This window comes from Alosa sapidissima, chromosome 11 (assembly GCF_018492685.1).
Source record: "Alosa sapidissima isolate fAloSap1 chromosome 11, fAloSap1.pri, whole genome shotgun sequence".
Lineage (NCBI taxonomy): Eukaryota > Metazoa > Chordata > Actinopteri > Clupeiformes > Clupeidae > Alosa > Alosa sapidissima.
The window spans coordinates 38,212,334-38,356,512 of record NC_055967.1 but is presented as its reverse complement, the minus strand read 5'-3'; the positions used below and the strand labels follow the sequence as shown (position 1 = coordinate 38,356,512).

General features: G+C 43.4%; 4 protein-coding genes and 3 long non-coding RNA genes across 7 annotated transcripts; 3 read left to right on the top strand and 4 right to left on the bottom strand.

Annotated features, from left to right (window-relative positions):
- Positions 1–7,215: 7,215 nt before the first annotated feature.
- dbx2 (developing brain homeobox 2) lies at positions 7,216–17,113 on the bottom strand. Its single transcript, XM_042111333.1, has 4 exons — positions 16,870–17,113; positions 15,341–15,439; positions 12,447–12,631; positions 7,216–7,633 (listed from the first exon to the last, which is right to left on the bottom strand). Exons 1-4 carry the CDS (start codon positions 17,111–17,113, stop codon positions 7,322–7,324), a joined length of 840 nt encoding a protein of 279 aa, XP_041967267.1. The 3' UTR covers positions 7,216–7,321.
- A 17,247-nt stretch (positions 17,114–34,360) lies between these two features.
- Positions 34,361–36,330, bottom strand: szl (sizzled). Its single transcript, XM_042110761.1, has 4 exons — positions 35,987–36,330; positions 35,385–35,557; positions 35,118–35,210; positions 34,361–34,992 (listed from the first exon to the last, which is right to left on the bottom strand). The coding sequence occupies exons 1-4, from the start codon at positions 36,274–36,276 to the stop codon at positions 34,682–34,684; spliced, it is 867 nt and encodes a 288-aa protein (XP_041966695.1). The 5' UTR covers positions 36,277–36,330; the 3' UTR covers positions 34,361–34,681.
- Positions 36,331–41,972: 5,642 nt separating this feature from the next.
- On the bottom strand, positions 41,973–79,321 carry mov10l1 (Mov10 like RISC complex RNA helicase 1). Its single transcript, XM_042110002.1, has 27 exons — positions 78,999–79,321; positions 78,615–78,718; positions 78,115–78,302; positions 77,779–77,938; positions 77,574–77,686; positions 73,475–73,659; positions 68,828–68,965; positions 68,224–68,670; positions 67,133–67,330; positions 66,405–66,519; positions 63,566–63,743; positions 62,838–62,908; positions 62,575–62,666; positions 60,139–60,197; positions 59,958–60,049; positions 59,775–59,859; positions 50,560–50,738; positions 50,093–50,239; positions 49,391–49,512; positions 45,084–45,183; positions 44,807–44,953; positions 44,469–44,642; positions 43,756–43,905; positions 43,363–43,470; positions 42,495–42,635; positions 42,200–42,291; positions 41,973–42,105 (listed from the first exon to the last, which is right to left on the bottom strand). The coding sequence occupies exons 2-27, from the start codon at positions 78,703–78,705 to the stop codon at positions 42,081–42,083; spliced, it is 3,597 nt and encodes a 1,198-aa protein (XP_041965936.1). The 5' UTR covers positions 78,706–78,718; positions 78,999–79,321; the 3' UTR covers positions 41,973–42,080.
- Positions 59,150–82,984, top strand: LOC121723852. Its single transcript, XR_006035063.1, has 3 exons — positions 59,150–59,234; positions 74,450–74,456; positions 82,974–82,984. It is a non-coding gene; the product is annotated as an uncharacterized LOC121723852 (long non-coding RNA).
- Position 82,985: 1 nt separating this feature from the next.
- nuak1b (NUAK family, SNF1-like kinase, 1b) lies at positions 82,986–108,800 on the top strand. The gene is made up of 7 exons (XM_042110003.1): positions 82,986–84,163; positions 93,234–93,354; positions 99,370–99,521; positions 101,420–101,485; positions 101,972–102,091; positions 103,351–103,483; positions 104,036–108,800. The coding sequence occupies exons 1-7, from the start codon at positions 83,885–83,887 to the stop codon at positions 105,094–105,096; spliced, it is 1,932 nt and encodes a 643-aa protein (XP_041965937.1). The 5' UTR covers positions 82,986–83,884; the 3' UTR covers positions 105,097–108,800.
- Positions 108,801–126,392: 17,592 nt separating this feature from the next.
- On the top strand, positions 126,393–135,872 carry LOC121724279. Its single transcript, XR_006035175.1, has 7 exons — positions 126,393–126,524; positions 127,166–127,450; positions 133,999–134,116; positions 134,388–134,560; positions 135,331–135,554; positions 135,638–135,670; positions 135,769–135,872. It is a non-coding gene; the product is annotated as an uncharacterized LOC121724279 (long non-coding RNA).
- Positions 131,917–133,694, bottom strand: LOC121724280. The gene is made up of 3 exons (XR_006035176.1): positions 133,666–133,694; positions 131,985–132,023; positions 131,917–131,952 (listed from the first exon to the last, which is right to left on the bottom strand). It is a non-coding gene; the product is annotated as an uncharacterized LOC121724280 (long non-coding RNA).
- Positions 135,873–144,179: the final 8,307 nt, after the last annotated feature.

Here is a 144,179-nt window from a genome sequence, read left to right as displayed (position 1 = left end):
AATGTCTTGATCCTCGGTGCCACGGTTCAGGTAGTTATTTAGGAAAAACTGCATTTTTTGGGTTTCGGGGGGCCCAGCGCGGTGGGTGAGTGGCCCCCGGGGACCAAACTAAATTTTTCCGCAAAAGTCTAGTGGGGCTACATACCCACCAAATTTCATGTGCCCCGGTGGTTCAGTGTCCCGGGCATCGTTGACCAAAAATTCAGGAAGTAGATGACGGGGGGGGGGGGGGGGGGGGAAAACTTTGACAATCCCTATATGACCGCTTCGCTAGCTTTGCTAGCGGCGGTCATAATAATAAATATAGCCGCAAGCGGCAATGGCGGGCCCGAGCACCTGCGGGCCGCAACCCGTGACATTTCGGAATCCAACAAAGCCCCGACGTGTTCCGTTTGTGAAATTTACATATTTGATGCGTGTGCTATTTGTTTTTGTATTTTATTTTCTGGCACATTTATTTGCTTGGCCAGGTGGGGGCGCAATGCAAGGCAGGCCCATTGGGTGTCATCATAATCATAATATTAACCTGAGAAATTTCAGACCATTCATTTTGAGCAAAGAACATTTCTGATACACTTTTTGGTTGGCCAGATGGTGGCGCTATGTTAGGCATGGAAATGACATATGTGAATATCATCAAAATAATGATATTTAATTAAAATGTTGTACACATTCCTTCTCTTGCTAATTGGTGGCGCTATACAAGGCATGTTAATAAGACATATTAATCATCATCATGATATATAATTTTGTGTAAAATTTCAGATTAATTAGTCAAAGCATTGAACATTTTTGGCACATTTCCTGATTGGCCAGATGGTGGCGCTATGCTAGGCATGTGAATGCACTGTGACTTTATGACACATTTCCTGTTTATGTGGTTTGATATTAAAACCATAACATATTTCAACATATCAAACATTCCTTCACAATTTAACATCAGCAACATCTTGGCATAATGTTCGCCAAATTTCACATGAATCTGACAAACCGTCTAGGAGCACGGCCTCGCGCACCGTCGGTGCTCGGGCCCTAATAACACTTGGTTAGATTTAATTTTTTGCAGTGCAGCATTAGCTGGTTTCTAGCTGTTTTTTTTCAACAGGGGTGCCTTTCAAACCGACCTTACGTAGGTTTCTTACTTCTTAAATAACAGCTTTATCCGATGTTGATGGTAAACTGAGATTAAAGGCAGAATGGTCTGTAATTGCCACTGTGTTCCCAAAACACCTTGGTGTTCCTGTACTATAGTGCAGGAACGTGGCCCTTTTTGTCACTTTTGGACACACCCCTTCAGCATCATTTAGCAAACATAAATATAGGTTTTTACACTGTGTTGCTTTCTGCTCTGCGCAAGTTCAGCCGATGCAAAGCTTCACTTTCTGTTGAAAGTTTTGAGCGAAACACAAGAAGAGTTGACCCAATGTGCTCACATTAAGTCTCATGTCGACAGGCTTAAAATAAAGCTGAGTGGCTGTTGCAGGCAAGTGAGTTATAAGGCGAAGTGACTCCACCACGCTCTGATAAGCACTGCTCTGCACTCAGGCTGTTGTTCCCAGTCAAGTCATACAAGTGAGACCTCAGACTTGCTGACATCACAGACCCCTAGAAGCATTGCTTGGAAGTAAGGCAAGATTTCCAGGAACTGCTTCTGTGCGCCTGAGGAAGTGTGTGTGTGTGTGTGGGGGGGGGGGGGGGGGGGGTATTACAAATATCTGCCTGTTAGTGTCAGCTCCTATTAAGTCATATATCACAATAATGGACAAGGGTATTTGGAGTGGAATTGCTATTCATAGTTCATCGCGTGCTGATCATGCATTGCCAAAATGGGACATCAGCAGATCTGCCACTGATACTACTGATTGGGCTTCCTTGTGTAGAAATGCATGCTGGGATTACTCAACTGGAAGTAACTCACTTGATCAAAACTGGACTCAACATAATTTTAACAGATAATGTTTGACATGGATGAGATACTCCCAATCTGTTGACTACAGATACCATCATGCATCTGTAATGGTATTGCTCTTACACTTACAGATCGAACAACAAGAAATTCAAACAAACTCCATTACAAGATGCAAAACTGAGAGATATAAAAAAGCAGCAATCCCATTCATGTGCACTTCCACACATGTGCATGACAACGGATTGTAGATTTCTTTTGTTTGAAATATTGTAGTCTATGTTTAAGTACACTATACCATTCAAAAGTTTGGAGTCACTTAGAAATGTCCCTGTTTTCATCATTAATGTTATACATTAGAAATTGCTGATCTTTAATGCAAGTATACAGATGCACATGGTCAGTAAGCATTCATCCAGTGTTCCAAAGGCACATTGTGTTTACTAATCTGATATAATTATAAAAGGCTAACTGAGAAAACATTAATGTAATTAATGTAAGTAATAGCCTACCGTTAAACATGAATAGGCCTACACAAGATAGATAGATAGATAGATTGATACTTTATTGATCCCCAAGGGGAAATTCAAGAATGAGGAGGAACAAAGGCAAACTACACATCACATCACAAGAAAGATCAACACAATGGGGCTCAATAAATGTGAATTGCTTTCACTTCAACTTCAGTTATTTTACGATAATGGATAGTAGCCTAGGCCTATGGCTAACCTCTTGTTAGCTGGTTTGTTTGATTGACCTTGTCTAGCATAACATTCTCCATTGACATTATGCAGGATTAGAATTACTGAGAGTACAGTAATCAGACAGTGATTTTTGTTTTACTAATTTAGCTCAATGCAGTAACATGTAGCACTTCAATTCTACCTCAAATCTGCTGACTGCAGAAGTTCACTATGCAGACTGAAGTAGCAGCACATGTATCGTAGCTTTGAACACTAAAGCAGCAGCACATGTATCGTAGCTTTGAACACTAAAGCAGCAGCACAGGTATCGTAGCTTTGAACACTAAAGCAGCAGCACATGTATCGTAGCTTTGAACACCATGCAGACAGAAGCAGCAGCACAGAAGCAGCAGCACATGTATCGTAGCTTTGAACACTATGAAGACTGAAGCAGCAGCACAGGTATCGTAGCTTTGAACACTATGAAGACTGAAGCAGCAGCACATGTATCGTAGCTTTGAACACTATGAAGACTGAAGCAGCAGCACATGTATCGTAGCTTTGAACACTAAAGCAGCAGCACATGTATCGTAGCTTTGAACACCATGCAGACTGAAGCAGCAGCACAGGTATCGTAGCTTTGAACACTAAAGCAGCAGCACAGGTATCGTAGCTTTGAACACTATGGACTGAAGCAGCAGCACATGTATTGTAGCTTTGAAAGACGCACACTTAGAATTTGATCAGACCGGCTCTGGTTCCCTCTTCACTGACGCTAACTAAATGTGATGTGATTGGCTGGATGACCGTTTAATCAAATAAACAGACCTATTTGTGTCTCTCTGTGTGTGCGTTACGAGATAGAGTTCCAACTCTTACGGGAGCGTTTATTTACATATTTTACTTTCATTTTAATCTGACAAAAAGTGGGTGGGATAAAATCATGTTTTAGCAAAAGTGTGTACGTTATAACACCCATAACCCTGGCCCTAATTGAAAAAAACAATGCAACTGATCTCAGCTGATATCCTGTGTGGAGTGGAATGGACATTTCTAAGTGACCCCAAACTTTTGAACATCATAAAAGATCATACTTTTTAAAAAATATGTTTTTATTACAATTAAGTGTTTATGATGACAGATGCCTGTAAGTTGTCTTTATTACCATGCAGTATTTCATATGCTTGAAACAGCAGTTAGCATGTGTGATGCCTTTTACCATTGCCATGACCCTCATCATGCAACCCTTCATTGCTCCTGTATGGGCTCCAATTACATATGGCAATGAATCTGCTGTTTTATAGACAAGGCATTTGTATAATTCTATCGCAAGTCTCTTCATCACATACCAGTACAAAATAAGTGTGAATCCATGGGCCTTGTAAGTTGTAAATCCTAAATTGGAGATGGGCTCTGTGTTTCATTCCCCTAAGATGCCCCTGCCTCTCTTTCTGGCAGAACACAATGTTTTCTGCCTGAGCTCCTAAAGTCCGCTGTGGGGTGTGATGGGGCAATGACTGAGGAAAGGAGAGTAATGACGAACGCAGACGCACGCACATTTTTTATGCTCTTACACTTATTTAGTGACGCCAGTCGTCACAGTGTCATTGAGTGAAGTCTCAGTGTCAGTAGCCCAAACAGACGAGATCCACCAGACAGTAAAGATGATACAAGGTATGCTTTCTTGGAACTGTAATTGATTTGGAATAATGATTTGGAATGAACTTGGATTTTTTCTGGAAAGGAATGATTCCAGCATAAAATCATTCTTTTGTTTGTGGTGTGTTTTCCCCCCAGGATCAGCGCTGTGCTTTGTGTTGCTTTCCCTGGGAGTGGACATGCAGGGGGACGCTGTGCCCATCTGTGCCCCTGGGCATGCCGGCTGCCACAGCCTCTCTCTGGCTGACCTGTTCGACAGGGTGGTCCAACACTCGGCCAGGATCCACAGACTCTCCAGTGACCTACACACAGATTTTGTGAGTCTCTCTCTCTCCCTCTCTCTTTCTCTCTGTCACTCACTCTCACTGTCTATTTCCGTTTGTTTATGTCTGAGGACAATGGTAATGAGATTGTACTGCTGATTTTGAATATACTGTAGTTTAGGTGACCTCACAGGCATGTCATTTGATTTTTTTTAAACAGGAACAATACTTCCCTTCGAGTAAAAATTTGATTGGTGAAAGACAATGCCACACTTCAGGCATACAAACTCCCAATGGCAAGGACATTGCACAGAGCCTTACAGTGAGTATTTCGTAAGTTGCCAGGTGTGTGTGTGTGTGTGTGTGTGTGTGTGTGTGTGTGTCTGTGTGTATGAATTTGTTTGACTCACTTGAAAACTCTGCATGCTTTGCACCCCAATGGCTTAAACTGAGGGATTTGGACTGTCTGTGCAGAGAGAGGAGTTGACCGAGGTGATTCTGAGGCTCCTGGCGGCCTGGGGAGATCCCCTGTCCTACCTACACCACATCATGGCCCCCCAGCAGGACTTCAACACGCACAGCGCCAGCAAAGCCCTGCAGATGAGTGACATGGTCCAGCAGCTCAGGAGTGGAGTGCAGAGAGTGGCAGAGAGGGTGAGAGCCCCATTCACACAGCTGCTTTACACGGTTAGACTTAGCTGTAAATTCCCAGTTATTTTACACTAAATACCCAGTAAAATACCATGTCATTAATAAGCAGTATCTTACTGTGGAGTGCAGAGAGGGTGAGAGCCCCATTCACACAGCTGCTTTACACGGTTAGACTTAGCTGTAAATTCCCAGTTATTTTACACTAAATACCCAGTAAAATACCATGTCATTAATAAGCAGTATCTTACTGTGGAGTGCAGAGAGGGTGAGAGCCCCATTCACACAGCTGCTTTACATCATGTGTTTGGCCGTATATTATAGTCACTACTTTCAGAGTTGTTTTGCATCATATGAAAGGGGGGACATTTTAGTCATTACTTTTTTTAGACCAGCAGGTGAAACTACACATTTTAAAATACTGCTCTTAGTTTGGACTGTATATTTTAAAATACTGCTCTTAGTTTGGACTCTATATTTTAAAACACTGCTCTTAGTTAGGACTCTATATGTACGAATGACGAGATGAACATGTGTGAAACAGAAATGGGCATTTTTTTCCATCTCTCTCTCTCTCTCTCTCTCTCTCTCTCTCTCTCTCTCTCTCCTTCTCTCTCTATTCTCTTTCCCCTTCCTCTCCTCCTCAGATGCAGCTCTTGGGCATGATCAGTAACTCTCTGAGCAGTCTGTTTTCCCCAGAGGTGCTGGACCCCCCCTCACCTAAGACATTCATTAGCAGTGACCATGACCTGCTTTACTGCCTACGCAGAGACACAGACAAGGTGCAGAGCTACCTCAAGATCCTCAGGTGTACCATCCTTTCTGAGCAGGCATGCTAGCTCTCTCAGATACTCTCATGGGAGATTACAGATATCATTCTATTTATTCAAGATGACGACGGATTTACAATGTACTGTATATCATGCTATGTGCTGTTTTTATTTTGACTGTTATAGTTTCATATCACATTGTATTTGGATGGTCCTTGTGGAAAGATTATCTTTTAAAAAATATCTAAACTATCTTTTTCAACACTGTTAAGTACAGTTTGTGGCCAGGGTTTGTTTAAAGTGGTATTCCGTGAACAGTCACAAAGACTTGAATTTCAACAAAATAAATAACATAATGAGGAACCGTCTGTAAAGTCTCTGTAGGTGTGCTATCCAATTGAAGTGTTATCCCATTCTGATGTGGACATAATGAGAGATCATGGCAAGATGCCAATGCCATGCATGTGTTTGTCATTATCCACACTTGAACTTTAACATATGAAACTTCTATTTATTATTTGCAAAAACATATTGATACATTTTAATGGACAGCCTTTTCACAGAAATATCTTGTTTTAACTAACAATTCAAGGCTGTGTCATAGTATATGTACAGTTGCTTTACCAAGGTTGTGTCATAACCCTAACCCATAGTATATGTACAGTTGTTCTTTTAAAATAAAATATCTTATTGTTCAGTGTTTAGTCCTTCAATATTTTCTTCACTGTTTGTTTTGTTTGTATTGTTTGTTTAATTGTATGCACAGATGTAACATAAATGTACGTACTAGCTTACTTATTTATAATGTCAGTTGATGCTTGCTGGGGAAATTCAAGATACTAGCATCTTTACCGACAATATTGTTAGGAACTAAATCATTCAACTCCGATAACTAGCCTACAGCAGTAACAGTGCAATACATAACACAAGTAATTTGTTTGTTTTTTTTAAAGCTATTTTTGATTGACTGAACACAGCAGACACTGAAATTGAGTTGGTGACTCGTTGATAAGGGAATAAATGCGTCCTCGTTCACTTCCTGGTATTTCATTCATCTTTAAGCCCTTGCTCAGCTGACTCAGTGTCCTTTTGTGTGTGTGTGTGTGTGTGTGTGTGTGTGTGTGTGTTAGTGTATGTTTGTGTTTGTGTTAGAGTATGTGTTTGTGTGCGTGTGTCTGTCTGTGTGTGTGTGTGTGTTTGTGTTAGTGTATGTGTGTGTGTTTGTGTTAGTGTATGTGTGTGTGCGTGTGTCTGTGTGTGTGTGTGTGTGTGTTAGTGTATGTGTTTGTGTGCGTGCGTCTGTCTGTGTGTGTTTGTGTTAGTGTTTGTGTGCATGTGTCTGTATGTGTGTGTGTGTGTGACAGTGTGCCTGACGTTAGTGAAAAGGTCAAATCAGGCTGCGTCCTCTCGTCTGCTCTCTCTGTGAGTGGGGTTAGGGTTAGGGGGGGCAAGCTGCTGGGGATCTCTGGCTTGTGCGGAGGAGGGCTTGTCTGTTGCTAGTTGTCTGAGGTGGTGGTGCTGATGCACAGGAGATTTGGGAGGGCTGCAGTGATCCATGCCCCCCTGCCCAGCCTCAAGCAGGGCCTCCTCTGCCTCCTCCGTGCCCCTAAACAGCAGCTCCTCCATGGAGGCGCGCACATACAGACTCTCCCTCTCTTTGGAATTCCTCCATTTCATCCGACGATTCTGGAACCAGATTTTCACCTGAACACAAAATAAGGTTTCATTTTTATCTTTAAGCATTCAATATGCATTCAAGTTTACAAGTGGTTTCATGCAAGGTTCTGCGTCAGGAAGATGATCTATTTAAGATTGAATGTCATGTTCCTTTTCTGAAGATGGTTATACAAATGTTTAATGACGAGGTTTACACTTTTCTTGTCAAATAGATTGTTTTGTAAATGTTGTTAATCTGTATGCAATTCTGCTACCACAAATATAGAGGATTCTACAGCAGGGGTGTCACTAGGAGTGCAAAACATCTGGGGCTTTAGCCCTGCAGATAGAGTCTTTATTTTTACGGGGGACCGTGAAATTTTGAAAATTAGGCTGTTAAAGATGCAATTTCAACGTAGTTTGAGAAGGAAAGGAAGGCCAATCGTTGGGGTACTCATCGTCATGTATTTTAATAACAAATAAAGCTAATATTCCCTCACTAGACCTAGACCTACTGAGTATATTTACTTTACAGATGTGTGCATAGGCTATTAGAGCAGGTAGAACATTCCCTATTGGAATTTCTTAGCTTCATTACAATGTATATCTGCATTAAGCCTACTCAATGTATATCTGTATTAAGCTACTGTAGGCTTTGTAGACCATGAGGAGAGAAAAAAAAACATCATTTAAAAGAGACCTCACACCCAGACCACACCCATGACCACACCCACGACCTCACAACCTGACACCCAGACCACACCCACGACCTCATACCCAGACCACACCCACGACCTCACGCCCAGACCACACCCACGACCACACGCCCATATGTATTATGTATGCTTATTAAGCTTATGAGCTGTAGGCCCTATGTATTATGTATGAGTTCTGCGCTGTAGGCCCTATGTATTATGTATGAGTTATGAGTGATGCAAGTCACCCCGCTCACAATTTGTTTGATCTACTGCCCTCTGGGAAGAGGTACAGAAGCCTGCACTCCCGCACCACCAGACTCACCAACAGCTTCATACACCAGGCTGTTAGGATCCTGAACTCTCTCCCCCCTCTCCCCCCTCCACCCTCAGCTACATAACATCCTGGACTTTTAGACCCAAAATGGCTGCCTTGCACTACTCCACTTGCACTACTCCACTTGAACACTTGCACACTTGCAACTTGTTGTTGTCCTGTTGTCCTGAACACTTCTGAACACACTTCTGCTGCTCTTACATAACTTGCACCACTATGCCACTTGCATACTTAGGTCAAACAAAACTACCTCAGCCATTTATTGGCCTGACTTTTGCACTATTATATTGACTGTCTACTGTATGCACAATTGCACAATTTCTACCAAATTTTGCTGCTCTTATTTCTTCATTGTACGTGCCTTCTTATTTTTACTTTTTATATTGGTTACTTGAATGTTATGTTTGTCTGTGGACCTAATTGGTAAAATATGTCTTGTCTCCACCGTGGGATAGTAGGAAACGCAATTTCGATCTCTTTGTATGTCTTGACATGTGAAGAAATTGACAATAAAGCAGACTTTGACTTTGACTTTGACTTTGATGAGCTGTAGGCCCCTATGTAGGCCTATGTATTATTTATGCTTATTAAGCTTATGAGCTGTAGGCCTATGTATTATGAATGCTTATTAAGCTCATGAGCTGTAGGCCTATGTATTAAGTATGCTTATTAAAGGAGAAGTTCGGTGTGATATTGACCTAAAGTGTGTTGAAACATGATACCGAATGTGAACTTTTGTATCAGCAACTGGTACAGCAACAGCGACCAGCTTGGAGCCGACAGCCTAACCAGCCTGAAGAAACTCGCCAAGAACCTGCCCAAACAAGCTGGGGATGGTAAGGCTCCAATCGCTGGAGGAGAGGAAGATGATGACGACCAGTATCAGCAACTGGAATCCATGCATTTCCAAGGAATTATTTTTGGAATCTGATCCCTTATCATACCTGTTCATTCGTACTCATCGCTTAACTTATCGTGACTAAATTCAACATGGCGGCTAACGGTAAACTTCCTGAAGGTACTGTATAAATCTGTATAAATCGTCTTGTAAATAAACTACCAGTGCTTTTTCAAAGTTCTCAATGTCTCGTTTTAAATGTCAGGGCCCTTGCAAGTCTACCAATTAAGTATGGAGCTACTTTGAGCCTCGTAAATGGTGTAAAACAGTGATTTATTTGCATGGATAATCATGGCACCCCCCATTGAAAACCTGTTGGTAGCATCGGCTAACTAGCGTCACATTTCGGAGTGCAGGGGACAAGTCGAGATGAGCTATGAGGCAAAAGTTCACACTCGGTATCATGTTTCAACACACTTTAGGTCAATATCACACCGAACTTCTCCTTTAAGCTTATGAGCTGTATGCCTATGTATTATTTATGAGTTATGAGCTGTATGCCATATGTATTATGTATGAGTTATGAGCTTTAGGCCCCTATGTATTATGTATGAGTTATGAGCTGTAGGCCCCTATGTATTATGTATGCTTATTAAGCTTATGAGCTGTAGGCCCCTATGTAGGTCCTATGTATTATGAATGCTTAGTAAGCTTATGAGCTGTAGGCCCTATGTATTATGAATGCTTAGTAAGCTTATGAGCTGTAGGCCCTATGTATTATGTATGCTTATTAAGCTTATGAGCTGTAGGCCTATGTATTATTTATGAGCTGTAGGCCTATGTATTATTTATGAGCTGTAGGCCCTATGTATTATGTATGCTTATTAAGCTTCTGAGCTGTAGGCCTATGTATTATTTATGAGCTGTAGGCCTATGTATTATTTATGAGTGATGTATTCTGGTGTAGGAAAGGCCCTTCTGTTTTCTGTTGATATTTTGAACATGATTAGGCAACATAGCATTTATCAGGAGGCTACAGTGTGTTGCCTGAGAGGCTATCAGAGAATGTGGACAGCATACACTGAAATATTGTCATTTATTCAATCATTCACACAAGACTTATATTTTCTCCCATTGGAATGTGCTACCAGTTCCTACCAGAGCAGCTTTACTGGAAGAGCAAGGGGGTAACAGGTCTGGTGGAAGAGGTAGGGGGTAACAGGTCTGGTGGAAGACCAAGGGGCTAACAGGTCTGGTGGAAGAGCAAGGGGGTAACAGGTCTGGTGGAAGAGCAAGGGGGTAACAGGTCTGGTGGTAGGAAATTAAGAATAATGGTATGAGAGTATGAAAATACAGGATATTTTACGGGATATATAAAATATAAATATTAATACGGGAAGACAGCGGGATATATAAAATATAAATATTAATACGGGATATATAAAATATAAATATTAATACGGGAAATATAAAATATTAATATTAATAATATGGGATATATAAAATATAAATATTAATACGGGAAGACAGCGGGAAAGAAAGTTAAAATATGTGAGAGACCCAGAAAAAACGGGAGGGTTGACAGACAAAGCTTTTGCACTCTTTCAGATGGGCTTTCTGCTCTGCTCATGACTACCGGTATACGCTGCAATGATTACAGTATCCCGATTAAAGAGACGGGTCTCAGCGATAGCGCTATCCGTCTGGAAGTGGAAGCCTAGTAGGCTATTTAGTCAAGCTTGTTTGCTCGCTAATAATCAAGAAGAATGAAACACCTATCACTAAGCAGCTCAAAATATTTAGCTTATCCACTTTCAGATTTGTTGCAAATGGCAACATGGCCTTGGTGAAGGTTTGTGCTACGTAGGCGCCTTTAACTTATGAAAACGTTCATGGAACACATCATGTCGACTGAAATAACTGGTAAACAAGCAATAACTTGCCAAGGCATCAGTAGGCTATTATACCAAGGTAAATTCACAAATGTACCCAGAGCATATTTGTCGCAAAGGAATTCAAAAAGGCCAGCTGGGGAATTCATTTGCGAGTGACGAAGCTCACTTCAGCAAATCTTTCGTTTACCTGCAAGGGACAGAAGTAGAGTAGCCTAACAGCGAGCAACGCTGTGGTGTTTTACCTTAAGTCTAGAGATCCACTTTAGCATGGGCTGTGTGTTTATGAGCCTACATTTTCATTTTTGGAGCCCTGAATCAATTATATTGCTTTGGAAGGCTATGCGTAGGTCCTATATTGCTTTGGAAGGCTATGCGTAGGTCCTATATTGCACAATGCAAGAGAAGGAGCCGCCCTAACAAACAACTGATAGGTAGGTCTGGAAAAATAGCACAAAGAGAGGCCCATCACTATGATTTGCCTCACAATTTTCTCTCACTATGTCTCGTTACTTTCTCTCTCTTTCTCACTCCTGCATGCACGGGGCCAGCCGTGGCCTACTGGTTAGCACTTAGATTTTCCACAATAACAAATCGTACTGGCGTATTTTGATGTGAAAATGCATGCCCATCACGCAAAATGCATACAGGTTGGCAGGTCTGTTGCTGTCATAAGCTTAAACATTGGGATGAATAACTTTGATTAACACTCCCCCATTTGTACCTGAGCGAACCCCTCTCTGCTACCTCGTTCACAGCGTCCCCCAACACTGGAGGGGCGGTACGCCCCTGTTGAGAAACCCTACTCCATAAGGAAAGCCAGGTCAGTGTTAGTAACTATATTGCAGTTGTGGCTGCTGGCCACGGCGTTCAATTGGAACCTCATAAAAACCTTTGGGGCGATTATTAGGCAATTATAGGCCTATATTTTTTAAGGCACAGAGATCCAGGCTATTCCCAAGACATCGCGGGCTATACTCTTGAATGCCTGGGTCTAACCATGTGTCTGCTCTACATTTGCACACACACACACACTGAAAATAATACTGAAGATGTTTATAAGTCGTGTGTATCTGATCACTTGCACATGGTTGCCTACCTGAGTCTCCTTGAGGCAGAGGTCAGACGCAAGTCGGTGTCTGTCCGTTTTGCTGATGTACTTTTGTCGCCGAAAAGTTTTCTCCAGCTCCTTCCTCTGCTCCTCGGAGAACACAGCCCTCCGTAAGATCCCTCTCCGGGACTTGGGGTGGCACTCCAGACCCCAAAGCGGTACCCTTGCTCCCTCTGTACAGAAAGAGGTCACACGATGGTCAGGGTTCAATCACCTCACGCTCTCTGATTCATACCAATGTCTGAGCAGTGAATCAAGGATTCATGTCCATTTTTATAATGATGCTGATCTCTCTCCAGCTCAGACGAAGCGACAGAGTTCACAGCGGTCATAACACAACCCTTCAGGTCTGGTTACTCACAGACATCAGCCAAATGTTCTTCAAACGTTACACGCTGTGAGTGCTGTACCCACATGACACAATAGAAACCGCCCGCAGCATCTCGGCCACATCCTGTTTGCTATTTTTATCTGTCCTTACATATTCCCCATGGTGGACATGGCGACTTTTGTGATGGAAAAAGCTTTCAAAAGGTGTCAGAAAAAATCACTTTGACTGTCAACACAGACAATTAAAAGTGTATTTTTGTATTTAAAAAAAAATCCTCGACTAACTCATGAGAGAAGGATAAATTGTTTTCCAGTTCCTTAAAGTGACCTCATAAAGTGACCTCATAAAGGACCTCATAATGCATTAGTTTATAACCATGATTGAATGTCTGTGTGTTTGTAAATCAGTGGGATACTAATTATGCCTTTCAGACGTTTTTGAGGACATCTCTTTGTCTCTTTCTTTCTTTTTTATTCAAACCCTCTTACCCTGCTCATTCACACACTCACATAATATCCAATTGGTTAGTGACAATGTCGGTGCGATTGTTTAAATGCTCTGGGAGAACTGTGAAATGGTTGGATGAGGAGTAAGAATGGCAGGCCCATTGCGAGTGGGGAGAAAGGGAGGAAGGAGGCTTTGAGCCGGCGATCCCATGGCGCTTTACGCACAGGTGCGAGCACAACAAAAGTCAAGTCGAACAATTTCCCCCGCTCCGTCCCACGATGCCTTTTTAATCTGTCCGACAAATCTGCACACAGACCACCTTGAAGGAGCGTGTAAAGTTGTTAGTCACGCTCCCCACTCCACCACCCGTACCTCAATAGCCTCCACTTAAACGGACGATTAACAGGTCACTCAGAAGCAGGGCTTGTATCTGCAACCCCCCCACCCCCACCACACACACACAGACACACACACACAGACACACACACACACCCTGACCCCCGCACTATTCCTCTTGCTCCAAAGAACCGTTAAGGTCTTCAAAGAATCCCTCACTATCAATTCCTAGCTCAGCTCTTTCCTGCGTCGCCATTGGAGAAAGACTGGGCTGAGTTGTATAGGAAGATGAGCTGGGGCAAGTCTATAAAAGTCATCCTCATTGAAAGCTTTGCATGAATGGGGCCTTTTAAAAGAAGGAGGAGACCAGAGAGAGGGAGGGAAGAATGGCAGCGAGGCTAGAGACTCTTCTACTCTTAGAGGACAAGCACAAAAGGAGGAATGTGGGTTTTGTGGAGTTCATTGCTGTGGTGAAAAATTGCAGCGGGGTCGCGTGTGGACGGCCCCTCTGAAAGGCGCCGATTGGTCACGGGGCAGCCAGCCATTGTCTCCGCCCACAGCTCTGTGGGAAAGCTGCAGCCCACTAAAGAGGGCTCTGGGGCACACCACACACACACCACACACCACATACACACCACACACACACACACCACACACACACACCACACACACACACCTCACACCACATACACACCACACACACACCACATACACACCACACACACACATCACACACACACCACACACACACCACACACACACACCACATACACCACACACACACACACCACACACACACACCTCACACCACATACACACCACACACACACACACACACACACCACATACACCACACACACACCACACACCACATACACCACACACACACACACCACACACACACACCACACACACACACACCACACACACACCATACACACACCACCACACACACACACCACACACACACACCACACACACACCTCACACACACACACCACACACACACCACACACACACACACACACCACACACACACACCACACACACCTCACACACACCTCCCACACACCACACACACACCACACACACACCTCACACACACCACACACACACCACACCACACACACACACACCACACACACACACACCACACACACACCACACCTCACACACACCACACACACACACCTCACACACACACCCTCTCTCTGGCTCTGGGGCAACTCAGCTGGCCAGTTGTCGTCCAACAGAGGACCAGAGGACCTAACAGAAAGTTAAAACTGGACGCTCTACTTTTCGTTATACCCAGAAGTAGCAGTCCGTTAGCCAACACTTTTATTTTGAATGGCCATCTGTTAATCTGCAGACCACATGACTCGCATGAAATAGATAGAGCATGTAGCACCACATGACTGCTGATGGTCAAATGACTGTTGATTAATTGATGGCACAGATGGACTACTCAAGACAAGCATTCAACATCTGCATGTTTGCAAATGGCTAGTTGGTAGATTAGGCATTCAAGATGTATGTGGTGTGTGTGTGTGTGTGTGTGTGTTAAGATGGTACACTATAGCCATGAAGGCCCCTCTCCCCTTCTTCCTCCCCCACTCTAATTGAGCATGAACGCTCATGAATAGCTCCACAGTGGATTTAGTGGAGAATTAGCTCTTTGGTATTGCATCTGTAATTAGCCACAGAGAGCACACAGAAGCTGCACCTTCAGAGGAACTCAAGCATTGCTGATGCAGCATAAAAAACCTACTGGAGAAAACGGGCGTGTGGTCCGGCGGGGGACTGGACCCACCGCAGCACGTCTGGAGGAGCTGCTGCGGACTGCTCAGAAACACACCGTTTACCATCACTGGGGAGACAGAGAGGCGGAGAGAGAGAGAAATGAGATATTTACAAAAATTGGAATTTTGAGATGTTGGGTTCTTGCGGGGGGATGGGGAGGTAACAGTGGCATTTCAAATTAGAAGCCTGTCACATGTGCTGTTTGAACTGTGAGGCCTTCAACATTCAGTTAACATAACACTTTTCTTAGTTACAGTATCGTAATACTCCTATAATAATATAACAATGTAATAATAATAATAATGATAATGATAATAATATATACTTAATACCACTTGTAAAACATAAAAAGTTCCAGTCATACATAAATCACATTGTCTGTCTGTACAAAAACATAATTTTTAAGTATATTTTTTGGGCCTTTTATGCCTTTAATTTACAGGACAGTAGAGAATGACAGGAAGCGAGTGGGAGAGAGAGTCGGGGTGGGATCCGGAAAGGACCACGGGGCGGGAATCGAACCCGGGTAGCCGGCGTACGGTGCAGTTGCGCCACGGCTGGGGCCACAAAAACATAATTTTTAACTTAAAAGGATAAGTGCGTTTCCAGTTGATGTGTAAGGCAAGGGTTTCTCTCATCACCCCACTATACATTTCAGCAACTACAACATGATCAATGAATCAGATGTTCAACAAAATAGTCATGCTACATTTAATACAGCACAGACCATGGTGGAGGAGCCGAATTTAATATAGCACAGACCATGGTGGAGGAGCCGAATTTAATATAGCACAGACAGGTGGAGGAGCCGAATTCAAAGGAAGCAGATAAACTCATGAAATACTGGTCAGCTGGAAAACATGCCAAATTGCAACGCTGGGCCAGTTATTTTCATGAGGCCAAAACTTAATGGCCACATGGCTGTAAAAATGTGATTTTTCGTTTGAAATACTTCACATACATACTAGAAAGGACTAAAAATAGAAAGATTCCAGTTAAGGTTATTTTATAGAATGACTCCTGTCAAGATTATTTAAAAATAAAGAATTGTTTCAAATTAGCATTATTATAATAGTACATTACAGTATAAATTGAAATTGATATAATTTATAACAACACTGGTCTGAACGTTTTAGTAAGGTAATATTTTATACTGTGTGATCATTTCAGTGTATATTGAAATAATATGTATTCATTTTAAGTGTATTTCAAAATAATTACCTGAAGCATTTTAAACTATTTCCAATACTTGGTTTCTGGCTACTTTGTGAATGTTAATTCTGCTTTGGGTTTGGGTATGGATAGATCACACAACAAACTGCTTTTCTGTTGTCATTTTTATGTCATAATTATTCACAATTTGTATCAATGCATGATTTGGTTGTAATTGTCATACTGTTGCAATGGGAAATATTATTATTGCAAAGTAATTGTAAGCAGAACTGACTACCTACACACATAACACAGAGCTCCATAGGTAGTAAAAGTGTGACTGACCTGTGTGTGCCTGGGAGACCCCGACATCTTTTGCGGTGTCCAGGGCCGCATGCCTGGCAGTCCACGGCCCACTCAGGATCCCCCTCGTAGGCCTCTGAGTCCGGACCGGTGGGCCCTCCTTCGGAGCAGGACACTCAGCGGTGCGTGCAGGCGCCGGAGAGCGTGCGGGCCGCAGGAGGTTGTCGATGAGAAAACTCTTTCCTGTCGTTCCGAAGCCTGGGTGGCTGGGAGGAGAGCCGGCCATTTCCTACTTGTTTGCACGACAAGCTGCGATCATTCCATCCATTCAGCAGCAGGCACTCCAGCCTCCAACGTCCCTGTCACAGCAGCAGACATCAACCGTTAAGATGAAGTAGGTAGACTTCAGTAGACTTCATTAAAAGCCAAGAGGGAGGAAAATAACAACAAAAAAGCAACTCTCTCTCCCTCTCTCCCCCTCTCTCTCTCCCTCTCTCCTTCTCCTTGTGTGTCTGTGGCCAGCCTGTGATTGGTCCAGGGGCTCCAATGTGATTCTCAATGCAGATAAGAACAGGGCCATTCTGGTGGGCAGAAGGTGGGACCCAGCCATTCATTATGTCACTTTGCCCATTAAATGATGGACACAAGAGACAAAAGCCTGGCAGCCAAAGTTTATCCTGCACACTAAATAGAGTAAATTCACAGCCACGTCTATTGAGGGGCTATAGAGAGGCAAGGCCATAAAAAAGTTCATCCAGTAACTATCACAGTCACCAACATAATCATACTGCCATTGCTGCTCTCGAAAAGCAAACATTCCTGTATTTTTCTGCCTGACCACAGTCCTAAGCCTTAATCTGTCCAGTGAGATAATGACCACGACATAATACACTACAAGCACTACTGCAATTGCATAAATGTAAGTAATGTTATAACAATTATTTACATAATGCACTACACACACTACTGCAATTGCATAAATGTAAGTAATGTTATTTACAAGCTTTTACAAGCTTTTACATGTCTATCATGCTTGAGATTATATTTGGGTTTTTGAACACTTCCGGACATGTCTATCAGGCTTGAGATTATATTTGGGTTTTTGAACACTTCCGGTACTTTGAGATTATATTTGGGTTTTTTAACACTTCCGGTACTTTTTTGAAGATATATGAATAATACTGCAAACATTCCAAAGTGCAACACCTGGTTGTAACAAAACATTAAGTTTAGTTAACCTTAAAGTCTAGTGTATATGTTTAATTACCAGTGGTGATATTTTGTGGTGCATGGTGCATCCTTACTTGTGGAAACGTGATAATGAGACTTGACGAGACGACTTCCTCGGTCACGGAGCTCAGTTCTGCTGGATAACTCAACTGTTGTTCACTCTGCCTATAGCTGTCAATTAAAAATCATGGGCTGCCTACATTCTCATAAAATGTAAAGAAAATGTATTGGCTTGGAAAAAGTCTTATTGACTAGCTTCCCTATGTCATAAGATCTAGCAGCTAGTTGAAATACTGCACATGTCTCTCTGTACAGTTCATACTGAATATCCATATATTTTTTTAATATTACTATTAATACACTGCATATATCTTTACTACTGCATATATGTGTACTACTCTTATAATGCTACTGCTACTACACTGCACATATCTATATTATTACACTGCATATATTTATATTATTACACTGCACATATTTATATTATTACACTGCACATATCTATATTATTACACTGCATATACCTATATTGTTCTACTCTTATAATGCTACTGCTACTACACTGCACATATCATGTTGTTTATACTCTGTTCTTACTGCATATCCATTATGCCTTTGTAAGGCTACTGGTAATACATTGCACATATTTATATTTATATTTCATTGATATTAAACCATACCACGTTCTTAACTGTATACTACTGACTACACTGCACTATATGTCTTCTACTGTTTATACTGGACCACCTGTCTATACTTTGTATGTCACATTGCACTTTTATGTTTTTTTGCACTTCTGGTTAGAAGCAAAACAAATTTCGTTGTCTCTGTACTTGTACTCTGTACAATGATAATGAAGTTGAATCTAATCTAAATCTAAATAATCAAAAGACTTTATCCTAGATAAAAAAGATAAGATAAACTCTAATGAACTTCTGAAACACTCATTATCTTTTGCAGACACTGGATGACTGGATGCTTCCAGTCTTTGCACAATTTCAGTACAACGTGGTCACTGGTAGCGCTCCAGTTTTAACACTGTTTCCTCCTGACCCACCAGAGGCTGAAGCCTCATCCGAGCATCTTATTAAAGAATCCTATTAGAAATGTGGGAATATTATTAAAGAATCCTATTAGAAATGTGGGAATATTATTGAAGAATCCTATTAGAAATGTGGGAATATTATTAAAGAATCCTATTAGAAATGTGGGAATATTATTAAAGACTCCTATTAGAAATATGAGAAATTGATCTACCAACATTCTTCATGTTATGGAGAGATGATACCAGTAGGAATCTATTGATCTATGGGACTGATTGACTGATTTATTAAAAAGTCAACATGGCTTTAAATAACTATATTATATATATATATATATATATATATATATATATATATATATATATATATATATATATATATATATATTGGTGTGTATTCACCAATGATACAATATACAAAAAAGTATACACAGATATTGGGATTGCTGTAACTCAATAAGCTTTTACTAAAAATAAACACATAAAGAGACAGACTCTCTTTCTCTCTCTCTCTCTCTCTCTCTCTCTCTCTCTCACACACACACACACACACACACACACACACACACATGTATGTGCACACTCCCAGAAACACACACCCAATCCCAAATAAGAATAAGCCGAATGTCTGCAGGCTTGTGTGTACATCCTGTACGGCTCTTAGTATTCTGCTCAAAGACGCTTGTGTTTCCGCGCTGAAGAGCTCCAGGAGACAGAACGACGTGTTTTTTTACACCACACAACGTAAACAAGCATGTCCAGGCAAAGGGGGTGCAGGTTTGTGGAGGAATACCACATGCTGGGCATGGAAATCGCCCCGGACAGCTCGGCCCATTGTCTGTGCGCCAGGGAGGCAAAGGTTGCTTGTAATCAAATTTGTGTTTTTATGCCTGCTGCTGGTGGAAGGGTTGCCATGTGCATCGCGTGTCTGGGTGAACAGGTCCTGTCCTCTCAGCTTTATGTTGAACATGAGCACATTTGACAGTTGGATTGAGTTTGAGCAACAAGTCTTTTTCATGGTGAAAAGCATTTTGTGGTTAGTGAACATGGCTTTTAGTGAGTTTTCCCTGTTGTCACGTGTGTGGACAAGTATAAATATCAGTAATGAAGTGTGAATAAGATTGAATGATATATAGACCTATTAAGTTTAATTCCACCAGGGAAGGTGTTTGATGTTGGAGTTAATCTAAACATGTGAGGGGAAGGTGTTTGATGTTGAAGTTAATCTAAACATGTGAGGAAAAAGTTAATCTAAACATGTGAGGAAAAAGGTGTTTGATGTTGGAGTTTATCTAAACATGTGAGGGGAAGGTGTTTGATGTTGGTGTTAATCTAAACATGTGAGGGGAAGTTAATCTAAACATGTGAGGGGAAGGTGTTTGATGTTGGAATTAATCTAAACATGTGAGGGGAAAGTTAATCTAAACATGTGAGGGGAAGGTGTTTGATGTTGGAGTTAATCTAAACATGTGAGGGGAAGGTGTTTGATGTTGGAGTTAATCTAAACATGTGAGGGGAAGGTCTGCTCTGTGTGTCTTCTGTGCCACAGCTGCCCAGGCAGACGCAGCTGGCTTTGCTGTGACAGATCAAGCAGAGATTTACAACTTTGACTGACACTTAATATACAAAGAGAAAATAATTCTGCCATGGCACAAAAGTGACTTATCTACCCGTGAATGGAAGTTGGTTCAGTTCATATACTGTTCCCATAGGACTTCCAAACCTTTCGTTCAAAGCCCACAGTGTCACAAAAATGACCTAATGGCTCTTAATCACTGCCAATTCCAATGGACATCGCCCAAAGAGAGGGGCTGGGGTAATTAGCCTATTATGATCTTAGCTTTGGAGAGACTCCTCAACGCAAGTTCGTGTGAACTGATTTGATGTTCCTTCATGCTCTTCAGCGGACTGAGAAAAACCAGGCTCGTCTATTGACAGCTCACAATCACAGTGCTGAAATCCACCACTCAGCAGAGCCCCTGAATGAGCTCCCTCCTTTTACTCTCCTCAAAAAAACACACACACAGAGCAGCAACTCAATTGCTATTCCACCATTCTCACTTCATATTGTGAATGGTGGGCCAGACTCCATGAATTAGGGGACAAAGCTCCTTACTGGGGGGGGGGGGGGGGTGAGCAGGCATTTAGCAGGGCTGTCTGTGCCTCAGCGCGGAAGTTTCTAATGTGCACCTCACAATTGTGCGTCTATTGAGTTCTCATGAGGAGCTGTGAGGAGAATGGACTGCCCCCTCTCCATTCATGCCCACTGCCAGAGATTGAGCCCTTACTCCCACTCAGACAAAGCCAGCGGGGAGAATAGGGACCACTGCAATTACCATAACAGTAAACAATGAAGAGGAGCAACTTAATAAGTAGCCAGAAGTAGCCAAGACTAATGAGTGACCAGAGACATGATTACATATCTAAACCATAACAACTTTAACTCAGTTGCTCTTTTCCCATTGGTGCTATTTTAGTGTACTAGTGAAAAGGCTCTTTCATTAACAGTGGGCTTGCAAACGTGTTCACATTCCTTCCCCCAAAAAAGTCATCTCCATTTTCAAACTTATCAGATACCCATGAATGGAAGCAGGTTCAGTACATATCATTTATTTTATTTTGTATTTCTGAACATCTATATACTCCAATTATAATATTATGATATTGATTAATCTGCTAATGTGTAAAATACATGAATTAAAGACAAAGAAAGACATAATATAAAACATCATATAAATATTCAACAACAAACATTCAGGTCTAGATTAGGCTCTAGATTAGGGCATTCAGCTCTAGATTAGGGCAGATGACAAATGATTATACAGATGTCTCTTATTTGACCATAACTGATCATAATGACCTCTGTGGATAGAGATCTTGTTATATAAATCCTTCTGTTTTCAGGTTTTATCTGCCAGTACGAGTAGACGGACCCAAAGGAGAGTAGTAACAGCCCAGCCATCTCCCTGAAAAAAAACACCAGATAAAATTGACCTCCATTGGAAGGTGAAAAACGAAAGTGTTGTTTTAGAATATCCATGTTAAAGCATTTTAAGCTTTCTTAAGATGTTGGAAAGGCTTTTCTGGTCTTGTGAGACCGAAATAAAGCTTTTTGTCAACCCCCAAACAGTTTAAAATATAAACTAGATGTACCGCAGAGCGGTACCAAATATGACCGCCGTCCAGTCCAGAACATTTTTTCCAGAAAAATAAATCACACTGAAAGGCCTATATGATTCTGTCTCACTAAATTGCATTATCCACACTCAAATCTCACTGGTATCTGCTAGACAACAAGTACCAAAACATGATTAGTTCATAAATTTCACATGTAAAATTCATTTTATACAACCCCAACCCCATCTTGCCTGTTCATAATTCTGAGAAATTCTTGTGTGCATGTGTGCGTGTACATGATTATGTTTATGTGTGTGTGTGTGTGTGTGTGCATGCTTGTGTGTGTGCCTGCGTATGTGCCTGTGATTGTGCATGTGCATGCATGCATACATATGTCTACTGTGTGAGTATGTGTCATACGTATGATTACTGTGCGTGTGTATCTGTTTATGCACATGTGTGCACATGGAATGGGTTAAGATGACCCCTGGAGGCAAACATACGGAAAAAATTGGTCATCCTAGGCACTACGGTTCTCAAGATATTCACAGAAAACTGTGTCTGCCCTACCCTCCTTTCGGGGGGTCCAGTCCAGCGGGGGGGCTACAGATCAAAACGAAAAATGATGGTTTCATGCTATCCATGTGGGGTTACATGCCCACCAAGTTTCGTACCCCGGTCTTTCAGTGTCCCGGGAATCCTTGTTGGTGTACAGTCACTAAATTTACACATAAATTGTTTTATTGTAAGGCCCCCCATGAACGAAAGTTCACAAAACTTGGCATGCATTTGGAGGGTGTCATAATGATCCTACACTTTCAATTTTGTGCAGTTTTGACCATGTCAGCCAGAGATATTGTGATGAAAACACCTAATTTTTTGCTTTTTAATTTTTAACTAGTTGGCGCTATACATGAAATAAGTGGTAATGGGATGGGTTGACATGCCCCCTTAAGACCAACATACAAAAAAAAGGTGGACCTCCTAGGCCCTACGGTTCTCGACATATTCACAGAAAACTGTCTCCGGCCACCTACAGGCCAGTTGGTGTATAGTAACATAAATCGGAATTCCAGGAAACTTGGCATGCATTCAGAGGGTGTCATAATGATCCTACACTTCCAATTTCGTGCAGTATTGACTATGTTAGGTCACAGATACCTGCGATTACAACACCTCATTTTTACTTTTTTGTGTTTAACTAGGTGGCGCTATACATGAAATGAGTGGTTATGGAATGGGTTGACATGGCCCCTTGAGATCAACATACAAAAAAATGGTCCTCCTAAACCCTACGGTTCTCGAGATATTCACAGAAAACTGTGTCTGCCCTACCCTCCTTTCGGGGGGTCCAGTCCAGCGGGCGGGCTACAGATCAAAACGAAAAATGATTGTTCCATGCTATCCATGTGGGGTTACATGCCCACCAAGTTTCGTGTACCCCGGTCTTACAGTGTCCCGGGAATCCTTGACGGAAATATGCTGCGCGGCGGTCATAAATATAAATATAACAATACTCAGAATCTGTGCCATTACAATCCAGGACCACCATCCCATCAGTCTAGATGTTCTACATAACCATCCCATCAGTCTAGATCAGTGGTCCCCAAACTACGGCCCGCGGGCCGAATACAGCCCGCCAACTCATTTTGGGTGGCCCCCCAAAACATGTCCGTGGTATATAGCATCTGGCCCGCACGGCAGTAGGACATCGTCAAACTATAACCTCCGTGGTCCGTGTATCATTCGTTCATTTAATATTCAATTGAGAATCCAAAATCAAAAAAACAAAAAATGACTTGTTATTTCATATTTCATTATTTGTTTATGAATGTGATATAAACAAACAAATGACGCTTTGTTTGTCCGACTTTTGATTTCATAGTCAGATCAAAAGTAGAACATTCAAAAAAGGTCTGAAACTGATTTTGATATCTAATAATTCAGTTTTCCGTTTTCTGTGACCCGGAAGTCTAAGTCCCTGTCTTGTCCTGCCTAGGCATACATGTGCTCGGCACGGTCATAGAAGAAATAGAAAGAACGTTAACGGTAGGCTTATTATGGATAGCTACGTGTTATTCTGTGGCAGTAAAAAATAAACCATATTTATTCATTTTACATCATTTTAAAACCAAGGTAGACTGACTGAGGACCGTTGTGAGGTCAGTTTCTCAGTCTCACATGTTGTGATACAGCTCTCAGACAAGTTTTGATAGATTTCGTAATAATGTCACAAAACTAAGTTCAGAGAGTCATACTGTTTTCCACGTTGTACATTGATGCTTGCGTTAGTGTTATAAATGCTAATGTTAAACTTTTCTCTGGAGTTTTACTAACATGTATGGCAGGCTAACTAATGTTAAGTTACGTTGTCGGTTATTTTCTGGCCTCCTAGCTCCTACCACAAGTAATTACACCAACAGCGAAAGCTAGTTTCTACCAAAGACGTTACCGATTGTCTGACTTTATCAACTGTCTCTGGTGCTACATCTTTCTTTGGATTCTAGAAAGATCCTGTTGCCAAGCAACGCAAACTCTGGATAGTAGTTTGGTAGTGAGTTTTGGTGATGAGAGGGGAGAAAGCATGGCTGTAGCTTGCGTTTGACTTCACATCTTTAACCTCAGTGTCCCTCCCTCGCCCACCTCCCCCCAACATTCTAAATCAAGTGTATTCATATTGCTATGAAGCATAGTAATGTTATACACCATTTGAAAGCTTTGACTCTTGGGAATCCAAATATGACAACTTATTTCTTTTTTTTTTCTTTTTTTTTTTTATTGGTATCCAGAGCATTACAGAAAATATTCATCATTAAAGACACCTTGCATCCTGCCCAACAACTGTTCACTCATAAGCATGAAAAACAAAAAAGTAAATCCGGGACATAAGACTTAGATAAGCAATACCACTCACATTAGTACAATCAAAAAAACATCTGGCCAATCTCCAGGTTATTACCCGTCACATTTCTCATGTGATTCACATACAGAAAAAGCAAACATATAGTACAAGCAAACAAAGAAGACACTTGACTGTCTTTTGATAACTTGTCCATGGCCTTCAATAAAAGGTCTGTCTGGTACCATAAACAGAACTATATACATTATAGAAGTGGGAAATGTGTGTACTTAAATTAAGTATATACAGTATACGTTATATAAAATCTACTCTTCTGGGAGCAATATAAAAGGTCCACTTAACCCATATGCTGTCAAAATCTTCTTGCCGGAGTTGGAGATAATATGTCAATCTTTCCATTTTGTATATATCATAAACTATGTCTATCCAGTCATCAATCAAAGGAGCCTGTTGCTTTAGCCATTTACGAGTTATGGCCTTTCTACATGCTGCTAGTAAGATGGACATAAGTTTCTTGTCCTTAGCATGTATCTCTTTTGGAAAGTTACTCAAGTATAGAATGTCAAATCTAAAGGGAATAGTAACTCGGAAAACCTCTTGTAAAACCTTATGGACACTTATCCAGTAAGGGACTAGCACTGGGCAGGACCAAAATATGTGATAGTGATTTGCATTATCTGTTTGACATAGTCTCCAACAGTCTGAGTCAGTAGTGTAGTGTCGCTTTTGTTGGGGGGTTATGAAGAAACGTACAAGATTCTTCCAACAGAATTCCCGCCAGCATAGAGAACTAGTGGTTTTCCATTGTGTTTGGCAGATAATGTACCAATCCTCCTGAGAGATGACATCATTAATTTCACTATCCCATTTTTCCTTAATATACAGTGACTCTTGTGATTTCATCTGTGAGAAACAGCTGTATATCTTGGATATGATTTTAGAATTAGATTCACAGTTATAAGCAGATATGAAGATTTTCATCAATCCTTTCTCTAAATTTGCCATATCTACATCTTTCTTAAGTGTATCAAAACAATGTCTCATCTGGAGGAATCTGTAAAAATCTTGCTGTTCAAGACCATAATCTTCCTTCATAATTTGGAAGTTCTTTAATGACCCCTTCTGTATAAGAGTACAGTAAGCAGTAACACCATTCTTTGCCCATGTCTTAAATCTTTCATCACTTAAAGCCCCCCTGTGTAACGTTTTCAGTTGTTTGTTAACTAAATCAACATTTACCATTGATAAATGTGGCCTCATTCATGTTTAATTATGACCACCACCAATTCGAAGCATACCTATTGGCTTAGAAATCCTCATTTAAATCTACATAGCACAGGGGCGACTAGCCATGTACATGCGCCATGTTAAAATACCGGTGGCCAGCAAGGGACATAACATGCGTCCTTAGCTGCAGTAGCCTACTACCTAGCCGTTCCCATTCACTTTCCGTTTACTGTGCTAACGATAGCTAGCTAGCTCGGTCCGAAAGAGTTGCATTGGCATTGCACACAAGCAATGGTATATTTTAAAACACTAAGAAGGCTCAACACAACGTGAAACTTTAATCGAAGTATCATCAGTGTCTCTACACATGAACTTGAGCATTGAGAACATTGCTAGTGTACACATAGTTTACTAAAAAAAAAGGTTTTGGACAACTCACTCCTTGACTGATGGCAGCGAGCACAAAACCCAAGTGAGTTGTTCAAAACCTTTCTTTTAGTGAACACTGTGTACACGAACAATGTTCTCAATGCTCGAGTTCATGTGTAGAGACACTGATGATACTTCGATCGAAGTTTCATGCTGTGTCGAGCCTTCTTAGTGTTTTAAAAATAGCGATTTTGACGCGATCATGTATCAAAAAATAGTTCCCATTCAAAACTCCACAACACGGACAAGCTTGAAAGTGGCTCTTCAGACATAATTATGCTTTTAAACGAAAGTTTGACTCGTGTACATTCACAAAACACCCTAGGGTGCATTTTGGCGAGAGTTACGCTTTCAGAGAGAAGTTTATGCTTCAACGTGCTAGGACTCCAGAACTAGTGTCAGTTTTGATGTGTGACGGCTCCCGTAGTTCTAAACGAGGCAGTGCTTGAGAGGTTGGTTGCTATATAATTCCTAACCACTAGATGGGAGAATTTCTTACACAGGGGGGCTTTAAGATCTGTTGCTGGTATGCTTGTACAATCTAGTGTGGCTGTGAATGAGCTAACGTCACTAGCGCGACTGATGGGTTTGTAGTCGTTGGAATTACGATCTTTCACAATGTTGTAATTCAGTAGATACGAAACAAACTGCAAATGTCTTTACATGAAAAATTGTCTTTAAAATTGACATCATATGGGTAATTCAAGGCACAAGTCAACCGGGACCAGAAAATCATTTATTTTTCGCCATAGACTGGCGTTCAAACTTTTTTGAAAGATGGCAAATGGAAGTGGCGTCACTGGGACACTCAATAAAGAACATTTAACGTGTCCCAAAAACAGCTATCAATTAATCACCAAACGTCTTATAAACAAGTAGCCTATTGCCAGGAACAACACCTTGCAAAAAATGATAGCAATAGGCCTAGGCCTTTATATGGCTCTGCTCCTGCCTAGATTCGAACTCAGAACTGCCTGAAAGTTGCAGACCTGACATACGTGCATTAACCCACTGGACCGTCAGACAACGCTATCTGCTTCGAGTAGGCCTATTGGGTAGGACTGTAGCCTACACTGATTGCTGTGGCACAGTCTTGAGTGACCGAATTCGTTTTTCTTTGTCATATGAATGCTGTCATTTTGTTAACATTACTGTTAAGGAGATGCTGTAGGCAAAGGCTATATTTCAACCTCGTTAGTGTAGTAAAAAAATCAGAACTATTCACAAGGTTTCTGGGCAGCATATTTATGTTCTGTTAGCAAGCGAACTTCTCATGACTACCGACAAAGTAGCCTACTGCCAGCTGACGAAGCTCTCATTTTAAAACATTAGCCTACTGAGAGACAGGCACTGTACAATCAAGAAATCTTGCCACTGAATCCAAAACTATATTTAACATTATGTACAAAGCTTAGGCTACAGTGGACTAGTATGTTGCAGGGGCTGCTAAAAACACAGAGAAACACACTGAAAACTCGGCCAATCACAGCCCTTGCTGTCGAATGCGCCGTCTGGTTCGACCGTGGAACGCCACAGCGGACTATGCTGCCCCCAAGCGGCTGCAGTTGTACTTACATTTCACCCAGCTGCGTGAATCACCTTGATCGTGAATGAAGTGTCAATTTTTAACTGGGACCCACTCTACATGATTTTGTGCTTCTTTGTCAAACGGACCTTCGTCAAAATGAAACGCCATTGTGTGACAAGTGTAAAAATAGCGGCCTGATTGAACATGCACTAAAATAACCGAACATAATTGAACATAACCTGAGCAAAACCTACCCCCTACCAGGTTAAGTTCAGAGCCTATGTTACCATAGTTACTTACATAGCCTGATCATTTTTGAGCTTTCTGGAACTGAAATCCCAGGTTTACCGTTTACTCTGGGTTTACATACCCAGTTCAGTTCAGAGCCTGTGTTACCATAGCCTGATCATTTTTGAGCTTTCAGGAACTGAAATCCCAGGTTTACCGCTAACTCTGGGTTAACATACCTAGTTAAGCCAGTAAACCTGCTTTCTGGAATACCCCTCAGGCTAAGTTCCAGGATCTATTTAATCTCATCCCTTATCTCAGTCAGCAGTCACCACAAACGGACACCAATAGTTATTCCACTGTCCACTAAACATTGTTATCACATATAACTAGACCCACTGTCATTATTTAAACGCTTGTGATCATTAATTAACTTTTACATATCGCCATTCCTGACCTGTCATGCGACAATGTGACGTCACGGGAGTGCCTAACCATTTTGCGCGTGGTGGTCGCGGCACTAGTTGCAATATTCTCCTAAACAGAGGTGTTGCTGTTTGTTGCTGTTGTGAAAAGGCTATCGCTGCCTACTTCACACCGTAGAAGAAGCAATGAAGCCATTCTAGTTGCCATGGTGAATCAGTGAATCTGTGATCGGTGGCGGGGTCTATTTGAGGGAGCCGTGAGTGCGCACTTATCCAGGATAGGTTTCACCTGGCTTGATGAATCCGTGTCTGCTCATCCTGGCTTGCTCGTTGTGCAACCAATTAAGCCTGTGCGCTCTTGTTTTGGATTCATTGAGTGCAGCTCAGTAACTTATCCCAGATGTCTTAATTCTGCTTTTGTGCAACAGGCCCCAGGTCACAGAAATCGGAAAAAAAATAATATCAAAATCAGTTTGAGCCCTATGCCGTTTTTTAAATGTTCTATTTTTGATCTGACTATGAAATCAAAAGTCTGAAAAACAAAGTGTTATTTGTTTGTTTGTATCACATTCATAAACAAATAATAAAATTACAAGTCATTTTTTGTTTTTTTGATTTTGGATTCTCAATTGAATATCAAATGAACGAATGATACACGGACCCTCCGTAATTTCCCCAGTCATTCTCTATGGCGAGTCTTAACAGTACACATGTAATAGTCTTTTTGTCCACTGGTGGTTGTTTTGGCGCTGTTTCGCGTTTGCCATCGAAAACGGAATGAAATATAGGCCTACCTGCAAACAATGTAAGAGGCCTATGCTGACTGCATCAGTGCTCAAAGTATTCTAAACGTTTATCATTATTTGTTAATAACTAACTAACTTCTATTCAAATCATATTTCTGGGACTTTCTGGGATAATTATTTCTATTTTTTATTCACACGTTCAAATGTTCATACAGAGTTCAAAGTTCTCATCAGGTGAGTGAAAGTTAGAATGGTGGTCATTTCAGATGTGTTTGCCAGCACTTCATAAAACTATCATAGTTTGATAACTTTAAATTATTTGTAGGATATTGCTTGTTCACAACTTGAGCTATGTATGCAAAGAAACAGAGTATTTTTTATTAGTATAGTATAGTATAGTATAGTATATATACTTTTTTGATCCTGTGAGGGAAATTTGGTCTCTGCATTTTAACCCAATCGGTGAATTAGTGAAACACAAACAGCACACAGTGAACACACAGTGAGGTGAAACACACACTAATCCCGGCGCAGTGAGCTGCCTGCTTCAATGGCGACGCTCGGGGAGCAGTGAGGGGTTAGGTGTCCAGAGTGCTAACCAGTGGGCCACGGCTCCCACAATTATTAGTATTATTTCATTTGAGCTACATTTTATACTGATATGACATGGTGGCAACATAAACACAGCTAGCAATGGTATTAAATTGCAGTGATAATTTAATGTAATGGAATATTCAACTAAGGTAGACTGCTGTTGTTCACAGCACTAAGCTATTTATGGTTGATATACTCCGAGTCTCTGGCCCTCTCTTAGAGCCAGGCATAGAAAGCTGGCCCTCGGAAGAAAAAGTTTGGGGACCACTGTTCTAGTCTATGTTCTATATAACCATCCCATCAGTCTAGATGTTCTATGTTCTACATAACCATCCCTTCAGTCTAGATGTTCTATGTTCTACATAAATGCCTCGAAGCTGGTACTCTCTCACTTCAAGAGACATAAGGCTGCAAACAGAATAATTAAGTTTCTGATTTATTTGGTATAAATGTTCATAATGGACATATTGTAGGCAGCCGTGGCCTACTGGTTAGCGCTTCGGACTTGTTACTGGAGGTGCCGGTTCAAACCCCGACCAGTAGGCACGGCTGAAGTGCCCTTGAGCAAGGCACCTAACCCCTCACTGCTCCCCGAGCGCCGCTGTTGATGCAGGCAGCTCACTGTGCTGGGATTAGTGTTTCACCTCACTGTGTGCTGAGTGTGTTTCACTAATAAAAAAATAAAAGCATAGGAAAGAGAAGAAAGAGAGAGAAAATAATAAACTATATATTTAATCACAGAAACACTGACCCAGACAGACACAAGTGGAAACCAAAAGGAATGTGCCTCAGCTGGGAGATGCATTGAGCCCATTCGGCTGCATTTGTGCTTAAAGGGAGGAAGGGAGGGAGGAGATGGGGACTGGATGAGAGAGAAAAAGAAGGAGGAGTGGAGGGAGTCCCAGTGAAAAAGCTCAGCTCAGCTCCTGGTAGTGGGTTCCAGCAGACAGTGCAACAAGCACAGCTGTACTTACAGATGGGCATTGTGGTCCATTTCCCTGGTCAGCCTCTGCACTTACAGATGGGCATTGTGGTCCATTTCCCTGGTCAGTGTTGCAAGTCTCTCACAAGCAGACTAGTGAGTGTTGTGTGTTCAGGCTTCGTCTGCTGGGTCCTCGTGCCCCTCTGGTTGGAAGGGCTTGGGCACCTGGGGCCTCATTTATAAAAGTGTTGCGTAGAAACCATCCTTCATTTGATCTTAGATCATTTCTGAAATTATCGTACGCGTGATTCAGAGAAAACGAACGTACGTACAAAAAAACGTGCGTACGCCACCCTTCCAGATGTGCCCATTATAAATCACAAATGAACGTCAACTTATGCGCAGCAGGATGGTTTTAGGTCTCCACCTTGTAAACACCCCCTCATCAATATCATTAGCATATGTTTTAATGAAATCAATGGCCTAAAAGCTGTAGCCTATGTAAAATTATATATTAAAAACATTAGTATAGGCCTAGCCTATGCCATCTGATGTTAACTAGCCTATATGCGTCAGTTCGAATAGCTTAACTAATTATGTTTTTTTCCAGCAAAGCTTTCTGGAAAGAGATCGTATGCATCCATGTCCATTGTCCTCGGCTCGCTTTCATTCCTTTTGCTTGCAGTAATGTGAATAAGCAACATTTAGTATGTTTAGGCCTACTTTGTAGAAAAAAAATTGGGTAGGCCTACCTTATGAAGGAAAGACCTCTAGGCCTACAGCATAATCCTATACGTTATGATACAGCAGGCTACTGTACGTTTCCAATATGATCCAGGGTAATATGCTGATTTAGCCTACAAAACAGAGGACTAAATTATAAGCGTGATATGTCATGTAGGCTTAACGTTTCTTTTAGGATAGGCTATGTTTTTGCTGAAAAAGTAGCCTAGTTCGCCGGTCACTATTAATTAATTCTGCATATCTTTGCTATCGTTTTCTTTCAATAATGTCAAATGGCTTAAACATTTTCCTTTATTGTTTGCTTTATGCCTACCTTTATATTTTAGCCTACATTATCCAACTCACGTATTGTCATCTAATCTTGACGGGCACTGCGGCTGCCAGTCAAAAAAAGCAAACAGGTGCACGCTCTGCACCTCTTTACGCAACTCCGACGCAACACTAAATATGAAGATGCCCTGCTTTCAGAGGATAACTTCCGTCCCTTGGTTGTGTAGGCTATATATGATATAAAATATCTATAGCCTACATTGTATAGCTTACATTCAAATATTACCTTTCTGTTACGGAGCTGGGAATAGGCCTATGAGCGCAAATTAGGATGTAGTGGAGGCTAAACGCGAGTAAACGCAGTTTATCCACCTCTGCAATTTCAGAAATAGAGTTTAGGCCTACCCACCTCTTAGTTTATCCACCTCTCAAAAGAGTTTATTCACTTTTAACATTCAAAACGGTATTATCCAATACTATCCTATATTCCCAATACTGTACATTAACCTCCACCATTATCAAACATGTTCTGAATGCCTTTTTTAAAAATCCGATACCGCATGGCGCAGTCCACCTCACCGAGATTGCAGAATTCATAGTTCACCCACCTCTTATTTTACCACTACATCCCTGGCACAAATGTAGCCTACTTTTCCTCTCCTAAACGAGGCCAATTGGACATTTTATGGTCAATATTAGATTGGTGAGAACACCAAATATACTAGATCACCTGTAAGAATGTTTCAATCATTCTATCGTAGGTCTTGGTGTTTTTTAGATATTATGAAATAAGTAAGCTAAACGTTTTTTCACTTTCTTAAGTGGGCTATAGTTCTCATTAGCAGTTTTATGCCAAACCATGAAACATTTAGCTGCGTCCAAAAACGTCTTTAAAAATCTTCTGATATTGATCATGCATATGGCAAAGAAAGATATGAGATCGTTGGTCTTGGAATTTTGAAAATGCATCGCACTTAGACCTCAGATTACTTGCAGTACCCCGGCATTACCACAAGGAAATGGTCGTACGTCAAGTTTGAACCTGACGTGGAGATAAGCATTTTTCCACGTCAAAGACGTTTTTTATAAATCTGAGCGTTGGCATGGATTTGAGCGTACGCACAGTCTAAGATCAAATCTGTGCGTAAGAACGTATTTAACTAATTCACGGATTGGGATAAATGCAGAGACCACATTTCCCTCACGGGATCAAAAGAGTATATATACTTATATTGGGAAAAGGTGGTGGAATAAAACATTTGTGAAACCAACACTGCACCCTGAGAACAGTGTTTATGATAGCCACTCAACAAAGCATATACCATATAAACCATACACTCTCAGATGAATAACCATACCTAAGATTAAGTTTTAACACCATTTGCACCAGAATTTTCCACAGTGTGATGTCATATCCACATTATGGTGTTTTCATAACGTAATATCCTGAGCCCTTTTACTTATCATCTAATCTTACCATCAAGTGTTGGTGGTGTGGTCAGATATCTAGACCATTACCCCAGGCAGTGACCCAGAACAGTAAGCCACAGCTTTTATTTGAAACCTAAAGGGGAACTTCTGTTTAACAGGGAGAGGGAGAGAGAGGGAGAGAGAGAGAGAGAAAGAGAGAGAGAGAATATCAACAACCTGAATGTAAGCTCATAGTCCACTGACAGACCTTAGCATATAATTCAGGAGAGAATGGATCATCACGTAAATGGATATATTATTATATAGTAATAGTTTTCTGGATGGTAGTGTATTCTGTAAATGGATTTATTATCATATAGTATATCATTATTTTCTGGATGGTAGTGTATTCTTTTTCAGTCTTGTTCTCTCTCCACCACATTGTGTAGGCTACACCACGCAGACTGGTTGGGGTGAGGGCTGGATCTGATCCAGGATCTGTTGTTGCCCTGGAAAGTATTCACTACTATTCACAGCTGCCATTGGTTAGATTTGTGTTTTTCCTTACATTATGCATGAGCATCAATTTTGCCTCTTTTGTATGAGAAAAATGTTGTTTACATTCATTTTTGTTTGTCTTTTATTTTCTCTTTTTTTGTCCATGTGACCCTAGGGTCTATGTATCATTCATTTCCTTGAAATAATGTACTTCTGTCTAGTTGTGATGTATCATATTAAAGGACTGGAAGGATACAATAAACTCTGAATCCATGATATTTTATTAATTGAACAAATACAGATAAATATACACACAAATCTGAATACAAATATTAGTCTTTACAAATAATTTTCCTTTTGTGTGTTTCTATGTACAATACCGAGTGCATTATCTTCTCTCCTCAAAGAGCTGCATTGAGTCACTGACTTGACCAGAGGGGGGCAGCAGCGAGCCAATTGGAGAAGCCAGCTTCTTCAGTGCTCACTAGTCCAGTCCCACTGCTCAGTGTTGTTCCTCCCCAAATAAGTTCCCCCAACGGGCAGACATTGGTCTGACCTCCACTACGATTTCACTTTTTGTCCTTTCAACATATGTGGTGTTTCCATTTGCGTGTCGCCACCGCAATGTTTAGGTCTTTCTTGTGCCAAGGGAAAAGCTGCATTAGCGCCACGGTGGCGTCGGATTGGACCTTTCCCGTGAGAAGGTAGAGCTGGGCACGGCCAGGGCGGACCAGCGTTTGAGCGCAGCGCAGGTTGATGAGCAGCCACTGTTGCAGGAGGCTGTTGGTGTCGTAAGGCAGGAGGGGGCCTTGTTGGATGAACTCTACCCGTCCGTCCACATCGAACTCCGGCTCGTCAGACAACAGACGACGGCGCGTCAGTTTAGCTTTGACAACTAGAAATGATGGGAAGAGGTTCAGTCAGTGTGATAACAAAAAAATAGCTTAGGCTACGTAAATATCTAGAAAACATGTAGCAACATGCCCCCTTATAAGCTTATAAGTAGCCTAAAATACTCACCAAAATCACTGAGGCAAAATGAATCCAGCAGCGCTTTCAGGGAAGGCAGCTCGTGCACAGCAGGACAGTCTTGACAGGCAGGCTGAGGTAAATCTATGAAGGCAAAGACTCCAGTCAATTCCACGCTCAAAAACAACAGCACACCCAGGCTCTACACAGAATCCATATAGAATGTTGACTTAGCATTTGAAAATGCATGTTTGCCTTTTGATCTTAGATGGGCATAATAAAGAGTGTGGATAGTGTTCATGGAGGAGGTTTGTTTACCTTTAAGCAGGTAGCCACCCATGGGTTTAGTCAGAGAGGTCAGACACATGTCCTCATGGGCAGGGAAGCGCTCACAGTCCAGCGCCTCTGGCCAAGCATGGCCCTGGCAGCCCAGGGCAGGAGCACAGCTAGCCCGCACAGCCACACACAGACTACGGCATGGCTGGATAAACCTGCATGATGGAAAACAACAAACATCTTTGGTCATACAGTGCTCATGTAGGGATACATGCAAAAAGGGAATTAGGTGATATCCTAATAGGAAATAGGAACGGTATAGGTGATGTCCTAATATAGGAAAGGTACTAGGAAAGGTATAGGTGATGTCCTGATAGGAAAGGTACTAGGAAAGGTATAGGTGATGTCCTAATATAGGAAAGGTACTAGGAAAGGTATAGGTGATGTCCTGATAGGAAAGGTACTAGGAAAGGTATAGGTGATGTCCTGATAGGAAAGGTACTAGGAAAGGTATAGGTGATGTCCTGATAGGAAAGGTACTAGGAAAGGTATAGGTGATGTCCTGATAGGAAAGGTATAGGTGATGTCCTGATAGGAAAGGTATAGGTGATGTCCTGATATAGGAAAGGGTGAATAATACTTACGTATCCAAGCAGACAGGAGCGATTAGGGAGCAGAGGAAGGCTTTGGCCTGCGGGTGGCATCCGGTCTGCAGCAGTGGACGCCAGTCCTCCGAGCGGGGCACCACCTCACTCTCCAGGCTGCTGTGCCCGAGTAAGTTGGGCAGCCTCATCTCTGAGTAGCCCACGTCCTGGCATACGCTCATCTTGTTGGGTATGGGCACGCAGCGAGTAGACTGGCCCAAGTCGAAGGCCCAGCTCTGAGCAAGCAGAGCCAGGGAGCCCAGGGCACTGAACAAGACAAACAGAGCCATGGTACAGCAGAGCGGAGCGGTCGTCAGGGTGTGCTGAGGAGTGAGAGTCTTGAGTAGCTAGAGACCTGCTGGAGTGAGGGTCAGTCCTGGCCTATTTATACAGGCGGGCGCCTCAGGCAAGCCCAGTTATCAACAGCCTATCAAAGAAGTGCAGACGACGTGTGAAGCAGGAGATAACTGACTGCAGACGAGAGGGAGGGAGGGGAGGGGGACATTAGACAAACAATCAAAGCTCAGACTCACAGCCCTAGCTTATCCATCCATCAGTCTACTGGCAAAAATATAACTGATGTGATAGTCTACAAATAATCAACAAAAGTATGTGTAATGCCACTGCACATAGTATGTAGAATGCAAGTTCAATTCAATACATGGACATGTTTATCAATAAAGGGAAGGTCACTGTAAGTTTCAATGGTGATTATCTTCAGAGGTAGATAGCTGTTATTGATGTTGGTGAGGAGTCATTCTAGACTTGCACACATGTGGTATGTATGATATGTTTTGTATCTGAATAAACCATTTCCTCTTTCTCACAGGCTCAACAGCATCTTTATGTATTTCTCATTTGTATCTAGAGATGTATAGAACAGTACATGTGGCCCTGCTACAGTGCCTGTGTGTTGTCTAAGAAGAGGAAGGTCTGGTCAGACTGGCCTTGCTACAGTGCCTGTGTGTTGTCTAAGAAGAAGGTCTGGTCAGACTGGCCTTGCTACAGTGCCTGTGTGTTGTCTAAGAAGAGGAAGGTATGGTCAGACTGGCCTTGCTACAGTGCCTGTGTGTTGTCTAAGAAGAGGAAGGTATGGTCAGACGTCAGTATGTTGTCTAAGAGGAAGGTCTGGTCAGACTGCTACAGTGCCTGTGTGTTGTCTAAGAGGAAGGTCTGGTCAGACTGGCAGACTCCTGTGCGTTGACAGCTCCTCTGGAGTCTCCTGTATGTTAATTTGAGCTCCTCTGCAGTCAGACTCCTCTGCCTGGCTCATCACTCTCATTAGGGGCAGTCTGTCTGCTGCCTCAGCCACCCCATCAAATGCCTTTGATGTGTCCCTGTGCTGTTTTCATATTGAAATGCTAAATGCTATCATTTAGCCGCTGTTCTGACGGTCGTCTGCCTTATAGACTAAACTGGCCTAATTGAGAATGCTGTTACAACTGTATGATAGCATCAGATGTTAGGACCAATTGGCAATTAACTGTTTTTTGCTTGGGCAAACCATCTGATTTGTTCTCTATCTGATTTGGAAGACTGTTTGTAGTTCACATTACCTGAACAATTTAGATACACAATATTTCATTTATTTATTTAATCCATTTTATTTTTGAAAGGAGTGATGAACTTCTGACAGTCTCTATATTTAAACAGAGACTTGGTGTTAATACTGAACATACAAATTCATGTCTTTTGTGAAACATTTTGAATGTGTTTATCTGAACTGTTGGCTGTAAATCACTGGTAAAATAATAATGTCAAATGTGACCAAGGTTAGTTATCTGAAAAAATCCAAAAGTATGTCCCATATGCAATTTCACATGAAGAGCCAGAAGATTCACATTTATAGAACATAAGAGACTTGTGCAGCTCCAAGGCTGGATCAAGGCTGTAAACGCCTCTTTATCTAAACATGGCTAGCAGTTGGCTAGCAGCACATCACTCTGTCAGACAGTATGCTGTGTGATATGTGACAGATCTGCACAGAGCCACTCCTCAGCTCGTCTCCAAGGCTGCCCTGCCGTCCCGTCCACGGGCCCAATGGCTCCCTTCGCCGCCCCCCCTGACCCAGCCGAAGCTGCACCATGCATATGGGTCAATTAGAGCCACACACCAATTTGTAAGAACAATGGGGAGCATTTGTTTGACTAACCTGCCTTTGTCTGGCATGGAGTAATCCACCCCAGGAGCATGTTTTGCTTTCTAATGTCCCTCCTGCCCCTGTGTGTTTGTGTTGGTAATGTGCGCATGGTGTCACCTAATGGGCACCTGGCCATGCAATATATCGGACAATAAACAACATCAGTAAATCTGTCTGGCTCTCAATCCAAAACATCAGCATTGTCTGAAAGAGGCACAATGACATGTCAGTATCCATCAAATGTTTTGAGCAAGATATTAGATCGCAGATTGACTTCACTTCACCAAGCCTATTATTCATTGAAAAACAAGAAAGCGACCTTTCAGGGTCATGAAGTATGTTATGTTTGAAGATTCCTGCCGAAACGTTTATATTTTAATTAGGTGTTTTAGAATAATATTCTATAAGAATTTGGCCAACTTCAACAAGGCCGGACTAGAAAAGTTCAGCAGAGAACTTGTCAAACCCAAACAGAACCCAAGTATGGCAACAAGCTGTGGAATACAGAGCAGGGCAGGAGAACAGGAGGGCAGGAGAACAGGAGGGCAGGAGAACAGGGCAGGAGAACAGGAGGGCAGGAGAACAGTAGGGCAGGAGAACAGGAGGGCAGGAGAACAGGGCAGGAGAACAGCACCTGAAAGCCACATCAAAGACCTCCAGCTCGTCCCACTCCGCTCACATGAAAGCCAGCTCCTCCTGACTCATTAGAGCTGTCATGTGTTCCTCCCTGGTCTACCATCACACCCTCCCCCTTCAGCCCAGTCTCCTGTCCAGCTCTCCCGGTCATTAGCCCTCTGGGCTCCACTGGGGCTGTCACTGCAGACAGACTCGCACTCAATTGTCACATGAATACAGTCTCTGGGGCCAGGTCTGCTGGAGACGCCGCATGGCACATAAACACGAGACCTGGCGGCAGCGATCCCTTCCTTTCAGACAGACGAGGACGTGCAAACGCACACATACACTGTAGGAAATCAGAGTGTCTTTTGTTGACTTTTGAATCCTTGAGTTTCAGCGAGACGGTGGAGCATGTCAGTTGTGACCAAACAAGTCTGTTATGATAAAGACAAATGGGAAAAATCAAACATGCTCTCAAGAGGAAATCACAAGTCTAGCAGGCATCCGAGTCATAGGGTGCTGTATTTCTATAACTGTGAGCCACGCAGAAGGGTTTGTGAATGAGTCTCTAGTCTGAGGCATGTTCTGGTCAAGGGGCTGTGGTGTTGACTGACAACCCGCTCTTGCCATATTAAACTCACTTTGCAAGGCTAATTCCACGATACATCAACAATGCATGAATAATGGCTTCTTTGGCCCACTGATGTGCGTGGCCATTCATGTCACTAATATGGGCCACTGATGTGCGTGGCCATTTAAGTCTCTAATATGGGCCATTGGCACATCGTATGGTTGGCTGCTTGGCTAATGAGCAGAACATCACACCAAGTGATGCACGCTTTTAACACAACAGAGCTCAATTCATTAGCTTAATACATTAACTCATTAATCTACTCAATTACTTTATGATGTCACTTTCCAAATGTGGTGGGCAACAATGCAGCTACAGATGGGCTGTATTTGTCTGTGGTCAAACAGAACTTGTACAATACAGTTAGTAAACCACGGCAATACATAACAGGACAAGTGCAGCACAAATCTACCTCTATGGAAGCATATGTGTAGCTTAATTCAAATGAGAATGCAATCTGCAATATGCAATTCAAAAAGACATTACATTATGCAATTGCCAATTCATTATGTCATTTAATATTGCAATTTGCAAAATTAAATTACATAAAATTACATAAAATTTCCAACAAATTGTATTTTAATCTGCAAAGTGACAATGCTATCCTAAAATCAATTTGAATAATTTTGGTTAACAAATAGAGTAAACATGGATTGAATTGCATTCCATTTTGCCATGGTACTTCAGTCTCAAAATTCAAATGGCAATTCATTTTACATTTCAATATTCAGTTTCATCATTTAACTGTCAATTCGTTTTGCAATTTAATATTCAAAGTGCAATGTAGGATTGCATTTTGAAAACATATTTGGCAAAACTGACAATTCCAGCCTGAAAACAATTTGGATTATTTTGGGCAAAACGCTTTGCCATCGTTTTGAGGCATTTTATTCAAATGGAAAAGAAATAGTTCTCCCCCGTGATTGCATTGCACTTTGCCACACTCTTTGTGTTGCAAAATTCAAATGGCAATTCGATCTGTAATCTGTCAAGTCACTCGTCAAGGCGGGAACTAATTCTAAACTAAATAAATAAATTAAGCTACACATATGCTTCCATATACCTCCTTGATTCTTGAATTTCCCCTGGGGATCAATAAAGTATCTATCTATCTTGATGATCAATACTGAAAATGCCTTTTGTGTACATACTGTGACTAACTGTACAGATGTGTCAGTTTTTAAGACAGACAATGCACCATTTATCAAAGTGGCTTAATGAGGAAGTAATTTATACCGAACAAAAATAAAGACGCAACATGCAGGTTTGATTTAACCAGCATCTTTTGTTGTGTCCAGGGGCGTGCAGAGACCTTTGAAGGGGCAGGGGCTCAAATTTAAAAAAAGGGCACATGGAACAAACGTTTCAGAAAATGTGTTAACTTTATTTAAAACTTAATTTTGATTACAACCCAATAGAGAATACATAGGCTACATGCAAATTATATAAAAATAAAACATCTTTCATCTTATTGATTAAATTCAAAGCTAATTTTAATAGCCTAGAAATCTAGACGCACCCTAGCGGCAGCAAATACGTTATTGCCTAGTTTGGCTTGTCAGGCTATAATTTTAATGTTTATCACAGTGAACTACCACCATTAGCAAGCTGGTGTCTTGCAGATTCACGTGCTGTGCGTGAGTGACATGACGCATAATGTAGCCTAGGCCTACTGTAAACAGAGAACGTGTGGAATTGGGTTAAACAACTACAGTAGCCCATGTCGTCGGCTTATGACGATTTAGAAAAGGTTTGCCTACTCTGTTTTATGAACTAGGTCTACTACTATACCATAGTAACCTAAACAGAATATGTTATGAACGCTCAACCTTAGATTTTCAAAGCTGCCAGGTTATTGAAATGGATGGACCATGACATGGTTAAAACGGGTTTGATGGCCTACTTCATTAAACATAAAACAACTTTAAATATTTTATTCTCTATCTCTAAGCTGAATACTATTACATGTTCAGATAGGCTAACTGCCAAGTGACCTTACCGTGCTCCCAAACGTCTCCTGCAGCACTGTACCTGCGTGCACCTTCTGAGAGTTCACTGAATGTATGACGTCACAGATTGGTGGCCGCAAGGCATTTCAATTAAAACAGAAAATTGTTATTTTTGTAAATTTCTAATTTCACAAACTATTAATGAGACATTTTAGGGAATATTTACGTTGGAACTAGCGTAAGTATTACAAATTTTAAAAAGTAAAAAACGGGTCATGTCAAAAGGGCACTTGGACATCAAAGGGGCAAAAAGGGCAGGTGCTAGAGCCCCTGTACCCCCCCTTCTCTGCACGTGCCTGGTTGTGTCAGTTGGGTGTTTTATTTTCGCAAAGGTGAAGAACATGCTAACAAATATCTTTAGAAATGTTAGAGAAATAAGCCTTTTGTAATTACAATTATTGAAAAAAAAAATACATTTTGCTCAGTATAGAATACAAGGAGAAATCACTGAAAATAATACTTTAACCTTCAGCTTCAAATCCAATATTTTGGTGAGGGTGTAGGTGATAAATAACTGCCATGTATGTGGCATAAAAATCCTTCATGTGCCCACACAATGTCCTGAACAAAAGAAAAGACCACATGGGCTTGGCAATAGCAATGACTTATTTATTTTATTAACAAAATACACAAACAGTACTTTTGAAACAGTGATGAAGAGAGACTTCCAGGTAAGGGTCTCCAGTCAGGGTGCAGTCAACTTCCTTTCTCTGAGCTAGGCCTGAAGAGTGGCACAAAAAATAAACAAATGATAAACAATGATTAGTTTACAAACAAGTGTATCTGTTCCTATTTGTCAAGAGAAGAGCACACACCTCTGGGACGCATGGAGAGAAACTGGAGGATCAGAGCCGACAAAGGCTCTGTTGTCGTAAGCGTACTGCAGCAGGGCATTGAAACAAGGGTCCTGCAAAACATTAAATACCTTGTATCAATACACATCTCATCCACAATAGCTGTACCGTCTGAAAAGAAGTATGCTTCCATAGAGGTAGAACAGTAGAAAATAAATCTTTATTGTTGGTTACTATTATCAATATGAAGGTGGATGTTTCTGTGAAATTGTAACAATACATCTTAGGATACAGAGTGGACAATGGCTTTAGGTACCTTGATGAGAATGTGAGGGTTGCCCACAACTATGAGCAGGGCTTTGGCTCTGGTAATGGCCACGTTGAAGCGCTTTGGGTTGGAGAGGAAGCCTAGGACATTCTGAAGGTCTTCCTCCAGCACAGCCTCATTGGATCGCACCTGGTGGAAAACGTCAAATGGGAGAACGTCAAAAGTCTTTTGTCACCAAGACTGTGAAGTATACTGACAGCGAATTACCCTGAAACATCATCATGATCAAGATACATAGCATATGCAGAATTGTATGTGTTGTAAGGGACAACAGCCGCCGAGGTGTCCTGTTATACAGAATTAATGGACGAGGGCAAGACCCCCACAAGTCCATTAATTCCGGATAACAGGACAACTCGAAGGCCATTATCCCGCTTATCACTCGGTTGCCACTATAGGCAATAGCCATGCCTTTATAGCACGCACAACTTTCTTTAGTCCTATAACAGTGATAGCATGGACAGTTAGCTTGTTTACAGTTGATTCCATTGTTGCGAAGCCTGCCTCCAGGCTCGACCGTCGTCCTACTATGGTTGTTATAGTTACCATTCATAAGCATTGATATGGAACGGTGATTAAACTTTTTTTTTTTACCAGATCTACTTCATAGGTCTCCTGTTATTTAGAATTAATAGCCAACCCACCAGCCAGTCAGAAAAGAGTATCTTTCTTCTCTCCGGGTAATAGAGCCAGTTAAACCATTTTCACACCAACTGTAGCTACTGTAATATATCTAGATGAGTATTTTCTGTGCAGGCCTGAACAGCTGATTGCCTGGTTCTTCCAGAAACAACAGGACTGGTTGAACTGTGACTGTTACAGGTCAGAATCAGTGGTGAATGGATGTGCACTTCACCGTGGACAAGATGATGACGAGGAATTCTTGTCCCTGAAACTCCTCCACAGAGCCGACTTTGATGTCTGCTAGACCCACCCTGTGGAGCAGGACTCTCATCTTCTCCACCTGAATCAACACACACACACACACACACACACACACACACACACACACAATTGGAATCAACACAAAACACACAGCAGCCACGCACGCACGCACACATGGCCTGTGTCTCAGCAGACAAACGACCATGAAAAACCCATGAGCTGCTATGGACTGAAGGTATTCAGGATGCAAGGCACGCCAGAGGTACAGAGGCCTGAAGGTATTCAGGATGCAAGGCACGGCAGAGGTACAGAGGCCAACTGTAATAGTGGTGCAGCTCTTAGATGTGGCGTCGGTGTTGGCTACCTGTTTCCTGTAGGGGGCGATGATGCCGATGTCGGTGGGGGAGATGGGGTTGTAGAGCCTCTTGGCCAGCTGGCAACAGTACAGCATGACCTGCACAGCCTCGCCAGGGTTGAACCAGGAGGGGTTATTACCCTCCCGCATCTCAGTGGCCTAGGGTGAGGGAGTCAAAAACAAAACAAAAACACCTCATGGATGAATACAAAGGTCTCATTACTCTCATGGATGAATACAAAGGTCTCATTACTCTTATGGTACTAAATTACTATTCGGTGCTTTAGTATTCTTGGTGTGTAATTATGGCAGAGAAACACACATTACAGGTTTAAAAGAGACGATGGCAGAGGAACCATCATAGGCGCTTAGCTAACTATATTCATTTCTTGATTCGTCCCCCTACTTCTTGAATTTCCCCTGGGGATCAATAAAGTATCTATCTATCTATCTACTCCATTAGGTGTGACATCTAACAAGTAGCACACTCATGTGAAAATAGCTGTCAAGCTTCCAGACCCTAAACACAACTTAAATAGATTACTAAGCTATAACATATGACCCCAGTGCAGGGTGGAGGTCTCTTAAATAGATTATTAAGATATAACATATGACTGCAGGGTGGAGGTCTCTTAAATAGATTATTAAGCTATATCATATGACCCCAGTGCAGGGTGGAGACCCCAGTGCACAGTGGAGGCCTCTGAGGCGGCTCAACTCACCCGCACTCCATGGAAGATTAAGGGGAAGCCCTTCCTGGGAAGCCGGCCCCAGTGGCACAGCGAGTCCACCACGGCCCTCTGCGCGTGCATGGCCAGGTCACCAGCATAGAAGAGCCGCGAGGGCAGCGAGAGCAAAGCCTCATGGGAGCGGTAGTTGTACAGGAGTTTGGTCACCTGAGAAGAAGTGGTCATGTTATTTAGAACAGCAATACAGAGGGAAACATCGGCATGATAAAGCTGTGCTGTTCATATATATATATATATATATATATATATATATATATATATATATATATATATATATATATATATATATATATATATATATATATATTCACCAGAGAAGGGTTGAAGCCATTCTCATCGCAAGCGTAGAGGGGTATTGCCATAAGTCTCTCCAACAGAGACACTCCCAGCCCAAACACAGAGGCTAGCTTGGACTTCACCACCGGGCCCAGCTGGCATGGGTCTCCAGCCAGCACTATCTGGATCACACCAGAGGAGAGAAGCGTACCGCATCAGTGTCCATGAAACTTGACCATTCTTTGTTATGTTAAGTGAAGATAAAGCAATTCATGTAAGAATATTTTTGCCAAATATACAGCTAAGTCTGACCTGGCCGTCCTTCTCTGACAACAGGCCAATGGGAATCAGGCACTCAGGCTCTGTGGCCTGTCCAGCCTCATCCAGGAACACATGGGTGAAATGGCCAACCCTGTGGTGGGGAATGAACACACTTATATACAGTAGCTCATAGGATAAGATGAGATGCATCAGCTCTTTGGTTTATCACGTGGCATAACCAGCGACTATAGTAAGCATAGGGTTAGGGTTAGAGCATGTGGCATAACCAGTGACTATAGTTCTAATAATAATAATAATAATAATAATAATAATAATAATAATAATAATAATAATAATGTCACAACAGGAAAATAAAACAAAAATAATATGTACATATATATAGCCTATAATTACATTCCACTACAAGTTCATTTAAAAGCCATTAATAGCATATGTTCTTTTGACTTGGCTTTAAAAGCACCAATAGTTGGTGTAGATCTAATGTGAAAAGGGAGGTTGTTCCACAACTTGGGCCCAGCTACTGAAAAAGCACGGTCACCTTTATTTTTTTAGACGACTCTGAGGTACTGAGAGCAGTTGTTTATCTGATGACCTCAGAGTTCTGGGAGGGCAGTGAAAGTGTACAAGCTCACTTAGGTATTGGGGAGCTTGTCCATTTAAAGCTTTAAAGACAAAAAGAAGAATTTTGTAATCTACTCTAAATTTCACTGGTAGCCATTGCAGAGATTTCAAAACTGGAGAAATATGTTGTGTCTTTTTAGACTTGGTGAGCAGCCTTGCAGCTGCATTTTGCACCATCTGAAGTCGGGATAGAGTGGACTGAGTGACACCAAAATAAAGGGAGTTACAGTAGTCCAGGCGGGATGAAATAAAGGCATGAATCAACATCTCAAAGTCTTTGAAAGAAAACATAGTTTTGGCTTTACTTAAGATTCTAAGGTGGTAAAAAGATGACTTGACAAAAAGATGACTTGTTTCTCAAGTTTAAAAGTTGCAGGGTCAAGTAGAAAGCCAAGACTTCTTTTGCATAAGGTTTTACAAATCTGGCAAAAGACCCTAGTTCACTAATTGCATATTGAGATACAGTTGTGTATCATCCGCATAGCAATGATAGGATATACCGTGCTTTTTCATAATTTGACTGAGTGGCAACATGTACAGTGAGAATAAAATACAACTAAGCACTGATCCCTGTGGAACACCATAAGATAAGGGGGCAGATGAAGATGAAGTATCATTGAAAGAAACTGAAAAGGTTCTTCCCTCTAAGGAGGCAAACCATTTTAGTGCAGCACCTGAAATTCAACAAAATTAACAACCAGTGACTATAGTAAGCATGTCGCATAACCAGTGACTATTATAATAATAATAATAATAATAATAATAATAATAATAACAACAACCAGTGACTATAGTAAGCATGGCATCGTGCCCTTTCGTAACACAGAAATGAAACTATTGGTCAGATTTAGAGGTGCCATATGTTCCACTGGTCATATGTTCCCACTGGTCAGATTTAGAGGTGCCATATGTTCCACTGGTCATATGTTCCCACTGGTCAGATTTAGAGGTGCCATATGTTCCACTGGTCATATGTTCCCACTGGTCAGATTTAGAAGTGCCATATGTTCCACTGGTCATATGTTCCCACTGGTCAGATTTAGAGGTGCCATATGTTCCACTGGTCATATGTTCCCACTGGTCAGATTTAGAGGTGCCATATGTTCCACTGGTCATATGTTCCCACTGGTCAGATTTAGAGGTGCCATATGTTCCACTGGTCATATGTTCCACTGGTCAGATTTAAAGGTGTCATATGTTCCACTGGTCAGATTTAGAGGTGCCATACTGTATGTTCTTGGAGCCTGATTCTTATTTAGTTCCAGCTGTGTCACTGTTTGGAAACGCTGTCCATGCTTCATACCATCATTGAGTAGAACATAGGTCATACTCCAGTGCATTGCCCATTGAGTAGAACTTCAAAGCACTAGGCAGGTTGTACTCCAGTGCATTGCCCATTGCTTCTGTCAGAGGCATATCAAGCTTTTTAAAAGTGTGGGGGTTGTGGGATAGGGAAGTGAAACAATCCGGCCAAATTATAAATAACTAAATAATTAATTAAATAATTAATATGCCTAACTATAATACCTATAAAATAAATGTAAATGACACAGAATAATGACAGAACTGTAAGCTCAAATTCAAAAATGTTTTGCATACCCAAACATATGCAAAGGGAATATAAATAAATTGTGTTGTATATAGCCAGCTTAATTAATGTCAATTTAAAGATTACGATTAGCAGTTTCTATGCTATTTCCATTGATAGTTACAGGAAGCCACGTTGTTGTTTAAACTATTGTTGCTTCTAGCCCACGTTACCTCCAGTTTCACTTTGCTGCAGGGACACACACATTGCATGAGCACTCATACTGTAAGCATTAAAGGGGAACTTGGCAACTATTTCAACGTAATAAACCCGTTTAGAAATCATTTGGATGGTTAAATGACCTGTTCCGGTGAAAATGGTGACTTTCCCCTGCTGCCCCTAGCGTCCCCAGGCAGAAAACCAACCTTGCAACATTGAGACTACCGTCCCGGAAAGAGAAGTGAGAAACAAGAAACTCGTTTTAAATCGTGTTTCTTACCTTGTAACATCCACATTGTCTGCCAAACTTATGCTAACCGTTTTGCTAGCTTGTAAAAAAATCAACGATGTGCTTTATCGTTACCTTTTTCCACAGTTTGAAATAGCATAACGCACAATTTCTCCAGCAGAGGCGTAAATCCTGCCAAGTTTCCCTTTAATGCTGGAAATAGTTCAGATGTAGAACTGAAACGTGTCTTTACGCCGCCGTTTGTAAGATCTTAGGAACGCGATCGTATTTAAAACATTAATATATCCAGTAGATGTAGAACTACGAAACATATTTGACAGTGAAATGCCGCCGACGTTTGTAAGATCAAATAAGATGTTCTTAGGAATGCGATCGTATTTAAGACATTAATATCTCCAGTAGATGTAGAACTACGAAACATATTTGACAGTGAAATGCCGCCGACGTTTGTAAGATCAAATAAAACGCGATGTAATTAAGCTGTTCAGATCTTTTCCAAGCCTCTTGGAGAGACGTATGTGTGCTGACTGGGCTATGTCTATATAGTTGATGATACCAAATTAATGTATTTTTAAAGTATTTCTGATTGGGGAAACGTTTAGCCTAGTTTATTTTTCTTTCAGTCCGCGGTTCCATACCATTCAATCTTGCTGCAAATGATCAGACGTGTGAAGCACCAGGCATAACAATTTTTCGGCTTCGTGGACCATTAGGCTAATTGTTGTGGAGGCCCATAGTTTGAGAAAAGCTGCAGATCATAGACAGAGAAAGCATAATGCTCTGAGAACAGTAGCAAAGGGCCTTTCTGCACGCACCCCCGCTTTCACTTTGACTCCCTGAATTTTACATTGTGACAAAAACGGTCAGTCAGACAGTGAATTTTGGTTTACTAAATTAGCATAATGCGGTAACAATTATCATCTCAATTCTACCTCAAATCTGCTCACTGCAAACGTTATAATGCAGACCTAAGCAGCAGCACAGCCTTGAAAGACGCACACTTGGTTCTTAACTCATTGAATGTTTTCGGAAGCTTTGTCCTAGAGTGCCAGCAATCTAGACCATTGTTGATGATTTTTGTACAGCCACAGCATGTTCTGTTATAACACCCACATCCCCCACGCTTGCTACGCCCCTGGCTTCTGTACTATGTTAGCATTGCCCATTGCTTCTGTACTATGTTAGCATTGCCCATTGCTCCTGTGCTATGTTAGCATCAGCCGTGCAGCCTACTGGTTAGCGCTTCGGACTTGTTACCGGAGGATTGCCGGTTCGAACCCCGACCAATAGGCACGGCTGAAGTGCCCTTGAGCAAGGCACCTAACCCCTCACTGCTCCCCGAGCGCCGCTGTTGTTGCAGGCAGCTCACTGCGCCGGGATTAGTGCGTGCTTCACCTCACTGTGTGTTCACTGTGTGCTGAGTGTGTTTCACTAATTCACGGATTGGGATAAATGCAGAGACCAAATTTCCCTCACGGGATCAAAAGAGTATAGAGATATAGAGATATACTTATACTTAGCATGGCCCATTGCTTCTGTGCTATGTTAGCATTGCCCATTGCTTCTGTACTATGTTAGCATTGCCCATTGCTTCTGTGCTGTTAGCATTGCCCATTGCTTCTGTGCTATGTTAGCATTGCAGAGCACAGACAGGAGGGACTGAATATAGCGTCCGTTGTCCAGTGGTCTTCCAGCTGGATCTCTGGTCTGATGACTCACCGCAGGCCGATCTGATAGAACATTCCAGCGCTGGAGCAGGTGCTGACCACTATCCTGTGGAAGGAGGCGTGGCGGATGTCCTCTCCCGCACGAGAGTACTGCTGCAGGACCTCAGGAATGGACTGAGACAGAGACACAGAGAAAAAGACAGAGTGCAGCATCAACCACTACTCCAGAAATTACCCCTCTCAGAGAGGAGAGATGTGCAGAAATTACCCCTCTACACTGATAACTACCCCTCTCTACTGATAACTACCAAAATTGATAAGTGCTTCGCAGAAACCTTCAAAGATTCTTAAACAGAAGACTCTTGCCACTAGTATTTTTAAGTATAAGTATATAAAGTATATATACTCTTTTGATCCCGTGAGGGAAATTTGGTCTCTGCATTTATCCCAATCCTTGAATTAGTGAAACACACTCAGTACACATTGTACACACAGTGAGGTGAAGCACTAAATCCCAGCGCAGTGAGCTGCCTGCAACAACTGCGGCGCTCGGGGAGCAGTGAGGGGTTAAGTGCCTTGCTCAAGGGCACTTCAGCCATGCCTACTGGTTGGGGTTCGAACCGGCAACCCTCCGGTTACAGGTCCGAAGTGTTAACCAGTAGGCCCCGGCTGCCCCCAACAACCACTGCCCCTTTTTGCCCGTGGTACTTATATGCACATTTGGCACAGAGGGATTTCCTTGTGAATGTAATACCTCTTCCTGCCTGCAGGAGGCGTTGACGCGCGCCAGGCTGGCCGAGTGGAGGAACCCGCTCTCGTGCAGCCGGATGCAGACCAGGTCAGCGGCGCTGTTGGAGGGTGTGCAGACCAGCAGACGGCTGGAGGGGATGCGATGGTACACCTGCAGCAGGACGCCCAGGACACACTCAGGACACACCACTACACCAGACAGTCGCCACACGCTCAGGACACACCACTACACCAGACAGTCGCCACACGCTCAGGACACACCACTACACCAGACAGTCGCCACACGCTCAGGACACACCACTACACCAGACACTCCACACACTTACTTCTACTCCCACTCAGGAACTCTAGCTCATACCCACTTTTCACATCATGTTATCAGCATACTATTTGGGCAAATGTTTAACTGGCAAAATTTGCACTTTCAAAATGGTTTTAATCATTTATGATTGATTCAAGTTTCATTAGCACCTGTAAAATGGCCTCAATGAGGGTCATTGTCTTGCCAGTCCCTGGTGGTCCGAATAGAACATAAGGGGTGGGCCGACACTCTCCCACCAATATGCGCTTCACCACTTCTCTCTGCGCCGGATTCAGACTGCGGTTGAAGAACTGGCCTGGACGGGGAAACTCCTTCTTGGGTAATCTGTCTGTAAAAGGGGCGGGACACTGACCTTACTGGGTAATCTGTCTGTAAAAGGGGCGGGACACTCAGCTTACTGGTGAAGGTAACAATTCTAAAAATGGGAAGTATAGTACTACTTAGATGTGGGCCCGTCATGATGACTAGTTTTGCTGGAGGATACTTTGTCTCAGAAAATAGTGATAAACACAAGTACGAAGCCTCTCCACCTGCAATTGTTTTTGTTCCCTGCTGGATGTGATGATATTTCAGATGAATTTAGTTAGTTGCATTGCCTTGCTTCCTTGTTCCTGTCAGAGACTTAATACGCATAGGGCTAGACTATTTCTGAAAACTAGGGCTGTCAAACAATATTTTTTTTAATCGCAATTAATCGCTGCATTTCTATAGTTTAAAATCACATATCACATGATTAAAGTTCTAGTATTTTGCATTTCTGAACTTTCCAGAAGTCCGTATTAACAATATAAAGCAATTATTACCAGTGTATCTAGATTGGGATTCAAATGAAAGCAAAGCAAGTTACTTTATTAACTTAATTCACTTTAAAGGGGTGGTTCAGGATTTTGGACATAGGACCTCATTTCCAAGTTAGCAAGTGTGATATTTATCAGTGGAGACCGTTTTCAACAAGTTTCATCCAGTCCTTCTAGTTGCAGAGCCTCGCAGGTGCTAGGCTAGCGCAAGTCATCAGTATGTGTTAGCCTGCCACTTAAATCAGTCTTACCTACTCCACAGTACACCCGAGGCAAATAAATTATAACGCCAGACAATCGAAATGTCTGTGTTTGACACGAAAAGTATGCTCCTACTTCATGACCCTGTACGATATCTGTCCTAACCATGGATAATGTATCGCGTCAGGATTGATATCACTTCTTGGTGTTTGTCTTGCGTCAAAAACCATTAGCATCATTGATTAGGGTAGCCTGGATGTCTTCTGACTGCCACTGTTACTGTATGGTTATCTATTTTTTGCTGTTGTGTACTTAAACCCTGAATAATTCTGTGTCAAGTCAGAGATGCATATTCTGGAGTGCATTGTGCTTGGCGTTTATGGAGCTAAATTTGTCTCAATAATATTTGTATATGCGCAGAGGGGGATCCACAAATATTTCTTGATTTGCATGTGTGTTTTGATATCTACAAATAAAAAAAAAAACTCGTATATTGATTTTTACAAATATATATGTGCATTTGTAAATAAAATGCCATTTGTAAAACCAAAAATTTCATTTGTGAAATGTGATTCTGCATTTGTGGATCACCAGCACACGCATTCTTCGCTTTCCAAAGTTACGTGTTTTTGAGACGTTCACGAGTCACACAAATCCACAAGTAAATAGGCCTACTTTAATTCACCGGCACACAGAAATCGCAATCCAGTAGATGGCGACATCCACAAATATTTCTTGACTTGCATTCGTGTTTTGACATCCACAAATAAAAAAAAATCATATTTGTAACTTGTAAATTGTTTTTCACAATTGTAGATGTGTATTTGTAAATGAAATGGCATTTTTAAAACTGAAAATTGCCTTTGTGAAATCTAATTTTGCATTTGTGGATCACCAGCACACAGTTTTCGTTTTCGCATTTGTGGATCAGCATTTGTGGATCACGTATTTTTGAGACAAACTTTGTGCAGAGAAGCCACCCAGATCCACAAGTAGCCTGCTGACACTTTCTAATCCAGTAGATGGCAGTGTTGTTCTATGGGACTCATAACCAAAGATTCTTTGCTCATAACACACAGAGCTAGCGAACCTAGTTCAAAGTCAAAGTCTGCTTTATTGTCAATTTCTTCACATGTCAAGACATACAAAGAGATCGAAATTACGTTACCCACTATCTCACGGTGGAGACAAGACATATTTTAACCAATTAGATCCACAGACAAACATAATATTCAAGTAAACAATATAAAAAGTAAATAAGAAGGCACATACAATGAAGAAATAAGAGCAGCAAAATTTGGTTGAAATTGTGCAACTGTGCATACAGTAGACAATCAATATAATAGTGCAAAAGTCAGGCCAATAAATGGCTGATGTAGTTCTGTTTGACCCAAGTATGCAAGTGGCATAGTGGTGCAAGTTATGTAAGAGCAGCAGAAGTGTGTTCAGAAGTGTTTTCAGGACAACAACAACAAGTTACAAAGTGTGCAAGTGTACAAGTGGAGTAGTGCAAGGCAGCCATTGTGGGTCCAAAAGTCCAGGATGTTATGTGGCTGAGGGTGGAGAGGGGGAGAGGGGGGGAGAGAGTTCATCATCCTAACAGCCTGGTGTATGAAGCTGTTGGTGAGTCTGGTGGTGCGGGAGCGCAGGCTTCTGGTGTAAATGTCCTTCAGGGAGGGGAGTGAGGCACCAATAATCCATCCAGCTGTGTTCACTATGCGCTGCAGGGCTTTCCTGTTGTATTCAGTGCAGCTTCCGCCCCACACAACGATACAGCTGGAGAGGAGGCTCTCAATGGTGCCTCGGTAAAATGTGGTCATGATGGCTGGTGGAGCACTTGCTCGCCTGAGTTTCCGCAGGAAGTACAGGCGGCACTGAGCTTTCTTCGCCAGTGATGCAGTGTTGGTGGTCCAGGAGAGGTCTTCACTGATGTGCACCCCCAGGAATTTGGTGCTGCTCACTCTCTCCACCACAGCACCGTCGATGGTCAGTGGCAGGTGTTGGGTATGACCTCTCCGGAAGTCAACAACAATCTCCTTGGTCTTGCTGACGTTCAGCAGAAGGTTGTTGTCCCTGCACCACGTGGTCAGAAGGTCGACCTCCATCCTGTATTGAGTCTCGTCGCCCTTGGTGATGAGACCCACCAGAGTTGTGTCGTCAGCAAATTTCACTATGTGGTTGTTGCTGTAGGTTGCAGTGCAGTCATGCGTCAGCAGGGTGAAGAGCACCGGACTGAGCATGCAGCCTTGGGGGGCCCCCGTGCTCAGTGTGATGCTGCTTGAGATATTGTTGCCAACACGTACTACTTTAGGGCCTCTGACAGAGGAAGTCCAGTAGCCAGTTGCAGAGGTAGGTACTGAGTCCCAGTTTGTCAAGTTTCCAGATGAGTTGTTGTGGTATTATGGTGCTGAATGCAGAACTGAAGTCTATAAACAGCAATCTCACATATGAGTCTCTTTTTTCCAGGTGGGTGAGGGCTGGGTGGAGGGCAAAGCAGATTGCATCCTCTGTGGACCGTTTGGCTCGGTATGCAAACTGGAAGGGGTCCAGGGTGGGGGGGAGAATGGATTTGATGTGTGACATGACAAGCCGCTTAAAGCACTTCATGATGATGGGTGTCAGTGCCACGGGGCGGGTAGTCATTGAAGCAGGATGGAGCAGTTTTCTTCAGCACAGGTATAATGGTGGCAGCTTTGAAACATGATGGGACGATGGCTTGCTTCAGGAAAGTGTTAAAGATGTCTGTGAAGACATCCTTAAGGTCCTCAGCGCAGTCCTTCAGCGCACGACCTGGGATGTTGTCTGGGCCTGCTGCTTTACGGGTGTTGATAGCAGCAAGTGTCCTCTTCACGCTGTCGGCAGAGAGGCACAGGGGCTGCTCGTGTGGAGGGGGAGGGGTCTTCTGTGGGCAGGTGCTGTTTTGTGCTTCAAAGCGAGCAAAGAAGCGGTTCAGATTGTTGAGCAGAGGGATGTTGCTCTCACAGCTCTGTGGCGCGGGCTTGTAGTCCGTGATGGCCTGTATGCCCTGCCATAGTCTTTGTGCGTTCCTGCTGTCTTTGAAGTGGGTGGTAATCTTGTGTGTGTATTCCTTTTTTGCTTCCTTGATGCCACGGGACAGGTTGGCTCTCGCTGTTCTCATGCCAGCTCCATCCCCAGCTCTGTAGGCTTTGTCTCTGGCCCTCAGCAGCCGGAGGACATCCCCTGTCAGCCATGGCTTCCAGTTAGCCCGAGTGATGATGTCTTTTGTGTGGGTCACATCATCAATGCACTTGGTGATGTAAGAGGTTACAGTGTCTGTATACTCCTCTATGTCTGTCTGGTTGTTGTAAGTGGCTGCCTGCTTAAACATTTCCCAGTCTGTTGTATAAAAGCAGTCTTGAAGAGCATCAGAGGCTCCCTCAGGCCACACTTTTACCTGCTTGCGAACCGGTTTGTTTGCCTTCACTCTTTGTCTGTATGCGGGCATTAGCATAACCGTGATATGGTCAGAAAGTCCAATGTGGGGGAGGGGGGTGGCTTTGTATGCTCCTTTGTGTGTAGTGTAGACCAGGTCCAGGATGTTGTCTCCTCTTGTTGGAAAATCAACATGCTGGTGTAGCTTTGGAAGAACAGTTTTAAGATCTTCAATCTCCAGCGAAGATGGTGAAACTGTCTGGGTGTGCCGTCTGTTGTTCACTGACAGCCTGGTACAGTTCACTAAGAGCCGTGTTCCTATCGCTGTTATTGTTGGTAGGCGGGATGTATACTGCGACTAGCAGAATCGCAGTAATTTCCCTTGGCAGGTAAAAAGGACGGCACTTTATGATCATAAACTCCGCTAGTGGTGAGCAGTGTTTGCATACTACTGCAGTGTCCCGGCACCATTAGTCACGGATGTAAACACAGATTCCTCCTCCTCGTGATTTTCCTCCCTTTACAATGGCCCTGTCTGCTCGATAGCATGCTAGCTGCTCCAGTTGTACAGTTGTACAGCAGAGTCCGGAATGTTGTCATTTAAGTTTCAGTGAAGACGAGCACACAGCAGTTACTCACTGTCCGGTTCGTTGATCTCAGCAGTCGTATGTAATCCATTTTGTTGTCCAGTGATCGGGCGAGTGACTCGCTGGGCGAGTTGGGTTGGCAGCTAGCCTGGCCCGCACGCCTCCGCGCTTGCCCCTCTTCTGCTTCCTCGCACACCGCTTCCGACGCTTTCTTTCAGGGGGAGGAGTAGCAGGCGAGTCCGGTGTTGTTCCACATGTGTCTTAGACACTCTGCCTACCAATTTCTTCAAAACTGTTTTTCACCTCATAGCGGCGGATGTCCTTCAAATTGTAAATGTATCATTGCTGTCTGGCACTTTTCCTAAGTCACTGAAAACAGCTGTTGTAAAGCCACTTCTCAAGAAGAATAACCTGGATGCCTCCATGCTAAACAATTACAGGCCCATATCCAATCTACCTTTTATTGGCAAAATTATTGAAAAAGTAGTCTTTAATCAATTAACCACCTTCCTAACATCAAATGGGTATTTTGATTACTTTCAGTCTGGTTTTCGGGCAAATCACAGCACTGAAACAGCTCTCATTAAAGTTTCCAATGACATACGCCTCAACACAGATTCAGGTAAAACATCAGTCCTAGTGCTACTGGACCTTAGTGCAGCATTTGACACTGTTGATCACAATATTTTACTACACAGACTAGAACACTGGGTTGGATTTACAGGCATAGTTATCAGCTGGCTAAAATCATATCTACAAGAAAGGAGCTTCTTTGTTGCCATCGGAAACTGTACCTCAACACCAACGTCCTTGACCTGTGGTGTTCCCCAGGGGTCGATCTTGGGGCCACTATTATTCAACCTCTATATGCTCCCACTTGGACAAATCATTCAAAATAATTTGATTTCATATCATAGCTATGCAGATGACACACAAATTTACTTAGCTCTATCACCAAACAACTATGGTCCTCTTGAATCTATGTGTCAGTGTATAGAACAAATCAACACCTGGATGTCTCAATTTTCTTCAGCTGAACAAAGAAAAAACTGAAGTAATTATATTTGGTAAAAATGAGGAAAGACTTGCCACTCTCCTTGACACAAAAGGGTTGAAGGCAAAGGATACTGTTAAAAATCTTGGTGTATAAATTGACAGTGATCTAAATTTCAACAGCCACATGAAAGCGATAACTAAATCAGCTTTTTACCACCTCAAAAATATTGTCAAACTCAGAGGGCTGATGTCAAAACATGACTTAGAAAAACTCATTCATGCATTTATCTCCAGCAGGGTTGATTACTGCAATGGACTGTTCACAGGCCTTCCTAAAAAGACTATTAAACAGCTTCAGGTGATACAAAATGCAGCAGCTAGGACTCTAACAAAAACTAAAAGAACTGACCACATTACTCCAATTCTTAAGTCCTTGCACTGGCTTCCAGTAAGTCACAGAATTGACTTTAAAGCACTATTGCTTGTTTATAAATCAGTAAATGGAGCAGGACCTAAATACTTGTCAGACATGCTTCAGCAGTACACACCTTCTCGTCCTCTCAGGTCCCAGGTGAAAAACCTGCTAGTAAAACCTACAGTTAGAACTAAACATGGTGAAGCAGCTTTTAGCTGCTATGCGGCTCAGCTGTGGAACCAACTTTCGGATGACATTAAAAAGGCCCCAACTGTAGCCAGTTTTAAATCTAGACTTAAGACCAAACTGTTCTCAGACGCTTTCTGCTAACTGTGCCGAGTTACAAATTCTGAATCTGCCTCGATAATTATTCTACTTTGTCTTTTATTACTTTTTTTACTACTTTTGCCTTTGTTTTTGCTTACTAATTATTCTTTATTTTTAAATGATTTTACCTTGTGTTTTATGTTTTCTTTTTATTATGATCTTTACCTTTTAACTATTCTTTGACTATATTGCCCTTCTATGCTTTTATTTGTTATTATCGTTTGGTTTTGTTTATGTAAAGCACATTGAATGACCTCTGTGTATGAAATGTGCTATATAAATAAACTTGACTTGACTTGACTTGACGCAGGCCGGAGTAGTCAGAGTTCCTTTAGCGTCTCTGTTGCAAAGTCCAGAACGCTGCAAAACTTGCTTTTGCAGATGTCCAGTAGAAACTGCCTGCTGTACTTGTAGTACGACGTAGTAAGACGAGACGAACACGTAAAACTTTCGGACAAACACTTATTAAACGAACAAAACACCGTTCGGTTGGGACAGAGAGAGGTCGCTGCGTGTGCACGCGCCGCCATCTTGGATTCTTCTAGTTCTTAAATCTAACAAGTTATGCCTTTTACAACAAGCTTTTTGATGGAAAAGTGGTGTTTAATTTCCATAATCTTTGTTTAGTAAACGCATAAAACAGTCAGTTTGCAAGCGAAATCAAGAATTACGATCCTTGAGTTTGTTTATAGTTACCTAGCAACCTTTCACACTGTCAGTTCTTGCAGTTCATTACAGAGTAAAAAAAAACAAAACAGCAGCTGGCAACGTTAAAACAGATGTTCAGGTGGGCTCATAGAATTGGAACTGTATATGAAATGTTGCGCTGAGCCTGGATTTGAACCAACAATCCTTGGGGTCAGAGCTCACTCCTCTAACCACTGTGCTACCACATTTCTTGTAGGCCTAGCTTCTACATTACAAACTGACGGTTTTATGCGTTTTTTTTTTTACTCGTTTAATGAACTGCAAGAACTGACCGTGTGAAGGGCCCAATTGGTCTTTTTCCAAGTTTACACTGAATAAGGAGAGGTAAATAGGCCTGCCATTTAGATAGAAGTAGCTATTGCACTGGTAAATAGATCACATAAATTCCCATTGAGAGACTACAGCCTAGGCTACTGATAAGCTAGCTAGCAGGCAAACTAACTTAGCTAATGTTATATTATCACCATTTTTTCTTTTTTCTACCTGTAGGCTATAAGTTAACCCTTTGTTCACATCCTGCTTAAACACAGCGCATAAGATAGGCTATCAATCACTAATAAGGTCGAGATTTCACTCAAGCGTCTGATGTTCATAACTCTGTTCTAGAATCTTTGGTTTTAACACTTAAAGCCTCGGTTGCTAGGTAACTATAAACAAACTCAAAGATCGCAATTCTTGATTTAGTTTGCAAACTGACGGTTTTATGCGTTTACTAAACAAAGATTATGGAAATTAAACACCACTTTTCCATCAAAAACCTTGTTGTGTAATGAGCAAAGAATCTTTGGTTATGAGTCCCATAGAACAACACTGCCATCTACTGGATTAAAAAGTGTCAGCGGGCTACTTGTGGATCTGGGTGGCTTCTCTGCGCAAAGTTTGTCTCAAAAATACGTGATCCACAAATTCTGATCCACAAATGTGAAAACGAAAACTGTGTGCTGGTGATCCACAAATGCAAAATTAGATTTCACAAAGGCAATTTTCAGTTTTACAAATGCCATTTCATTTACAAATACACATCTACAATTGTGAAAACCAATTTACAAGTTACAAATATGATTTTTTTTATTTGTGTATGTCAAAACACAAATGCAAGTCAAGAAATATTTGTAGATGTCGCCATCTACTGGATTGCGATTTCTGTGTGCCGGTGAATTAAAGTAGGCCTATTTACGTGTGGATTTGTGTGACTTTCATGTGAAGAACGTCTTAAAAACACGTAACTTTGGAAAGCGAAGAATGCGTGTGCTGGTGATCCACAAATGCATAATCACATTTCACAAATGAAATTTTCGGTTTTACAAAAAAAAAGAGATGGCACTACACGGCAGTGGTTTTGCTGGTGATAAGTTATCGATACATTGACACCAAGTTTCTACACAATTTTTTTTATATTTGTATAAATCTTTTTTATATTTGTAAAAATCAATTTACGAGTTACAAATATGATTTTTTTATTTGTAGATATCAAAACACACATGCAAATCAAGAAATATTTGTGGATCCCCCTCTGCGCATAAACAAATATTATTGAGACAAAATTAGCTCCATAGGTGTTTGCCTCTCTCCTGTACACAGCCAAATAGTGACCTACTAATGAGATATGCAAATAGTGACCTACTAATGAGATATTCAAATAGTGACCTACTAATGAGATATGCAAATAGTGACCTACTAATGAGATATGCAGAACATTAAACCACATATTGGAATACTGGACCTAATGCAGAACATTAAACCACATATTGGAATACTGGACCTAATGCAGAACATTAAACCACATATTGGAATACTGGACCTAATGCAGAACATTAAACCACATATTGGAATACTGGACCTAATGCTCTATTCCACTTTCTCTCCACCCTCACAGCACAATAGTATTTACAGTAGATTTGGCTCCTCATAGCACAATAGTATTTACAGTGGATTTTTACCTGTTTTTGTTTGAGTGGCAACCGACTTCATGTCTGCGATCACACTTGAACCCGCCCCATTATGATTCTCTTCCACGTCCTGGTTCTGTAAATGATAAAAATGGGGCCGCAGGCTCGGTCATCGACACCCACCTAAATGACACACTACCCAAATATTCTTCCTCCCTGTTCCCCTCCACTCACCGCCTCCTCCTGCTCACCCCTGAGGGGCTCGTCTGGTCCCCACTCTCCCACCCACTGAGGGGCCTGAGGGGTCAACTCACTGGGGAATAGCACTGGGCAGCAGAACAGGGTCAGCAATGTGGAAATAACAAATGAAGGCGAAACCGATAGCAGTGAAATGGAAGACAGAGACAGTACTCACCAGCATCTCCAAAGTCCTTTGCCTGATTAATGGCCAGATGGCACCGACGCATAGTCAACCTGGTATGATGGACATCATAATATAATGTTTAAATTCAAATAATTTCTGGAATAAACTTAACAAAAAGCAACATGAGGAACTTGCCATCAAAAATGGAGGAGTATGGAAAAGTCATAAGCCCTGATAGCATCCTCAATGAAATGATTAAAAATGCAACTTTTGTCTGGCTATTCTAAAACTGTTCAACTTGGTTCTGAGTGTCAGATACTTCCCTGATATCTGGAATGAAGGAATCATTACACCCCTTTTCAAAACTGGAGACAAATTCGACCCTAATAACTACTGGGGGATCTGGGGAAGTTATTTTGTAGCATTTTAAACAATAGAATAATAAACTTCCTTATCGAGCATGATGCCCTGAATAGAAGTCAAATAGTTTTTTTTTTACCAAAATGTAGAACATCAGATCATATTCACTCTACACACCTTAATAAATAAACATGCAAACCAAAATAAAAAATTGGTTTTATGCTTGCTTTGTAGATTTCCAAAAGGCCTTTGATTCTATTTGGCATGATGGCCTATTCTGTAAACTTACTGAAACTGGTGTAGGGGGGAAAACATACAACGTAATAAAAGCAATGTACTTAAACAACAAATGTGCAATTAAAATTGGAAACAAACAAACAGAATTCTTCACTTAGGAACGGGGTGTGAGACAGGGCTGTCCTCCATCACCGACCCTCTTTAATATATATATATATATTAATGGATTGGCAAAAAGACTCGAGCAGTCAGCAGCTCCTGGCCTCCTATTAAATTACTCTGAAATCAAATTTCTTCTCTTTGTGGACGACTTGGTTCTGCTGTCTCCAACAGAAGAGGGTCTACAGCAGAGCCTAAATTGTTTACAGAACTTTCCAGAAAAAAATCCAGATATCAGGGAAAGAAATTAACCCTTGGTACATATGCAATCGGTTCAAATGGTAATTTCAACATGGCCGTGAATTATTTGAAAGAGAAAGCAAGAAGGGCTTTCTATGCCATCAAAAAATCTATTCAATTTGACATACCCATTCGGATCTGGCTCAAAATATTCCAAAAAGTTATTGAGCCAAATGCATTATATGGCAGTGAAGTGTGGGGTCCTCTTATGTACAATGGATTTGAAAAATGGGACAAACATCCAATCGAAACCCTGCATGCAGAGTTCTGTAAAAGCATCCTCAAGGTACAGAGGAGCACACCTAACAATGGATGCAGGGCAGAATAAGGCCAATACCCTTTACTAATTAAAAATAATAAGGCCAATACCTTTTGTTATTTAACATCTCAAAACAAGCGACCCCAACTCTTTTTGTTATAAAGCCCTAAAAGTAAAAACATGTCCCCTCATCCAGCTAGTTCTGAGACATACTAATAGTACAACTAACACAACTAATAGTCAGCCTCAGGACCTTGCCACCCTTTCTCAAACAATTCAGCCTAACCAAATTATAAATGCAGAAAAACAAAATTACTTATCATATTGGACTGAAACAACAAAAAGACAAAATAAACTTCAATGTTATTTGGTACACTGTGGCAGACTACCTATCCACAGTCACTGATACCAGACAGAGAAAAACCTTGACCAGGCAGGTACAGAATAAGCAATCACAGTCTGGCTATCGAGAAGGGCAGACACAGGCAAACCTGGCTGCCCAGAGAAGACAGGCTGTGCACCAACTGCAACCAAGGTGTCATAGAAACAGAGCTACACTTTATGGCTGAATGCTGCCAATGGAAAGATATACAAGATCAATTCTTTTCTAAATTCAGAGAAATGCATCCAGACCTTCAAAACTTTAAGGATCCAAGTCTGAGAATATTATTATTAGCAGAGGAACAAAAGAGTGCAAGAGTCACAGCAAGATACGTACACACACACACACACAGCCGTTGCAGTAATGTATGATGCATTATGTTTTATTTTCTTTCTTTACACACTACTACATACATGTATGCTTTGGCAATACAAATTGTATTTTTTGTCATGTCAATAAAGCTCAATTTAATTGGAGAGAGAGAGAGAGAGAGAGAGAGAGAGAGAGAGAGAGAGAGAGAGAGAGAGAGAGAGAGAGAGATAGAGAGAGAGATAGATAGATAGATAGATAGATAGATAGATAGATAGAGAGAGAGAGAGAGAGAGAGAGAGAAAGAAAGAAAGAAAGAAAGAAAGAAAGAAAGAAAATATAAAAAACCAAAACAGGGGGTTAGCCAGCTCTACAAATGTTTTATCTTCCTAATTGAATCATTACATCAGACACAATAGCTCTATAAACCAAGTTTCCAGGCCCTCATTGGGTCTTCACAGATGAATACTGAATAGTGTATAGAATGGAGGGCCTTCACAGATGTATACTGAATAGAGTGTATGGAATGGAGGGGGATTACCTGTTAAAGGTGAACTCCACGTCTAAAGGCTCCCCAAGGTAGGCTTGATGAAAATCATAATTCACTCGCAGACTCACATCCTCCTCATTGATCTAATGGTGTCAGACAAAGTGGAAGGGTAAGGGTGAGAGTGTAAGAGTGTCACAGGCAACAAACGGTCACTGGGTACAACACATCACATGCTATTTCTGGCCATCCGTCCATTATTCTCCAACGCAATTCACGAGTCAAGCATCACGACCGACTCACGATGTGGTATTTACCTCTGCGACATAGCCAACATACTCCACCACCACACCCCCAATTAGAGGCTTTTTAAGAAGCACCTTGTCACCTGGATAAAAAAAAAAAACAGGATCAAAGTGACACACAAAAAGCCAACAGCTATTTCCTTTGTAACAGATCATTAGGTTAACAAAATAGAATCTGCGCTCACAACTCCTGAGCTAGTGTTTCGGCTGCTGTTTCAAGTGCATCTGCGCTCACAACTCCTGAGCTAGTGTTTCGGCTGCTGTTTCAAGTGCATCTGCGCTCACAACTCCTGAGCAAGTGTTTCGGCTGCTGTTTCAAGTGCATCTGCGCTCACAACTCCTGAGCAAGTGTTTCGGCTGCTGTTTCAAGTGCATGTGAATAGCAAACAGTGGAAACATTTTCATTCTCTGCTGGCTATTTCATAATAGAAAATTGAAGTCAGAGGGAGGAGCAGCCAGTACACTAAGGTTCCTCCATAAATCTAGTTGGAGTAACTTTCACAGTTGGCAGACAATCATTTACAGTTAACAAATTCTGTAGACCTTTATTCAAAGCAATTTTAAAGCATTGGTTTATTTGGCATTAAAGCACTGTTCTTATTTAACAGATTTAAAGTACATACGAGTTCCCAGCTAATGCACCCCTAACCTTACTTTTCCCAAGGCTCTATTCTACTGTGCGCCCCTAAGTAACCCAAGGCTCTATTCTACTGTGCGCCCCTAACAGGGCAGCTGCTCACCGATGAACAGGCTGGGCCGGCCCTCAGCCAGGCCAGGTACCTCCAGGTGCAGGTGGACGGCTCCCTTGCGGAGCAGCGCGCCACTGATGCTGAACTCCCGCAGCTCGGACTCGGCATGCAGTTCCTCCAGCCACAGCAGAGTGGAGAAGCGCTGTTGCAGGTTGGCCAGGGACAGAGGCTGGGGAGAGAGGTCAGCAGAGGAGACGTGTCAGCAGCACCCAGGGATGGACAGGGTCAAGGGGACAGAACCTAGACCAGGCAGACGCATTCCTTATCCACTTCAGTGTTTCTGTCTTGTCTCACACAGATGTTTTTTGCATTTCAGGTTGTTGAGTAGAATTTGTATATTCTAAATCTACTGTGTGTTATTATGACCGGCGCGCAGCGAAGCGGCGGTCATATAGGTTTAGTCAGATTTTTTTTTTTTTTTTTTTTTTTCCTTTTTCGCATGTCCAAATTTCCGTCAAGGATTCCCGGGACACCGAAAGACCGGGGTACAAGAAACTTGGTGGGCATGTAACCCCACATGGATAGCATGGAACCATCATTTTTCGTTTTGATCTGTAGCCCCCCCGCTGGACTGGACCCCCGAAAGGAGGGTAGGGCAGACACAGTTTTCTGTGAATATCTCGAGAACCGTGGGGTTTAGGAGGACCTTTTTTTTTTGTATGTTGATCTCAAGGGGCCATGTCAACCCATTCCATAACCACTCATTTCATGTATAGCGCCACCTAGTTAAACACAAAAAAGTAAAAATGAGGTGTTGTAATCGCAGGTATCTGTGATCTAACATAGTCAAAACTGCACGAAATTGGAAGTGTAGGATCATTATGACACCCTCTGAATGCACGCCTGAAAGTTTCGTGGAATTCCATTCATGGGGGGCCACACAATAAATCAATTTATGTTACTATACCCCAACTGGCCTGTAGGTGGCCGGAGACAGTTTTCTGTGAATATCTCGAGAACCGTAGGGCCTAGGAGGTCCACCTTTTTTTTTGTATGTTGGTCTTAAGGGGGCATGTCAACCCATCCCATTACCACTTATTTCATGTATAGCGCTACCTAGTTAAAAATTAAAAAGCAAAAAATGAGGTGTTTTCATCACAATATCTCTGGCTGAACTATCGTTTTTCGTTTTGATCTGTAGCCCCCCCGCTCGGGAACCGTAGGGCCTAGGATGACCAATTTTTTCCGTATGTTTGCCTCCAGGGGTCATGTTAACCCATTCCATGTGCACACGTGCATAAACAGATACACACGCACACACATACATTCACAGTAATCATACGTATGACACATACTCACACAGTAGACATATGTACGCATGCATGCACATGCACAAACACACATACGCAGACAAACACACAAGAACGCACACACCCACACACATAAACGTGTGCACGCACACATGCACACAATTCAAGAATTTCTCAGAATTATGAACAGGCAAGATGGGGGTGGGGCTGTATAAAATCAATTTTACATGTGAAATCTATGAACTAATCATGTTTTGGTACTTGTTGTCTAGCAGATACCAGTGAGAACTGAGTGTGGATAATGCAATTTAGTGAGATAGTTAGAATCATATAGGCCTTTCAGCGTGATTTATTTTTGTGGAAAAAATGTGCTGGACTGGGCGGCGGTCATATTGTGTACCGCTCTGCGGTACATCTAGTTCTGTGTGCATGCAGTCTTTCTATAGCATGCCGCTATATTAAGTGCACACAGCCTTTCTATAGCATATCATTATATTACGTGCATGTGGTCTTTCTATAGCATGTCAATATATTATGTGCATGTGGTCTTTCTATAGCATGCCGCTATATTAAGTGCATGTGGTCTTTCTATAGCATATCATTATATTACGTGCATGTGGTCTTTCTATAGCATATCATTATATTACGTGCATGTGGTCTTTCTATAGCATGTCATTATATTACGTGCATGTGGTCTTTCTATAGCATGTCATTATATTACGTGCATGTGGTCTTTCTATAGCATATCATTATATTACGTGCATGTGGTCTTTCTATAGCATGTCATTATATTACGTGCATGTGGTCTTTCTATAGCATGTCAATATATTATGTGCATGTGGTCTTTCTATAGCATGTCATTATATTACGTGCATGTGGTCTTTCTATAGCATGTAATTATATTACGTGCATGTGGTCTTTCTATAGCATATCATTATATTACGTGCATGTGGTCTTTCTATAGCATGTCATTATATTACGTGCATGTGGTCTTTCTATAGCATGTCAATATATTAAGTGCACACAGTCTTTCTATATTATGTGCATTATAGTCTTCCTATAGCATGCCGTTATTATTGTGTGCAAGACACAGAAAGGACAAACACTACACCTCTATTATGTATGCTGGTCTCTAGACCTTACTCTTGCACTGTTGGACTAATTTTGGACTACTGTTTGCACCTTCACCATGACACTCACTCTCTTGAGCACCTTGCCAGGCACACATAACTAAGGACTATGGTTGGACTACTGTTTGCACCTTCACCATGACACTCACTCCCTTTAGCACCTCACCAGTCCTGGCCCTGTCACTACAAGCGTCTTATGCTTGATCACCCTCAAGCACATTGGACTTTCTTAATTTAACTTATATAGTGTATTTAGTATTGTTAGTTTTCTTATCAGTCTTATCTTCTACTGTCTTATTGTACAGTGGAGTTTAGTTATATGTTTATACTTATGTTTACCATTTCTGCTGTAAGTGCATGTTGTGTGTTATGTCTGTATGCTACTGAGACCCTTGAATTTCCCCTTGAGGATCAATAAAGTATGTATCTATCTATCTATACCAGACCAACCTCTCCCAACTGGGGCTGAACCACCAGCACGTCATTCCTGGACTCCACACAATCACGAAGAGAATGGGGCACTGGGTAGGTGCCCAAAAAGTTTGGCAAGTGCCTTTTTGATGTCCTGACAACAAAACACACAAATGTCACTATACATGCAAATGTCTCTCTCCAGGGTAGGGGGGAGAGGGAGGGAGCGAGGGGGGAGAGAGAGAGGGGGAGAGAGAGAGAGGGAGGGGGGGAGAGAGAGAGAGAGAGAAAGAGAAAAAAGAGAGAGAGAGGGGGGAGAGAGAAAGAAAGAGAGAGAGAGAGGGGGGGGGGGGGGGGCTTAACACTCCTTTATTGAAACAATTTCAGGTGTTTAACCACTACACAATAAAACCATGTTAAAAACACATACAAGTTAAAAAGAAACATCACAGGGCTCGCAGAGCAGATTCATATGTTAAAAACAACCTGCCCATCCTCCCCACCCTCACACAGCAACCCCCCACCCCCCATACCACCGGAAAGCTCTCGGTCATCAACCATCCTGTAAAAAGCATTTTCAGACTTGATTCTCCCCCCCCACCACCCCCCTAAAAATCTCCACATGATTGGTTGAAACTCGCCCCGCCATCTTGGGGGGAGAGGGAGAGAGAGAAAGAGAGAGAGAGAGAGAGAGAGAGAGAGAGAGAGAGAGAGAAAGAAAGAGAGAGAGAGAGAGAGAGAGAGAGAGAGAGAGAAAGAGAACTGACCTCACTGGAGCAGGGGCCATGACCGTGCGCACGGTGGTCGGCTGCTGCTGCTGCTGTTGCAGTTGGGAGACTGGGCAGTAGGGGGCACTAGGCAGCAACAGCTTTTCCTCCCTGCTGCTCACTGCCACCTCCAGGCGCCGCCCGATGGTGAAGGAGGAGAAGTGCAGCAGGAGCAGCTCTGCACAGCGACCCAGGCTCCTATTGGACAACACAAATATGCAATATATAGACTTGTGCTCCTATTGGACAATGCAAATAAGCAATATATAGACTTGTGCAAGGGCAAGATCAGACTGAGTCATTAATCATTAGTACAGTAAGTCTGTTACACTGACTTAACCCCATTTTCATACAGAAACGTTTCATTTCTAATCAGTTTCAATACTACCTGAGAAACAACACAAACTGTTACTACATAGTGGGATTCGCCTTCACCCGGCGGCCAGAACGAGGCTACAGGGTACACTTGCTATAACACCTCAGCCCAGCAGATGGTGGTAATGCACTCCATTTGCAAACTGTTGTGTGTGCGTATGTGTGCGTATGTGTGCGTATGTGTTTGGATGAACACTCATTAGTGTAGAATGTAAAAAGAACTGGTGTGCTAGTGACCTGTACTTATTTTTTACACACACAGGCATCATTTCTAGCTAATAAATAAGTTTTAAATGTAGGCTATAGCCATTTAAACGCATTTTACCTGCTAGGCAGCAGCTTAGCCACATATAACACGGATTCCCTGGCAGGTGCAATAGAAAGAAACAAAATTCCAGTGGATATTTCACATCTTATCAAAGACTGGCGTTAAGAGTGACGTTTTTGCCTCAAAAATAAAGCCAAGAACTTAAGGATTTTAACCCCATGCTGTGACATGCAGGTCTCTTTTGTGAAGGAACCCCATGCTAAAATAAAACTCTGTAGTCACAAATTTGATCGTGTTAGTATGAATACATGTTGTAGTATGCGATTCCTATAGTGTAAAAAAATATACTAACATCTTGGAAAGGTTGTAAAATGATTGAAAAGAAAGCTACCACTATAGATAAATTGACTTTGATCCATTCTGATTTTCCAACACCACCATCACTCACTTTCCACGGCAGCCGACGGTCACCGAGCCCTTCTGTCCGGGCGCGATCTGCAGGTCTCTCTCCAGGCTGCGGGTGGCGCTCTTCTGCCCAGCGGCCTGCTGCAGCTCCTCGTACATAACGTCCGAGCCCTCGGCATCTCTGTCCACCTCGTCTCTCTGCAGCTGCTCTTCGTCCTCTACCCGTCCGGGGGAAGTGGGCAGTGGGCAGAAGCCGTAGCCCCCGATGCTGCCCGGCGTGGGCACGCGAGCTCGCATGTAGGTTGTGTACGGGTTGCTTGGCACCTGGGGCCCGCCATTGAACATCCACATTTTGCCAAGCTGCAAGAGGGGCGACTTGCCATCCAGAGAGTTAGCCATGCTCAGGTCCAGGATAAAGGTGAACTGCTCTTGTGAATCCCAGCCAGCAAAATCACAGCACTTCAGCTGACGGGCTTCTGAGCCCTTGTTCCTAACACAAAGTACAGGGGAGCATATATACTTTTAAAAAAGCCATTACATCATGTCCTTGGTTTTCAAACTTGCACCAGGATGAAAACATTTCAAAGTGAGCCATCTAGATGAATAACATATACAGATGGTTAACTATTCAGTAATTCGACACTCACTCTATCCAGATCACAAGCTCTTTGCTCTCTCCTAACAGAAGATCTCCAAAGTCAGTGACCTCACTGACCACCAGGCCTTCTTTGTTCTCCAGCAGAGACTCCAGCTCTGCTTCTGGCATGGGCAGCGAAGGTCCCGCACTGTCACACCCAAAGAGATAGATAGTGAGAGAAAATGGAATTGAACATTATGTCCAATACTTGAATATGTTGGTTTAATGTGCAGCATTGGGCCCAATATTCAGTATGTGGTTTAATGTTCTGCATTTCTCACTAGTGGGTCACTTTGACACTAAAAGTATGATTCTACGTCTGCATCATGACCCTGTGTGATATCTGTACTGTTCTTTTAAACATGATAATGTAAGGCGCCAGAGTGGATATCACTTGCTGTTGTCTATTCTGCGTCAACAGTCATTTTCGTCATTGATTAAGGTAGACTGAATGTCTCCTGGCGTTGCCACAGTCACTGTATGATTATCTATTTCTTACTGTTGGGTACTTAAACCCTGGATGATTCTGTCAAGTCAGAGACGCATATTCTGGAGTACGCTGTGCTACGGGTGTGCCTCTCTCCTGTATACAGCCTAATAAACCTTGCATCTTGATTTGTACTTCTTCGTGACTGGAGCTCATATTTCACTTTGGTACATAATATTTTTACCAACAATAGCAAAGGTAGAACAAAGCCAGTAATATGTATGAAAATCAGGCATCTGGCCATCTTCTGCCTTTACTTCAATTTACTGGACAGATTTTACGTCGATCTCATTGCTCAGATTTTACATTCATATATCAAATGGCATTATCCAGCAAAATCATGAAAGGTACAGTATGTAAAGCGTCCGGTAGCCGACCGGTAGCGTGACAATGTGACGTCCAAATTGCGTCATTTCCTCTGTCGCACAAGAAATTTCAGCCATGCAGGCAGGTCGTGCACAGGAGATTTTTTTCAGATGCGCGCGACAAGCAGGATGAGCTTGAAGCCAAGATCAGAGAGCATGCGTGCCTCTATACCAGTGGTCCCCAAACTACGGCCCGCCACCTCATTTTGGGTGGCCCCCCAAAACATGTCCGTGGTATATAGCATCTGGCCCGCACGGGAGTACGACATCTTCAAACTATAACCTCCGCAATTTCCCCCATTCATTCTCTATGGCGAGTCTTAACAGTACACATGTAATACTCTTTTTGTCCACTGGTGGTTGTTTTGGCGCTGTTTCGCATTTGCCATCAAAAACGGAATGAAATGTAGGCCTACCTGCAAACAATGTAAGAGGCCTATGCTGACTGCATCAGTGCTCAAAGTATTGTAAAAGTTTATCAATTAATTGTTAATAACTAACTAACTAACTTCTATTCAAGTCATATTTCTGGGATAATTATTTCCATTTTGTATTTACCCGTTCAAATGTTCATACAAAGAGGTCACAAGTTCAGGTGAGTGAAAGTTAGAATGGTGGTCATTTAATTTCATAAAATTCTCATAGTTTGAGAACTTTAAATGTTCAGAGTTCACACATTTTTAATAAAATATACTTTTGGGACTCCCTGCTAATACTTTTGGGAATGCAAGTCTTTTTATTAGTATTATTTAATTGGAGTTACATTTTACACTGATATGGCATGATGGCAATATAAACACAGCTAACAATGGTATTAAATTGCAATAGCCTATAGATTAAATGTAATGGAATATTCAACTAAGGTAGACTGCTGTTGTTCACAGCACTAAGCTATTTATGGTTACTGATATACTCCGAGTCTCTGGCCCTCTCTTAGAGCCAGGCATAGTAAGCTGGCCCTCGGAAGAAAAAGTTTGGGGACCACTGCTCTATACAGACATCAACCACATTCAGGCATTTTTTCCTAGCCCACATCTTAAATAAACATGGTGTTTGAATAGTCAGTTTGAGAAGAGAGGGAAATTAACCTGGCTGTTACCAGCGAGAGTTCGTGCAGTGTTTCCCATACATTGACTAATCTGTGGCAGTGCGCCATTAAATCAAAATTGGCCGCCACATATTAATATTCTATGTTTAATTTAATTTAAATTAAATTAAATATAGGATCAAATCCTTGCATTGCCATTGAGCTGGGCTATTTACGCACGCAGCCTTTCCTTACCCCGCCCCGCTCTCTCTCGTAGCCTGCTGCCCCTCCTCTGTGCATTTAACAAAATATTCACCATTGTTGAAGGATTGTTGTTGCCACAAAGAAGCATTGCATAGAAGACGTCTGGCTAAATTCCTATTAAATCCACTTAGCATCGTGACCATGCTGCGCAAATTTGTTCAAAACTGCTGCATTGAAGTGAACTCTGCTAAGGTCTTATCACAACATAGTTTAGTCTCTTCAATGTAGCCTACTAAGTTAAGTTATGCAATCAGCCTCAGTCGCCCGGTCATGCCGTTTTGCACTCTACAACATACGGAAAATCAGGACTTACTTGACTCAAGATGCTACCCAACTTCTGGTTCAGGCAATAGTCATCTCACGACTCGACTACTGCAATGCCCTCCTGACAGGTCTCCCAGCCTGCGCAGTGAAACCACTTCAGATGATCCAGAACGCGGCGGCGCGCCTGGTCTACAACCAACCCAAAAGGGCACATGTTACCCCGCTGCTCATCCAGCTACACTGGCTACCTATGGCGGCCCGCATCAAATTCAAGTCTCTAACGCTTGCCTACAAAGTAGTCTCCGGCTCTGCTCCCACCTACTTGAATGCCCTCATACAGACTTACACTACCTCCAGACCGCTGCGCTCCTCTGACGAACGACGTCTAGCTCTACCACCGGTACGCTCAAGCCAATCCAAACTTTTCTCATCTGTTGTTCCTCGTTGGTGGAACACACTGCCAGTTCCTACAAGGGCAGGGACATCCTTTTCCACTTTCAAAAAACTCCTGAAGACCCAGCTCTTTAGAGAACATCTACTCTCATAGCAACACTTACAACAAGTCTTACTGATCCTAGCACTCACCAGCCGTTTTAAACTGACAAGTAACTGTTAAAAACAGCACTCACCGACGCACTTATTCTTACTGTACTCTAATGTTTTTTTAAACTGTCCTAAAATTGTGAGAATTGTTCTAAAACTTACTGTTTACCATGTTGTTAGTCGCTTTGGTTAAAAAGCGTCAGCCTAATGTAATGTAATGTAATGCAATCAAGCAGTATCTCAAAGCTAACGTTAGAATACTGTTTGGATGTTGAATTTAGCATGCGTAGCCTACTTACAGCTGCTTGTTTCGTTGAAGGGCTAATTTTATAGACTGACATTGAATGTAAATGGAAAAGTGTTTTCCAAAATTCCAAAGTGCTTGTCCCAAGGAGAAGTACAACATTTATTTTAACTATGTAGAAAACGTTATGAATTGCATCCACACATCAGCAGCCTTTTAACTGTGTTACTCACGAACGTCTTATGTGAGGCACTCAATTAGACCTATACACTACCAAGACGTTCTTAATACCCCCCCCCCCCCCCGTTGTCCAAGTCAGCTACCGCCACAAATTTAATCCAATTCTGTGAAAAAACACTGTCGTTGTTTTTAAATAGTTTGCTGGATAAGTTAATGAAGCTACCAGAGAGAGATGTAACACAGGGAATTAAGATGAAAGAACTAGGACCCAGGGACATGCCAATAATCCAGCAAAAGGTAACAAAGATATTTATTTTCAACCAAAGGATATCTGCTAAGGCCTGAAAAAAAATCTCTTTCCACGGATAAAGTAGCCTATCTATCTATCTATCTATCTATCTGCACACACCTTGGAAACTAGATGGTAATACTGGTAGTTGTGAATAGCAGCAACTGAAGTCTGAAGCATCATCACAGAGGGTAGTTTTTACTGCCATTGAGGCCAATGCCAATTCAGGAGAATATTGCAACTAGTGTCACGACCACCACGCGCGAGTATAAATGGTTACGGCGCTTCTGTGACGTCACATTGTCGCGCTACCGGTCGGGAGTGGCGAGTATGTGGGACACTTAAGGTAAGAAAGGTACAAATCATATTTGCTTCTTAGATATTGTATCCATGTCCTTGGCAGCTTGCTCTTCTAGCTAGGTGTACACTCTGGGAGCAAGGCGTGGGTGCTAGATGTACACTCTAGGAGCAAGGCGTGGGTGCTGGGTGTACTCTAGGAGCAAGGCGTGTGTGCTGGGTGTACACTCTGGGAGCAAGGCGTGGGTGCTGGGTGTACACTCTAGGAGCAAGGCGTGGGTGCTGGGTGTACACTCTGGGAGCAAGGCGTGGGTGCTGGGTGTACACTCTAGGAGCAAGGCGTGGGTGCTGGGTGTACACTCTGGGAGCAAGGCGTGTGTGCTGGGTGTACACTCTAGGAGCAAGGCGTGGGTGCTGGGTGTACTCTAGGAGCAAGGCGTGGGTGCTGGGTGTACACTCTGGGAGCAAGGCGTGGGTGCTGGGTGTACACTCTGGGAGCAAGGCGTGTGTGCTGGGTGTACACTCTGGGAGCAAGGCGTGGGTGCTGGGTGTACTCTAGGAGCAAGGCGTGTGTGCTGGGTGTACACTCTGGGAGCAAGGCGTGTGTGCTGGGTGTACACTCTGGGAGCAAGGCGTGTGTGCTGGGTGTACACTCTGGGAGCAAGGCGTGGGTGCTGGGTTGCGTCTCCGTTCTCACCTGTGAGACGGGGCCATGCACAGAGCCCTCCAGCAGTAGAAGGACTGACTGCTCTCCACCACCACCACACTGACCAGGTCGCCCGGCCCAGGCCGGTACTGAGCGGGTAGCAGCAGCGCGTCCAGGCTGAAGAACACGCTGTCCTCCACCACGCCACTGCTGCCGAACACACTGGACACACGCACCTGAGTACACACACACCATCTGAGATACTGTATTCTCTGGGAAAGATCTTGCATGTAGTTTACTACTTTGTCTCGACATACTAAGGCTGAAGGTAACAATCAGAAACGAAAATATATCACTCTGCAAAATGACAAAGTGCAGTAATTGGTTATGAGCATCACCTGCTACAGCCATGAATACTACACTTTTTATCGTCACATTAACATGAATACTGCACTTCTTACCGTCACATTAACATGAATACTACACTTCTTACTCACATTAACTCATCGAGTGCCAAAAACGTAATATTACGTTTTTAGCTTTTTTTTTTTAAATTACGAAACTAGACACTCTAACACACCTTATATGTGATTTTGGGAACTGTGATGAATGGAAATTAAATATATGACGATCGAAAACTCATGAAAACGCACAATCTGGACATTTTATCTGGACATTTTATCATAACTCAGTTGCCGCTTTGGGTCGAATCAGTTAGCATGTTTCCATCCAACTCATGCGAATTAGTGATGCGCATCCGTGGTAATGCGCGTAAATAAAATGCGCATTAGTCAGCGTTTCCAACACCTATTGATTCTAAGTATTTGGGGACACTTTGCCTAAGTTGAGTGAAATGGACGCCCTCCTCTCTGCGGTCGGAATAGCCTAGGCACTAGGCCTAATTCATTCCTTCATTTTGAAAATATTTTGTTTAATATCGATTAGAAGGAGAAGGTGGAGAATGTTTATATTGCGCAATCGGGCCGGAGACCGCCATACACTTGGGAACGACCAAGGTCTCGGCAGTTTTTTTGTCAAATTTGGCACTTCACTGTAGAGCTTCATTTCTATCATTTCAGAAATGGATGCTTAGGAGGTGAAACAGAGGCTGGCCTCTTGTGACTGGCGTTTTAGTTGCACCGGCAAAGAAAGCAAAGTCTGAGGTGTGGAAAAGTTTTGATCATGTGCATAAAGAGAATAATGAGCCAGTGGTAAAATCCAAAGGATGCAACATTCTGTAGAACGACAGGGAATTTGTCGCTGATAAGGCCTGTTGATCAAAGCTGTCAGTGCCCATCAGGATCACATTGTTTGTTAGGCTACAGCAACAAAATCAAACCCTGCAAAGGTGAAACAAATGGTTACGGAGAAGTGTCAGCTTTCGCTGTAAAGACATTAGGCCTTTTAATATCGTAAATGGCGAGGGGTTTGAAAAGCTGGAGCAAGAACTATTTAATGTCAGGGCTGCGTATGGGAGAGTTCCCGCAAACTTCAGAATGCTGAGAGGACTTGGGCTATTTTATTTCTTTGTTCCAACTTCCAAGTGGCCTAGGCTACATTAGTCATGAATAAATTATGTCAAATGTTACTCATTCTTGACAAAAGGCAAAAGAGCTGCGTGTGTGCGGACATTTGAATAATGTCGGGCTGTAAACAGGTTCGGGCTTTTAAAAAGCTGTCAGTCTCAGGCTCGGTCAGGGCTCAGGCTGATTTCTGTGGGGCTCGGGTCTTGTCGGGCTTAAATTTTAAGGCCCGATTATAGCTCTACTTCACTGACCAACAGTGGGTGGAGACCTTTAGATTCACAAGTCAGGGTTTGAAGAATTATGACGGATGATAGACCTGGCTGTTGCCCCGAGTACTCGTTGTCGGATGCCTATCCAAACAAACAAGCCATCGCATCTATCTATCCATAAATTGGAGGAACGTCTGTCTGCGTGTCATTGGTCCGTTCATTTTCAAACTTGGCAGGTGTCTTGCTACTGGCATGAGTAGTGTCTTGCTACTGGCATGAGTAAGTGCAGTGCATAGTTTGACATTGTTTGGATAAGAAAAGCTAAATATATTGTTATATATCGGTAAAAGAAGCACACGTTGGCTTTCTCCGCTCTACCATAGCCACCATTTCACACAGCACTGCACGCAGGACCAGAGAGAGGATAAGCGGAGATTTGGCAGCACTAAATAAAATGCAAGATGTTTGATTATCATCTCTGACCTTAAGAATAAAGACTTATGTTTGCTTGCATAAAATGATTACACGGATTTTGCAACAACACGCCAACAAACACGGGTATGTAGTGGCTATTCAAAATTACATGAAAAGTATGTGCAATAAACTGATGCTTTGAATAGCCCAGGCTACATTGGATGTGAGACTTTGAATAAACAAACTACATTTCCGACTGCAAGGTCCCAAATTGAAACAAGCGATAGGCTAATGGTCCAGAATTTAACGTTTCAGAATACGTGCTACACAACTAGACAACAAGTGGCAGACAGAGAAACGTCACTTATGCTACCAAACACTGCTTTTGAGTCACATCGTTGCAAATGTCAAACGATCACAAAATGGCTTGTCTTTACTATCAGGAAAGTTATGCAATAAGCTAGGCCTATAGCCTTAACTCAAAACATTTGTTATGCCATTCTGATCTGTAGAAATCACATGCAGTCATGCCTAAATTCTGCTTACTGCACATTAATTATAGGCTAAATATTATGATATTCAGTATACATTATTGAATGCTGGAATGATGTTTTTCCCCCCCATCATCCTATTGTTAAAGCAGGCATACCTGCGGGCATGTAATCGGGCTACAGGTTTTCTACAGGAATGGCATGTTTGAACGAGCACTGCACTAGTTGTATAAACTTGCGATGTGTGCCGATCGAGTTGTTGGCGAAAAATTTAGCGTCAGCAAAACAACTGTGCACCGAAGTGTGTATTCAGTTCGTTTTATTCTACGGAAACAAGCAAGAGAACACATCAAGTTGCCTAATGTTATAGGGAAGCGCCAGAGATTGCTGAGATTCTCTGAAGGCTACGTCACACGATGCGAATAAACCGTTTCCATCAACTTTATTCGCATTATACCTTATGCGCATCGAGAGTTAATCCACCCCCTCTAGCGAATCAAATATAGATGCGCATTAGGATTTTTGATGCTCATTTCCAACCGGGATTTCTTATTCGAATAGATTAAATGCGCATTAGGAAGTTGGATGGAAACACGCTAAGTGACGCATGTACGTCAGGTCAAAACCAGGCCATTTTCGTGGGTCTATCACTAGGTGGCAGTCTCGCCAGGTCTCGCTGATCACTTCCCGGAAAGTTTACACAAGTGAGTAACAGGCAACACTTAATATTTCATAAAAGACGTTACATCTCCATTTCTAAAAAAACAAAAAAACAGCGATTTTGATGAAAACTAGCCACTGTTTAGCTTGGGATTTCTCAGGAACAGAGGCATGTAGAAATACACGGTTTGCACCCACCAAAAGCTTAAAGTATCACCTTTTAATCGAGCTATTGTATGTGTTCATAGCTATAACACAGAATATGCTGTGGCTGTACAAAAATCATCAACAATGGTCTAGATTGCTGGCACTAGGACAAAGCTCCCGAAAACAGCTTGGCATAATGAGTTAACATGAATACTACATTTTAACATGAATACTACACTTCGTACTCACATTAACATGAATACTACACTTCGTACTCACATTAACATGAATACTACACTTCAACATGAATACTACACTACACTTCGTACTCACATTAACATGAATACTACACTACACTTCAACATGAATACTACACTACACTTCAACATGAATACTACACTTCAACATGAATACTACACTTCAACATGAATACTACACTTCAACATGAATACTACACTTCGTACTCACATTAACATGAATACTACACTTCTTACTCACATTAACATGAATACTACACTTCAACATGAATACTACACTTCAACATGAATACTACACTTCAACATGAATACTACACTTCAACATGAATACTACACTTCTTACTGTCACATTAACAGGAACTGTGGAAGTGAAACCTGGTCTAATGAGGGACAGAGAAGCAGGTCTACACACAGAATAGTTTGCAATCTGAGTGCTCCAGACTGACCTGGTCGAGGCGGCGATAACGCAGCGGGGAAACCGTACGGGCCTGACTGGACCAGTGAGTGGGACTGATTATATACTGCGCTTGCACCCAGTCTCCCTTCATTGGTTCATAGCCTACAAAGAGACCAGATACGACAAATATGACCACCGTAATCTTTGCAACTTATACAAATGTGTGTTTGCTCTGGAGAACTGTAGTCAGCAACCTTCACACAATGCAGAGTGTGAAAAAAAGGTTGTCTGATTGATGAACCCTCCATCGCGGTCACATGAGGTCACTGTGCCAACCAGCGGTCGGAGCTTTTCAAAGTCGTTCTCCAGCGACACTTCTCCCATGTCTTCCCACGCATCAGCCTGGCGCTCCACCTGAGGAGGAGGGGAAACACACGATCAGAAGATCAGCATCCGTCAAAATAATAAGAATAAAAAAAGATCAAAAGAGCATGCATGCTAACAAAGCAATAGTCATACCCATAGAGATGACCATGAGCTCATCAGTAACACAGCCCCCCCCCACACACACCAAAGCTCACTCCACTCACCCTGATGGCCCTCCAGCCACACTGAACTCCGTCACGCATTGCTATTGCGCTGACAGCATCGCCCGCCCGCAGGGGCACCCCCCCCAGGACCTCTCTGGAGGTGAAGTAGATGGAGTCGTTGATCAGCCCGTAGTCCTGACACAGGCGAGTCACCACGCCTCCACGCACCTGTTGGATCTCCTCAGTAGCTACAGAATCAAATAAGGATTTCGTTCTTTTCTTCACTTTGTTTCGCAAAGGTGTAGCAATGAATTTCAATCTAAACATGCTAAGATAAGATAAGAATATCACTCCTGTGACTTAAAATTACCATGTACAACTCTTAGAGAGAGCTCTGCAAATGACAGGTATTGTGCAATTACTTCAGTTTGGTTAAAATGAATTAATGTTGCTATGACTCAACAGGTGTGATGAAGTTAGTGTGCAATAGCAATGGTTCTGAACGTTCAAACCGAATTGTGGAGAACTCGTGCTATTGCATAGTTAAGTTAAAGACAAACCTGTACCAAACTTCTCATCATCGTTGCCCTCAGCTCTCCTCCACAAGGGCCACAGTAGTTTGGATAACACAAATTGCACAGCTGTTGCCATGATAGAGGAATGCCTAGGATAGAGAGGTCCAACCATCAAATCAACGAGGAACAACTCAAGCAAACTTTAGGTTTATCAGCATGGCCCACAGCCACGGGTATTAGCCATCTTTTTGGGCCGTAATAACCAAGACTTATATGCGTAGAAGTTAATAGCAAGTAGAAGAGCTATGGTTACTAACTTGAGGACAATTCCAAAGACAACTGTTAAGACAAGACCTTAAAACTTAATCATATTAACACAACTCCTTAAATTAGGCAAACACTCCAGTTAAAGACAGCCAGACAACTCACACGTGTACGCTGGTATGCCACTTTTCTCACGTGCAGACTGTTTAGCCTAGCGTGCTTCCTTTCACTGTGCTAAGGCAATCGTTACAAGAAGTCCTCGCAAGCTAAACTTCTCAAAAGATCCAATTTGGAGTTCAAGTCGAATTGTACGTTTCCAAAGGACAAATATGAATGCACGGTGTTTGTTACCACGCTCAACTCAGGTTCACGTAGGAAAATAATCGACTGCACATGCTGGTCAATCGTTGTCACTGTGGTGTCGACCTTGGCATCTGCTGATGAATGACGTCAGTTTAATCAGGGGATTCACTACATCGGTCTGTGTGATCTTTTCTGGGCCCAAAACACTGTAAAATATAATGTCCGAATTATCACCAACAGAGGGCGCAAGTGTATACATTTTTAAGGCTTTCAAAAATAAAATAACCTGGGCCGGCCATCCTAGAATAGGCGTACCTGCTATCATTATGGTTGTATTCTTTCACACAAACACGGGTATTTGTGGGCGTTTAAGGGCGTTTTTTTATTTAGTCAAAGTTTAGTTATTGTAAACATAATAATCTTACATTTCAGAATCATGAGTGCTCTTCTGAATGTTGATGCATTGCTTTGAGGGTGTAGTAAAGCCCCTCCAGACACTTTTGAAGATCAAAATATTTTTTTGGATAAACAATGGATTTTTGTTAGGCTAAATGTGATCAAACTATGTACAAATATACACTATATACATAAAAGACAGGCCCCGAAAGTCGCTAGGCTCACGCCCGAATGGCAGACAGGCTGCCCAGGTTGGTCCGCAAGTCGCAAGATCCAAAGAGGACCCAGATAAAACTCCGCCAGTCACAGGAGTTAAAACTGAGTCAGCCCACCAGACACAAGGCTAACCAAGAGGGCCAGGGTTCTATTACAGGTACATACTGTACTAGGTTAGTAAGTCTTTTAGTCATAGACATTGTAATCTACCATTTTGTTTTATTTTATTAATACCGAAGTACAAAAAGATGCACCTGTGCTATTTTCAAATGACCTGTGAACAATATACATCTGCATTTAAAAAGAAAGACTTTTGAATGTTTTCATTTATATTAAAGTCAGCTGATGTGATCTGAAATCCATATGATATAAACCATCTCTTGAATGTGCCAGAGAGGGAGAGATCACTCACTTTCCACATATAACCTGTTTAGGCCTGCAGCTGGCATTCAATGCGGTTTTTCATGTCAGGGGCATTTGGTTCACCCACACTATTTGTAATTTAAGATGATGCTCCTGTGACATAGTGTGCATAGATATTTTTATGATGAGACTCAGTCCTTGGAAGTCCACATTTAAACAAACCCTGGTCTTTTCTGTGCCCTGCTTAAGTATCTCAATCCATCTTCAGGCACATTCTGAAAAGCACTTGGCAGTTTTGTTCTTGCCTTTGTACTTTGTATTTTACCTTAAACAGACATGTTTCATTTTTAAGAATTTCTTGGGGCAGAAGAGATGCTGCCAGCTCCTCAGCATCTGATACCATCTCTCATGTTGTTTTATTCTGTGGTGCATCTATATTAAGATTTTGATAGTTGTGCAGATCTTGAAATACTTGTAGAGTAGATTCAGCCAGATGTCTCTAGGCAACTGAATACCTGAGTTTTCCAGGAAATCATAGTTCAAAGCTTAGGAGTTATGTTTATCTAACGATTTTATGACACAGTTATGCACACAGGAAAAAATAGGCATGTTTTTCCTTATGATAGTTTCATAACTTTTGTTGCAGGCTATTTTGAAGAAATATGTATTGTCTTGTTCAGAAGGGAAGATTTTTCCATTGGATTTATGGAAATGAATGTACATATTTGGGTGGGTAGCATTGCCAGCTGTGTACCAGGGTGGAAAGGAAACGGACAGGAACATTTATGCTTTCAAACATTTATTTTCCAGAAGATTCAGACATAGTATATCAGAGACACTAGGATATTATTGAATTTTATTGTGTTTAGGCTCTCACAAATACAACTGCTCGGCAATTTGCAAAGTGATGCTGACCAAAACAGGCCTAACATGCAAATAGTAGATAATCTCCAGGAAGACAGTTGAGTCCAGGCAAGGTGACATCACTGTCCGTCCATGTAACTGTTGCGTCTCTTTCTAGGTGCTTCCCAAAGTCCCCCTGTTAGAACTTTCTGGCCTCTGCTGAGGTTGGATAGCTGGAGGTCCACCCTGACAAAAATAGGGATGGAAGCCATAACTCACACACACAGGGGCCTGCTGGAAAGGTGCTAATCATCTTGGCATTGCACAGTATACACACAGAGCCAAATGTATGGGGGAGTGCCAAATTTAGAGCTTCATAGTCATTAGGTCACAGAGTCGATAGGGGTTACATCAAAAGATGCAAGCTCATAAAACATTAATAGGATGTTCAGAGACATGTCGGCAGACATAGATATACATCACATACTGTATAATATGCCCGCGGCAACCACTATCACTACACTATTATCGTCCAGGCTTGAACATTGGGAGACATGTTGAAGCTCATGTTAGACTTAGTGCACCCTTTATGGATAGAGAATGCAGCAATCCAGCTACAACATGTTTGCTGTCTGCTGCAGCGACATATAGTCCATGCCCTATCACTGACCGCCCTCAAAATAAGTCATACGGGTCAAGTGATGATGTGTGGGGAAAACAAATGGTATGATTGTTCAAAAGTCATGTAGAGTTTAAACTGTTATAATGACGACTATGCTTGTGGGCCACTAGGGTTACTTTTCAGATCAAATGTATGATTGCTAATCACATTGGTTCTCCACTGTGGTCTACAACTCAAGGCACCTCTGACGGACAGAATCTCAAATCATTGATTGCATGCTGATTGCAGCACTTGAATGAAATGTTTACTCCAACTAGAAAAAATACATTGCAGAAGTCCTGCCCTTGGATGATCTTGGCTGTCATCTGCAGACGAGTTTGGCAGAGAACCACTGCAGGCCCCGTACATGCCACTAGGAGGCAATAGATCACATAAGATTTTTGTTTTCTTGCCAGGGTGCAAATAAGGCCAAGCATTGTCCCAGATGCAAATCTCCAGGATACTCTGTTGCTATTGCAGTGTGCATGATTCTTTATTGAATACAAAAACACAAGATCACTGCATTCCTACTGCTATCGAGATCAAACAGGACTGCTATGCACTAATCGGATTCTGTTTGACATAAACTTCCTCTCTCCAATCAGAGGATGAATTACTCTACCGAACCAAAACAGGAGCAGACAAAGCAAAACAAAAGCTGACTCTCAGAAACAAGCGTGTCCAGGGCGTCTCCAGGACAGGTCATGTTTTATAATGTCTAGAAGCACTTCAGAATCACTATGGGAAGATCATAGTGTAGCCTACACACAGAGTTATTAGATCCAGTCTCTACTTTCCGTGCTGTGGATAAGTTAATGTGCACATGAATCACTTTTTGATCTTGGCATTACCTGTAATGATGCATTCATTGTATCAAAGACTGCATTAAACACTATTACATACACAAACAATATACATTTACTCATACATTTACTCAATTGTTAAGGCTACCATATGATGAGTGGACTAAAGGACAAATTGACAAATTTGACAAATTGAAAGATTTCAAAACAACAGGATTCACACACTCCTTGCAAAAGTGCAAACTGCGTGTGTTGTCTACCCTAGGCTGCACAAGCTGGTTTATGCATATTATGACACAGGCTAGACTAGCCATACTGAATGAGTGAAGAATGAAGTGTTGTGGGACTGCACGAGTTGCTTTGTGATCTTTTCTTTCACATGCAGTCTGTTTTTTTAACCCGCCTTTGTTACCTCTGTCCTGTTATCTTGAGCCGCAGTCCAGAAATCAGCGAGCGAGCCAGACGGGGAGTACAAAGGGGAAGAGAGAAGGATTTTAAACTCCGCCTCCGCCTCGACCATCTCACATTCTTCATTCTCTCTTTTCTAGATTACAGAAGACTGAGGAAAGAGAGACGAACAGGGCACGCGAGAAGGCGAGTAGGATGAACATGGCAATACCCAGAACGTCTGAGCGCTTTCAATCCGATCACAACACGCGTCTGACATCGATTTGGGCATGGATCACTCGCAGCAGAGACAGAGTCCAGATGACTGACGTTACACCTAGGCTTTGGACAAAATGAGGGTCATCTACATCCAGAACGCCGGCTTCGTCGCTGCTTTCTCGGGAGGCAATGACGGTTGAGGTTTTTAGCTGTGACTTTGAGATATTGGCTGTATTTCACGGTACATTATTATAGGATATGCAGCGCCCTTATTAAAAAAAAAAAAAGAAAACTGGCAGATCATGCCAGTTCACGCAAAACGAAAGAGAAAGATAGCTCGATGTAATATGTGTTGAGAATTGATGTATTGTTTCGAATGACAATAGCGAGAGGTGCTGTAAGTGGCATAGGCTACCTACCTGAAAGAAATTTGTTTAACATCAAACGTAGGCTAAATGGTGCCACTGGCAACATTGAGTCGCATTCTTGGTTTTTGTCATTGCTAGCTACTTAAAATTAGACACTTATAATATGCAATGTAAAATATATTTGACCGGTCAGTTTATAGCCAACTCATGAAATATACGTTCACTTTATAATGGTATAGCCTATTTAATTCATTAATTAGTCGAGTGATTTTTTTAATTGTGATAGCCGGCTATGTAGATTAGACTCCTTGGCTAATAGATATAACAAATGCGAGTGATCCATAGACAATCTTAGATTTTAGATGTTAATTATAATTAATCATTTCCTTGGTTATTTATTTATTTATTAAGACTATTGCTAGGCCTCTTAGTATTATATTATCGATATTTGCCTATAACGTTGGGGAAGAATTAGTATTAGCTTTCCTGAAAATGGAATCAGGTTGTGCATCACCTCGAAGCGTCTCTCGCACTGAGGCTGAACCTGTTCGGTCCTCAATGGCGAAAACCGGAGGGGACGAATCGCCTGCAACATCACCTGCCGGCCACCCGGTGCCAGAAACACCCACGGGTGACGGCAGGAGAAGTTCGGGCGTCAAGAAACATCACCACAAACACAACCTGAAACATCGTTACGAGTTGCTGGAGACTCTGGGAAGAGGGACATATGGCAAGGTGAAGAAAGCCATTGAAAGACACTCCGGGCGAGAGGTAAGAGAATTCTCAGTCATTGGGCTACAAATAATTAAACAGAACAGTGTCTTTCCAGGGCAATTGATTTTCAGAAATCAATATAGCACCTTATCAGATGTTTCCCTAAGTGCTGTGCTGAAACAGAGCTCCTCTCTTGTTGGGGTTGCCTCTATGTGCAGTGCTCCCTTGGGGCCGTGGGAATGCCGACAACACGCGCTCTATCCCCAGTAAGCCAACATTCTTCTGCAACTGCCAATACCACATGTCTGCTACCTTTGGAGACGGTGATGATTTACAGCCATGTGTAACCCTATAAAGCAGCACACTATGTACAACTCTACATGGTTAGGGTTTGGTAGGACTCACACTTCACATATAGCACCTGTTGGGCCATTCAATCACTAATGCATTTCAGAGAGAAACGTGCCTGGGTCCAACTTTGTTATTTTGTTGACCTTCCTCTGCAGCTGTGTAATTGGTCCAGACAGCCCACCACTCTACCTTTAGCTGCAGTGAAAGCATTCCCACGTGCGGCAGAATTTGACCCCTGCACCCAGTCTGGCAGCGGGAGGAGAACTTTCCATGTGTGACATATGCCAGGGGAAGGCTCAGCTGACGGCTGACGTCCTCTGTGGTGTTCAGAAATGTCTGTCAGCTTGAACACTCCCATGTCTGTCAGCTTGAACACTCCCATGACCTCTGACCTTATTTACTGGGCTTCTGATTGGCACAACATTGGATGTGTTCACACCTGGTCTTGTTGCAAAGAGCAAAACAAATATGTATATCATTTTGACATGGCAAAGCCCTGTGCTTGAGGTCATTCCATCATTATCATACATCACTGCACAGTATAGGAAACCCATCTCTGAAAGCATTAAATCAGCTTTAGATTCATTTGATGGTCATACCACCTCTGTTCTGTCACATTTATACTCCTTCAACACAAACAGTTGAACACACACACATATATACACACTGATGCAATGCATACACAAGAATGATGTATTTCAGCACTCTAAGATATTTAGAGACCCCCCTCAGTAGAAATAAACTCACACTCAAGCACACATACACATACAATATTAATGGTGGTCTCACCCTCTTGTGCTGTGGTGGTTATGGGGGCATGTAGTATAAGTGGAGTGTCTCTATGCCAACATGAATGTTTTATGGGCCATGTTATGATCCTATCACAAGTGAACATCTTCCAGAGGGCCCCACTGTGTTTGGGTCCTGCGTTAAATGTGGGTTTAAATGACTGTGTTTCCAGCGGAGGAGATAGCGCTGCTGGTGGCATGCACTAAGTGCTTCCTCTCCTCTTGCTTATGTGTACGACGTCAGACTGTTTTGTGTTTCTGGGCGTGGGGCCAGGCCCACACTCCTATCCATCTTTTTAGCAGCTGGCTGATGGGGAGTGTGGCCCTTGGATAAGCCATCTAAAAATACCCCAGCGTTGATTTAGCAAGAGGTGTGTGCACTAATGGAACTTTTTTTGTGTTTGTGATCTTTTAGCGATTAGGATTGGCACGACGTGTAAAGCAAAATGTAGAGTTTTTGGAAGAGGATTGTGTTGGTGGTCAAGAGTGGACCTCTAGCTAGCCATGTGTGTGTCTGCTGTGCTTTGTGCCGCTGAGTAGCCATTTGTGTGTGTGTGCTGGGTGTTGTGCTGCTGAGTAGCCGTGTGTGTGTATGCTGGGTGTTGTGCCACTGAGTAGCCATGTGTGTGTGTGCTGGGTGTTGTGCCGCTGAGTAGCCATGTGTGTGTGTGTGCTGGGTCTTGTGCCGCTGAGGTTTCTGGTGCTGGTGTTGTTGTTGGCTCATAGTGCTCTGTGATAACTATGTCCTGCCAGGGTTTGTTAGTTAAGCAGAAATGACTCACTAATCCCGCTGCATTCCTCCACTATCTCAGAGACAGAGCTTTCCTTGAAGTGTCCTATCACCGCAGCAGAGGTAGCAAGCAATCTACTACTACCAGGGAGGGGGTTGGATGGGGGGCAGTGGAGTTTTTATCTCTGACCACTGGTCTAAAACAAGACCATCTTTCCATGGCACATCTACAAGACAACAACAAACAAAATCTCCTCTCCCCTGCTTGTAAACATTTCACATTTAGAATTGCACTTTGAAGATTGCAGCACAAGTTGCTTAGACCGCAGAACTTAACTGGAGCCAGGGAAAGCTGTGACTTTGTAAAAGGGACCTTCACACTGAGGCTTCGACAGCCAAACAGCCTGAGCCGCAGACTGGCTCCACGGTTGGTGCTGTGTGTGCCATGGTCATGACCTTTGACCCCTAGGGACCCAGCAGACCGGGAGCAACGGGAGTGATGGCAGACGAGTGAGACTGTATTGTAACGTCCCGACCTGTATTGTAACGTCCCTACCTGTTATGTAACGTCCCGACCTGTATTGTAACGTCCCGACCTGTTATGTAACGTCCCGACCTGTTATGTAACGTCCCGACCTGTATTGTAACGTCCCGACCTGTTATGTAACGTCCCGACCTGTATTGTAACGTCCCGACCTGTTATGTAACGTCCCGACCTGTATTGTAACGTCCCGACCTGTTATGTAACGTCCCGACCTGTATTGTAACGTCCCGACCTGTTATGTAACGTCCCGACCTGTATTGTAATGTCCCGACCTGTTATGTAACGTCCCGACCTGTATTGTAACGTCCCGACCTGTTATGTAACGTCCCGACCTGTATTGTAACGTCCCGACCTGTTATGTAACGTCCCGACCTGTATTGTAATGTCCCTACTTGTATTGCTTTCCCGGACCGGCCAGCTTCCTCTCAGACAGCAGATGACATGTGCAGATGGAAGGTGGCTGCTTAGGGAGGCCGGGGAGATGACAAGTGTGCTTGCATGCATGCGTGTGTGTGTGTGTGTGTGTGTGTGCGTGTGCGTGTGCGTGTGTGTGTGCGTGCGTGTGTGTGTGTGTGTCTGTTTGCTGTTTGCGTACACACAGGGACACTAAAAGCTTAGAATGCATCCATGAGGGACCAGAGGGGGCTATTTCCACAGGGTGCTATTTACGCCTGTGAAAGCTCTCTCCTCACGTACACTTAGTTGTACATTTAGCGAATAGGCATGAGTATGTGTGCTAGCTGCCCTGTGCACATGAGTGCCTATAGGGATGCTTGAGGAGGAGCATGTGGTGTATGGCCCAAATGAGAAGACTCCAGATCTGAAAAGGTTCTGGTGACAGCAGGGCTGAAAGGGGATAGCAGCACATGAAAGGCCATCAGCAGCAAGAAATGAAAGCTGCAGAGAAAGTTAATATCCTATGAGGGAGGTCTACGTGATGGGCCGATTAGGGTGTGTTCTCTACGTGATAGGCCGATTAGGGTGTGTTCTCTATGTGATGGGTCGATTAGGGTGTGTTCTTTACTTGTTCTCTACATGTTCTCTATGTGATGGGCCGATTAGGGTGTGTTCTCTACATGTGTATATATATATATATATATATATATATATATATATATATATAAGTACTTTTTTGATCCCGTGAGGGAAATTTGGTCTCTGCATTTAACCCAATCGGTGAATTAGTGAAACACAAACAGCACACAGTGAACACACAGTGAGGTGAAGCACACACTAATCCCAGCGCAGTGAGCTGCCTGCAACAACAGCAGCGCTCGGGGAGCAGTGAGGGGTTAGGTTCCTTGCTCAAGGGCACTTCAGCCATGCCTACTGGTTCTCTAGGTGATGGGCCGATTAGGGTGTGTTCTCTAGGTGTTCTCTAGGTGATGGGCCGATTAGGGTGTGTTCTCTACATGATGGGCCGATTAGGGTGTGTTCTCTACATGTTCTCTACATGTTCTCTACATGTTCTGTACGTGAGTTGGCAAAATGAGTGCACCGCACATAGATCACCTTGAGTCAGATGCAAACATGAGTTGGGTTGATATGTGTTGCCAATAATGCTGTCAGTTTTATTGTTGTAGCTTGAGTGTGCCTGTTACCGTGATTGATTGATGGGTGACACACTGTGCAGGGAGGACTCAGCTCGTCTGGTCTTCAGAGATTCACAGCTGGTGCCCCCTTAGGTTGTGGTTGGAAATAAAGAATGCATTTTGTACCACATACTGTACACACATAAATTGACACACACTCACAGACACACACACAAATTACCATAGATATTCATTCATACCCAGCCACAAAGACTGAACATGGCCAGATGTATGCAAAGGCACACATTCGTGTTTCATGTACTGCATGATAAACCATTGGGGGAGCAGCCCTCTCCATGCTGGTAGTGGCTCTCAACCGTTTTAATGAGCTGGAAGAAAAGAATAGCTGGAGAAGACAGCCAGCGTGCAGACACACCTGGGAATAGGAGTGTTTGGGTGGGTGGGGAGAGGGGGCAGGGATGCCATTTGCTACATACCCTCCCCACCCCCAGCACATGCTTAAAGACCTTCTGTAGGTGAGACTGAGGCAGCTAGCCAGAGCAGCTGGGGAGCACACAATGCTTCATGCTCAGTGAACCAACCTCACAGACACAAGGGACAAAGGGCAGAGCAAGGATGGGTATCTATGTCAGCTTTCCTTTTGATTGAGTTCTCTTGCTTTTGTCATGCGCGTAGCGCACACATCATTAAGTCCTTGGGGCCAGACAAAGGCTGTCTTACATCGAGTACCTATACCCACAGAGGTGATCTTATTCCATAATACTGGTGCCTTTTAAGGTAGAAACAGTGAAATACGAAAGCAGTGCTGCCAGAGTTAGTTTCAATCACCAGAGTTGGGGGACTGTGGGTTCTTGTGCACCGTGATGTATTTGGCAGGGGGTGAATACCTCTGCTGTTTGTAACGTCATGAGGTAATGGAAAACAGTGCAGGTCAGCCCACCAGTAACAAGCAACCTAGCAGGACCTCGGACTCAGCGTGTGGAAAACAAGGTCCCAGTCCAGGTAATCGTGCTTTTACATTACATTACATTACATTTGGCTGACGCTTTTTAACCAAAGCGACTAACAACATGGTAAACAGTAAGTTTTAGAACAATTCTCACAATTTTAGGACAGTTTAAAAAAACATTAGAGTACAGTAAGAATAAGTGCGTCGGTGAGTGCTGTTTTTAACAGTTACTTGTCAGTTTAAAACGGCTGGTGAGTGCTAGGATCAGTAAGACTTGTTATAAGTGTTGCTATGAGAGTAGATGTTCTCTAAAGAGCTGGGTCTTCAGGAGTTTTTTGAAAGTGGAAAAGGATGTCCCTGCCCTTGTAGGAACTGGCAGTGTGTTCCACCAACGAGGAACAACAGATGAGAAAAGTGCTTGTGGGTGATTGTGGTTTGGCTTTATAGTATGGATGTGCACCATCATTTCATTGGCACCATTGCAAGCTGTTGGTGTTTGCTTGTTTTGGAGACAACAAAGTCTCCTTCACCACGGCACAGGGAGAGAGCAGTTGCCAAAAGAAGAATGAAGGCAGATTCACACTTTGCTGCAGTGTAATTGCAGATTCACACTTTGCTGCAGTGTAATTGCAGATTCTCACTTTGCTGCAGTGTAATTGCAGATTCAGGGCCTGTCCACACGGAGACGCTTTTTAGGTTAAACGCAGAGGTTTTGCTTCGTCTTGGCCGAGCGTCCAAACGAATCCTGTAAACGCACTGCCCGAAACCGCACGGAAAAATCTGAAACCGTAGCCCGTTTGAATTCGTTTAGTCAGCGAAACCGCACATCCTGCTTGCGTATCGATGATGTCATCGCCACACCTCAGCTGCCCTGGAGTTGCACTTATAGTATTGCTTAACAATACTAGTTTTCATACATGACATTACCTACGATTACACTCCGTAAGATAAATATCACAACTGATGCTGCGCAGCGCCGATAGCTTATGACTTGGTGGACTGAACACTGTTTTTCCCGGTGTTTTTTTATGCATTCTAGCTACTGTCAGTGACGCGAGAGAACTTAAGTTATTAGGAAAGTGCGGTGTAAGTTTAGGCTACATTAATTTGTGCGTAGTGCCAATGTCATTCATTTATTTTACATGTCTTACAACATATATACATGCATTCACAGTCGAGTGAAATCAGATATAAGCAAACAAAGACTCTTAGAACTCACGTTAAGCCGATGGTAGCACACTGAATGCAAATGCGCGATTTTGATGCAGGCAAAAGTATTGACTGTTACTAACGAAGGTTTTATAGCAATATTATAAATGTGGCGACAGAATAGCCTAGAACTTGGGTAAGCCTTGCGTTTAGTAGCCTAATTGCGGTGATAGCCAAACTAATGTGAATCACGGACTGTCCTACAACCAAAGAAAGTAAAGGTGATTAGTAGGCCTACCTGCGTTAGCCAAATAAAGGACGGGACTGCACCCTTCACAAACCGTAAAATAAAGTGTATTAGTTTTACAGTTGACTACAGTTGACAGTTCACCATCAGTCCAAACAAACAATTCTGGTTTCCTTGCACTAGCCATTTCGTCGTAGCCTATTCTGTCTGTTTGTAAAGCGCAAGTTTTGGTCAATTTCTGTAAAGAAACAGTGCCACCTATAGGCCTGTGGTATGAAGTAACGTGTTGAGTCATGTTGAGATGGATCCGTTTGGACGCAAATATTCTTGATACGGTTCCAGGGAAGACGGAGGAAAAAAAGATCGGTTTGGTACGTGTGGACTAGGCCTCACACTTTGCTGCAGTGTAATTGCAGATTCACACTTTGCTGCAGTGTAATTGCAGGGTTGAACTTGCAGGGTTGAACTTGCAGTATGGTGGGGAATTGGAGAGGTACGTATACCCGAATGGAGTAGCATTTCATCTATGCAATAAACCCTTTACTCCCTGATGGGGCAATAAACCCTTTACCCCCTGATGTGGCAAGTTTATTAAGGCTACATGTCAAGTTGTGCACAGTGCCTCCAGTTGTCTATTTGAGAAAGAGAGAGAGACAAAGAGAGAGGGAGTGTATGAGTCAAAGACCTCACTGTAACCACAATCACACAGCCCCCTCACTCCCATTCCAGGTTGCAGAACCATTTCACCCCACCTTACCATGTCAGAAAAGCTGCACTTTATCTAAAAAAGGCCAGCCAGCACGAGAAAAGGAAACAGTCACCTCTTTAAACACACACACACACACACACACACACACACACACACACACACACACGTCCATCACTTCTCTTCTCCAGTCTGATTTAACGAATCCCTCCGCAGGCCCCTCTCTCGCCACGTCCACTCAGTACCTACAGTAGAGTCCACTCAGTACCTACAGTAGAGTCCACTCAGTACTACAGTAGAGTCCACTCAGTACCTACAGTAGAATCCACTCAGTACTACAGTAGAGTCCACTCAGTACCTACAGTAGAGTCCACTCAGTACTACAGTAGAGTCCACTCAGTACCTACAGTAGAATCCACTCAGTACCTACAGTAGAGTCCACTCAGTACTATACTGTACCTACAGTAGAATCCACTCAGTACCTACAGTAGAGTCCACTCAGTACCTACAGTAGAATCCACTCACCCAGAGGCCCCTCTGTCCTCCTAATGCCTCACAGTCCTAAAGCAGATACAATGTCCACTGGCTCTGTGACTCAGCAGGGGGCTCTGAGTCAAGGTAGAGCTCTGTTATGTAATTATGATGCATTTGGGGGAACATATGGAACCACTGCAGCGCAGTCTGACATCACTTACACATGCTTCCATGAGTTCTATTAAGAAGTATGTCACGCTGGTCACAATTATTTAAAGGGTTCTTTGGGGGCTCAGTCACTCAACAGGAAAAAACCAATAGCTCAGCCCAGGTCATTTACCTGAGCATATAAAAAAACATTCACTAAAGTGCACTGGTACATTGCTGCCCATGTGGAGAGAGAAATAAATCCAGCTGGTCTGCCTCACACACATAGGCAGCAATGTACCAGTGCACTTTACATAGGCAGCAATGTACCAGTGCACTTTAGTGAATGTTTTTTTATATGCTCAGGTAAATGACCTGGGCTGAGCTATTGGTTTTTAGTGCCAGCGTTGGCCTTAGTGCCAAGGTGCTATAAAAATGATTAATGGCAGAGCCTTAAAACAGCATATACCCTACACATATTGCACTTTTAAAAAAGAACACTTTGTGACTCTGTTAGTATGGACTATGATGTTATGAGTTATGAGACTCTGTTAGTATGGACTATGATGAGAAGACTCTGTTTTCCAGATATGGAAAACTCCTTTTTTTAGTGTTTTCTCAGAGCTGCCTTTTCTTGGCAAGGATTCTGGAGAGAGGGGCTTATGTTTTTAAACCACTTTAGCGCAACACTTGCCATTGCCAAGGAGCCACAGTGGCACGTGGGGTTGAATAGACCATGTGACTTAACTCTGAAGCGGGAGTCACGCCACGGAGGCCATGAAATCCCGGTGACAAAGAGGAAAGGAATCCTCGCCACCCGTCGCATCAGAGGGATGAGCACAAAGAGAGCTGCCATTAAGGCACCACGTGTCACGTTGTTTTCCAAGCTTGCACCTTCATTTTCTCCCAAAAAGTCTCTTGAAATTACACCCTGGTGGAGGCAAATGACTCCTTTGCGAAGGCTTCTGGCTCGTAGATGTTCTGTCTGTGTTTAGCGGATAACAGCCGTGCAGTGGTCAAAGTACAGTCCTGTGTGGTTCGGGGTTGGAACAGGGTTAGCTGAGGTGGCACAACGTTTGAGAGGTGGTGGGGTCAGAGGCCAAGGGGACGCTGGGCAGAACACTGAGCACAAGAGCTTTTGGAAAATGAGTTACCGCTTTTCATTCAAATCTGATTGAAACACACTGGAGCTTTAGTGTGTGTTTATCCACCATGACAGAACAATAACTACAGTCATTTTACAGTCTGGAGCAATGTTAACTTTCAAACATGAAGAAAGATCTTTTGATGTAGACTTCAACAGCTTTGTTTGTTCCAAGCAAATATAATTTCTTTCTGAAGTTATTAAATTGTCCTTTTTGTGTACATATTGTAGTTGCTTTGTGTAGGGGGGAAATATTGTTTTGACATCTTTTGAAGCAGACACCTTTGAACCAGCTGTTTTTATCTTCATGAAGCGTAACTGACCTCTGACCTCCCTTATCTCCAGGTGGCCATCAAGTCCATTAGGAAGGAGAAGATCAAAGACGAGCAGGATATGGTGCACATTCGCCGAGAGATAGAGATCATGTCGTCCCTCCGTCATCCACACATCATCTCTATCTATGAAGGTTTGTCTCTTCTACCCATTCATCCCTTGTTCCTCCCTCCCTCCCCAACTTTCTCCTCCCCTCCTTTTCTGCTTCACTCTCTTCTGTCTCCTTGAGACAAGCACTGGACTGAAAATCCTCTCCAAAGAAGATGTCACTGTGGGATCTCGTCCACAGCCTGAACATGTTATGCTGGGGTGCTCCTCCATCTTGGCCAAGTGTCGGTGTGTGCGTTTGAGGGTGTTGCATGGGGGGGTGTTTGAGCTTTGCTGTTCCCCACATCTGAGGGGTCTCTTCCTCTACTTCTATTCGCTCTGCCTTTTGCTTTCTTCTTTTTTCATTCCTTCCTTCCCCTTGCCCATCCATCCTCTTGATCTCACTGCCAGACATCTGTTGGTGTTTACAGTTCTGCAGCTGCTAGCCAGCCCTGGCCATGAGACAGTGGGCTAGCCTCTCTCTCTCTCTCTCTCTCTCTCTCTCTCTCAGCCGTCTGACTCTTCCACACAGCTCAACAACAGCATGCTCCTCACAGCAACAGAGGCCTGCAGCCAGCATGCAGACTAGCAACAAAAAATACACATCCAACAAATAAAACTGCTGACATGATGAAGTCAGCATTTTCAAAAATGCCATGTTTTTGGGCGTACGTCTTGCGTGGGCGTGCCTGCATGCGTGCAAGTTTCTGCGCTTGTAAATGCATGATGACTTGATGCATCATCAGCAGTCCAACTGTACCCAAAACCATTTTAAAAGCTCTTTCACACGGGAAAACATGGTCTAACACCATACAGGGGTGTCCTCCAGATGGTCTAACAACATACAGGGGTGTCCTCCAAGCTGCTGCTCCACAGAAAATGGAAGTGCAATGCAACTATCCAAGGCAAGGATGTGAAATAGGAGCCTGTAATCAGGGCCCTCTGGCTGGAAGGCTGGCTCTGCCTCCCTCCGGGCTGCACCCAGTGGAACACTTTTCCCCTTTGTGCCTCGTCAGGGCTGGCACGATGCAAATTAGCTGACAGAGCTTTCGCTCGCCCGCTCACTTAGCGCCGCTCTCGCAAAGAAGTCGTCGGCCTCTGATTTTATTAATCCCCGAGTGTTTTTGAAGAGCGGCCATATTCACCACTGCGGAGTGTCATAAGTCAGCGAGTGTTGTGGTTGGCTCGGTCTGCGAGTCTGAGAGAATGATTAGGAGAACAACCCCCACTAAATGAGGCCTTGGAGTCAGTCGCTGCTCCTATAGGAACAAGTTCATTGTCTGCCTCCGATGCCAATGCCACAGACTTTTTTCTCCCCCTCTCCCTCTCTTTCTCTCTCTCCCTCTCTCTCTCTGTCTCTCTCTCTGAGGCTGCCTGGTTTCTGGTGTGTCTGTTAAATAGTGTTTACTGTTGTGTGCTGGCACTCCCCCAGAATAGCGTTGGAAACGTAGAGACAGAAATGTGTATCCGGCAACACCCGTGTCAACATTTAACTACTTGTGCGAGGCAAAGTGGAACCAGATGTGAGCACGGATTGATTTCACCATGCGCGTTCTGCATCCATCAGCATGTTGCAGGCATTTCAGCTCATTTGCCTTGTCGCCAGCAGGATAATTCATAACCCTGTAACCTCATTTTGAGATTGATTTGCATTGCAGTTTACACCCCAAACTCTTAAAGCTGTAACCCCAAACAAGTGGACATAGATAAAAAACAAAAACTTGACTGACTTCATAAGTATCACCCAGACAACAAGGCTTGCTTCACGATGCAGATAAATCCTGTCCCAAATGAAACCTTACATTTAGGACATTTGAGCTGTATTAGGGTAGGTTGCTATGTTCTCTGAAGATTACCATAATGATTAGGGTGATCATGCATTTATGGGTCAGCAGTCATGCTCTATTGATTCACAAGAAAGTAATTACAACATGGATTAAAGACAATTTAAATAGAAGAAAGAGTGAGGGCATTGTAAGCTGAAGTGTGCTGTAAAGCCCCGTCACAAAGCAGCACAGGGGCACAGTGTAGTGAGTGGCATCCAGACAATAGGTGGTAATTACCAGGCTCCTAAGAAAAGCCTCCAGAACAAAAGCTCAGGGTAGGGGAGGGCAGGGGGGCAGTGGGGAGGGTAGTGTCCAACCGGCTGTGTCTAATGGTGCTTATGTAAGCCAGGTAATTATCCCATTGAGAGTGATCCCAGGGGGTCACGGGGGTTCAACGCTAATGAGTGGCCGTGGTGGGCGGTGAGCGGCACCCCTCTCTGCCAGTCGCACGGGGTCACGGTGGCACGGGAGTCAGCCCTCGCTTTTTGCAGGCGCATTCAGGCCAGAATCCTCGACTCAGCGAAGTCAGAGATGATGATGGTCAGTGTGGTCAGATGGTCAGTGTCATTTTTTCCTCTGTCTATGCTGTAGTGAGGTGGGTTAGCATGCTAGGCTGTCTGTGCTGTAGTGAGGTGGGTGTGAGGTGGGTTAGCATGCTAGATTGTCTATGCTGTAGTGAGGTGGGTTAGCATGCTAGATTGTCTATGCTGTAGTGAGGTGGGTTAGCATGCTAGGCTGTCTGTGCTGTAGTGAGGTGGGTGTGAGGTGGGTTAGCATGCTAGATTGTCTATGCTGTAGTGAGGTGGGTTAGCATGCTAGATTGTCTATGCTGTAGTGAGGTGGGTTAGCATGCTAGATTGTCTATGCTGTAGTGAGGTGGGTGTGAGGTGGGTTAGCATGCTAGGCTGTCTATGCTGTAGTGAGGTGGGTGTGAGGTGGGTTAGCATGCTAGATTGTCTATGCTGTAGTGAGGTGGGTTAGCATGCTAGATTGTCTATGCTGTAGTGAGGTGGGTGTGAGGTGGGTTAGCATGCTAGATTGTCTATGCTGTAGTGAGGTGGGTTAGCATGCTAGATTGTCTATGCTGTAGTGAGGTGGGTTAGCATGCTAGATTGTCTATGCTGTAGTGAGGTGGGTGTGAGGTGGGTTAGCATGCTAGGCTGTCTATGCTGTAGTGAGGTGGGTGTGAGGTGGGTTAGCATGCTAGATTGTCTATGCTGTAGTGAGGTGGGTTAGCATGCTAGGCTGTCTGTGCTGTAGTGAGGTGGGTGTGAGGTGGGTTAGCATGCTAGGCTGTCTGTGCTGTAGTGAGGTGGGTGTGAGGTGGGTTAGCATGCTATGCTGTCTATGCTGTAGTGAGGTTGGTTAGCAGATAGATAGATAGATAGATAGATACTTTATTGATCCCTAGGGGAAATTCAAGCATGCTAGTTAGCAAGACTGAGACCAGTGGCCCATCCTAGTGGGTGAAAGGGGCAGTAGAATAGGGACAGCGCTTGGACAGGGCGATCCATGGCGGAAATATGCCTCTACACCCTACCCTGCTGGACCCTGCTGGACTTTGCTCATCCTCACATGTCACCGTTGCTCTGCCCTGCTCCACTGGGTAATGGGCTCCACTGGGTAATGGGCTCTGCTGGGTAATGGGCTCTGCTGGGTAATGGGCTATGCCCTGCTCCACTGGGTAATGGGCTCTGCTGGGTAATGGGCTCCACTGGGTAATGGGCTCTGCTGGGTAATGGGCTCCAATGGGTAATGGACTTTGCTGGGTAATGGGCTCCACTGGGTAATGGGCTCTGCTGGGTAGTGGGCTCTGCTGAGTAATGGGCTCTGCTGGGTAGTGGGCTCTGCTGGGTAACCCAACCAGTCACAGAGTCACAGAGCCCTTGCCTCTACATGACGAAAGGCTCCAGATGTGAAAGAGTGCTGGGATAGGCAGTAAGGGCAGACGGCCCAAACTAGTTAAAGAAGATATCCAAAATATCAGGGGGGAAGTACACAGAGTGCCGTGCTGTTTGTGGCTGACCTTGGTTTCAGCTCTGTAAGCCCCCCCCCCCACCCCACGTCCGCCTCACGGGACCTTCCTTGTGAAAAGGTGCTTAGCGTGGAGGTCAGGAATGTGAGAGACGGCTGCCATGTCCTTTTGACACGATGAGCAGCCCTGATTTACTGTCCTGGGAAACAGATGTGCTCCTTTCCAGATTCAGACCCCCCCCCCCCCCCCCCCCCACACACACACACACTCCTCCTGCTCACTCTACTCCCTCCTGGGCAAGAGGGTCCAACACATAGCACACTCCTGCGCAAGAGGGTCCAACACATACTGTAGCACACTCCTTGCAGCGTAGTTAGAGCCCCGCGCCAAACATGTGAGGTGGGCCGCTGATGTCATGGCCAGAGAAGCACGGAGAGACACTTTGGCCTGCTGCAAGCCTGACAGACGCACTCTCCCAGAGTGAGCAGGGTGTGGCGCTCCTTAAAAGGAGATTTGTGCTTTACACACGGTTTACATTAGCATGCTGAGCCAATTTGCCTGGAATTGAAATTGTATGGCATATGAAACAATATGGATGAGGCTGTTTGTGTGAAAAGGTCACTTGGCAGTGCTGTTATATTAGAGATTAGGCTCCAACGCATGTTCCCCAATATACAATATAATATAATATAATATAATATAATATAATATGCCCTTTTAACTTAAAACGGTTTGTTACCCCACTGCCTTATGTTTGTGAGTTAACTTGACAATAAAATACATTTTTAATCAACTTCCCTTACTTAGTCAAATCAACAAAAGTTTACATAAACTCTTGTTGTGTCAAAAAAAGTATGTAAGTTAACTTGATTAATTTACATGTTGTTTCAAAATAAGATCATTCATTGAAATAAATTTGTTGACTTGAACCAATTACCGGAAGTTTGTTCCCAATCAATCCTTACTTAAATTTAATCTTAAAATAAAATACATAACTAAGAGACACTGACACTAAAGGCTATACTGCTGTTGTCATGTTATCGTGTAATTATTTGTTGGCGCCACAAACCATCAAGTGAATGACCATCCACAACAGCTTAATCAGGTGCCTATGGCATAAAGTACTTAATCAGCTACATAGGGCATAAAGTACTTAATCAGATGCCTATGGCATAAAGTACTTAATCAGCTACATAGGGCATAAAGTACTTAATCAGCTACATAGGGCATAAAGTACTTAATCAGCTACATAGGGAATAAAGTACTTAATCAGATGCCTATGGCATAAAGTACTTAATCAGCTACATAGGGCATAAAGTACTTAATCAGCTACATAGGGAATAAAGTTGTGCGGTGTTGACGTTGTGAATATAAACTTCCTTTTTACAACTATATCAGTCCAGTTGCTACAGCTTTTATATCTATTGTATTCATTGTAAACATATAAGGTCCAAGAACCTTCACCTTATAAGGTAAAGATCAACTCCAATTAAGAAAGTAGTCAATTCTGCATTGAACCCAGAAGGGAATAATAATGGTTTTCTCCTCATTGGTAATCCTGAAAATACTCTGAAAATCTCTAACACAGTAATTTTGCTCATCAGTTGTTCTGCCTCATACAAATCCAAAAAAGCCACAATAAACAGTAATGAGAAAAAAATAAACATTAGAAACAAGAAAGTATAATTTACCCATAATCCCTAACTGTTGTAGTTAGGACCATAACTTACAATTTTAAGTTCAGCCCACATATTATTGAGTTGACTTCAAAACCAAAGTTGAAATACTGTTAACTCATGAAACTTAGTTGAAATGGCATTACTTATTTTTAAGTTGAAGTAAGGAAAGACTTTACTATGACTCCTTTTTTACAGTGAAGAGATGCAAGCCAGACTCACGTGAAATAACATGCTTTATAGAAATAACTACAAATACTATTTTGTATGAACTGTGGCACTAGTTTGCGGGGAGAATAACACATATTTCTAAGTTATTTGAACAACAGTGGTGAATCATAGTTAGCTGACAAAAGAATAGAAGTTAAGATAACACCAAGGGCAAATAATTTCTTACAGTGTAGGGTCATGGACTCGTACATGTGTTTCACATTAACCATATTAACCCTGGAGTAATTGGCCCAGGAGCTATTGTTTTGGGCTTTTTATTACGCAGAAGACACCAACTAACCTTTCTCCTTGTGTTGTCTCCTAAAGTACAAAGCTGTGCTCATACTTGGTCCTCTGTTCTTCTGTCTCTACAGTGTTTGAGAACAAGGACAAGATTGTAATCGTGATGGAGTATGCCAGCAAAGGCGAGCTGTACGACTACATCAGTGAGCGACGCAGGCTAAGTGAGCGGGAGACTCGACACTTCTTTCGACAGATCGTCTCTGCCGTGCACTATTGTCACAAGGTAAACCTGCCCTCGGGTCTCCAGCTACCTGTGCAAACCAACATAAAACGAGACTTTTCCCAAGAATTCACTATGCAGGGGACAAGTGACAGAGAAAAAAAGTGCCTGTTTTTGCACAGAAAAAGACCTTACACTAAGCAATCCATTATGGAAGCCAGAGCTTATTAAAAAGGTAGGGGGAAAGGGGAACATCAAAGGCTCTTTCCCCGTGTTTATGACAGACCATCAACCATTCCTGTCTCACTGGGTCCACCCAAGGGTTCACCCCAGGCCCTGTGGGTCTGCCTTCATTGCACACTGCGCAGTTATTAAATAAAGCCCAGCGACGACCTCACCTCTATAAGTATGTTATTCTTGGCCCCTTCCTGATTTGGGAGGAATCTCCATGTGACAGAATGATGAATAACAGCCCTGCATTGTCGATAGCCCATCGGACTGCTTACCATTGCTGTCTGTCATGTAGTAAGCTTAGCTATTACAGCATAGGGAGGCCACATAGGCAAGAGAATGAAGACACTACACAAAAACAGCTAACTACAGCGAGTGTTTCATCTCCAAGCAATTGACCCCCCCCCTCCCCTCTCTGCTCCGTGATTGGCTAGCCCCCCCCCCCCCTCACTCTGCTCCGTGATTGGTTAGCTCTGTTAATCATTTCTTGGCTTCATCCAGCCTTGTAAAAACCCCTCCTCAGTCACACACAAACATACACACACAAACATATACACACACACACACACACACATACACACATACACACTAACACACACACACACCTTTGCTAGCTGTGGTTCTTGTGCCTGCTCTGGTGAGAGTCCTTCCCACTGCACCATTGTCATCTTCCCTACAGCTGGGGGAGAGGGTGATGTCATGGTGATGTCATCCCCGGCTGGGAGAGCTCCAGACATCGTGGTGCACAGAGGATGAGTCACTGTACGCAACAGTGCTGGTGGTGTGCTCTGTGTGCATGTGTGTGTGTGTGTGTGTGAGGGAGAGAAAGTGTGTGTGTGTAGAGAGAGAGGCGGAGGGGGAGGGGTGTCACTGGGTGGGGTACATATGACAAGAGGGAGGAGTGAAAGCAAAGCGCTGTCAATTCGCTGTCCGTGTCCATAACGAGCTCGCTCTATTCCCCGTGCCAAACGAGCTCGCTCTATTCCCCGTGCCAAACGAGCTCGCTCTATTCCCCGTGCCAAACGAGCTCGCTCTATTCCCCGTGCCAAACGAGCTCGCTCTATTCCCCGTGTCCATAACGAGCTCGCTCTATTCCCCGTGTCCATAACGAGCGCGCTCTATTCCCCGTATCCATAACGAGCTCGCTCTATTCCCCGTGTCCATAACGAGCTCGCTCTATTCCCCGTGTCCATAACGAGCTCGCTCTATTCCCCGTGTCCATAACGAGCGCGCTCTATTCCCCGTGTCCATAACGAGCTCGCTCTATTCCCCGTGTCCATAACGAGCTCGCTCTATTCCCCGTGTCCATAACGAGCTCGCTCTATTCCCCGTGTCCATAACGAGCGCGCTCTATTCCCCGTGTCCATAACGAGCTCGCTCTATTCCCCGTGCCAAATGACTGCATTTCCGTCGCTGTGCCCCACATGTTAATGGTTTCAAACAACACAAGTTATTTCCTTAATGCAGAGCTGTAGTGAGGACCTCATTTACACTATTTCATAATTACAGGGTCTGCTTTAGATGGCAGATGTTAGGTTGCACAGAGATACCACTTTCAACATCACAAAGAGATACAGCTGAAATGTCATGGTTTCCCGACTTGTACAGCAATAATAAACCAATTTGTCTGTTTTGAGTGTGTTTTTGCAACTTGACATTAAGTATGTGAAGCAAATCTTGCGGTCATGTCCACTAACAAAATGTTATTATTTCCTCATGCTTTTTTTCAGAATGGAGTGGTGCACAGGGATCTGAAACTGGAAAACGTGCTACTAGATGAAAACTGTAACATCAAAGTAAGCATGACTCTCCCCGTTTCCTCTTTGCTATAACTCAATGCTGGCTTGCTCAACGGCACTCCGGCCAACCGGACAATGCCACCCTGACCTTTGACCTGTCCTCACCCGCCTCAGTGTTTGGTCTGGGGAGGAGTCTCTGGATCTAGCAGAACAGGAAGATAAGGGCAGGGGTGGGGCGCCCACAGCTCAGAATGACAGGAACTGGTGGTGGCCGTGGGTCACTCGGCCCTCCTCATGATTCATAAACTGGGAGGACAACCATGAGACCATATCTTTGATTACTTAGCCTACTGAGCAAGACTGTCTGGATGTGCAGTACATCATGTGCTGTGTGTCTGGGGGAATAGCCAGCTCCGGGAGAGCTAGACTGTGACACCAATGGGTGTGTGGAAGACCAGTAAATGTAGTCTTGATTGCTGAACTATACTAATGTGCTGTATGTGTGTGTGTGTGTGTGTGTGTGTGTGTGTGTTCTCTCAACAGATTGCTGATTTCGGCCTTTCCAACTTATATCACAAGGACAAGCTCCTGCAGACATTCTGTGGGAGCCCCCTGTATGCTTCGCCGGAGATAGTCAACGGGAGGCCCTATCGTGGCCCAGAGGTCAGAAATCCCTACTGACCCTAAGTCCTAAGGAAAGAGAGAGAGGGAGAGACAGAAGAAAGAGGAAGAGAGAATAGAGGGAGAGAGAATAGTTCTAATCTCCAGGACCTTCCCCCATGGAGGTTCCGTAGTGATGAAACAGAGAGTTACTGAAGCGTCAGTGCGAGGCCTTTAAAGGGATTAGCCCTCGGCAGACCCCCACAATCCCACCCAAAACAGCCCTAGATTCTCCACCACTGCCCGCAGATGGTGTCGGCCCTGCAGACCCTTTGGAGACTTCATGGTTGTTGTGCTCTGGACGTGTGTCCTTACAAAAGCATCTAAATGAGTTACACAGAAGTATGGACTTTATTGCCAGAGCCTGTGGTCCTCCTGAAAGTTCCACTGGTTAGGCCAGGACCCAGAAAGAACCTAGCTTTATACGAGTCCTCCGCTGATTAAAAAGCAATCTCAAGGCGTTGCCAAATTATAGCAGTTGTATACTTTAAAACAAGTGTAATTCCTATTTTAGACCCAAGCCGAACCTTTAAATTTCCTATAATTTGCTGTAATTTACTTCTGGGTACAAAAAACAGCAACAAGATCAAAATCACAATGTCAAAAACTCCAATGGGGAAAAGCCGCAAATTATAGCCAACCCCTGGAAATGAAAACAGAGCACAATGGCGCTCCCTCAGTCGCTCCGAATAGACAGGAAGTGCACCGATCCGAAAGGAAGTCCAATCACACCAGGCCACTATCTGATTTCCTGAGTCCTGACACCCACCAGACTTGGCGACATTCCCTGAAGCAGACTTGGCTAACATTCCCCAAAGCGAGCTGCCCCACTCTGACCCCCTCTAATCAGCACCTGTCAAGGTGTTCAGGCATTTCCAGACCTGAACGTGTCAGCCATCAGTGCTGGTCTCGTTCCATCACGTCAGTAAGACTTATGTAACTTGCCCTATACGTGTTTAGAGAAACTTGTTGCATAATGTCTGGATGTGAAACAGAAGGTTAAGTCTAATTAGTAAAGGGTTGTTTATCAGCCCATAGATTTCAAAAGGGCCACAGTTAGCCGATCTGCTTTTATTATGAGGTAATAACTAGGACACAATGGGCAGTGAGTCTGTTCTGTTAAACAGTGACCATCACAGTATTGCAGAGGCTCAGATTATACAATTCTAGAGTCAGTAAAGCTCAGGCCTCAATAACATTATTGATTGATGTTTTTGTGAAAGCACTGATCAAGTTTGGCTAATGTCCACTATTCTCATCAGGTGGACAGCTGGGCACTGGGTGTGCTGCTGTACACTCTGGTCTATGGGACAATGCCGTTTGATGGAGGAGATCACAGAAACTTGATTCGCCAAATCAGCAGCGGGGAATACAGGGAGCCCACTCAGTCTTCAGGTGAGACATCCTGATAACACTCCATTAAATAGCCTTCAGGTGAGACATGCTGATAACACTCCATTAAATAGACCACTCAGTCTTCAGGTGAGACATCCTGATAACACTCCATTACATAGTCTTCAGGTGAGACATGCTGATAACACTCCATTAAATAGTCTTCAGGTGAGACATCCTGATAACACTCCATTAAATAGTCTTTAGGTGAGACATCCTGATAACACTCCATTAAATAGTCTTCAGGTGAGACATGCTGATAACACTCCATTAAATAGACCACTCAGTCTTCAGGTGAGACATGCTCCTCCTGATAACACTCCATTAGATAGACCACTCAGTCTTCAGGTGAGACATGCTCCTCCTGATAACAATCCATTAAATAGACTTTAGACTTTAGGAGGTACAGTAACTGTTTCAAAAGAGTCTTTTGCATCTATATACAGTATATATTTGTAAATTTGTACTTGACCATGTCAGATACATGCAACAGTGTTTTCTGTGACTAAAGTGCACTTAGTGAAGCGTTTGTTTGGTTTTGTGTTGCTCTGCCAGACGCCCGCGGTCTGATCCGCTGGATGCTGATGGTGAACCCTGAGCGGCGGGCGACGGTGGAGGACATTGCCAACCACTGGTGGGTCAACTGGGGCTGGAAGAACAGCGTGTGCGACTGCGAGGCCCAGCGGGACGCCGGCTCTCCCATGCTGGCCCGCTTCATCGACTGGCAGAACCGCGCTGAGCCCCGGCCCACCAAAGCCACGCGCCCAGAACCGCTGCTGCTCGTCCGCCAGCGGCCCAAGAAGTCCAAGAAGGAGAATGACGCGGGGGCGCCTCACTGTGGCGAGGAGGACAACCTGGAGCTGAAGCGACCCAAGGGGATCCTGAAGACCAGGCCGTCAGACGAGCAGCACTCCCCTAGTCTGGAAGAGATCGATTTGGGACCTGCTGCCGGCGTTCCTAAAGGGGACTTGATAACTGGTGCTAGAGAAGAGGAAGAGGAAGAGGAAGAGGGGCCTCCACTGATGGGAAGTTCGCCCACCAAAGCAGTGCCTAGTCTCCCCAAGAAGGGCATCCTGAAGAATAACCAACAGCGTGAATCAGGGTACTACTCCTCGCCAGAGCGCAGTGAGTCCTCCGAGTTGCTAGGGGGCAGCATTACACCTCTCGTGGCCAGTTCGCCGCCGAAGAGGGCCGTGGGCAGAAAAGGAATCTTGAAACGCAACGGCAAGTTCTCCACCTACAGTGCCATGCCGTCCATGAGCGTACTGGGCGAGCCGTCGTCCTCTGCTGACGCCGGCCTGTCCCGCAGCCAGAGTCGCCCGTCCAGCATCGTGGGCGAAGACAGCGTCGTCCTCGCCAACAGCTCGTTCAGCGGAGCCGAGTGGCCGCCCTCCACCCCGAGGCCCAACATCAGAGGCTGCGTGTCCGCTGAGAATCTGCTTCAGCTGGCCAATTTCCAGGGCCTCCAGGCGGCACCGCCTCTCCCTGGGGCCAAGTTCGGCCGTAGCCCCCAAAGCTCCCCGGGGGACAACGGCAGCTTCTCCCTGCTGGGCGACCTGGACGACATGACTCAGGTATACCAGCAAGCCCTAGACATCAGCAGCAACCTGACCTAGAGGGGAGATGAGAGAGAGAGAAGGTGAAAGTAAGAAATAAAGAAGGAAAGAAGGGGGGTATGAGAGGGTTGATGGTACCATCTGACTGTCAGTGTGGTGGCTATGTGAATGTCTTTGCGTGCTCTATAATGACGACCAGTGTGGTGCTGGGAAATGCTTACTGGGAATAAAGCGCTCCGCTGTGGGATCCAATCATGCAGGAAGCTGTACTCACTAAGACAGACGCACACACACATACTGTAAGTCTCATAGACAGGAGAAGAGTAGGGGGAAGTGAAATGTGGTACAATGAGAGTGGCTCGCCCCAGTCTATCTCCCTAGCTCAAGTGCTGCAGCCAAATGTTTACATGTTCATTTGAAAATCAAGAAGTAGAATCACAAACACAAGACACCATGCAGTGGTAGACTCTAAGAAACAGGGGGGTAAAACCGCTCGCTGAGCAGAGAGAGTCAAACTGAGTTTACAAAGGCACCTTAACACTCACCCAGAGCTCATGTTTTTGTGATCTTTGCTTCCTGTAAATGAAAAAAAAAGAAAAGAAAAGAAAACAAACCAGGGTCTTGCTCCAAAAGAACTATCATTGTTAATTATTTATTACTATTTAGCGTAGATGTAGTGATACCAAACTGGTGTGGTCTGGCTCTACTGGAAGAGTGGATGAGCTCAATGTCTCCAATCCCTTTGTATGGAATTGACATATATGATTATTGTGTTATTCAATTAACTGACCTAGCGTATTCGATATATCTCGAAGACCGCATATGTAATACAAGGGGTCACATATATCACGCATATATGTCCTTAAGCATATGTATGGTTTGTATGGGAACATGTAGGAAGTGCCTTTTTTCAATTCATATGAAATTGTGTATGTCATTTCCTAAAAGTGGAGAGAGAAATGCCAGGTTAAGCCATCACCAGATGCGCTCTTGTTGTGTTGAATGTGGAAAAGACCCAGGACCTCAAGGCACCGAGCCTCTCGTAGGGATGTCAAAGGTTACAGTGCCAAATAGGATCTGCAGCCCGTCTGTACAAAAGCCATGTTGTCATAGTCACCCGCTTCTCAAACCCACCTCACAGGCCACATGGATCTTGTGCCTTGTTTGTTTGTTTGTTTGTTTTGTTGTTTTCCCTGGACTCCCACTCTGGGCGGCCTCTTGACTGGACATTCTGGACACACTCACCTTAGCCCAGCTTTACAAAGGTACAAGTCTCAGACGCACTCTCAGTTCCTAGGAATGTTCTTTTTTTGGGGGGGGCATAATTTGCTTTTCTACTTTGTTTTGTCTGGAGGGCCCTGAAGTGGACCTTCTGGTTTAAATCCCCCCCCTTTGTCTTTAGAGGAGCCATTTTCATACCGATTGATTGGTAGCTACAAGAGTGAGCAGGGTGATTACAGCACAGGAATTTGGGGGGGGGCTGCATGATGTTCAGTCTGTTATTATAACATGTCTTAAGCAAACTTTGAAACTAGATCTGTTTGAGAAAATAAAAAAACAGATACGCTGGGATGGAGTGATGAGAGGGCACATTCCAGTCCAGACATGTGGGCACAAGAGATCTTATCAGCGCTAGACTTTGTGGCTTTTTCAGTGTTTGTCACTATTTCTTATTAAGCAGGGCAAAACATTTAGTTGAATGTGCTTATCAATCAAAAATGCTGTAGATTTAATTTTGTTTATGTTTTGAATCTTAGCAAGAGAAATAGAGAGTATGAGTGAAGTAGAAGTCAGAGGTGGAGAGAGAGAAATGGGTAGAGCATCAAGTTGGTGTAGACAGTAGATGGGAAGAGATTGTATACTGTAGATAGGTCAGAACTTGAAAGATGTTGTTGTTGCCGTGGTTAGGCGGCATAGGAAGGAAAGATAAATGTAAGTGTTAATGAAATGAGTACCAAAGGAAGGTAGAGACATGAGACAAAGTAACAGAATGTTTGCTATGAAGCCAAAGAGGAATGAAAGGTTTATATTCTTGTTCATTTTGTAGCTTGTGAATGTACAGTATGTAGTGGTAGTTCCTCAGTTGAGTAGGATTTAAGGAGCCTTAAGTTTTGATGTTTTAGTTTGGAAAGCCACAGTTTGGGTGGTCAGCAGGATGGGGAGGTCAGAGATGTGTCCAGCTGGATGGATATCTGTCACTCTTCGGGAGATAGATGAACCTCTACACACCAAACCAAACCAAAGCGCAAAGAGTCAATGCCCATTAATGAGAGACTAGCCCTCGCTAGCCATTACTGCCCACACAGCAGAGAACAAATTCTCCATGAGTGTGTCCTGGAAGTTTAGAGACACTGCTATGATGCTGGGTTCTGTTGAGAACAGTGGGGTGTAGAGAAATGCAGTACCTGGAGTACCTTGAGAGAGCGCTCGTTTGGAAGGGTCTTGACCACCAATATGGCAAACCCTGAAAGATGACAAATGAAAACTCACTGTGCTCATCCAAAGGTTGAAGTGTGTGACAGAGGTCCTGGGTATTGTTCAAAAAGAAACACCTATTGTGTATCATATTATTGTATTGCATTTTTTTGTATTGTATTGTATTGTCAACTGGATTTACAGTGATGAAATTATACTATGTTAGTATTTTTAAATACTTCTCTGTTTTTGATTCTCCAAAATATAGAATCTTTATATTGCTTTATGTTATGGCAGAACCCTGTATGTGTTTGTAGAGTCTAGTTAGCATCAGAGGCCCCTCCTTGCCCATGTGGAAGAGTAGTGGCTGAAACCATCTAGTGTTTGTCAGTGCATGCACACCATGTGCAAAAAGTGAATGAGCAACTGCTCAAACAACAGTCCGGCGGACTGGTCAAAACCAGGGTTAAGGGGGCAGTAAGCCATTTTGTTCTGCCCTTGTTATCATTTCAGTCTACTGACCTATTTACCATAGTACGGGGCCTCTTTAAAACGTACCTGCTTTGAAACACTCACGATCATCGTCACTATGAGATATATGAGCGATGCTGGCCGTGTTGGCTGAGTCTTGGCACTGTTTATCGTGAACACCACACTGACATGCCATGTCTACGACTACACAAGCTCACACTTAGTATGAGATACTGTACATCTTCACTCTAACAGAGTCTTTTTAGAGCAACATCGGGTCACAAATGAGTAGACAGATTCATAGACAATGCTTCTGCCAAACTGGAAATAACTGGTGCATACTCATTAGTTAGCAGATGGCCTAATCATAGGAAAACTTGACTGGATATTGTTATGACAATAATTATAGTATTATGTTATTTAAGTATTACTTTGTTATGGTTCATTACTATTGTTGGCTAAAGCCACAATTATCTTCTTTTTTTTTTTTAAGTTTTTTTTTTCTTGTTGAAAACCTGGACTGCCAAGGTGATTTGTGTTCAGTGCCTTTGCTATCTTTTATGATCATGATCATTAATTTTTGATAAGGAAAAATAAATACCATTGTGTTTTTATACGCCTATTTATTGGTGGGGAAGCCATGTTGTTTGACTTAATGCTACTTACCCATGCCATCCATGCCCAAGCCAAGCCTGTACTCAAACATTTGTATTGACATCAGTTGTGGTGACAGTAGAGAGCATGTTTTTACTGTGTGTTTAGGAAATTGATGGTGGTAGTTTGTAGGTGACTGGGAGATGGTAAAAGATGTGTCTTCCTTTTATGTTCATTCAAAACCACTGTAACACCAACTTCAATAAAATGGAACATTTCAGAGATTTCTGCTGTCCTTGTGTTTGTCTTGTGTATCTCTACTCAACACCACTATACCTGCTGTCCGGGTGTCTGTCTTGTGTATCTCTACTCAACACCACAGCTGCATTAGTATGTGCACGCTATACCTGCACTTGCATAGACATAGACGTCATATGTTGATTTTGTGATAAATGTAAAAAAAAACAGGCATAATAATAATCTTCCTTGTCCACAAATATGGAAATTTGTATTTGGCTTCACAGGATAGTGTAAAGACACAAATGGACACAATACATTTATATAACAATGCCCAATAATGCATGCCTGTATATAGCAATGCATGCGTGTATACAGCATAACAATGCCCAATAATGCATGCCTGTATATAGCATAACAATGCCCAATAATGCATGTGTGTATATAACAGCCCAATCCAACACACCATAGACTCAACATCTGACAGACAAATTAAAAGAAGATCAAAATATGAATATTATGGAGAGGAGGAGATAAGCACCAGCAGTAAAAAGAGAGAGACATGGGGGGGGGGGGGGGGGGTTGCACGATGCTATGGGCTATGGGGAGGAGTTCTCTGTGGCTGTAAAGGGAGATGACCGCCTGCACGATGCTATGGGCTATGGGGAGGAGTTCTCTGTGGCTGTAAAGGGAGATGACCGCCTGCACAGGCTTAATTCGATCCACATTGGAAGGAGTGGGCGGCCGTCTGGCTGGCTGGCTGGCTGGCTGGATGGATGGAGTCTGCTGGGCTCCAAGGCCCCAGAAGCACTGAGGAGCAGGGGAGCACTGCTGGCTCATGCTGCACGAGCAGAGAGACTTCCCAGAGATACACACACACACACACACACATACACACATACACACACTCACTCACACACATACACTCACACACACACATACACACACTCACACACACTCACACACAAATCCATCCGGCCACGTTCCAGGACAAGGGCCCAGTAAACTCCCACACCGCTAACACGCTAACACGCTAACACAGCAAGTAGCTGCACTCCATCCTCAGTCACTCAGCAAAAACAAGGCTATCAGTGCGGTGGAAGGCTACAGCCAAGTGGCAGTCTGTGCACCTCTGCACAGTCCAATCCAGAATGTTACAGTCCGATCCAGAACGTTACAGTCCAATCCAGAATGTTACAGTCCAATCCAGAACGTTACAGTACAATCCAGAACGTTACAGTCCAAACGCCCCTGAGGTTTGGTGAGACTAGTGCGGAGTTCTCAGTCCTGAGCGCCCGGGGAATCCCAGGTGCACCACGCTGCATAGTTTTGGCACAGACGTCTAGGTTTGCTCCCCATAGAGAGAGAGCACTCATGGGATGAACAGAGCAGAGAGACTGACAGTGAGTCAGTGTGTGAATGAACTGTAGATAATTCACTGGGCCTTCCTGTGCCACCACCCTTCTGTTTTTTTCCTTTCTGACGCTCTGATATGCAAGGCCTCCCTTTGAATCATATCAGCACTATCAACACAAAACATGAATCAGAAAATAAATAGTCACTCATGGTTTAGGATTCACGGATAGGGCAAGATTCAACAAGTCTGGCCCAGCTGTCACCACATTTATTTTTTTCCAAGGCCAAAATCCTGCTTCCTCTTGACCTTTAAATGAAATGCAGCTGGTGGACCTTTTCACCCCCCTCATACCCTCCTCTCCTTTCCACAAAGTCCCCTTTCTTCAAAAGAGTCTGTAAAGTCAGGCCTAGATGGAGTCAGGGGCTGAGGTTTGACTCTATAACTGGCTTGAAGCCCCCTTGTTCGAAACCCACAGAACTGGAAGTTGACATTCAATACATCAGCAGCTATATCCCACAGCCTCTAAAACCACTTCAATGGCGTCTGGCGTATCTCGATAGCCTTCATCGTCACCACGCACTAGGCAGATACTGGGGGACACAAAAGATAAAAGACCTCGGCTCAGAAACGCTGCAGGGCTCGATGCAACGCTCCGTCAACAGTAGCCATTTTCACACGGCAGCTTAAAGTCGTTGAGAGTGAGCGAACGAGAGTCTGCGTTTCAGCCAGCGGATCAGAGACTGGGGGAAGGGGAAGCAGGAAGAAAATGGGCGCAGTCGCCCAGTCGGTGCTTTTTGGCTTTGGGACTCACTTGGCTACAGAAGCGAGCGGGATATTCCAGACCTTCGGTTTTAATGGCGGAGGCTGGAATACCAAGCTGCCTTCTTCATCGCAAGGAAAAACAAACAGGAGTGAGCGAGTGAGCGAACAAATGAAGAGGAGGGTGGAAGCCGTCTGTTTGAGAAGGTTGAGTGTGCGTTTCAGAGACGCCTCCACTCAGATTGCTTTCAAAGATCCCAGGCCGCTTGCGTGGATCACAGATTCAGGTTCACTCGGATTGCTTTCAAAGATCCCAGGCCGCTTGCGTGGATCACAGATTCAGGTTCACAACCTGACACTCACCCTCCTTTGCTCGATCATTTTGAATGGGGATAGAATTAGACCCTCCCTGGAAAACACGCATGCACACTGGAACACGCATGCACACACACACACACACACAAATACACACACAAATACACTCCTAGTCTCCTTTCTTTCTCTGCTTTTTGGGCTCCTCACTTTCTGTCCCAATCCAAGCCTCCTGTCCACGGCGCTATTTTTAGCCACCATGCTGCTATTCTGGAATTCAGTGCTGACTGGCTGCCGCTGAAGTCTGGGCAGCGATCCTCTCAGGAATGTCTGGCCCGCTCTCAAACCACTACAGAGGCTGAGCCCTGGGCCGCTGGGGCCAGCCAGAGCACTGAAGTTAGAGAGGGCCCCCAACACAGAGGGGGAGGGGGAGGGGGCCGAAGCAGGAAGAAAAGAGAAAGTGCAGATGTATCTGCTTTTTCTGTAATATATCTGCAGTGTGTGAGTGCCTGTGTGTGTTGCTGTGTGTGTGTGTGAGAGAGAGTTTGACAATGAAAGCAAAAAAGATTGAGTGTGAGAGAGAGAGAGGACACTTGGGAAGAGAATACTTGAATAGGTTGCTTATGTGGACATTTGTGAGACAAAATGAAGCTGGTCTTAAACATTTATGTGCTTTACTGTGTCAAAAAATGCATGCATCAACAAGTTTGTTGCTTTGTTGTCGTTTTGGCAAAAAGATTAAACAAAAATGGCCAGAGCAAATATGAGGTCAAGGGCCTCTCTCTGTCTTGGAGTTTACGTGGAGTATTATTAGAGTATTATTAGAGTATTTTTAGAGTATTATTAGAGTATAATTATAGCATTATTAGAGTATTATTAGAGTATTTTTAGAGCATTATTAGAGTATTTTTAGAGTATAGCATTTCTACATGCACATTTAGAGGTACCAAAGCTCTTAGGAGAAGTGCTGTAGGACTTTTTTTAAAGAGCAGTTATTTGGTGGCACCAACAAAACACTGAAAGTCTGCATGAACATTCAGCCAAGCTGTTGCTTCTGATGGTTGAGGTCTGTTTATGTGTGTTCTGATGGTTGAGGTCTGTTCATGTGTGATCATGTGTGTTGAGGTCTGTTCATGTGTGTTGAGGTCTGTTCATGTGTGTTCTAAAGGTTGAGGTCTGTTCATGTGTGTTCTGATGGTTGAGGTCTGTTCATGTGTGTTGAGGTCTGTTCATGTGTGTTGAGGTTTGTTCATATGTGTTGAGGTGTGTTCATGTCTGTTCTGATGGTTGAGGTCTGTTCATGTGTGTTGAGGTCTGTTCATGTGTGTTCTGATGGTTGAGGTCTGTTCATGTGTGTTCTAATGGTTGAGGTGTGTTCATGTGTGTTCTGATGGTTGAGGTGTGTTCATGTGTGTTCTGATGGTTGAGGTGTGTTCATGTGTGTTGAGGTCTGTTCATGTGTGTTGAGGTTTGTTCATATGTGTTGAGGTGTGTTCATGTGTGTTCTGATGGTTGAGGTGTGTTCATGTGTGTGCGGTGCCTTTTAAACAGAGACTCCAAACACACACACATCATAAAACTCCATCATTGAGGTAGGTCCGCACTACATGTGAGTTCCAACAGATGCTCCTACTGTGCCAAGTTTGCGGAGACTTCATAATACAAGCTGGAGATATTTATAATTAATCAATTTAGATTTACAGTGAGAGGAAGCAGACCAGTCACTCTCTCCTCCTCTTTTTCTCTCTCTCCTCCTCTTTCTTTCTCTCTTTATCTCTCTCTCTCCTCCTCTTTCTCTCTCTCTCTTTCTCTCTCTCACTCTCCTCCAGGCCCAGCTAACATATGTGAAGAATCAAATACTGAAATAAAGACAAAATGTTATAAATAAAGGGAAAGGAAACCACTGGACGATAAAAACAATAATTTTTCAAACCATTTACGAGATATGCGGACAAGAATGAGCAGATTGCTTCTCACATGAGCTGACCCTCAAACCTGTGCCGAAATGAAAAACGGTTTGAAAGGAAGTAGGCCAAATTGTTGAGGTTGCGTTGAGCTATTGGGTGTTGTGGTTAACCTACTTTCTCTATTCTTTCCCATGCTGTATATTTTGGACTGTTTGTCTGGTCGTGTGAGCATGTGTGCTGTTATTCACTGCTCGACTCTTCTCCAAATGCCAGCAGGCGGATCTCAGCACATGCATAAACCACGCTTCCGTCTCCAGAACAACCTCTGACAAGCGGTGTGCATTTCTTTAGGTGTTTTTCATTTGTCATGGTCTCATTTACTGTGACCGAAACCTAAATGAGATTTACCTGTGACCTGCGTCTTTTCAGCAGCTAAACAAATACATTCACCCTGAGAAGGAAGAAAGGAGGAATGGTGCCGTGATGGCATTTTTTAAATATTTACTTTTGAGAGCATGCACAGGAGTTGTCAAACTTTTTTGTCTGGTTTAAAAACTTCTCGACACTTCCTCTGCCTCTGGATGACAATGTGCGTGTGATGAATGAATGTGCATTGACACGGCAGGAGACTGAAACTTGGCCGTTGTTATGAGCTGGACCGGGGTCACCTCAGCAGAGCCGATCCTTCATCCAGCCATTGGAGGGTTTTAACAAAGAGGAGCCCTTACACAATGTGCCATTTAAAAACAGTGACCTCACCCATGATCTACTTATTCATATTTCTAAATAGTTTGATAAACAGTTTATTATGTGTTAAATATTATATGATATAAATATATATATATATATATATATATATTAAATATATGATACATATTTGGAGCCATACTGAGAGCATACAGTCTTGTATTTGCGTAGAGTAAGAGAAGAATAAGAGAACAAAGCTGACGTTCTACAGGACGTCAATGCGAAACCCAGGTGCCCAAGCCCTTCCAACCAGAGGGGCACGAGGGCCCAGCAGACGAAGCCCAGGGGCCTCATATATAAAGCGTTCTTACGCACACATTTGATCTTAGACCGTGTGTTCGCTCAAATCCATGCCAACGCTCAGATTTATAAAAACTGTCTTTGACATGGAAAAGTGCCACGTCAGGTTCAAACTTGACGTACAACCATTTCCTTGTGGTAATGCCAGGGTACTGCAACTTATCTGAGGTCTAAGTGCGATGCATTTTCAACATTCCAAGAAAAATGATCTCATGTCTTTCTTTGCCATATGCATGATCAATATCTGAAGATTTTTGTCGCAACTTAATGTTTCATGGACGCAGCTTAATGTTTCATGGTTTGGCATACAACTGCTAATGAGAACTATAGCCCACTTAAGAAAGTGAAAAAACGTATAGCTTACTTATTTCATAATATCTAAAAAAACACTAAGACCTACGATAGAATGAGATAGGCCTATATTTAGTGTTCTCACCAATATAATATTGACCATTGCCCTCGTTTAGGAGAGGAAAGTACATTTGCTCCAGGGATGTAGTGGTAAAATAAGAGGTGGGTGAACTATGAATTCCGCGATCTCGGTGAGGTGGACTGCGCCATGCAGTATCGGATTTTTAAAAAGGCATTCAGAACAACAGTTTGATAATGGCGGAGGTTATTGTACAATATTGGGAATATAGGATAGTATTGGATAATAACGTTTTGAATGTTAAAAGTGAATAAACTCTTTTGAGAGGTGGATAAACTCTAATAAGAGGTGGTTAAACTCTATATCTGAAATTTCAGAGGTGGATAAACTGTAAGCTATACAATGTAAGCTATATATATTTTATATCATATATAGCCTACACAACCAAGGGACGGAAGTTATCCTCTGAAAGCAGGGCATCTTCATATTAAGTGTTGCAGCGGAGTTGCGTAAAGAGGTGCAGAGCGCGCATCTGTTTGCTTTGGATGACAATACATGAGTTGGATAATGTAGGCTAAATATAAAGGTAGGCCTAAAGCAAACAATAAAGGACAATGTTTAAGCCATTGGACATTATTGAAAGGAAACGATCGCAACGATATGCAGAATGAATGAATAATGACCGGCGAACTAGGCTACCTTTTCAGCAAAAACATAGCCTATCCTAAAAGAAACGTTAAGCGTACATGACATATCACGCTTATAATTTAGTCCTGTTTTGTAAGCTAAATCAGCATATTAGGCTACCCTGGGTCATATTGGAAACGTACAGTAGCCTACTGTACCATAACGTACAGGATTATGCTGTAGGCCTATAGAGCTCTTTCCTTCAAGGTAGGCCTACCCAATTTTTTTTTCTGCAAAGTAGGCCTAAACATACTAGTTGTGTATTGTAGTTGTGCATTACAACGTAATGTTGATTATTCACATTACTGCAAGCAAAATGAATGAAAGCGAGCAGAGGACAATGGACATGGATACATACGATCTCTTTCCAGAAAGCTTTGCTTGGAAAAAAACATAATTAGTTAAGCTATTCGAACTGACGCATATAGGCTAGTTAACATCAGATGGCATAGGCTAGGCCTATACAATGTTTTCAATATATAATTTTGCATAGGCTACAGCTTTTAGGGCATTGATTTCATTAAAACATATGCTAATGATATTGATGAGGGGGTGTTTACAAGGCGGAGACCCAAAACCATCCGGCTGCGCACAAGTTGACGTTCATTTGTGATTTATAATGGGCACATCTGGAAGGGTGGCGTACGCACGTTTTTTTGTGCGTACGTTCGTTTTCTCTGAATCACACGTACGATAATTTCAGAAATGATCTAAGATCAAATGAAGGATGGTTTCTACGCAACACTTTTATAAATGAGGCCCCAGGTGCCCAAGCCCTTCCAACCAGAGGGGCACGAGGACCCAGCAGACGAAGCCTGAACACACAACACTAGCCAGTCTGCTTGTGAGAGACTTGCAACACTGACCAGGGAAATGGACCACAATGCCCATCTGTAAGTGCAGAGGCTGACCAGGGAAATGGACCACAATGCCCATCTGTAAGTACAGCTGTGCTTGTTGCACTGTCTGCTGGAACCCACTACCAGGAGCTGAGCTGAGCTTTTTCACTGGGACTCCCTCCACTCCTCCTTCTTTTTCTCTCTCATCCAGTCCCCATCTCCTCCCTCCCTTCCTCCCTTTAAGCACAAATGCAGCCGAATGGGCTCAATGCATCTCCCAGCTGAGGCACATTCCTTTTGGTTTCCACTTGTGTCTGTCTGGGTCAGTGTTTCTGTGATTAAATATATCGTTTATTATTTTCTCTCTCTTTCTTCTCTTTCCTATGCTTTTATTTTCCCACTTCATTTTCCTCTCGGACTTTCCTTTTCTGAAATAAAGTTAAATGTCACCCGGGCGGGGTGGCATTCACGACAGAGCTCTTTTGCGGGGGGGGGGGGGGTGGGGTACAGTGAGAGACCCCCCCCCCCATCTCTCAGCGCATGGGAAAACAGTGAGAGTGGAAAAGCTCTGCAAGAGATGTTTGCACACAATGCTGTATTACCGGCAAGTTCAAGCTGCAGAACTATGTGTGAATGATTCTCCAGAGTTCCTTCAATGTAATCAATGCATTCATAAACATATTTTCAGCAGTAACATCACCGACTGACAATCGATCGACCCGGGTTCGATTCCTGTCGTTGGGAGTCCGTGTCTCTTTGGATAACAGTGTCGCTGTGACGGAGCTAAATATCAGTCAAGCGAAGTGTTCTTGAAACTTGCTCATGTTCCGCTGAACACCAAATGAAATGTTTTTAGGTACAAACACTGCTTCACTCTCCCACCTGTGCGTGTTGTGTCTGTGGTGACAGGAGATTGATGTTTTGTGTCTGTGGTGACAGGAGATTGATGCTTTGTGTCTGTGGTGACAGGAGATTGATGCGCGGAACAGACTCCAGCTCAATCCCAGCGTATCATTTCCTGTTCCCCATCCCCCATAACAACCCACAACCCCACAGCCTGCTGCTTCGCCACTCTCCATCACCTGTGGGCGGTAGCACTGGGAGGAGTGGCTCCACCCTCTGGCTGATGGACGCAGACAGATGCCTGCAGATGGATGGGAGGTGGGAGGTAGCGCCGGCTGACAGGAGAGATAAGCCTTTAAAGGGGGGAGAGGGGGTGGGGGTCTTTCCCTGGGGTGTGGAGGGATGATTGAGTGTGACTGGTAGCCACAGGTTAGCTAACATCAAACCCCCACTTCCCTTCTCCTCCAAACTCACTGTTTGTCTGATTTAGGGTGGTCTATGAATGTCACCGTTAAAAGCCCAAGAGGCCCTAACGTGGAGCCGGGCGTCCCCTGTGTGCCCCATGGGGCTGTTGCTCATGCAAAGCCATGTCAAGTGTCAGGTAATGAAGTGTTAACCGCTGAGGTAATCACGTTCAGGGCGACGACCCTCAGCCACACTTGATCCCCCCACCCAGTCCAAGCTTCTTTCCCATGAACTTCACTGCTGCTCTGCCACAGCACAGCAAAGGCAAACATGACATCACCCCCCACACCATAAGCATATCACACAACCCAATCAGAACTTTTTGGACTGGGCTTTTAAGGGGAGGTAGGGTGAAGGACACTTCCAGAAAATGGTGGATTAGATCTCATTTGAGGGAAATCATTTGAGTTGGTTTCTTGTTTGACTTCACAATCACAGAGGTGGACACTGGGCTGCCTGGCGGGATGGCTGCAGCGGGGTCGAGTTTCAAACCAAAGTAAGCATTGGTGGACTTCAGAGGGTCTCCGGTTGAACTTCACTCAGGACTGACAACTATAATGGAAGAGCTTGCGTCTAACACAGATAATATCTCCATGAGCCTCCATGGTGGGGGTAAAACACATTTGCCTTTCTGTCTGTCTCGCTCACTCTGTTCTCTGTTGACAAGTCAGCGAGGCACCTAAAAGAGAGGGGCACTTATGAGTGATGGTCACCTGGAGGGGCACTTATGAGTGATGGTCACCTGGACCTGGAGGGGCACTTATGAGTGATGGTCACCTGGAGGGGCACTTATGAGTGATGGTCACCTGGACCTGGAGGGGCACTTATGAGTGATGGTCACCTGGAGGGGCACTTATGAGTGATGGTCACCTGGAGGGGCACTTATGAGTGATGGTCACCTGGAGGGGCACTTATGTCACCTGGACCATTTCCACTCCTCTTTTTTCACGCTCAGCCTTTTAAACAGCAGTGAAACGAGAAAACAAATGAAAAGATAGATTCCTTTGAAAGGAGATCTCACCTTCCCTCCCTCCCTCTCTCCCTCCCTCCCTCCTTTCTTCTCTCCATCCCAGCAGCCACCCCATTCCGACCCCTCCTCCACCTCCACCCCATTCCTGCTCCAAACCCCCTCCTTTCACCTTTCACTTGTGCGGGCTTGATGAAAGACTATACTTCTATCCCTCGCACGCAATATTCCAAACCTATCTAGAGGCTGTGTGTGTGTGTGTGTGTGTGTGTGTGTGTGTGTGTGTGTGTGTGTTAGACGGGGGGTTAACAAAAAAAGAAAAAAGAAAAAGTATAATGGGAGGGGTGGGGTTAGGGGTGTCAGAAGAGAGGTAAAGTCAAAAGATAAGTCAGTGGGTGGTGTTGAGTGGGTGGTGTTGAGTGGGTGGTGTTGAGTGAGTTGTGTTGAGAGGGTGGCGGGGGATGGTGGTGTTGGGAGTGTGGTGTTGAGAGGGTGGTGTTGAGAGGGTGGTGCTGAGTGGGTGGTGTTGAGAGGGTGGTGTTGAGGGTGGTGTTGAGAGAGTGGTGTTGAGAGGGTGGGGCTGAGTGGGTGGTGTTGAGTGGGTGGTGTTGAGAGGGCGGTGTTGAGAGGGTGGTGTTGAGTGAGTGGTGTTGAGTGAGTGGTGTTGAGGGTGGTGTTGAGAGAGAGAGAGAGAGGGAGGGAAAAAAGAGCAAAAATAGGAAATATAGAAGCATCTGGGGGGGGGGGGGGGTAGGGACACCAGACAGAGAACAGAATTTGTATTAGTGTGGGTCGAGTGGATGTGTTTGTATTGGTGGGGGTCGGGTGGATGTGTTTGTATTGGTGGGGGTCGGGTGGATGTTTTTGTATTGGTGGGGGTCGGGTGGATGTTTTTGTATTGGTGGGGGTCGGGTGGATGTATGGTTGTCGTTCTGAGCATCTGAAGGATATTAGAGGGCTTAAACTCAGTTAATGCCACAGGCAGTGAGACAGGACGGATGCTGAGGGAGGGGGAGCACTGGGGAGGTGGAGAAGAAAGGGGGTGAAAGGGGGGTTAAGGCGGAAGCTAAAGATTAAGTGTGACGTCCAGCGATCAAGAACAGAAAGAGTATGGCCACTGAGGAAGAAGAGTAGTATGATCCCTCAACTCAAGACGTGCCTCTGGATGTGGTTCTTTTCGTGGTGAAAAGGTCCTGTCTGGTGTAGTCACACACACACACACACACACACACACACACACAAACTCTGGCAAAAAAAAAATTCGCCAGGCAAAGTTGGAAAGCAGATGTTTGGGGATAAATAGGGGGTGCAGAGAGATTAGCATTCAGCGAGGACTGACTGAAGATGGTATGCATCCATTTAGCCACGGTGACCTGCTCTCCGCTGTGGCAGGTTGAAAATATGCAGTGCGCGGGGGATGTCCCTCTTTGATTCTCTCGACGGCGGTGAGAGAACACCTGTGCCCTTTACTGAGAGCCCCTCTCTCAGTAGCTTTTGAATAGTTAAAGTCAAAGCATTTAAAGTCGAGGCGAGCATCAAAGTGAGGAGATGAGTGCCTCCCTGCTCTCCAAACAGACATCCATCATGCACTAATGCTACCCTTGCCACTCATGTGAAACAGGGCAGATTAGCACACAGCCTTGCATTCCTCTCCACTGAGTTCACTCAGCTCAGCCACGTTACAACTGCCCCAGTGGAGCATGGGAGGAACTCCTGTCTCTCACTAGGGCAGTGGTGCTCTTGCTGCCCTGTTGGGTTGTGGGGTGGGGTGGTGGGAGAGGAGAGAGATTCCTCCCCCCCCTTGCTGCCCTGTGGGGTGGTGGGGTGGGGTGGTGGGAGAGGAGAGAGATTCCTCCCCCCTTGCTGGCCTGTGGGGTTGTGGGGTGGGGTGGGGTGGGGTGGGGTGGGGGGGCTGCCAGAGACCTCTGGAGGTGTGAGTGGCCGCAGCCTCGAGTGGCCGGTACTACAAAAGGCATTCCATCCTGTCTGCCTCTCTCAGCCACGGAGCGAGAGACAGAGAGAGATAACTGCCTGGACAGACAGACAAGACAGGGAGTCGGCCAGCCAGTCAGCCAGCTGGCCGGTTCAGCGGCAGGACGTGGGAGAGTGGACGAAGGAGTGACCGGACTGTCTGAGCCCCACTCACTCACACTTCTAATTCCTACCTTCCGGGCTAATCCTCTCTTCCTGCCGTTTCAAAGTGGCCAGATCCATTCAGCACTCTGACAGTGATGCCAAAGGAAGGGTGCCGCTGCTGCTACTACAATGACCGCTGTTGCTGCTCTCAGGTGGGGCGAGGTGCTGCTCTCAGGGCAACCACTGAGATTTCAAATCCTCTGAAACATTAAATAAAACCACAAACTCTGCTTTGGCTGTCATTTGGGAAATTACTAAAATTAAAAAGCAATCATTGATATTGTCTTAAAAAAAACAAATATGGTAATATCCTTTTACCAATTTACAGATTATGCTGACTGAGAGCATTATTATTATTTTCTTAAAATGTTCTATTGATATCACAATAATATTGTTCTTGTGAATTCTTTCAGCCACGATAACCGTGTTGTGAAAATCTGATATCATGACCACAAGGACCAGAGGCAGCTTAACAGAGAGTCATAAAGGGAAAGGTGTGTAGAGCTTGTTTTTTCTGGTCAAAGTCTAAAACCTTGTTAAACATAGCTTACATGCACACAGCTAAAACCTTGTTAAACATAACTTACATGCACACTGCTAAAACCTAGTTAAACATAACTTACATGCACACAGCTAAATGGTGATGATGAGAGCAAATTAAATGTGATGCACAACTATCAGCTGCATGCATGCTATCAGCTGCAAGCAGCATGTTGATGATGCTCAATAAACCAAGCTGAGCAACTAGAATGTTGCATCCGTCCAATGTTTAAATGGCTTCAATATATAATAGATGAATGGCAGATAATCACCTAAAACATTGAGGGCTCTATCTTGCGTCCCAGCGCAATTGACTTTGTATACTCGTGCTTTTGTCTTTCCTATTTTGCAGTCTGCGCATATTGGAATTTTCCCTCCACAGGTACATGCCTCTAAATTGGTGAATTCGATTGCGCCCACGGGGGCGGTTCAGCGAAAAGACGGGGCGTGTTCCGGCGCAAACGTTCACTGTTGATATTTTGCAGTTTCAGAAAACAATTCCGCCACAAACCAGGAACTCCCTGGTCTAAAGTCTATGGCGCAAATGCAGATGCTATTTTAAGGGCGCATGCATGACCACAGGCCTGCATGAATGAATGCGTTGCACACCAATCCACAGACACAACCGTGCACAGATGGCATTCAAAGCCTTGATAATATTTGTCCATTTCCCGGTTTTGTTCGTGCATTGGTGGCCTAAAAATGTAGTAGCCTACATAGTACATCTACATGCAATATCTTTACAACAACAACGCCTAATTATGACCTATTAATTTGGACAACTTTATACAGCCCTATAAAGGCTATAAAGTTACCTTTAGTTGTTGATTAAGTTGATGATAACGTGTTTAAGTATAGTATAAATACTTTTTTGATCCCGTAAGGAAAATTTGGTCTCTGCATTTAACCCAATCGGTGAAACACAAACAGCACACAGTGAACACACAGTGAGGTGAAGAACACACTAATCCCAGCGCAGTGAGCTGCCTGCTTCAACGGTGGGGCTCGGGGAGCAGTGAGGGGTTAGGTGCCTTGCTCAAGGGCACTTCAGCCGTGGCCCACTGGTCGGGGGTCGAACCGACAACCCTCCGGTTACAAGTCCAGAGTGCTAACCAGTGGGCCACGGCTGCCCACACCCACAAACTCTACTTAACAGAAAATATTGTAAATAGCCTACTGTCATGCAGTTAATGGGATACTGTGCAGAGTTGAAAGTTAGGTCAACTTGGAAACTGTTTCTCGGAGCCCTTGCTTGGCCGCCTGTGCTGCGCAACGCACACTTCGTTCCTCTCATCTATACATCGTAGTTCCCATTTCTGTAAACCATACATAATTTCAAAGAAAAATATTACCACTCGAGGGAAATCAGTGTGGTGTCCATTAAGATGTGAAAAAATAGGCATAAATCTAGCGTACACATTTGTGCTGATGACATAAATTAGGAAATATTAGAGGACTTAAGGAGACGTGATGTTGAATTGCATGCCGATGCCATTTAACCCAAATGCCCCAGCGGCAGCACGGGAGACTATGTTAGATTACATTGTACATTGCAAAAATATCACCATGCATTCATAACCTCGTGATTCAGTGAGTGATCCCAAAACATCGGAAAGTATGTCTTTGTGACAATTCTGCATTACATTTTGTCAAGAGGAAAAATCAATAGCTAACTGTTCCCAACTGAACAGTGATTATAGCGCTGTGAACGCTCCTGGCTGCGCCTGGCGAATACGCCACCATAATAGCAATCAGCTATGGAACAAGCGTGCCTGTTGTTAAAGGGAATGTGAGATGACGCTCTGATTGGTTTATTGCACGTTACGCCCAAACCACACCCATGATTAAGGTAGCTACTTCAGACCACCCCATTTTAGATTTGCGTTGGGCGCAACAGTCAATTATCCCGCCGGTAAAATAGCAACAGCGCCCAAGATTCGCCCACAAAGTCACTTGCGTTTTGCGCAAAGACACTTCCGTTTCAGACCATTAAAATAGAGCCCGGACTGTGATTAGTAAGTGCTTACAATCCTACTTGAAAAATGTGGAGCTCTCTAGTGCTTGAGATCCAACCACAATGTTGAATATTGTTCAACTTGTAAGTATGCATGTCTTGTTTTCATTTTGTCTTACAAGAGCAAAGCAAAAAGGCTTCACATGTGCTGCCTGTAAGAATTTTGTTTTAAACGTGTCTCATAATATCTGTTTTCATATGTGTCCTAAACAGTGGTGCGAGAGGCCTTATTCTGTCTGCTATCCCTGCTAAAAAAAAACAGCTAGAAACCAGCTTATGCTGGTAGTTTTAGCTGGTCTTTGCTGGTTTTCTTCCAGCACTTGCTGGTCTTTGCTGTGGGATACAGCTGGTGCAAGATGGTCCTACTGGGGGCAGTCGTGGCCTACTGGTTAGCACTTCGGACTTGTAACCGGAGGGTTGCTGGTTCGAACCCTGACTAGTAGGCACGGCTGAAGTGCCCTTGTGCAAGGCACCTAACCCATCACTGCTCCCCGAGCGCTGCTGTTGTTGCAGGCAGCTAACTGCGCCGGGATTAGTGAGTGCTTCACCTCACTGTGTGTTCATTGTGTGTTTCACTAATTCACGGATTGGGATAAATGCAGAGACCAAATTTTCCTCACGGGATCAAAAGAGTATACCCTGCTGAAAAAAACAGCTAGAAATCAGCTTATGCTGGTAGCTGGTTTTAGCTGGTCTTTGCTGGTTTTCTTCCAGCTCTTGCTGGTCTTTGCTGGTGTAGCTGGTTGGGCCACCAGCTGGATATGCTGGTGTGACCATCTGAGGAAGCTGGTCATGCTGGTGTGACCAGCCTGTCTTGTGGGATACAGCTGGTGCAAGATGGTCATGCTGGTGACCAGCCTGCCAAGCTCTACATTGTTGGTATAAGATGGTCATGCTGGTTTGACCAACATAAGCTGGCACGGCCAGTTAAACCAGCTAAAATGACCAGCTTGAGGTGGTACGACAAGCAAAACCAGCTGAATTACCATCGTTAGGTGGGTAAACCAGCTGAAGTATGTTTTCGCAAGAGATTTGCTGGTCTAGCTGGTCAACCATCATAGGGAGGTCAAACAAGCTGGTCAACAAGCTGGTCAACCAGCAAACCACCTTTAGCTGGGCAGGCTGTTTTTTTCAGCAGGGATGTAGTTTATATTTGGAGCATCTCCACTCGCTGTGCGAACAGGAAGTGAAATGTGTGTGCACTTGACATGATACATTAAGCCAATTAAGCTAATTCAACAAATTCATTATGCATCTCCAAATGCATAAAAAAGATAATATAAAATGTAATGTATTGGTTTCGCATGTAATTAGTGTCCTTCAAGTGGCCCACCCTCAACGTCATTGAACACAAATGGATTTTCCTTGGAGGCACCATGCTTGTTTGGCTTACTTACCCACACGCCCTCCCATTGAGCTGTGAGAATTGGTCATTTCCTGGAGCTCTGTGCTGAGCTGAGAGAGAGAGAGATAGAGAGAGAGGGAGGGAGATAGAGAGGGAGTGAGGGAGATAGAGAGGGAGTGGGGGAGAAAGAGAGGGAGAGTCTGAACAGAGCCCACTGACCCACATAAAAAAGCTCTCATTCATTTGGGCCAAAATACTCCCTCATAACTAAGCACTGACTCACACCACTGTGTTCAAACATGGGTGAGATGACCCCCCCCCCCATCCTCAATGGCAGGCTATCAGTCACATCCAGCTTACCCCACACCCCACACACCTCCCCCCACACACACACACTTGTGAAAGCAGCTTGTATCACCAGTCTGAGCACGAGAAGTCAACATAACTCTTGGCCCAGGAATGCAGCATTTATATGGGGGGGGTGGAGTTTATATTGCGATTTGGATGGGGGGGTGGAGGGGGGTTGGATGGATGGGGGGGGGGGGCGGGGGTATCTTGGGCGAGCACAGATGAGCAATTATCCTTTTCGCCACAAAGGAACAGGGTCTATTCTGGGGTCTATTCTGGGAAACCTGCCTCCTACTGGCCTCTGTCCAAACAGCCAAGGGAGAGCAGCAACATTTGGACAACGTTGGGTAAACGCTGATCTATCAGCTGGTCACTGCCAAAGAATGCACTATTAGTTCACAACCTATTTATACCTTACAAGTTGTTTTGGTTGCAAAAGAGGTATTGGCTAAGGAAGCAGTGAATATTTTTTTTAGTAAATGGCCATGACTGTAAAGTTGATGGACATTTCATTGTTATTTAAGTCAGGAATGGACATTCTCTGGGCCTCATTCAAGCGAGTACGCTTTGGGAAAAGCTTTGTGCCCTCTGCAATAGCAGCACTGAACAACACACAGCGGTGATGGATCACTGTGCCGCCCTCATTCCTCTGTAATGCCAACTGGTGATGGTTTTCCTGTTGTATCGGTGTAATGTGATGTATATGTGCTGTATATGTGCTGTTGTGATATATGTGCTGTATATGTGCTGTTAACATCTATGTGGGTGGGGTATGTGGTAACAGGGTGGTGGGTGAAGAACCGTAACTGTGTGTATCTATGTATTTCATGTCTGTGAGGCTTGTATGGTATGTGAAAACAAATTTCCTATGTAAGGACAAATAAACTAACTAACTAACTCATTCAAGACCAAATGACCACAATGTTCTGTAGCGCCTTACTGACAACTCACTGGAAATACCTATAATCGACTGCCTTTGAATCGATATTGTGGTATGTGAATTGACATATCAAGAGAAAGAACAGAGGTTAATGGTTAATAGTTTCATGATGTGGTGTGTGCTATAGTGACTGAGTGGTGTGACAGCAGACACGTCTAACTGTTCCGACTGAAGTGGCAACGCAGAGTATGATTTAGGACTCTGTAGAGTCACCAACACAACCCTCAACCAGTTCAAACCTCGCTGTTGATGTGATCCTAAAAAGAGGCCCTACTCAGATCACTCTGATGGATGGCTTGATGAAGATTATCTTCGTGGCAAGCCTGAAAAGATCTTTAGGGAGGCTTTGAGTAACATTTAAGAGTTCTTCAGTGGAACCAGTCAGAACCCTTTTCCTCCATATAACTTTAAAAGAGTGCCAAAGGTGGAAAACACCTCTTCCCCACCGTGGCACAATCTATCATTGCAGACAGGGATATACAACTTGCTGATGCTACAGTATGAGAGTGGGCAGATGCACACAGTGTGTCATTGTCTCCCACATACCTTAACGTCATGTGCCTGTGACTGAGAGAGAGAAACCACTGTGAGCCACAAAACCTTTCCTTTAAGGCACGTGTATGTGGTGCCGCTGGTTTCTATGGAGATGCATTTTCTGAATGTAGTCAGGTTGATCAGTGCCCATGCTCTTGTTTGTTCTCCCTCCAACTCTCTCCTTCTCTCTTTCTCTTTCCTTCTCCCTCCTCCCTCTCTTTCTCCAGTTCTTCGATTTCAGTCTCCTTCTCCCCATCTCCTGTCCACATAACTATGTTTAGCCTCTTTCTGCAGCTCCCCCTGCCAGAGATTAATTCAATTGTTTTTTGGCGTCTGCATACACTGTGTGAAGAAATGGGAGGTATGTGACTTTGAACTGTTTAAACTTCATTTCTCCAGTTGGCAACTCAAATGAGTCTCAAATGTTTTACTCTTGCCTGTACACTCCTTGGTAGGGAAATGCTAGACATCACAGCCTCTTAACTATGAAATCTCCCTCAAAACAAATAAATTACAGATGTCTTGCTATCACGTTGTTAATTCTCTTTGCCATTGTTGTGTTAGTGGTTGTGGGCTATGTTTTATGGTCTGTGAATGCAGCTAAGTGATGGTGGGTGTGTGACTAGGATTGTGGAGAGGTGGTGACTTTTGTCAGTTGTGTATGCTGTTTGGGAACAGAATAAGAGACAAAGCTCCATTCTTTCAATAAAATAATAAATTATTTGAAAAGTTCTTTTGATGGGAAGAGAAACCACAGACTGTTTAAAGGAAGTGGCTCCAAAGCTCACTTGCCAGGAAAAAAAAACCCTAGCATGTTTTAACACTGGTGCATTCTTCTGATCTAACTGTTCAGACAGCATTTGATTTTTTTCTGCGTCATTGCTTGTGATGTGGCACACATCACTTGAAAGATTCATTTAGATTTAAACGGATTTGACACTCATTTAGATTTCCCCAAACGGATTTGACACTCAAAAAAGGCTTCTCTTTTATTGTCTGCAGGGTGGGTCTTGGCATGAGCTCTCGTACTGTATGTCCTGACGCTGCAACCTCCCCTGGGGTCACCACCTGGCGCAGGTGAAGGAGCCGCCAGACAGGGACCCTCATTTCCACTGGAGCACCGAGGCTCACCCTGCTGCGCTGTGCTGGCATGTCTGCCCTGTTTTCTGGGAAGGCCGCCGTGATTAAGGGATAGACACCTCCACAAAAGGAGTGGGGGGAGGACGAGGAGGATAAAGTCTGAACAGGAATAAAACGTGTTCACAACGCCTCTTATATGCCAAAGAGGTGAGTCACTGGCAAAGTCCCATGGTGAAGTGTATGAGCTATTAGTTATCAATTAATCAATACGGAGTTAATTTACCACCAGTCTTCTCATAACCAACACAAGAAACCATTAGGGTAGAGGCAGTCAGACATGTCTGTGCATGGACGTATACACACACACACATAAATACTTCATACACAGAGTGGGAGCTGTCGACGAAAGCAGGAATGCATATTTATTGGCATGGTGTGTCCATGCCAGCAGTGGAAATGAGCCGTTAACAATGTCAGGTGAGAATTACACAGCTTTGTCATCAGTGTGATTACAGGCTGGAGTCCCCCACGCGTGCATCCATAACCCCCTCTCACGCTGCACAATCACATATATCACCGGAGCAGGCAGGCAGGGAGGAGCTGTGTGTGTGTGTGTGTGTGTGTCTAACATGAACATTTGGTTCACTTTCTCTCCTTTGCACATATCATTATGAACAGATAAGACCTCCACATGACTCATATCTAGTGGAGAGAAAGTGCTGATGTGTCTTGAAGCACTCCACAATATAGACAACGGAGGTTTATAATGTAGACACTGAAGCATTCCACAATATAGACAACGGAGGTTTATAATGTAGACACTGAAGCTGTTTCTATCTTTTGGATACATGAGTAAGTGTAAGTGCTAATAGCCATTGGAAAGTTATATGAAAGTAAGTAAGTACATGATCACATTTTGTATAGATTTGAATAGATGGTCAGCCATTCTAAAGGACTCCATATTGAGCAATGCACTATTTCATCCACTATAGCTATTACATTCATGTTGACAAAATAAATAAATAACTGGATATATAATATATATATATATAATATAAGATATATAATTGACTTTGACTTTGACTTTGATATACAATAATAAGATATTGGCCACCTACAATCAAAAAATCAGCTAAACATCCCATGGACATTGTTAAAGTTTCTATACAAATAGACCTGCTATTTGAAAATGACTGCAATTAGCAGCCAGGAACATGATCTGACTGAGGCAGGAGAGGGAGCAGAGGACACACAGAGCTTCAGATGGAGGACAGGAAGTGGACTGGGGCGATGTAATTAGAAAGGGGATGGAGTATGTCAGGAAGTGTGCCGAGAGTTTATTATGTTTACTGCGTCAGAGCCCACAAGACATAATCAGCAGTGCAGCCATACGCCGCCTTCTGACACAGCTGTACAAGGTCACATTGCATATAAGCAATGATTTATTTCTCAGGTCAAATTACAACGATATAATGTCATATTTATGTTTCACATGGAATTCTCTGCACACACACACACACACACACACACACACACACACACACACACACACACACACACACACATATATATATATATATGTTGCTCCCTAACACATAAAGAGGCAGCCATACTACTGGCCTACTAGTTAGGGCTTGTAACCGAAGGGTTGCCGGTTCGATCCCCAACCAGTAGGACAAATGTGGGTGGGGGAAGTGGTTGAGCACTGCTCTGGTTAGTGTGTGCTTCACCTCACTTTGTGTTCACTGTGTGCTGTGTGTGTTTTACTAATTCATGGATTGGGATGCAGAGACCAAATTTCCCTCACAGGATCAAAAGAGTATATATACTTACTTATACTTAAATGGGTAATAAGTGAATGGACATCGGCTAACATTAGCCAAAAGCTAACCAACATGTGCTGCTATGGTTAGCTAAAACTGTCTACAGACAGAAACACCAATTTCAGTTATAAAGTCTAAATTAAACTAAGTAGCACCAAGACAAGTATATCTACACAAAAACATATGTGATCTGCCATACACACCCATTGGAAGGTAGCTACCATGAGCTAACTGTCCAAAAGACTACTAGCATGCTAACAACGAAGCTAATGTTACCTTAGTTTTCTCAGGTTAATGTAAGTTAATCACGTAAAAAAAACATTTAGCTAACTATTGGTCAAACTGAACATAATTTTCGGTTATTTCATCAGAATTTTAATTTTTCAACAAGTTCATCAGAAAGTTCACCCACCATTTAATGTAGTAGCCTATTTGTCACAGCAGCAAGACGCATGGAGTCATTCATGTCTGGTGTGGGCTGAGAAGCAGGAGGAACGGTTGATGGGCAGAATTTTTATTAGACCCCTCCTCTGCCTTGCAAAAACATAACATTTATCGTTGTCTCTGCTTAACATGATCAGTGCACTGCAGACATCTCAAGTCTCCCGGAAGTTCCGGGAGTCTCCCGCATATTGATAGCGGCTCCCTGACGCCCGCAAATTAGATAAAATCTCCCGGAATCTAGAGCAAGCGATCAAGAGCGCGCACGCGAGAGGAAGACCTAAAATCGCGTGTGCATCTGAGTGTAGCGCGCCCACGACAGGAGAGAGAGAGGGGTGGTGCGTGTGTGTCTGAGCACATCCAAGACAGAGAGCATCCTGATTGGCCTGTTTCGCTAAATTGACCAATCAGTTTTCAGTGTAGGCAAGCTTTTTATCTTATTTCTCCTGAACTAAATTAGTTCAGTGTACCTAGGAACAGGAGATTCACGGCAAAAAAAGAAAATGTAAGACCCATTTCAAAGTGTACCCTTGTTTATAAGAGTAAAAAATAATAATAGGCCTAGTCTTGCACGCTGCACTGTTTGTAACAGTGACTTTAGCATTGCCCATGGCGGGTTAAATGATTGCAAAAAACATGTTGAGGTGAGTTTAACTAGTGTCAGTTCATGTGCATATTATTCAGGCCTACACTTGATGGCTAGTTGCCAAGGCTACATGAAAAGACCAAACTGCAGGATCTACATATTTTATGTTCACAATTACTATCTATATAGGCCTTCCTTATAGGCCTTCCTTCCTTCGTGATCCCTCCCTGAAATGACTTTTTGCAGGTTGGGATGTCTGGCACTGTATATTTCACTTAAATAGTACAATCAACTCATTTCTTTTAGTTATGACATAGAGTTTTCACAAAACACACAAACATTAGTAGTGACCACCTAACATATTTATTACAACTAAATTGGCATAGCTCTCTGCTACACTCTGGGGGCATGAACATAGAAACGTCATTCAAACTGCGTTGCGTAAGTCTTCCTTAGGAAATGTGTATGGGGTGCCCAATGTAAAAATTCGGTTACAATTTTTTAGCTGATAAATTTTCAACATTTAGCTCACTTTCCTCACATTTAGCGCATTTTCCTCACATTTGAGACAGAAATTCATGTAAAACAACACATTATATGTAATTGTCAACAATATGTTCAAATGTAAAAAAAATACATTAACTATTATATATAAATACATTAACTATTATAAATGTTATATCTAAATCTTAAATGTATATCTAAATGTTAAATCTAAATGTTACATTTATATCTAACTGTTAAATGCTTTGTATTTTTTATCTTTGTAACTTTTTTTTTTTTAAGTATATTTTTTGGGCTTTTTATGCCTTTACTCAGATAGGATAGTGGAGACTGACTGGAAGTGAGTGGGAGAGAGAGTCGGGGTGGGATCCGGAAAGGACAACAGGGCGGGAAACGAACCCGGGTCACCGTGTACGGTGCAGGTGCCCCAGCCAGTCGCCAATCTTTGTAACTTTTATACTTTTTAAACTATTAATTAAAAACTATTGAAAATTTCCCAATTAGGTGTCACCACGTGTCTTCATAAAGTGGGCAGCGGCCATGTTGGAAGTATAAGAATGTAAACCCTATTAGAAAGTCAGTTTCTGGTTTAGTATAACTTTTATATTAATAATACTTTCTTTGATCAAAAATGGTATGTTACTGTCATATAGGCCTACACAGTTGGCATAATAGTCCAGATGAAATAAAGATATGCAGTTTAACAGATTATTCATTATCAAGGAGAGCAAACTTTTAAACTGATTGAGGAGTGGAGCAGTCAGTTAGACAGACATCGATGTCTGTAGCTACAATCTTTACAGATCCTGTTCCACTGCTTCCTCTGCCCACAACTGTTTCAAAATAAAAGTCCTCAATACAATAATTCACCATTAAATTATTTAGCCATTTAAACTACTCAACTATTTAACTGTTTAGCTATTCCAACTGTCAGTTATCATCAACTATGCCTCCAGACAACTATATTAAACCACCACCTACTTAGCAACCAACATAGCAACCATTGAAATTAAGAATCTATGTCAGTTTCCATAGCAACCAACATGATTATACTAGCAAACCACTATAGTAACTCCTTTTTCTGATAGTAGTCACCATGGATACCCTAGCAACAACCTAGCAACCAATGAGATTAAGCCAACAACCAGCTTAGCAACCACCACAACTAACCTAGCAACAACCTAGCAACCACCTCAAGTACCCTAGCAACAACATAGCAACCACTTTCACAGTTAAAACCTAGCAACCAACATAGCAACCGACATGATTAACCTAGCAACCAGCATAACCACCACCATAACTACTCTAATAACAGCCTAGCAACCACCTCAAGTACCCTAGCAACAGCCTAGCAACTACGTCAAATACCCTAGCAACCACCTAGCACCCACTTCCACAGTTAAACATAGCAATCAATGAGATTAACCTAGCAATCAGCGCTCTAGAATCTGTGGTTTTCCTAAAGTGTTTTGTTGCTAGGCAACCATATACAAATGCCTCCAGTTTTATCGCGATTTTCCATAGCAACCAGCATAGCAACCACAGCTACTAACCTAGCAACAGCCTAGCAATAACCTCAATTATCCTAGCAACAACCTATCAACCACTTCCATGACAACCTAGCAACCAACATGATTACCCTAGCAACAAGCCTAGCTACCACTTGAGTTTAGGGCTGGGCGATATGGCTGAAAACTGCATCACGATATAAGTATTTCATATCAGTCGATATCGATAATTATTGAATTGTTTTAAAATCTATTTCAGATAAGGACCAGAATGGAAAAAAAGTTCAATTTAAACATTTTATATTTTAAACGTAACCTTCCTCTGATTTTAATCACCTCAGTTATCAATCAAAGCAAACAGGGAAAAGAAATAGCAACACAATAATGAAAAACACTCAAATAAATAAATGTGCACATAAGTCTGAATGAAAAGTAGGCTAGCACTGGTTGAAGCCTGGAAATATTGTAAACAAAGTAGCTTAATTTGCTAGTTTATCATAGTCTACTGGTTAGACTGTTCAGTTTCCCCACGTATGTTTAAGTTTCAAATTAATACTTTTTCTCCTTGGGACAGGCCCGTTTGAGTCTTGGAAAATACTTTTTCCATTTGCATCGGGATTGAGATGATTAAAACTTAGCAGTCAATTTGAATGCAACAGTTTTGAACAAATTCGTGCAGTGTGCTAATGATGCTAACCGGATTTAATAGCAATTTAGCCAGTCGTCTTGCACAATTGTTAATGTTTGGATTACATGTGCATGCTGAGGAGGGATGCGCCTGTCGAGAGGGAGAGAGAACGAGAGAGAAAGTGCATGGGGCAAGAACTCATTGAGGTCTGTGTTGAGGTAGGCCTACTTTTATCGCTGGTGGAGTTGCACATACTAGCTACAATGCAAGATATATTTAGCCTATTTATGGACAACGTAAGGCGGGAGGTGTGTGCTGCTTTTAATGATCGAATGTTCTATCGAATGTATTTTTTATTGATATCGATTACATCTATGTCTATTGTGATACATATCGCTATCATTTTATCACCCAGCCCTACTTGAGTTACTATAGCAACCACCACAACTACCCTACCCCTATCTACTACCCCACAACTAACCACCAACTAGCAACACCCTAGCAACCATCTTAATTACCCTAGCAACAACCTTGCAACCACCACTATAATGTCAACCAAGCAACCAACATAATTACACTAGCATCCATCATAGCAACTGCTTTATTTTGCATAGCAACCACCATATGTTCCCTAGCAACAACCTAGCAACCATCTCAATTATCCTAACAACAACCTAGCAACCACCACTATAATGTCAATCTAGCAACCACCATAGCAACCAACATAGCAACCGCTTTATTTTGTATAGCAACCACCAGAAGTACCCTAGCAACACTCAACCATATGATTTACCTTAGCAACAACCTAGCAACCAATAACAGTGTCAACCTAGCAACCACCATAGCAACCAACATGATTACCCTAGCAACCAATTGCTATTTATTCTCAATTATCCTAACAACAACCTAGCAACCACCACTATAATGTCAACCTAGCAACCACCATAGCAACCACCATAGCAACCACTTTATTTGGCATAGCAACCATTATATGTACCCTAGCAACACCAATGTAACTATCTCTGCATTATCTATTTTTACTCTGTACATTTTACATCATATGTTTTGCATTTTCATACACTGGTAATTCCCTGGAATTACATTTTGTAGTTGTAATTAGTGTTTTAGAGAAATGTATCAATAAAATTGTGATGCTATTGTGGCAAAAGGTAAGCCGTATGCATACAGTATAATTGTGTACACTTTTATATGTTGGTATGTGCATATCCTTCAGTATGGATGCTTTATTTGTCCTATTCCTTCAGCCCTTTCCCATGGTGTGCAGAAGACCCAAGCTGAGCCAAACAAACATTTTGGAGCTTTTTTCCTACAACTGAGTGACCTGCAACTTACAGAGTACCCATGGGTGAACAAGTTAAGTGGGTATGAACGAGATAAACCCTGCTGTACAATGCATCATCCATCACGTCGCAATATGATATAATATGTTTTACACCTATTTTACACTATATGACAGATGATTATTTATATACAGTGCATCTGTTTGCAATGTTCTGATATGTACAAACATGTTTATCTGTGATTTATCTGTTTGTATGTTTGGCCTAAGTAGAATCATTTATGCACAGTATAACTCATCCCCCACTGCAGAGGTTATTGTTAACAATATGTTCCTCCTGCTGCATTTCCTCAGCTGAAATGGGAAGACATATGTCTTTTGATGGGTCTTCACCGGTGTGGAGGAAAGCCGAACTGGGGCTCCCAGGCATGAGCTGCGAGAGGGAGACCTGTTCCTGAGAGAGATGAATGGAAAACTGTACCACGCCGGAATTTACTGTGGGAACAACGAAGTCATTGACTTCACAGGTAGTAGACACGAAAAGTATGCGTCCACATATCATACGAAGGCCTCCTGATAATAAGTCTTGGGTTAGTGTTAATGCTGCACGTGCGCTGCACAGTGATTCAAACCATTTTAGTGAATGGAGAAAAGTATCTGATGAAGTGTGTCTTTAAATGAAGAATGGCAGGTCCTGCAAAAGGAAGGCTGAGAAAAAAGGCACTCTGCAGTTAAAAGCTCTTCAGAGGATATTAGCTTCCCCAGAGCACAAGACATATTTATATTTACGTATGCATTTACTTATTTAGCAGACACTTTTATCTGATGTGAATTACAGTAGGCCTATAAGTAAGGTATACATTTCATCTGTATGTGTGTGCCTTGCGAATTGAACCCGTGATGACCTGGTTAAGAGATGTCTTTAATGCAACACATTGCCATTATATACACATTTAAAGATGCACTGCACAGTTATGGCAAAAAGATGTGAATTTGTTTTAGCTTAACAGCCAATCAAATTACAGCCCCCCCTTCCATCATCCTGTAGCACCAAGATGATGGGCTGTAACTGCTCCTCTAAGCCACTTTGTTTCCTATTTGAAGAAGTGATGTGGATGAAACTCATGGACCATGCCTTTAAATGTCATTTGTATTTTAAAACAAATAGTGGCTTTGTTTTAACGTTGAGGTAACATTACTATGGAAACATCCCCAAAACAGAACATTCATAACAAATTCAACACAGTGTGACATTATTTTGAAGGCATGTAATGTGCATGATTTCCTTTCTTTTTAGTTCCACAAGAGAAGAAATTAGCGCAAACCATCTCATCAAGTCAATTGTCCTGTGGTGACGTGTGCAAAAGACACATCAAACATTTTACAAAATCTTCAGGAAAAATGGAGGCACTCCAGAGCATTTTCAAAGACGAGTTTGCGGCGCAATGAGCCTTGAGAAAGCCTACAATATCCTCACATTCAACTGCCTGCATTTCGCCTTATGGCTTCTGGGGGACGAAGGTGAGATTCTGCTATTTTAGTTCATGTTTACGAACATCTTCATCAGTGAATTAAATTGCCAAATATTACCTTCAATTTCACAGGTCAAAACAAAATTGACCATACAGTCCAGTAATGTAAGTAATAAAGTTCATTATGTGTACTGCAACAGCACCAAACAGTAAATGATACATCATTTACAAGTGTCTGATATGTTTTACTTCAATTGCCTCAGTGCAGGAACTATGGTAAAGGATGTCCACATGAACCAGAAATCCATTTGAACTTTATGGATGAAGAGCTTCAGAGGAGCAGCAGAGGTGGGCACCTGCGGCCTAACAGATTTTGGGAACACTGTGATGAATGGAAATGAAATATATGACGATCGAAAACTCATGAAAACGCAAGATCTGGACATTTTATCTGGACGTTTGATCTTAACTCGGCTTTGATGGTTGCCGCTTTGTTTTCAAATCAGTCACTGATTCGCCAGACCACGCTGGATGAGTCCACCTTTCTACTAAGACGAGATGACTGACACGCCAGGTCAAAAACATTACAAGGAGTGACTGAACACCGTGCTGAGGAGGGAGTTCCATCTCCACCACGAGCCGGGCCTAGCGAAGTGGGGTGTAGGCCGAGTCGCGCTTGCAAGAGGGCACCCCCTTGCCAGAGTGCCGAATATGTCGGTGATAGTGACTCATAAAAGACACAATATCTCAATTTCTAGAAAAAAAACAGGGATTTTGATGAAAACTAGCCACTGTTTAGCTTGGCATTTCTCAGGAACAGAGGCGTGTAGAAATACACGGTTTGCACCCACTGAGAGCTTAAAGTCTCACCTTTCAAACGAGCCATTGTATGTGTTCATAGCTATAACACAGAATATGCTGTGGCTGGACAGAAATCATCAACAATGGTCTAGATTGCTGGCACTCTAGGACAAAGCTTCCGAAAACAGCTTGGCATTCAATGAGTTAAAGGTGCTGTATATAACAACAACCACTAGAGTTTGGACATTGCAGTCCAAAATCAAAACATTTGAAAGCATTGTTTCCTTCTCCCCGTCTTCTTCCAGACTGGGTTGCCGAGATTGAAGCCCATAGATATTAGAAAGCTAGATAGCGCATTGTCCATCAAGTTCTATTAGGTGTATTTACGTACATTCTGGAGCCCAATGCGGTATCTAGCTTTCTAATATCTAGCTTGAAGCCCACATGAACCAAGCTAAGTGCAAAAGTCATCAAAGTGTTTTGTCATGTTGTAACAGTTGTAAATGTGTCTATATGTGGATAAATGAAATGTAGGCTAAACTGCTTTGGGCAACCTGTTCGTTGTCCTTTGCATGGAGTAACCAACAGCTCAGTTGCATTCTCACTTCTAGCTGTTTTTTTCAGCAGGGTTTACTCACTTTTTACAAGAACAATATAAAACTAGCTTACGGTTTCAGAGCTTTGTATTGTTATACAATATCTTTTTCACGTTTTAACAAGATATGTACCACGTTATTTCATGATACTGATATTTTCACGTTATAACGTGAAAATATCATGTTAATTCAAGATATGATATTTTTACGTTTTTACAAGATATATATCACGTTATTACATTAAATTATCACATTATTCAAGATAATGAAACTAAACGAAACAAGAGGCAAGAATAGGCTATGCTCGTTTACACGACTCAATCAAATTCTATTTTAAGCTCAGTTTAAGACATTCGCGTTATTGAACATGGTGGATGATATTGTTAGGCATAGCCTATGCCAGACATGTCAAAGCCAAGGCCCGCGTATCTACGGCCCCCGGGATGATATTTGATTAGTATTAGAACCGGCCCGCAGGCCAGCCGCCGGGTGCTGTTTCGCGAATCAATACTCCATTCCCCACAATTCAACGGTAGCCCACAAACTCACTGCGGCGCCGCAAGTGGGCCTCGGCTTCATTATTCATCAGTATTCAGTCAGGGCAGATGTCAACTTTCAGCTACCCCCCTCCCCAGTGTTGTGCCTGAACGCGTTCATTAAACGAAAGTCACTCGTTCATATGTATTTTGAGCGAACGTGAACTGAACGTACTGTATTAGGCTACTACTGCCTGATGAACGTCACTGTGAACTCGTTTATTCTGGTGTCTGAACGGCACGCTCTTTCAGTTTAACTTCCACGCGAAGGGTCTGCAATTAGTAGGAAATACTTGTTAATTTGGTGTCATCAAACATAGAGGCATAGAATTAAGTCGTGGTATGAGCTTTTATTCAATGCATGCGTGTGCACGTTGGTAGCAAAGCTAAGCTTCAACCTATTGGAAGGCTAATTATGAAACGACATTTAATAGAACAACGTGGATTTATGCAACTTCCATAAAAAACAGCCAAAAGCTATTAATTAGTCTTAGTTAAAGATAGTTAAAGATCTCCAGATCAGTGATTTACGCATGATCTGACCCGCCATTTACCATTCACTGGTATTGTGTCTCCTGAATCCTTACATTCAGGCATTCAAATTAAATGTAATTAAATAACATATAAATATTCTATCAGTGTATGATGCTTGCATGAGAGAAACATCCCAAAACAACGGCACCCATATAACTGCTGTTGTTTTGAGAAGTATTTCTCATGCAAGCATCATGCAACAATGCAAAAACAATGAAACTATTGTAGGCCTAATTATATTTTACATTAGTAAAGCAGTACTCTGATGTGCATGTTTTCACAAACTTTTGTGAACAATCTTAGCACTTTAAACATTGACTGTTTGAAGTGCATGTATAGCAATATAGTATGAAAACAATAATAATTGTGATATCATTATGATAATTTAATGGGGGGTGGGAGGAGGGGGTGGGTTCATGTAGGTGGGCCCTATGACCCCAAAGTATGCCTTGACTGGGCCTCAGGTCAAAGAAGTTTGAGAAAGGCTCATGTAGACGACAAAGCAGCAAGGAGGCATAATATGATCATTTAAACAAGTTTTATGACAAGGTCGGTGAGGATGGGAAAAATCGTACATTTGTGCAAACTTTGCCCGCACTTCAGTCACAGTCATTATTCATTTAATCATTAAATAAAATACAGTACACGTCTTGGTTCAATAGGTTACGTGCAGTCATTTTAATATGTTTTAATAAACATTGAACCAGTCCGGCCCTCGGCTTGTAGCAAATTTGTTTTTTTGGCCCTCTAATGTATTTGACTTTGACATCCCTGGCCTATGCGAACACCCAAGCATTGTCCAGAATATTCTGCACCTGTGCAGTAGGCTAGCCTAGCGGAGTGGCGCTATGGTGGAGAGTTGGGAGGATTCCCGGTGAGGCCGGGCTGATTACTGTAGTGTGATCTCAAAAAGCGCATGCTATTGCTGTTTGAATATTTTCTTTGCTGTGCTCTCCAGCAGCCTGCACTGTGCGACTGCAGCGCTTCACTTCTCACTCCCTGCGTCCCTTCCCCACAATGACAGAGATGACCTGACATGCAGGCTACCGAGCCAGAGCGCTCTTTACATTCACCCAGAGCGCTCTATACATTCACCCAGAGCGCTCTATACATTCACCCACATTGCGTGAAGATTCACATATTTATCAAAGCCCTTTCTCCCTCTTGCATCAAGTTAGCGAAAGTTTTATTTATTGTGTTGATAAGAAGATAAAGCAGAACTATCAGGCTGTGTGAGCAGGCTATCCTGCACAGAACCTCTCTATCGGCCTCCTTTTCAGCAGCTCTCTGCCGATACACACACATCCCTCTTCGCTGCTCCTCCTGGGAATTGACCACACACACGTAGCCTACACACACATACTGTACACACATGCACAAAAACAAACATCAGGCAGCACTGTGTAATAGCAGTCAGGGTGCAATTTCATAGACACGACTAGTTATCATTTATGCCAGCCATAAGCTCTGGCCTCGTTTCGTTATCTTGAAATAACATGATAATTTCATGTAAAAACGTGATAAATATCTTGTAAAAACGTGAAAAAATCCTATCTTGAAATAACTTCATATTTTCAAGTTATAACGTGAAAATATCATTATCATGAAATAATGTGATAATTTCATGTAATAACGTGAAACATATCTTGTTAAAACGTGAAAAAGATATTGTTATAACAACAAACTTTTCACGTAATTACATAATACTGATTCTTTTTATTTAGTGTGGCAAAAAGGTAAAAAAAATCACCGCTCATCTGTTGAGGTGCTGGATTAACAAGTAACTCTTTCGGTCAGATGACCTTCCTCAGGCAGAGTAAAAACACATTCATATTTAGCGTGGCAGCAATACGTTTCCGTAGTATCTTGTGTATCTTAGTATCTTGTGTATTCATGGTACGATGATTTTTACATGATATGTAATTCCCATTTCTTCTTGAAGCCGAAATAAACCTGAGAATGTTTGTCGGACATGCTGGGTTTTTATTGCAGGTATGTTAATCTTACACCAGCTTAATCATGCTGGTTTGCTAGAATGACCAACATAAGCTGGCATGGCCAGTTAAACCAGCAATGTAGACCAGCAACACCAACTAAAATAGCCAGCTTGAGGTGGTACAACAAGCAAAACCTGTCGAATCACGTCGTGAATTGGGTAAACCAGCTGAAGGTATGTTTTCGCAAGATATTTGCTGGTCTAGCTGGTCAACCATCATAGGGTGGTCAAACAAGCTGGTCAACCAGCAAACCACCTTTAGCTGGTCAGGCTGTTTTTTTCCAGGAGGATTATACTGGAAATGCAGATAGTGAGTAGAAAACTACAGGTCCAGCTGGAATGCACAACTAGTTCAGCATTATATTAACATTACAACTAGTTCAACATTATATTAACATTATATTGGAGTTTTCAGAACATTATATTGGAGTTTTTGGTGATGGGGCAAGTTCAATAATGTAAGTGAATCATCAATGGAATGATGTTATAATGTGTAACCTCAAGTTTATTACATTTCCCTCAGTAAAAACAATGACCAAATTTGATGTTAAGGCCCATTTTAGCAGCATTCATGATGGAAAATGTGTCCATGTTTCCACATGTAAATAACCTGACACATAAATCTCTCATGAAGGTCACTGTTGGGTTTGGCTCGTGATGTATTTGGTGAGAATGTTTAGCATTGAAGAGACAGTCATTCTCCAGTATATTTTCTTTTCCACTTGATTTGTGTCAACTTTCCCATATATCTGCCAATGGGAGAATGCACTTGTTGTGTGCTTCAGCCGCTGGGCAGAAGGATGTTTGTGTAGTGCGGTCACACTGTCACATTAAACCACATGTCCCTCAGACCGATCACCACCGCAGTGCAGAATGTCAAGGACCGGGGTTGGAAGTGTCAGAAATCAGCGACAACTCCCTCCGGTCAGCTCCAGTATCAGTCCCCTCTGAACCCACCCAGAGGCTCCATTCCTTCCTGCCCTGGCTCTGTTTCCCATGCAGGGGGAGAAAGGCCTTTCTACTTTGGTGGCGCAGTGTCCCAGGTTCCCCCAGGTGTTATGTAGACGGGAGGCCTGTGTGGCTTCTGCCTTGTGAATGTTGGGGGCTGCCGGGCTGCAGGAGATAAAACATCAAATTCACCGGCGGCAGGGGGACTGTAATCCGCTCCCATAAATGGGAGAGGTAGCAGAATCTCTTGATTCAGCAGGTTTAGCTCACACACACACACACATGCTAAACTCTCCTGTAGTCCCAACCTTCTGCCTTCTTGAGGAGGTCTTCCACACACACACACACACACACACATACACACACCCCATCCTCCATGACTGTGCGGTGATTTATTTTCCTGCTCAGCGGAGACATGGGCAGCAGAGAGGCACAGACAGCCAGGGAAGTATGCAGTGCAGACCCCTTCTCCGGCCCCTTCATATATCATACATTACAGCGAGCGCCTCGCAAAGTAGGTCAATATAAGGGAAGGGGAAGCTTTGTGTTGCACATGTGAGGGGAGGCTCCAGGTAGTATGTGAGTGTGTGTGTGTGTGTGAGAGTGAATGTGTGTGTATGTGTGTGAGTGTATGTGTGTGTGAGTGGCCCTGTCCATCTGTGCTTCCATCCCACTGAGGGGTTTCATGGCCCACTGCATACCCCCTGTGTGAAGTAAAAGGTAGACCCTGTTTAAAAGCAGCCCCCCCTTTGCTCTCCTTCCCCACACACACACACACTCAAGCACACACACACACACACACACACACACTCAAGCACACACACACACACTGAAACACACACACACACACACACACTGAAACACACACACACACACACATGCACACACACTCAAGCACACACACACATGCACACACACACACTCACACACACACACACACACTCAAGCACACACACACACACTCAAGCACACACACACATGCACACACACACACACACACACTGAAACACACACACATATGCACACCTCCCTTTTCTGTCTGAGAGGCTGGAATGTGCTCAGGCTCTCACATGGTCGAAGTTCCGTGGGATCGGATGCCTCTGCAAAGAGCCGAATTCAAACCGAAACGGAGGGGGGACTCAGAGAGAGGGGCAAATGGAATCGATGTGAGGAGGGAGCGAGCCGTGGTACACACACATTCTTCCTTAATGAAGTCAAGCAGGAGCCATCGGCCCCAACAGGGAGGGACGTCAATCTGGACGCTGAAAAATTGACCCGTTTCTATTTACGGAACTGGTTTCTCTCCTCCCCTCCCTCTCATCTGTCGTTCTTTTTTCCCCTTCATCGGTCCACCTCCCTGAACCAAACCCACAAGAGAAGAGGAGTGAGAGGCAGCCCACACCTGCTTTGTATCAGTGTCAGTGCTCTCCTGGCCAAGTTCTTAAGCCCTTAAAACTCCTAATTAGAGTTTCAGAATGTCTCCGAGTGGGTTGAAGGAAGGTAATCTCACATCGCATGACTATGTTCCCCTCTTCGCCCAGCGCTGGGGATGATTACTGAAGATATTGTCTGTATTTGAATAGTTTCACAAATTGACAAATGGACTAGCATTTCCTCAGTGAATAATCAAGTGTAAAAGCACGGCCACATGTGCTTCGCTGCTCTTCTCCAGAATACTTTACATGATTGCGTGTCACATGCAAATCCTTTTCCTGCATACAGTCCCCCATTAGCATGCCCACACACACACACACACACACATACCCATGCATCCTCACATCGGCAGACACACACATCACCCTCTTCATTGGGGCCCCATCTGGTCCTCATTACACCAGCAGAGGTGTCTCATCACAGTTATGCAACCAAGTTTAACAACAGCTCCCTCATTGCACCCCATGGCAAACAGCACCCCATGGCAAACACTCTCAGCTCCCCCATTGCACCCCATGGCAAACAGCACCCCATGGCACCCCATGGTAAACAGCACCCCATTGCAAACAGCACCCCATGGTAAACAGCTCCCCCATGGTAAACAGCACCCCATGGTAAACAGCACCCCATGGTAAACAGCACCCCATGGCACCCCAACAGCACCCCATGGTAAACAGCTCCCCCATGGCACCCCATGGTAATCAGCACCCCATGGAAAACAGCACCCCATGGTAAACAGCACCCCATGGCAAACAGCACTCCATGGCACCCCATGGTAAACAGCACCCCATGGTAAACAGCACCTCATGGAAAACAGCACCCCATGGTAAACAGCACCCCATGGCAAACAGCACCCCATGGTAAACACTCTCAGTTCCCCCATGGCACCCCAACAGCACCCCATGGCACCCCATGGTAAACAGCACCCCATTGCAAACAGCACCCCATGGTAAACAGCACCCCATGGCACCCCATGGTAAACAGCACCCCATGGTAAACACTCTCAGCTCCCCCATGGCACCCCAACAGCACCCCATGGTAAACAGCACCCCATGGCACCCCATGGTAAACAGCACCCCATGGTAAACAGCACCCCATGGTAAACCCTCTCAGGTAAGGGAGCGTCCTGGTCTCTGTCAGGGTCAAGTCTGCGCTGGAGACTCTCGGCCCTGAGGAGTGGGATTTTGGGTGGCAGCTGACCTCAAGGGAGAGGGGGGCTGTTAGCTTGGGCTGGAGGAGAGGGTCGAGACAAGACGGGGGGATTTCTTCCTGAGTGACAGCCCGTTTATTGTTGTAATGTAAAAGGAGAAGGTTGAAGCCGGTAGGTAGCCCAAGCAAGACTAGTGTGGAAGGGTACGTCTGGAATGCATTACGTCTCCCTCTCTCGTGCTTTCTCGTATGAGCACGCACACAAAAACATGGCATCTCACAACATCTCACGACATCTCACAACATCTCACAACCCATGTGGTCTCGGGCCCACCAAGCACGGTTTGCCTTCTCATCTCTTCTTCAATATGACTGGGTGTTGAGTGTCTTCAGTGCTGTTTTGGTTAACCAGGGTAACCTGTAATGGGGGTGAATAAATTGCTGTGGTTGGCAGCCAAAATATTGACTCGAATTTCTGCCAGCAACACTTAACAATAATCAACACTTCATGATGATCCAACCATAAAATGACGAACTGGAGCAGTTTAAATATAAAAGTGAGATGAAAAGTCTGATTGCGTCATGTGAAGTATACTCTTGCCCCGAGGGTGCACAGCTTCTCATAAATACCTTCAATTAAAGGTATTTAAAAAATCACATGACAATTAGAAACTTACAGC

Coding starts and splice junctions, on each gene's coding strand:
- dbx2 (XM_042111333.1), bottom strand. CDS start 17,113: ATGGCCGGCTCTCCTCCCAGCCACCCAGGCTTCGGAACGACAGGAAAG. Junction 15,440..16,869: donor GGTCTCCCAGGCACACACAG/GTCAGTCACACT, acceptor CTGTCTCCCCAG/TGATGGTAAACGGTGTGTTT. Junction 7,634..12,446: donor TCTGCCTCAAGGAGACTCAG/GTAGGCAACCAT, acceptor TTTTGTGTTCAG/GTGAAAATCTGGTTCCAGAA.
- szl (XM_042110761.1), bottom strand. CDS start 36,276: ATGGCTCTGTTTGTCTTGTTCAGTGCCCTGGGCTCCCTGGCTCTGCTT. Junction 35,211..35,384: donor GGGTGGCTACCTGCTTAAAG/GTAAACAAACCT, acceptor TTGCCTTCATAG/ATTTACCTCAGCCTGCCTGT. Junction 34,993..35,117: donor ATTTTGCCTCAGTGATTTTG/GTGAGTATTTTA, acceptor CATCATTTCTAG/TTGTCAAAGCTAAACTGACG.
- mov10l1 (XM_042110002.1), bottom strand. CDS start 78,705: ATGGCAACAGCTGTGCAATTTGTGTTATCCAAACTACTGTGGCCCTTG. Junction 63,744..66,404: donor TTCAGCCCCAGTTGGGAGAG/GTTGGTCTGGTA, acceptor CTCTCTCCCCAG/CCTCTGTCCCTGGCCAACCT. Junction 62,909..63,565: donor CCGGCCCAGCCTGTTCATCG/GTGAGCAGCTGC, acceptor TTTTTTATCCAG/GTGACAAGGTGCTTCTTAAA.
- nuak1b (XM_042110003.1), top strand. CDS start 83,885: ATGGAATCAGGTTGTGCATCACCTCGAAGCGTCTCTCGCACTGAGGCT. Junction 93,355..99,369: donor CATCATCTCTATCTATGAAG/GTTTGTCTCTTC, acceptor CTGTCTCTACAG/TGTTTGAGAACAAGGACAAG. Junction 103,484..104,035: donor GGAGCCCACTCAGTCTTCAG/GTGAGACATCCT, acceptor TTGCTCTGCCAG/ACGCCCGCGGTCTGATCCGC.